Here is a 120059-nt window from a genome sequence, read left to right as displayed (position 1 = left end):
CAGCATGGTTGATTTGATTCATCAGCCCTGGAGGCAGGCTACACCAAAAAAAAATGGGTTTGTGTTTCTCTGTCTCCTTCTCTGGAAAGGCAAGTAGTGCCCATGTGTTCTTACCATGCTACTCACCTGAAGGGGCTGCTCGGGTGTGACTGCTTTGGGGTGGTTCCCGTTCCAGGAAATGAGGGGATATAACCATTGGCAATAAGAACAGAGTGGTGTGGGGTTTTTTCCTTGTCAGAAAGCTAAAGAAATGACATATTAAAACAGACAAAAAGCTAAGAAATTAAGAGCTATTCATCAAGCTGCCCATCACTCTAGAAAACAGCTGTGCTTTCCTGATTTTCCGTGTTAGTGTTCTTCAGTTGCCCTTTTACACAAAGGTTGCTACCAGGCACCACAAATGCTAAGGAAAGAAAAATGGAATAGCATCCATTAGTAAATTCCTTTCATGTTTCCACACTTGGTTTTAGTACTCTACCCCTGATTTACCTGTACAAATAAGACAGGTCTCTCTTAGAGCTGGATAGTGTCCTCAGCTTCTTGGGAAGACAGCCCATGGAAGCTGAGCTATTTGCACTGCAACCTGCAGTCACCTTGCAGGAGCCCAGGTGATCTCCCAGCTTCTGATGAAGGAAATCTGTGAGAACTGCTGCTTCTTCTGGAGCAAAGCTAATGTTTGTGTTCATCCTTAAATAACTGCTTAACGAGTACAAAGCCTTTCCTCCTCCCTTTGCTCCTAGGGTGTGTAAGGGGGAGGATTGCAAACACAGAACAGCAGAACTGTATTTGCTGCAGTGAAGCTGCAAGGGCAGTTGGCAGCAGCAAGCCTCAGCCCTTGTGAGCTGGAAATTATTGCAAAATCTGAATTTTAGAAACAAAAGGCCTGACCATCTTCAGCCCTAGAGCTTGTTCCTCAGAGCTTGTGTGGTTTTCCCCCCTCAGGCACCCTTCTCATGCTTTGGGCTATAAATGGGGCTGGGGAGGAGAAGGGAGTCCCAGATTGATGGCTTCCCTCAGGAAAGCTGCCACAACTGAAAAATCTTGCACTTTAGCTGCCTGTACAGTTGCCAGATCCATTTAGTGCATAATTTGTTTTGCTCTCAGGGATATATGAGGGGTTTTTGCAATTGCTGAATTATGTAGACAAGGGTTGATTCTTTCTGTTTGTTCCAGGTTGGAAGCATTAACAGACGAGCTCGGGGACCTTGAAGGCAAGTGCAAATGCTGTCAGCTTGAGGGTGAAGAGTACTTCTTTAGTCTGCCTGTGTCACCTCACTGGACAGCCTGGCCTAGGTTTGGCCTGTGAATGCCTCATCCTTGGTGTCAGCAGTGATTGAGACACGAGTTTTGGAACTTTGCTATTCCAAAGCCAGTAACACATGGACCAGCTCAGAGAAAGCACTAATGCTTTTGTGGGGTTAAGGACAATGAGCAGCTTGGTTTTTAACATGAAGTAGAACCCTCCTACTGTACATTAATAAATATTTGGCAGGAATGAAGCTCTAAAGCCAAAGCCTTGGAGAAAAGAGTTTTAAAACCACGACTGTACCTTCCCTGGGCTGCTTCTGAAGAAAGAGCTGTGCTGTCAAGAAAACCCCTCAGCTGTACACATACATGAGCTGTTTTGCTGTCACTGCTGCTTCTCAAGTCCAGTTCATTGAATTTGGGCAGAGCAGTTTTCTGCTCTAAAAACTGTAAAGTAATAGTAGGGGATGAGGTTAAATGAACGGGGAGAGCACTGAGAGCACTTCAGAGAGGAGCAAGGTTGAAGTCATTTGCTGTCAGGGTGCAGGGTCCATGACTTGAGACCCTTTCCCTGGAAAAGCTCACTGAGCAGCAGCTGGAGCATGGTGTGCCACTCCACCACCCCTCTTTTCCTTTTGTACACGGAGCAGATGTTCAAACCTCTCAGACTTTGCCCATCTGGTGTCTCACTCAACACAGACAGTTTGGAGCAGCAGTGCCAGGCCATGGCTACCTGCTTAGGCTCACACGAAGTGAATGCTGTGGCCATTAAACCTATTTCTAGGTTCTGGGCCTATGTTCAAATGCTCTGTAAGCACTGCCCTGTGCCTTGCGTTCTCTTGGGGCAGGGTTGAAGGACAAGCTTAGCCCAGTCTGCACCAGGCAATTTTTGGTAGGTGACCTGTGTGCAAGTAGCAGAAAGCTGCACACACTTATTTCTGCTAGACAAGCCACTGTCCCTGCTGTGCTACCCTGCCTGGAGCTGGGAAGACAGGAGACAGGTGGCAGCAGCATGAAAAGCCTGGCAGGCTCTGTGCCCCATGGGACCTACCATCCCTTGGGCAGGGGGTAATGGTCAGGCTCTTGTGTCTGTGTGGCTTCTGCAAACACAGGGATGGTGTCAAAACTGGGCCCAGGACCAAAGCTGTGTGCCAGCCGCCCTGTAGTGAGGGAAGACCACCATTCCCACTTGGTTTTATGTCGCTTCAGATCTCTGTTCCAGCTAACGATTTTCTGGACAGCATAATGTTGATCTGATCAAAGCCTGTCACGAAACACTAAAATCTAGAGGGATATGGATAAGAGAAAACACACAGTTGCTTGAACATTACTCAAAATATTTTAATGTACATGCTGTAGCCACATTAAAGAGGAAAAAACATCTTACAGAGATGAAAGACTTTAAAGGATGTGATTTCATCATGCCAGAAGCTGTATGTTTCAAAGTGACTGAAGCCAACAGCATCAAAATGCTCTTTTTCTGGCATACGAAAACCAGATCAAGAGGCACAGAGAGGGTAGAGAAAACATGTATTTAACTGACAGATTAGGCTGTTCTGATCCATCAGGTAAAAAAGCAGTCCTGTATTTCTTAGAGTTTTTTAAGAGGTATAAATTTGGTATAAAGAGTACTTTAAACAGTTTTTCTCATATATACCTAGTGGCTGGAACAGCTGTGCTATGTTGGGTGGGTAGATAGGTATTTACAGAGAATGATGACTGATGGAGAACATGTCAATATGCACAAAACCCCTACCAGATACAGTGGGTTTGAGTCAAACAGCAGTGAATGTCAGCCAAGGCGACTGTGATACCCACCTCTGTCAGCAGGTGAAAGTTGCAAGTTGAGCAGTCTGTAACGGCACCGTCTGTGCTCACAGGGGTACCCTGCAGTGACCCCAGCTCCACCTCAGCCCTGCCTGCCTCTGGGTGGGACCAAGGGCACTACATCCCTGCCAAAAACAGCTTCTCAGAGCTCCCCCATTTCTCTCAAGCCCTTTAAGAAAATAAGGACAAGATTCAGCTGATGGTCCAATACTCCTGGGTGCCACTGGTCACAAACAGATCTTGACTACTTTCCAAACCACTTGTTGCAATCAGTGGATATTTTGGGAAAAAAAAAAAAAAAAAAAAAAAGGTTAAACCCAGTCTAGGGAAGATCCATAAGTGTAGTTGGTGTCTAGGCTAATGATGAAAGGAGTTTAGATGAGGGCCATATGTGGACATTACCCAAGTGTCCCTTTGCCAGTATTGCTGGCAAAGCCCTATTCCTTACTCAGATCTGTCTCCCTCACCAGGCTCAGAAGTGTCAATAGAAGGGAACAGCTGCTTGCCTGGAGACAAGGGCTTACTCTAAGCAGTTGTATTCAGTTTAGCAAAACTCTCTTTTCATTCCAGTACCACCCAGTTAAATCACGCTCTTCTCAGTGGGTGTTTTATTTTTTTTTTCCCAACCATTTCCAGGCCATTGATTCCAGATGCTGTTGTAAGTCAGGACTGAGGACAACTTAAGTCAGAGCACTGCCCACCACAGTAATACCTGATGCCACTGGAGGATCCCATGCCATACATGCTGAACAGCCTCTGCTACTCCATTCTTTTCAAAAGCCACTGAGATATGGGAGGATGAAAGTAACATAGGGAAAGTTGCGTAACAGCAAAATACTGTACAGCAATAAATGAAAGCTAGTATCTTCTGCATTCTCCCTAATGGAAACAAGGTCATTTGACAACTACTTTGGAGAAAAGATGGCAGTAAACAGCAAAGGGAGATGGAGTAGACATCCTTAGAAGAAATAAAAGGAAGAAAACATAGGCCTTAGTGACTGGAATGACTTTGCAACACAGGGCTTGTTCTTCCTGCCTTGCAGAAACCTTGTTGTGGGAGCAGGCAGCCTGGCAGGCAGGGACAGCCTGCCCTGCCAGCCCATGGGGTTTCTCAGTAGCCTCCCTCGGGATTCAGTACATACGGGAGCTGCACACACCAGAGGACTCTTTTCTCTTCCCAGGTTTGATGAAGCCGTATTACCCTTCCACCAGCGAGCTTTAGGGTACTCCTTTCCAAATGAGGTTTTTACCAGTGTGGATGGAACTGGGCTAAAAAAACACTGGGCTAAAAAGGGAGGATTCCCTTGCTCTCTCCCCTGGTGAAGCAGTTGCAGAGCAGCAAAGGCTGTGACAGACCCTGCCAGAAGGGACATAAATGAGCACTGCTACCCTGTCAGCATGGTCCTTTGTGCAGAGCCCAGCTCATTAGAGAGAATCAAACTAAAGCTCCTGAATGCATGGCTATTTCAGACATGTGCAGGGTGCACTGCAATGGCCAGGTACCTGACACTGCTTAGCTGTCATCCAACTGTTTGTACAGACTGTGAAAAAACAAAGATTTTGAGAAACCCAGATATCCATCCATGCATTTAATCTGCTACTAACGTAGCCAGTTAGAACAGGGTACCCTATAAACATTTTTTAAGCTCTTAAAAAGGAAACAAATTAATCTCTTCTACTTCAAGTACAATGCCTTCTTAACGCACGATGCGTGGGTAGAGACAATGTGTCAAGACCTACAGGTACCAAACACAACAGACATTCTGAGCATGACTTGTAAGAAGCCCACTCTCAGTACAAAAAAGTACCAAGTGCTGGACCAAATCTCCCCCCAAGAAGAAGGTGACAGTGTTCTATTTACAAGAAAATACTGCTTCAGTTAAAAATACTAAAAACCATTCTCTTGAATTCATATAAAAATAATTATGTCTATGTATGCACACACATATTTACATACATTTATGGCTTTCAGTGCTTCAACTTTCTCCAATAAATATGGAAATAAAAGTATTCCATTACTGTTTCTTCTCCTCCTCAGGTTTCTCAGCCTCTGCTTCTGCAACTGATAAGCTGCCACTACCATATTTTTTCACTCGGGTTTCTACCCTGGCAAGTCTCTGTTTCACCTTTTGTTGAGATGCGCTGTATTCTGCCAAGAGCCTTGCAAACCTAGTCTGCAGCGTATCTAGAGCTACTTCAAGTCGCCCTATTTTTTCTTCCAAGTCTTTTGGGTCAGCTCCTGCTTTTGCTGCCTCCTCATCTATTAAATTGTCTTTCATCAGAATTTGACGTCCTTTCTCTTCCAGAGCCTTTTTGGCTTCTGGATATTCTGTGAGGGCTTCCATTAAATCATCCTTAGACAAGCAGAACAAATCAGAATAACCAATACTCCTAATGTTGGCTGTCCTCCTGTTGCCAGATTTGCTACCTTTGATATTTAGGATGCTGATTTCGCCAAAGTAGCTGCCATCACTTAGGACTACAAATTGGGTTATGCCATCATCCGCCACCACAGCCAGTTTTCCCTCTTTAATAATGTACATTTCTCTTCCAATATCTCCTTTTTTGCAAATGTAGTCACCAGGACTGAAGACCGTAGGTTTCAGTTTCAACACCAGCTCAATGAGAAGTCCAGCTTCACAATCCTGGAATATACGCACTTTCCTCAGTGTGTCTAAATGGACATTGATGGCAATTTCAGCCTTCAGCTTGTCAGGCAGATTTTTGAGAACTTCCTTCTCATCCACTGTTTTCTTGTTGGTCCAGAGGTAATCAAACCACTTAATAACCCTGGCTTCCAAATCCTTCGTCACTTTTCGGAATTGCATGTACTGTTTAATGGAATCCACTTTGGCCTGGAACTCTGCCCTGGAAGCATTCATGTTGGAAATCATGGAGCCAACGTTACCGACAATGGTAGCAAAGATGAGCACGCCCACCAGGAAGTCGATGACCACAAAGAGATACTCCTCATCTTTCACTGGGGGCGGTGTTTCTCCGATGGTTGTCAGCGTGAGCGTCGACCAGTACAGACTGTAAATGTACTTCCTGGACAGGCGCGCGTACTCCGGAACAGACACGTTGGGATACACCCAGGAGTCGGTTCCAAACCCGATCACCTTCGATATTGCAAAGTATATGCATGCGTTCCAGTGGATGATGATAAGAATATATAACACAAGATTGCCAATACGGAACATGTTTGGATAATTTGTCCTGGTCTCGGTACGGTCAAAAAACTCAAAGAGCCGAGCGATCCTCAGCAAGCGGTTAAATCGGAGCTCGGGGTAGTTCAAACCAAGCTTGAAATATGCCAGGTCCGTTGGCACAAGAGACAGCACGTCCAGTTTGAACTGCATAGTTTTGGTATAATGTTCTCGTAATTTCTTCTCATCCTGAACCAGCAATCCTTGTTCAAGGAAGCCTTCAGAGAATAAAAAGATTTTACTTGTTAGAATAAAAATACCGCCAACAGTAGTGAGTGACTTATATTTGAGGCCTAAGAATGTTAAAATTTGTACTGTTATGCCTACAGACATTGAGGTCATTTAATTGCATATTTAAATATTTCAATCAAGTTTCAAAGCTGAATATATAATGACTAAGAACAATGACTCTATTATCACCACAGTACTCCCTCAGGTTTTCCACTCTTCTGCAACAGCTGTATCTTTTTCTTTTAAGTATCTTTGCAAAAAAAAGAGGGAGATTCAAGTATCTAATTTTTCATGAATCATTGGCATGAGTCATAACTGAAGCTAAGAAAGTGTTAAGTAATTGTGTATAGAATCGGAGTGGAATTTTTAAAAATAAATACCAAGAATAAGTAGATATAATGGATTGTTGGAAATTTTTCCCAAACAATACAGATATCCTTGAGATCAAGAAATGCAGTTACCCTCCTCCATAAGTCATATTTTTCCTCTTGTGTCCAACATTAAAACAGACATGATTTTCCTTGGTTTGCACTTTGTGTTTCTAGTGAAAGAGCTACTAAGCGGACTTTCACACATCAATATTTCTTCATTCCAAAGACTTTGAAAAGTATTAGATTACAAGTAAACTTACAAGTAGATATAAACTGCAGTGAGAGACCTTTACTGCAGACAGTACAACCACAGTACTGTTTCATGCCTCTGAGGGCATTACAAGTGTTCCACAGGGAACAGCCTATGCACTGCAAAATACTTGCTGCAATTGCAATGGAGATATCCAACTGTCAGCCCACTGGGCCACTCAGGAGAAAAAGTCCACTGAGAAAAAACCAAAATATTCCCGGTGTATCCAGGACTATCACATTTTACTAATCCTGTAGCAATCTACAAGTCATAGCTTTCTCAGGGAAGCATCTGCTGAGGAACACCAAGAGGCATTTCTTTGTGCCCTGCACAGCACAAAGTTATTTCTGGAATGTGTGGTGCATCTGCAAATGCCTCATCTATTTGTGTGTATCTGGATCTGCAAACTGACAGTGACTACAAATGGAAGTAGTTCCTGTGCCATGCATGTGTTACCTCCCAGAAAACTGCTGAAAAACCTGGTCAAATATGCCATTTAGTTATACAACTAAACAGAAAAGCTGGCCAGACTGATGAATTTCTGATACACAGTTACAAAAAATAACTTTGAAAACACCTTCCTCTTGTAAGGAGATAAAAATCTCTCAGCTTTATGCTCTCTTATGGAACTAAAGTCTTACAGTAAAATCTTTTGAAAGCATTAGAACACAAGGTATACTAAACACAACCAGCTGCTGAGACATAAATCTTTTCTATTTCACAATGCACGGTCACCAAATAGGTGAAATGCAGTCCAACTGGCCCTACAGGTAGACAGAAATATACCATGGAGAAGCTGATGACCAGAGTAGTTGTGGGACTACCTAGATCTCAGTTCAAAGGCAGACCCTGCCCTCAGACAGCAGAAAGTCTCTCTCTTCCCCAAAGGCTTCCAGGACCTCTTTCCCCATGGCAGGTGGACCTTGCAGACTCATAGGAAAAGGCAAGAGGCAAAGGCAGAGCCAGGAGGGACTGTTAAGAAAGCTGACAAAGATTCTGCCACCTAAAAGAAGTGACTTCTTTCTTGGAGTGCCTGGAATTACAGCAGACACCTGCACTGAAGCATTCTGGATCTGGGTCCAGCAATTCTGCAGTTGCAAGCCAGGCCTGAAAATTCAAATTCCAGTTGGGCTTTAACAGCCATATAATCATTATCAGGATAGCCCATGGAAATTTATAACTTGCTTTGCCTGGACATGCCCAATTTATGCTCTGTTCTTTCCCATTACATTAACAGATGTAACTGCAGAAGGTAAATTTAGTTGGCACAGTTGACATTTTAACTACACAAAGAGGATGAACACCTCCCTCCCCCCATCCTGCCCCAAATACAGCACTCTTGTGATTTAGGCTGGTACCTGAAACTGACTTTCCTGTTGAACAAGTGCTAAGTTTAAGAATTTGGCTTGCCAAGGGTAGTGTGCTTCCCACATGACAGCATTTTTAGCCCTTCTTGTACTTATGTTTACAGCTTGGTCACAGGCCATAATTAACATCAAGCTGTCAGCATGACTTTAAATAAATAAATAGATAAAAATGGATAAGATGTTAAAATGAAAGATTCAAAATTACTCTAATTTTTTTATATGATCAGTGTTGATTTGGACCCTTTCAAGGGGCATTTTGAAGTGAAGAGAATGCAACAGGAGATGTTTTTTGGCCCAAGACCAAAAGCTACCATGACAGCTTCTATTCATATGTAAGTTCTTCCAGGCCCCTCCAAAAACACCACCACGAAGAACACCCAACCTCTGCTGTCCTAGCTGTCCCCAGCTAGGTGCTCGGGTGCTCGCTAGCATGGACCGAAGTGCAAGGACCAAAGTGCAGCAAGGACTATCAGTAACTTGGTGATGTGGATCACTGTATGTCATAGCTTAGGCCTGTATTATGACCTTGTTCAGTTTAAAACAGATACTACTTCAAGGCTGGAATCTCAACCTGCCTGGATTACAGAAACACACAAGAAGCTGAAAGGAACCACTCAACGCATAGCACGGCACAGCCCTCATGATCCTCTGGGTTGCGTTTCCTCCAGGAAGGCAGGACCTGAGCAGAGGTTCCTGGGTTTACCCTATCCCATCACCAGGCAGTGGGAAACCCAGCCAGGACCTCATAGAGGCTGCAGGAAGCAGAGACAGTGGCAGAGGGGCCACACTGCCTGTTCCAAGCATTAGGACCACAGACTGAAGGCTGAGACAGGTGCCAGGTCTTGCACTTGACCAATTCAGTAAGCATTTCTGACCAGGATGCTGCACAGCTTGGGTAAGAAAACCACACTTGTGGGGTGCAGTTGGTTTCCTGCTCCAAGTGCTCTATTGTTCCTTCCCCACACAGCCTGTTACAGTGGCTATGCACTCAGCATCTGGCATGCCTATTACTGACAGAACTGAATTTAGAGACAAGTGAAGAGCAAGTGTTGTAATGTATGGCCTTAAAAAATCCAAACTGATCAGATACTTCATCTTCCAAAAGCCTCCATTATTGCGTTCTGACAGCATATTCTGACAGTGGTCAGACCCCACAGGAGAATTTTTGTTCCCATCCTTTGCCGTATTTGAAAACACTGTAAAATCCCAGGAAGACTCACCTGTTCTGAACCTGACAAACATGTCAATAACATAGATAATATCAGAGAGGTAATCCAAGAACAGCCACATTTTAACGTGGTCCATCTGTAGCTCATCAAAGCAGGCTCTAAAGCAAGAAATATTTAAAAAAAATAAATTAGACCAACTGCATAAGCAGAGTGCTTGCATTACGTGCCCTAGCAGCACGTTAGCCCAGAATTCTGGAACAGAAATATTACAGGCAGCATCTCTCCACGTCCAGACATCTGCACGCTAGAGGTATGTCCAAACAGAAACCAGGATATTTCAGAATTCAAAGGTGCTCTGCACAGGAATAAAACTCAAACACATAAATACCACACAAGTGCACTTATGGAGGACTACACATATCCCTACAGTTAAAAGTGCATCAGATTTCATGGGATACACATCTCCATGACGATGATTCCCGAATAAAAGATTTGTTTTTCAGTGGCAAGCCATTCTCATCTCTCCCTACCATCTTACACAGTGTAAGGAAACCATTTCTACAGCACTTCATCACTTCAACTGAAACTGATTTCTACATTCTACCATGGAAAAGAAATACTTGATTTAAATCTTACTGCCCTTCGAGCATCCAAAAGATACATTATATGAATTTAAGAGGCCCCACCACTGCCCACATCCCTCCTTTCTGTCCTCTCCTGAGTGGTGGGAAGCCCTCAGCCCGGGCAGTGCTTAGGGATGCAGCGGCCAGGACACAGCTCAGCCGCCAGCCAGCAGGTGGCACACAAAGGCCACACCAGTGCTCCTGAGGACACACTGCAAGTTACACCCACCTGCTTTTAGACAAAAAGGAAAGAAAAAAACAACAAAGCAAAACACTGGCAATCTATTCCCACCGGTATGCATATCACACATCGCTAAGGGCAGATGGGTAAACCTCTAGGTAAATCACCCAAAGGACACTGCAGGGAGATTAGAGGGTGATTTACTTAGGAAACATAAGGCTTGAAATGTAAAATTGTTATTAACTTAAATCCATACCTGCACACTAGCATACACCAGTTATAGAACACAGGTGCTGCAATTACGGTCAGCCAGTTGTAGTACAGATTGCTTGAAGGATCTATCACAAAGACCTCCTTTTTCTGCCTGGAAAGTAAAACATGCAGATTTACATTAGAAATGTGAGCAAGCAACCTGCTGGATTTCCCTCTTCTTGAGGCTGTTCATTTCACCATGAACTCACAGCTGCCCAAGAAGAGGATGTATCCATGCAGGCAGTACAGATGAGATACCAGGCATCCCATCTGACAAACTCTATTTATTTATTTGATCCAACTTTACAGAAAGTAAGTAAGAGTGGAAAGAAATACATAGACATTCATATCCCCCAGACTGAAACCCATAGCCTGGGAGATATTCTTCTATATTAAGCCTCACACTGAAAAAACACTTAAATTGTTAAATGTTTTTTATTATCACTCTGGTTAGAAGGTTACATTTCATTGCTAGAGAAGGAACCTTCCTTTGCAGGCTAATTATTGGTTTTTAGCAAATCTATTATGGAAATGACTGTATAAACATGCATTTTATCAAGTAAAATACATATTCAAATACACGTCTGTACAAGTAAGAATCTCTGTGTGCATATGCACATACAGGGTGTGTGACTAGAGCTGAAACATGTCTTCATATGTAAAGGCAAATTTCACCCATTCACAGCCCTGGCTCCTTAGGCCTCACAACAAGGAAGCAATGCTAAAGGAAGCATACAGGCCTGGAAGGTAAAGATTTAAAGAACAGCACGGCTCATGGCACAGGGTATGCCCAGAAGTGCCCACCTCCAGCATGAGAAAGATTGATATGGAATAGAGAGCAATTAGGCATGCAATCAGAGGAAATATACATTAGTGGATTTGAGATCCCCAGCTGCAAAATTACTTCAACAGTAGAAGTGTGATCTGTGGACTGTGTAACAGTATGCAGAATATGTGATCAGGCAATGCTTGAATATATATTTGTGGGACTTTTCCTAATCTCCAAGAATGCAAATATATTAAAATGCAATTATAACTTATTTCAAATCTGTGTCTTTTTCTGGCATTAACATTGCTGTCAGCTGAATGTCCAGGCAATGTGAGTAAAGGAAGCAGCTTTAATCTAAAAAGTATTTACCATCTTCACTACTGGTTTTAAACCATTTCTTCTAGAAAACTGGTCACCACCTCAAAACTGGTGACCATGAAATATGGTCATTATATGTCAGAGTATACTTACTGCCTTGTAGACATTAAAACATTAATTTTCTTTGACAAAATGTTTTAAAACACTCTTGGCTACTGTAAAGCTCAGGCTTTCACTACATAGTAATTAAAGCCAAAAGAAAGTGCTTTGAACAAAGGTTTTCTAATTGGAAAAAAACAATTAAAATGTTTGATTAATAAAGATCCTGAGATCAATCAGATTCCATTTGGAATGCCCTCACATCTATATAGCAGGTGCCACTATATACATATATATAAACCTACAGTGTATTACTCTAACATACTCCTTAACTGTGAAGGCCACTCAAATGCATTCTCTTTTAATCTGCCATCACTGTTACTTTTTATCACTGATAATACTAAATTGTCCTGTATTTGGGTTAGTTTTATGGGAAAAAAGCAAGAACAGGATCGATTTCTGCCAAAAGCATTCAAATTACCTCATTTTGTTACAGATATACACCATCCTCTAACCAACAGAAGCAAATTTTAGTGATCACTAGCAATGAACTACACCGAACTAAGTAATTAAATACACCGGTCAGTGAAATAACTAAACTTACTAGCAAACCTTTAATTTTCTACATGTAAGATATTTCTACATGGTAAGATGAACCAGACTTTTGGTTTATCTGCTCTGAATCGTTATGGAAATTCTAGAACAATGAAAAGTCTGTGCAGCTCTGCAAAGCAGGCTGCTGTCCTGAAGTGTTGTCATAATTAAAAAGCAATCTTCAACTCAAAGTGACCAGAGGTAGCTCAACTCCCTTTTACTGACATAGGAAGCTGTTTCTGAAAGATCTAAACACAGGTTTTCAAGATACAACAACTTTGCTGAGCAGATGAAACCTTCCCAAAAGGAAGGTTTTGACAAAAAAATTTGACAGGCTAAGAATCTACAGTCTACAGAACAATTATAAGTGTTACAATTAAATGTTATACCATGTTTTGTAATGTAGGAGACGTGTTACAATCACACATTCATTCTTTATACTTACTCTTCTTTTTTTTTATCATCTTTTTTGTCATCTTTTTTGTCATCTTTCTTTTCCTCTTTCTTTTCCTCTTTCTTTTCCTCTTTCTTTTCCTCTTTAACCTCTTTCTTTTCTTCCTTTTTGCTGTACAACATAATGCAAGGCTTAGCAGTGTTACCAATACCGAGCAGTTCAGGGAGAGGGTGGAGGTTTGGGAAACAAGACTAGACTCTGGCCAGAGTAGGACAGGGATCCAACAGGAAAAAGGAGTTTACAAGCTGAGACCTCTCTCTCACCCTGACACCACCACTATCACATCAGGTAACCAGCTGGCTGATTCTCTGCATTAGTCACCCACACCTTCTTGACCTTTATAGACATCAGTATACCAGGCTGATTTTAAATAAATGCTTTCAGTTTGATTGACTCTCAAGAGCCCAGACATTTAAAAGAAACCTATCAAATGATGACAGAATGTGAAATGGGTTAACAAACTGTCAACGTTCCTTGTACAGCCAAAACCTCAATGTGAATGTCTGAGGCTTTCATAGTAATTATAAAAAATGAGGATAAATCTCCTCTCATGGTTTCTTAAAACCAGCAAAATTTTAATTAATTAATTGCCTCTGGATCTGAATTACCCTATTCTTAGGTTTGTCTGAAGAGTCCTGAAATATGTTAACTTATGCAGACAGGCCTGCAAATGTTTTTCAGACCTACAGGAAGTTAACATTAAGTCTCAAGACTGACAATACTTACTCGTAAAGACAGACTTGCTACATGCCTTGGTCAAGAATCATGTAATGTGATGTGAAGAAAGGTGCTCAGTTGCACAAGAAGAAAATCCAACATCTGAGATCTTATTTTTACTTGAAATGCCTAGTCCTTTAAGAATAAAGTGATAGAAAAAAAGCCTAAGAGTGTTCCTGACACTACAGTGTATGTGGATAACAACTCCCCACACATAATGTCTGGTTTGAATGAAAGCTATGGATTCCTGCTCCCATAAGAGCTTTGTTTTCTCCTCTGAACTGCCAAGACTGGGTCTGAGTCTCCCTTTTCACTGGTGTCAAGAAAGGACAAATGAATTTAATGACAGCAACATCCCACAGCAAGGACAGAATATGTAATAATGCTGCTTACAGGACTTGTGCTTTCCATGCACACTTGCTCATATTGCTCAGGCCAGAAAGGTCTGTGCTGTGAATGGGAGTCACGGCTAGGAATGTGCTTGCTACAGGGAGAAAGAAGTGCTCCAAAGGAGATGAAAGCCACCAATTTTAAGATAGTAGCAGCTTTCACCAATCAGCAATGAGCACCTGTTCCACTTCTTAGACATTTCCACAGTGATGCACCACCACAGTGTACTTTGGAAAAGCCAAGACTTGTTTGCTAAAAAACGTTGAGATCCCACACTCTGCCAGTGAAATTTCACTATCCAGTGAAATACCTACCAAGCTGACCACCACCACTGAAACCTTCAAAATTACACAGTACAAGGGAGCAGAACTGGAGGAGAAAAGAACCTTTGGCTTGACTGATCTTCTATTTTCACTTGCATCTCAAATCAAAGAAGGAGTTTTCATGTATTAAGACTGATTCCTACACAGTAGTGGGAACGGCTTCTCAAGAATTTATTTCTCTGGATTGACTGTCTAGAACTTTTACCACTTCATTTTCCAATCTGCCCCCTGTTTAAAAAACATGTCAGGATTTCACTGCAGATTACCATGCATAGTGTCTGATCTCAAGGCAAATGCTAAGGGCACAGTTGCTGTTGTTAGCATTAATGTAGCTTCTTCAATACTTCAAATGTCTGCCATTCTTACCAGAAAGGAAGAGTTACGACTAAGCAGAATTTTCAAAGGGAAGGGCCACTGTACATTTGTGGATCTTGTTATGCAGGGAAAAGTAGGCTGAGATCGAGAATCAGTCAAAAAGTCTCAGTAGTGGTAAACTTTGGAGGGAATATTCTGACAATTTCAACTCCCTCCTATGTTTGTGGGTTTTTTTAGAAAAAGTGAAACAGCTTCATTTCACATACCATCTAATGCCGATACTCATTTTTCTCTGGCTTGAGATCTCCTACAAACTCATCTGTCAACTACAGGTACCTTTACCAAGTGAGTTTCTTCCATTTATGCTGCCTCTGTTCATCTTTCTATTGTGGAAACTCCCAAGTTATCATACGCCCGTCCACTTGCAGTCTAGCAATGGAAGTCACTCAGAGGAAAAGGCTGGACATAATCAAAGACTTGAAAGCATCATGTACAGTTCCCCAAGACATGGCACACTTAGGTCTTTAACATTATGAGACATCCACATTTCTTTTTCTTTACACTGAGTGAACTGGAATCCAGAAACTAATAAAACAGTTTGTGTCTGTCCTCTTTGACCCCAACACAGCAGCATCCATGCTGCTTCTAAGCTGTATGCAGCTTTAGACTTAGAAATCTACTTCATCAGCCCTTATAAAAACACTGTCATAGTCTTTGAATGACTCAAATATTTGCATTTCTCTCCTGTCAAGTACTTTGCAAATCAAGTATGTTTCAAACTATTGGGCAGGTAGACAGACAGGTCTTGTCTTCATTTAAAAATAATGACACACTGAAAGGATGAAAGTTTTGCCCAAGGTACATGAGTCATTGTCAGAAACAGAGTAAGGCAGACGTATTTCTGTCCTAACCAGTCCTTTGGGCTCAATCTAGCAGGCTCGGCTCCAAGCTTTTAGCACTTCTTTTATATCAGTCTAAATAAAAGTCTGCATATTTCTGTCAATGTTCACTGCACACAGATTTTCCTTTTGAATAAGTTATGCAAACCAGAAAGTTGCTTTAGGAGCAGAAAGATCTCTTGTTCAGCTATGTACACAAAGGTTTTGCAGCATCATTTAAAATGTATCATTTAAACTTGCCTACGATAGAATTATTTGGATGATAAATCCCCAAGAGTTTTCTAGAAGTATTTCTTACACAATCAGAAGATGTACCGATTACTTTTTTTTTTTTTTTCCTGAAAAGCAATAAAAAAACCTACTATCATTATGCATGAGAACAGATCTGCTGCTGAATACTAAAGAGCAGATATGCCTTCAGATTACTGTGGTCTAAGACAAGCAACAAACATTGATGTTGGGTGATTTTAAATTACAAGAGCTCTTGACATTGTTTAATTAATTTCTCTTTGGTGTAACACTGTGAAATAGCTTTTCAATTATATGAAATAGACTCAAAAGAAAAGCTTCCGTCAGACATTCTGTGGCAATACCAGCCTTATGGTTCCTGTCCCTCTCTAAAACAACTGTACCTGCTGAACTGAAAGACACACTTTTAAAAGATGGACATATAAATGGAGTTTGGTGCCCTCATCAGTATCCACTTCTTATTTGACAACCTGAAATTTTTGGGGCACTTAATTTGCAAAAAGGGACCAGCATGTTAAAAGAGGAAAACCACTATTAGAAAATTAATACATGAATCTAATTTTAAAACTTTTGATGAATGCATCAATTGGTAATGCAGTAAAACCAGCCAGCTGAACTACAGAAGGTAGGGACTAAATGCTTAGTCAAATTCACTCCTTGAGAGGACGGGGTAACTTCAGACAAAAAAGTTCACAGGGAGCAGCACAAAGGATGCTTTTCATACTAAGAAAACTATACCTTTCTCTATAATAAAACTATACTCTTAGGAAAGGCTTAGGAAGAACTAAGGAGTTTATACTACAAATGTTACTACAGGCTGGATAGGGAAGAAGAGAAGGTGCTGGTAGTTGAAAGGTCTTTGGAAGTTAACAGTACTTACTCTTCATTGGTGTTGTTGCTAAAGTTGACATTGAACCTGGCCAAGGGCCAGTGACTGCAAGCAAGTTAAATAAAACACATTAAAGAGTGTAAAGGCTGCTGGTATTTCACGCACGTGTTTACAGACATGACAGACTGACTCACGAGCTTCTCACATATGCACTGATAAGATTAGCAAGGTCAATTTTGACTGTTGTGATAAGCCGCTTTGCATAACTGCTTCAAGGCACCAGTTCCTTTCTGTCATGTGCCTGGCATACACATTTGTGACCACATCTGATGTCTGAAGCCTGCTCTTAGGCGTATTAGTGCATGGCAAGATGCATGTCACTATTTTTAGCCCTGTACTCATTGGGCTACTATTTTAAGCTTTCTTCAATCCTTTCAAGTCCTCTTCACAGATGCAGTGTCAAGCCTTGTGGATAAGTAATGAGCATACCTATGACTGCTGCAGAATTAAGCCTTCACGATACAACTGAGAGTTACTGTCAACCAGCAATAGCATAAGACTGAGAAGGCAAGGATAGGTGCTCTCAAATTCACTTCAAATAGCCTTATACAGAGGTTTGCTGGCACATGATCAATGTTGTCATCTCTAATTACTTCCTATCTGCAGTTGCTACTGATCCAGACATCTGAGAAATCAGACAACAGTCTGGCAAATTCAATAAAATGTGCTCTTGAGATGAATTTTGAAGAAGCAGATCAAGTGAAGACAATAAGGCTGTGCTGGACTACAACAAATCAAAGTAACCTGTATAATGCACAGAACTTCCAAGGTTTTTGCTTCAATCTGAATTGCTTGCTGAGATTTTTGAAACTAATTACTTGCTTATCTACCAATCTTTAATTACGAAAAAAGAAAAAAATTCAGGAATCTGTGTTTCAAAGCCAAATGCCTAATGCCAAACAGAAAGTCAGCTTTTTTCTTGGGACTTCATTTTCCCATTTCAGCTGGAGTTAAATTTAAAACACCATGCATTTAAAAAGTAATAATAATTCATCAATTCAAAGAACTGTAAACACATAAAGGTTTCTCTTTCGTTTTATTGGAAAAAAATTAAGACTGAACCTGCCTTCCATACCAAAGACTGCATATGTGCTAATAAGTGAAGTCAGCATCCAAATGATTTTGTCATTTCTGCATCAGAAACTTTCAGTAATGTTATCAGATGGAATTCTGAGTAGATATAACAAAGCCATGACACATTTTGCACAACTGCTTCTTTAGAGTTCCTAACAATTACAGATAATGCACATTAAGATCCCAAAAACACGAAAGTAGAAACATCCTAGATTCTTGAAATAGAAATTGCATTCTCCTCAGCAGAGAGCAATTTAGCAACATCAAGTTGCATATAATAAAATTCCAGTTCTGAAAAATCATTCTGCCTGAAGCAGGGTGATCAAAATCCTTTACTTCAAGATCTTGGTCACGGCGTATTTGAGGAGGAAAGTCTGTTGAAAGTGCAATACTTAAGCTATGTGAAGATTCCTAGGCAGCATTAAATACTCTGTTCATCTCCCATGCTAAGCTCCTTACTGTCTACTTAAAATACAACTTACATCCTAATTACCAAGAAAACATGATAACCCCAGTCATCTTCACTTCAAGTATAAACACGTCTTCTTACCTGTTTGCTCCCCTGGGCCGCTCACGGGCACCCAGGAAGGAGCGAATGTTGCTTTGCCTGGTGGACACCTCTACGAGCTCTGGCCCTCTGATACGTTCCAAGAAAGAATCAGGCCTTTGGTCTTCATGGTGCGAGTGCCTTGTGGCCCATGACCTTACAGATAAGACAAATCGTGACAGCCTGCATGGAACACACACACAAAATTGACTGAACCAGACAGAAACATGAGGTGGCTTAAAACAACCCCGCAAACGCCAGCCCAGGAGGGTTTCTCCCTCATTTTTTCTCCACACCTCCACCTGTCATGAAATTAAACTTGATGGAGTAACTGTGTGAAACCAGCCACTTGCCACAATTTTGTATATTACCTTCTGCAGTGGATCAGGGAAATACCTCACACATCAGTTCCTATTCTACTGTATCACCACTGCAGGAGCAACAGAACGTTCTTGCTGAGTGGGGGCCTTTGCATCTCAAAGTGAGATACTCAGTGAAGTCCATCAGACTCAGTTGCCTTAGATCCCTGAGACTTCCCCTTCAAGATTCAGGTTATGTTACTGTAATATTTAAATTGCTAGGCATTTGTGTTTACATCACAAATTTCTGTTTATATTCAGAGTACACATAACTGTAGCAACACACACATGTAATTTAATCTATCCTAAAAACGGGTAAAGGAAACTATAAACAAATATTAAAAATGAAGCTGTCAGTATTAATTGATATATTCATGTACATTATGTTTACACAAAACACACACCAATAATCTTTTTTCATCTAAACTCAATTTCTTGCAGACTTTGTCATCTACACCTGGTAGTATCATTATCTGAAAAACAAGCAAGGAAATACAAGTTTATTCTCCACTATCCAAAATGATTAAGTGTGAACAATGCTGTTTAAATGACCATAGTTTTACAATTTTTTTCCTTTGCTCTTTGAAATACACTCAAAGTGAGTGTGGTCTGTATTGCATGTAACAATGGTATCTGAAGGCAGAGCCCTGCAGTCTCAGACACAAAGCAGACACAAGGTTTTGAAGCTCCACTTCAGGTTTATATTCAAGTTCCAGTAATATAAACAACTTAAGACAATAGTCAGCTTCTATTTTGCTGACTAGGGCTCCAAATCTGTTATAAACGCAACTGGATTCTAGAAACTGAGAGAAATTCTTGCACTCAAAACACAAAGACCCCCTGTCTCCTCCCTTTCCAGAGCCATCTACCAAAAGGAAACAATCATTATGTTTTATTTGATAGGAAACAAACACTGCATCAGCTATCAGCCAGAACCAAACACTGACCCATTTATTTTACAGTCTGGCCTCACTTCATGCATTTCCCCAGCATTCAATGTATTTTCAGATACAGTTACGTAAAAATAATCTATTTTTTTTATATTTGACAAATCTGTTTGGGCTTATTCAGCCTCTCCCAGATGCTGAGACTTTTACTAGCAATAAGTTAGTGATGAATCAAGGTCAATGCAACTTCTGTTACTTCTTATAGATATTCTTCAGCTGGACTCCCTCCATTTTCTTTGGAAAGTGATGGCTCTTCTTTCTTTGCCTCCAAATTATGACCAGTCTCCTTCTGCAAATTGAGCTTAATACTGGAAATTATATTAGTATGTTACCTTGCCATTGCTCCCCTGCCAGTGAAGGAGCTTGCCCGGGATTCAGGTACATGTCCTCCCTCCACAGAAATGACTCCCTGCAGTTCTGAGGATGCATCCTCACGCAGTGAATGGCTTCTGCAAAAACAGGTTTGTTTTTTTAAGGAATTCCATGCAGCCTTCACCAGACTTTCCCCCATCTGGTTGTCCCTACCAGTGCATCAGGAAACAGTCCAGAAAATTGTTCTCTCCTTAGTAATACAGCATATATTGGAAAACCATATTGCTAAGCTCATGCTCCTATTCTTCTGGAGCCATCCAATATGAACTAAAGTCAGTGGAGTTTCTGCCATACATTCCAGCAAGCTCAGAAGCTAAAGACTACTTATTGTCACTTAAAAAATTAGCATTTGAGAAATACAGATTAAACTTTACCCCCGTGTCTTCCAGTAATGGAGTTTTGAAATTGACTTCACTGGAACCTGGACTTTATGAGGGTTCACTCCAGATTTTTTATAGTACTCCTTGTTTTTCTCTGTGTTTTTCAGTCTTTAGTATTCACTTTTACAAGACTTTGCTACATCCATTAAGGATTGCTTTTCCCCCACTTTGTAATGCAAACAAGAACTCTCACACGGGTCTGTTAATCTGTATCGCCAGGAAAACACTGACTGTAAAGATACTTGCAGTATCTTCATAAGAGCTGACAGCAGCATTCTGAATGCCCACAAGAGGATAATTAGCAGCTCAATTTTATGTGCACTCACAGCTGAGAAACTAACAAACAGAGAATTAAAACATTATTATTTCAACCCAAAGAGCAATGCTAAAATAGATCCTGACAGTCCCAGGATTCTCAACTTTTTAACTGTTTTCTACTTCTCTTCCAATAGCAGAACACCATTTAGTATTAAATAATCTTGTTTATGTTGCCAGTGCTGAGAATACTGTGGGTGCTAAAGCTTACATCCTTCTAAGGGACAATGAACAAACCTATGGAACAGACGCTCATCACATTCAGCCCAAGAACTCATGAGCTGAATGCTGGGAAAATAGTAGAATTTGTCCACCTTTTTTATTATTTCCTGGGAAAATTGCCTACAGACCTGCTGGAGAAAGGATACTGGACTACTTAGTGTTTTAGACTGCACTACTATGGCTGGTTTTAAGTAGTTTTATTCCTGTTTACTGAGTAATATACCTTTGTGTGATCTTAGCAATAAATTCTAATATTGTTAATGACAGTGCCTAGTTCCCATTATAGCCAAGGGCCATCTCAAGGTTTGATTCAGCTGCTTCAGAAGAGGAGTCTGGTACAATTTGGAACACCTCAGAATACTTTAACTTCTCCAGAGCACACAGGTCTCTCCTCACATCCACTAGTGCCAGCTAAACACTTCAAATACTCTGTAGTATCTCAAATAGCATTAGATACCTATTTTAAGTAACTAAATACTTCTCATGATCAAGAGAGCCAAAGGAGCCAGAAGAGTTACTGAATTTGAGGGTAAGCTGAGCAGTTCCCTGGGTGCTGCTGACCATCAGCACTGACTACATCTTCACTCAGGACAGCAGGAATGCAGGCACTTGTTGTAGTGCAGGCACCTACTCACATACAGACTCTGAAATCCAGATGTCTATAGGGCACAGCTGAATCCTGCTTTCAACTTTAGATAGCCAACCTGTGCCTATGAGCTAATGTGCTGCCCCTCCTACTTGAGCTGTTTCTATACAGAGGCTGGGTTTTAAAAATGGAGATTAATTTGTTATTTTGGGGGTTTTTTTCTTAATTTTTTTTTATAACACACTACAGAGTAAGAATATGGGCACATGAATCACTGCAGCATAAATGAGCACAGCATTTTAAAGATCAGTAGAAGCTTTCTGTTAACTGTTGCAATGAATGCTTTTTCTTGGTAACACCTCATTTCACATCAGAAAAGTGCTTAAGCACATCCTTAGCATTAAGCAGAAATTTAATACCCACTGACTTTAATAAGAACTAAGTAATGTTTTTAATTGCTTTGTTGAACTATAGCAAACAGGAGCTGGAGGAAGGTAAAGGCAAAGAAGAAATTCTGTTACTCTAGAAAATGTGGGTTTTTTCCCAATATCTATAGTTACATATTTTGATACAAGACAGAGAAGAGCTAAAATTCTGGATGGTTTCTATCTTTTGGTACAGACATATTCTAAAGAAATCTGAATTTAAACAAAAATTAACAATATTTTTGAATGCTATTATAAAGATATTGAATATACTTACCAGCAATCATTTCAACAATCCAAAAATCTTAAATATGATATCTTTTACAGAGCAAGACTGTATCTTCTTACCTATCTATGAAGTTCTGCAATTAATGCTGATATTATCAAACTTTCCTTTAGAAAATGTCTCTTCAAGACCATCACCTTGATGATAAAGTGCAATTCATATTTCAGTCCCTCTATCTGTCAAAGTCATTGTCTCTGAAACTGCAGATGACCGCAGGGATTTAATTCTACATTTAAACTTTATAACCCCACTCTCACATCCCTGCCAGTAATTCTATTCTGTGAGCTGTCAATCACTGACATCCGCTACAAATAGGATGTTAAAAAAAAAAAGGGAAGGAAGAAGCTCATTTCAGTCTGTGTTTTCACTTTTTCTAACACATCACTGATAATGGAGAGAAAGGGACAGGGCTCTTTTAAATCTCCCTAAGGAGACCATGGGGTAGTGTAACTATAACAAGCAGGCCTTACTGCGCAGAACAAATCAGATCCATTTTCACTACTGGAGGTACATCTATGTGACAGAAGGTATCATATAAGCAAGGCAAGAAGAAAAAAAGGACCAAATCAAACAGAGCATCCTTAGCAGCTGCTAGGGACATGCCATCCAAAAATCACCATAATGCAGGGAGTCCTATCAGCCCATCTGGGTGCTCCAGTCTGGGTGTGCATTTGAACAGCAAGAGATAGCCTGACAAGGTCCACATAGAGGAGGTGGTTTGCCATAACAAGCCAAAAGCAAAACCTTTTTCCATCCTTTACAGATGCTACAGACCATCAAGCATCTTTCTGCAGGCCCAGCAGGCTTTGCCCAGTCTAGAGGAACGACTGGTACTGTGAAACAGGCAAGTGCAAGCTCAGTGGCACGTTTCAAACTGCCACTTTAAAACTATCAAAACTAAAGAAAGGTGAATGTAAAGAAACTATTACATTTCCTCTGCACAGTGAGAACACACTCTGAAAGCCCAGTACAAAAATGCTGATATTCTTTATACACTAGAAATTTTCCCTATCACAGGATTAGGTAATTTGCTTTTGAAAAAAAAAACCCTTCCCAAGGCTTGACTGCATGGTGCTGGAAGGATCTTTTCTTTCACCAAATCCTACACACTTTCTTGGATGCACAGACCCTGCTATCTGTGTGGTGACTTGAGAAAGAGGTTTCTCTTAAATGAGTTACTGCAGTTCCCACTGATGTGAAAATGGGCTTTTTTCCTAAGGCAATACAGCTCCCGGTTCCAAAACTGCAAGCCATGACAACTTCCCTGTGTATGTCTCTTCTGTACTTTGCATAGATGTTGTCAAGTCTGATAAGTGCACTGGGCCAACAATATCACGACACAATATTCCCACAATTCTAGCTCCCATTCCCAGAGCTACAGGAGTTCCATAATTCATGCAGCAATCTGTCCTCTTGACTGTGATGAAAGGAAAATATTACCTGATATAGCCATTTTCAATCCTTTCGAGATCTTCATCGGCAGTTCTGACAGCCAGGCTGTGCATACCAGGGTAGGAGTGCTGGGTGTTGATTTTTGCCATTTTGCTTTACATATCAACATCTAAATGACAGTTGAAATGGGAAAAAAATTATGAAGGCTACAAAAGAAATGTGCTCAGTACTTAAAAAGAGTTCTTTAAGAAAACAGTGGAATAGCAAAAAGCAATTTCAACCATCTGAAGAACAGTCAGTGATATTTACACACACATATGACGTGCTTCATGATTTATTTGCAGCAGACAGAAAGAAAGTGTTAATAAAGACTCATCATGACCAAAGAAAAAGGGTTACATGACACCATATTCTTTTCATCTCCAGGCTTTATGGACTACCTACACTGTCATACCTATTATCCATAGTGAAATTGCATTTTAAATCTCATTAAAAGAAGGTTAGTGAGAAAGTCAACCAAAAAAAGCCAGGTAATACATGTGCTAAGACGATCCATTCCACTTTATATTGATTCCCCAGTGCTGATTTTATCTATTTTATGATTAAGCTCTTTATTCTAAAACTCTGTATTAACCAAGCAGATAATTAATGACATTTACCCCTTATCTTAATGCTGTAATTCTATATTATAACCCATGCTATAAGTCTATATTATTAAAACTCTGCATTAAACACACACTAGGGGGTTTTATTACTATGCTTCAAAACAGTCTGTTAAGATATTTAGCAGCTCATCTCCTAAAAGTTTTAAAAGATTTATCTGAATTCCTTTCCAGATTTGACCTTCAATGCCTTTCTAAATTCATAACACATCTACCACTTATAAAATGAGTTTTAAGACTCAAGACAAGTGTCTTGCAAATGAAAAACTGAAAGACTTTCAGAGAAAGCTTTGAATTTTTAAAAAAAGAAAAAAAAAATAAAGGTTTTGAAGCACCATTCAGGAATTATTTTTGTTTGAAATATGACTAGAATTAAATTCTCACAGGATCAATCAACTCCCTCACACTAGGTAGTGTCCATTTTTCACCTGTCATCCTGTGTCTCACTGACCACACAAGATCCACCTTCAACACCAAATGAAATACAGATCTTTCAGGAACTAACTCTGTGACCTGAATTATTCCTGAAACAAAGCCCACTATCCATTATCAGAACATTATGCACCCACTTTCTTAAAAAAAAAAAATAGCTGACTTACTCTCCACTCAATTCCCAGACAATTAAAAAATTATATACAACTTTCAAAATTATTTAATATATTTTAAAGTGGTTTGTTGTTTGTTTTTTTTAATGAAGAAATAATGAAATTGCCCTAGAAACAACTTTGGGGATCACTTAGTATTCAAAATTTTTATTAGTATTCCCCATTATTAATTTTGCCTCAGTGTAAATCAGATAATGTCTGTGTCTCACCTTAAACTGAGCCTTGTTCATGCTGATTAACTTAAGTTTTACTGGGGAAAAAAATGGGCATTTTTATTACACACTGATATAAAAAAATTGAATTCTTTCAACCCACTCTCAGATTGGAATGCTCACTCAGAAGAATTAACTTCTAAAGTGCAGATAATTTATGTTAAAAACATAACTCAGAGTTTTAAAAGCTTGACAGTGGGAAGGATTATGCATAAGTAACAAAGCATTAACATTTTTTCTAAAGATGTAATTTCAGAGCAAATTTAGTACTGAGTTAAGTTCTGGACTAGTTTTGACACTTAAAAGTTACACTTATCAGTTCTGGTGACTCACAATCGGATTGATGTCTACCTACACCAGTTCTTAAAAACAAGGGTAACCTGGTTTATAATCTCCAACAAAGTAAGCAACTCTGTTAAAAAAAAATAAAGCTGTTAAAACAATGAAAGCATGAGATAATAAACCCCTTCTGAAATCTTGGGATGACGTAGATAATTTGCTACCAACACCATGGATTCCCTCACTGAGAAGACACATTGCTTCTGAAACTAGAGATTAGTGAACAGTGCCTCTCTATGTTTCAAACACTGTAGGTGTTGCACATGGATTTCCAGATGCATTTGTGCATCAGTTCCTGAAAGTCTGGTTAAAAAATATCAAGTACAGTATTTCTTTAAATGGAAATGGCTGTAATTGGATATTACTAATCTGGAATTAAACACTTTTAATAGATACTGGAATTAGATATTCCAAACCTCCTGTAAGGCTTGAGTGTGCCAGTGGAGCACTCCATACAAGAAACCTTATCTAGACTTTCAAAAACTATGCCACTAAAGAAGAAGAAACAAGTAATAGGATATGAAGCCAAACACTATTTTGGACTAAAAAAAACGAGAAGACAGAAAACAAGAACAGAACTAAATAGTCACCTTCAGCACTGCAGAAGTTTAATAACAGTATTCCTCAGGACTCCATAGGAAAACCTGTTGTTAATGATGCTGATGGAAAGAAGGAGTGGTGATACACTAAGATGGTACAATAAGATACAAAAAATGGTATAGGCAAGAGAAACTAAAGGAGTACAGGGAACCTCAGGGTGGCCAACATCAACTACAGCAATTTCTCAATCTGATGATAACTGATGTACAACACAGGCAAATGGAAACCCATGAATACAGGTGAAAAGCATGCAAATTACTGCCCTACATGGCTCCAAGTGAACCATATGCTCTCAGAAAGGGCACATGAAAGGGTAGTTTCAGATATTTCAAATATTAGGAAGAAATTCTTCACTATGATGGTGTTGAAACACTGGACCATATTGCCCCGAGAATGCCACATCCCTACAAGTGCTCAAGGCCAGGTTGGATGGGGCTTTGAGCAGCCTGGTCTAGTGGGAGTTGGAACTACATGGTCCTTATGGTCCCTTCCAACCCAAACCAACTTATGAATTTATGACACAGGTATTACAGCTCAGTGAAACAGCATGCTCACTGCTGGGCAGGTTTGCTGACACAACAACTGACAATGTACACATGGAACATATTAATGACACAAAAAACACTAAAACTGCTCCATGAAACAACAGTGCAGACTTATCTGGAACACCTTAAGTCCTTCTCTTAAACAGAAAGGTAAAGCAGAATAACAGCATGGCAAGAATGTTTAAAGACTTGGAAAAGGGAGAGGAAGAAAATGGGGCCTGCTCATCCCAGAAAGGCAAAGACTAAAAAGTTACAAAATAAAAATATGTAAGTAAAATTTCAGCTCATTTCAGATCCCTTACAATCATTTCAGCTGCAAAATTCACATTCAATATACAGTGCGGTCTGAACTCTTATTCTGCACTATACTGGAGGAAAGGAAAGGAAAAAATTCACAGAAATACAACTCTACTGTAATTAAGCAATAAAATACATTTTTGGAATGAAGTAGGAAGGGTGGATGAAAGTGTAGTACATGTGCCCAGCTGTGGCAGAGAGAGACTGAACACAGGACTGATAGAAATAACCAGTGAGTTAATTTGGGTACAGTGCAGGTGCTGAGACCTCCTGAAGCAACATGTTTTGCCACTGTATAAAGCCTATTAAGTTCTGAAAAATTACCAGCTATCTGATGAAGAAGAAATATTTGTTCCTTCCAGGCCTCTAAGAACCCTAGTGATAAATGTTTTTAATAGTCAAGGTAGGAGATTGGCATTTCAACACAGAATCCAACATATGCCAAGTAACCAACTAAGGAGCAGTTTAATACGAGTCAGCCAGCAGGAAAGTTGTGAAGAGTCATGAGGCTCTGCAAACACCTTCTGCAGGGTCAGAGAGAGACAGCTCCAACCATGTGGGACCTGCAATCCTAAAACTGCCACTAAACACTGTTTCTCACAAGGCAGTTTTAAGAAGTGAGTAGAGCTCAGCTTCATATTTAAAACCATGATTGTTACATGGTTGAGTGGTGAGTTGGCCTTGGCTGGCTGCCAGATGCCCACCCAGCTGCTACTACACTTCTCCTCAGCAACCCAGTGGGAGGAAGATGAGAAAGCTTATCATGGGTCAAGAGAAACATCAGGAAGAAAAAGGACACTGGAAAAAAAAATTGTCATCACAGGCAAAATGGGCTCAAACTGGGGAAAACTCAGTTTAGTGCAAATTAAAATAGAGCTGGATGGTGAGAAACAAAGGCAAAACACTCTACCACTCACTTTTCCCCAGATTCAACTTTACCCCTACATTCCCAACTCCTCCAGCTCCTCTACCCTACTCAGCAGCACAGGGGCTGGGAAATGAGAGGCTGCAGTCAGTCCATAATGTTTCCTGCTTGCCACTCCTTCCTCCTCACACTGTGCCCCTGATCCAGTGTGGGTCCTTACTGCAGGCTGCAGTTCTCCACAAACTGCTCCAGTGTGGATCCACTCCATAGGCTGCAATCCTGCAGGATAAACCTGCTCCAGTGTGCCTCCTCCATGGACCACAGCTCTTGTCAGGAGAACCTGTTCCTGCACAGCCTCCTCTTCACTGGCTGCAGTCTGCTTCAGGAAATGCCTGGCTCAACCCAAGGGTCCTCCGTAGAGGATGTCTGCTCCATCCTGGTCCTCTCCAAGGGTTGCAGGGGAATCCTGCTCCAGTGCCCACAACACCATCTCTGCTCCTTCCTCTCTGACCTTGCTTTCTTCAGAGATGGTTTTCACCTTTTTTTTCCCCTTAGTCCCCACACCTTGGTGTCATCCTTGGTGGCATCCTACTTTTCCCTAAGGGCTTTGCCCCTAAAGCACCATCATCTTGGCCACAGGGGATCACCTGGAGCTGGCTGGAGCCACCTGTGTCCAGCACAGGCAGCCCTGATTGCTGCTCACATCGGGCCCCACGGCCCCTGCCAGCCCCTGGGTGCTGCACCCACCCCACACTGGTACATGCCTTTTATAAACAATATCTCCTACCTGGCAACTACACTGCCTGCTCTGAATATTTAAAGCTAATAAATTACACTGGGGGTAAAACTTGATTACCTAAAGGCTGGTAAGTCTGGTAGATCCACATTAGGCCCTTAGAACAGGTATTTAGCTCAAAAGTGATTTAACAGGAGAAAAAGATGGACAGACAGGCACATAGTCCTCTGAGCCTCAATCTAGTCACCCAGCAAAATAAAACTTGAATCCCTCCTAGCTCTTGAAAGATTGGCATCTTTAACAATGCGTTAAGCAGAATTTTAACATGCTTTCTCACCTAGTCTTTTATTTCTTGCTTACAAATTACTTACCTAAAAGAGATTAGTAATTCCACACTCAAAAATATTGCTTTTCAGTGCCTGAATCACTGAGATTGAAACTACAGCTAAATGAGACAGATGTATTATCCTACTAAAAATGCGACAAATTACATACATTAGTGATAGCACTCCCAACTTGAAATACAAATGGTCAGACACTTTTTCATCTTCCTTTTGGATTCAATAGCAAGTGAGGCTTTGTGTCAAAGTATTTTAAAGGCACTGTCTGGTATAAAAGAAGTATTTTTAACAAGACAGATAGTTGTTTGACAAATATGAGTTCAAGTAACATATGAAAATTTCGGATTCACGTAAGTATTTCCTAATTTTGAAAATCAGGTTCCATTTATCTCTTTAGAACTACATCATTAAAGGCCCAGAACTAGAGCTACGAAGGCTGTAGTATCTAAATTGTAGGAGCTCTGCCATCCACTGGATTTCCTTAAGTAGAAATACAGAAAAGCAGGAATAAGGCACTAAGAAGGAAGCTACATATGTGAAATGACTGAAACTAAACTGGGATACTGAGAGTAACTGGGCTTCCATGTCCAGGCCAAAAGGAGTAGCACCCAATTCACAGCCATAACTCCCCTCTTTCTCAAGTCAATTCACCTGTCTGCAGCAAATTACACTGTGCTGAGCAGCTGCACCTCAAAAATGAGAAACCTGTCAAGTCTGCTTCAAATTAAGCAAGACAAAACCTGTTTTCCTGCTTTTTCCAGAGCCCCTTACCAGCAGATTATGGGATACAAATAACTTTCTCATGGGTTTTCAGTGCTCTGAGAACACCTATGGCACCAGGAGTATCTGTTTTCAGCATCCACTGCTATTGCACACATCAAGGCCTCTGATCAGCTTTGTGGCCTGGGTTTCAGACTATTTTGCAACTTCTCAGCAGGAAAAAAATACAACCCACAGGCACACACTTTAATATTAAAAGTTATAACAAATTTAGGAAGTTGATGGCTCTCTGCTAAACCATCAAAGTGAGCTCGGCAGCCTGTCAAAGATCTGTGAAGGATCTTTGAATTACTGTAGTCTCCCTCTCAAAAGCACTGAGAGTTCACATTTGGGCTACTCTAGCAGCTCCCTTTTGGGGCAGAATATGTCAACCCAACCAAACTTAATTCAAAATTGTTAACTGGCCAAGAATTAATACACCTGATAGAAAGTAAATGTAGTTGTTTATCAAGTAATAATGATAGATCAAGCTACTTATATCACCACTTAGTATTCTTAAAGCTTAATTGTTAAAAGGACCACAGGAAGAAAATATGGCAGAATTCAAAAAAGAGATTTTCGAGGTGAAATATGCATCACCATCACAAAATAAAAGATGACTTTACATATGATTTTATAATGCATGCTATGTGTCTGTGTAGTTGTTAAAATACTGTTGCTCTTGAAGCTTTCAGCATTTTATTTATTGCTATGGAAGCAGTGATAAACTGCATAGGATCACTTACATCATTTTAGTTAAGACATGTTCCAAATCCTCACACAGCCTCTCAGGTTCAACCCTGATAAGTCTTTGGGATTTATTCTGGGATTTGACCTCCACCTACATGATCCTTGTTACATCACTTGCTAATAGTTATAGCTCAGCTGTGCATTATGCATCTTGTGTGTGCACCGTGTGACAGGAGGCCACAGCTCCAAGGATTCAACCAGTAATGGCAACAAATGCACACCAAAGACTGGAAACTGGAACTTTTGAATAACAAGGTGATTTGAAGACAAGGCACAACCTTTTCTTCAATTACTTGGAGGTTTGTAAATTCAACTGCAGACTGGACTCTGGCACAACCATATGGAAATCAGCTTTGTATGAAGGCTATTAGATCAAGCTCAAGGAGTTCAAGGAACAATGAGCCAGTACCAACTTACCCTCACGAATTCATTACAGTTAAAATCAACTATTCTTAAATTCTAGGACCTCTTTTAAAAGCACGCTTTTCAAAATTTATTACTCTCTGCTACATTATATTGCATTTTCTACAGTCTGTGAGCACTGACATCTCCTGAGAATGCACATAATTTATATGCATAGCCTAGTAGCCTCAGTACCAACCAAGGAAGTCAAATGCTCTACCTTTCACAGGTACTTTAGATGTACATGCACTTCACAAAGCACTGCATTATTCATGTATGTATAAGATACATATTCATTTTAGAATGAAATGCACATGATTACCTTTCATCTATTTGATGGCTCAATCTCTAGCACCTTGTAGTACCAAAATAATAATTTAAATAAATTGAATTATTTGGACTGAGTTTCCCTTCTGTAACTATGAACTATTAGCAATATAGTTCAATTTTCTAAGATCTACTGAAGTTTTCTGCAGACCATCTTCTGCAGATGAATTCTTTATTAGATTGGAAACTTTTCAGTAGAAACTAGCTAAGGATATTGAATTTAATACCATAAATTAAAAGACAGTAAATTAAAAATTAGAGCTGACTGAACAAGCAAGTCACATCATGTTGTTTCTGTTGCCTGGATGGGTTAACTTGATTCAGGTATCCATGTTTCTATACATCAAATGCAAGGCTTCTGTAGCCACTGTCTAAAATTCAGGGGTTCTGCCAATGTCTCCTGTCAGCACAGTTGTCCAGGTAACTCTTACAAGAGAACACAGCAGGGGCATGAACACAGCATGAACACAGCAGGTTTACACTGCTGAATGTGTGCCTGTAAAATAAATATGTGTGTTTGCACGTGTGCACCTGCGCACCTGTGGATGTTACACATTTAAACTCACTCCCTGCCCACTTTATGTAAACCATCGGAGCCATCCCATTTGGCTGGGGAAGGGAAGCACGAGAGGCAAGACGCGTCACGTTTCACAAGCCTAAACGAGGCATCCTACCAGAGAGGATTTAAGAGATGCTAATGAAAAGAGATGGCAACATTGGAGAAGGCTGCAGGACAACGTGCTGAACCGAAATGACTGAGCTTGGGTGCAAATTGGATGACAAAGGCTGGGATACACAGAATGCAAAGCTGAGACATTCTGATATGAAAGGATGATGTATAATTTTTTAAAGCTGTGATGAGTTCTCCCCTCAAGTCATTCACTACTTGTTTACCATGATTACCCTTGCTGATTCAACATCCTGACAGTCCCATTTTCATTTGCAACATGTATAGTTCTAATCAGATGGTTTTAGCATGCATACTCAAAGAAAACAACATGAAAAATACCAGAGGGAAAAAACCAAAGACCGTGCTGACTGAAGCACAGTTATGCTATTTCACAATCTGTAATATCTGAAACTACAGATGTAGTTTTACTCAGTTGTAAAAATGAAAATTACAGATTTTAAATACAACAATCCTTTAACTATTTACTTTGAATGCAGCAACTATGGATCTGGAAAACAAAATATAGTTTCAACAAGTAGATCAACAGGTACCAACATTTACATTTAACATCATTTCCTCAGAGATCTAAAGTAATGTTCACATCACTTTTCCTTTAGACTTCTCCTGTTGGCAAATGAGGGTACCTTGCATTAGAGAAAGATGCCGATTATAGTTATTACTGTATCTTCTACATTCTTAGGTAGACCATGGCCTGGATTACAGTACAGGACTTTTGCAAAAGATGTCATATTTCTAGAACCAAGGTCAATTTACTGGAAGCACCAGGAATCATTGGAAAACTATTCCCTTTCACTGCTTGTAGTATCTGCTAGCATTTTTTAATATAGTGTTTGACAGCCTTATGCTTACACCACAGACACCAGACAGCGGAGAAGTTAAGAGACATGGATCAAGCTAGTCAAATTAAGCATCAGTCAACACGAGTGGAATAAGTCCCCTCAGCCCCACTCCTGTTCAAATTTGTGCCCTGAATCCAACTTAATTTTAAGTACAGAGCACTTCAATTAATCAAAGCATCAATCAGTGCATCAATTAATCAAATTAACACTTTTCCTTAAAATTAATCAAGTTTACGTTGCCATTTCAAGCTTTTGAGCTAAGGCTTGAAGCCTAGTGCAGGACATGATGCCACTCTCACGGGCACGACATAAAGGGAGGCTTACTGCCTCCTGCTTCACACTCACCTGCCCACGCTCTCCTCCGCAGCATCCGAACTCTGGCGCTCCGTCCGTCTGTCGGTCCGTCTGTCAGTCCGCCTGCCTGGATGCGGGGCCCCGGGGCGCTCTCCCCGCGGGCAGCGCAGCCCGGCCGGCCCGGCGGGGGCGGCGGGGCAGGGCAGGGCCCGCCGAGCCGCCCCTCAGCGCGGCGCGGGCGGATTACGGCCGCAGCCCGAGCGCCTAAGCCCGGCTCACCGGGAAAAGCCGCTCGAAGGGCTTTGCGATCCTGTTAAGTTCTCGGAGAGGATCAAGACGTCAAAGGGGCTCGGCGGCGCCCCGGCACATTTCGTGCCACGCCGAGGAAAGTTGGGAGCCCGCCGCGGGCAGGGAAGGGCAGGGCAGGGCCGTCCCGGGGCCGCCGGCGGAGCGAGGATCGCAGGGCGGCGATGCCAGAAGCGGTGGGGCCGTGAGGGCGGCCACACTCCCCGCTGCCCGCCGCAGCCGCCGTGCCCGGGCGGGCGCTCAGCGCTGCTCGCCGGGACAGGCTCCGCGGCCCCAGCGCCCCTGGGCCCGGCAGGGTCCGGCTGCCGCTTCCTGCTGCGCGCCGGCCGGGAGAGCCCGAGCCGAGCGGGGAGGCCCGGCGGCGGTCCCGGCCGCGCTCGGGAGGAGAGCTCGGGGCCGGCAGGGAGAGCCGGCTCCTCTCCGCCCTCCCCTCGCACACACCGCCCGCAGCTCCCTCATCTGCGCCGGCGGAGGGGCCGGAGGCAGCGGAGATGCTCAGGAAGGCGGGTGGGGACGTGCCGCTGCCAGCTCGGAGCGCGTCCCTCTCAGCAGCCGTCGGGGAATGGATTTCCCGGGCCTCTGGCTCCGCCGTCCCTGCGCGTCCTGCCCGATGGGGCCCCCCGGGGGATGGCACCCCACAGCCCCCCCGGCACTGCCTCTGGGGCCGACACCCTCTCCATCATGAGAGGCGCTTCTCCTCGCGGTGCCGATGAATAGGTTTCTTCTTACCGTGCTGGCCCTGGCTCTCTGACCTCCTTGAGGGTGCTGACCCTCATTTTCCTGTGCTGAAGCTCCCTCAAGGGTTTCACACTCTGCCTAACTCCACCTGCCCTGTTCTGATTCTGCTTTTCACAGGGTTCAGAAGAGCTGGAAACAAAGAGTGTGTATGATTCATAAAATGATTCTTCAGCTGGGAAATGTCAGCAGAAGCCATGTCATTCCTAACTGAAAGGCTGCTGCACTTTGCTGCATGTCAATTGAGCTAGATTGAACACCACAGGACATGAGAAATGCATTCTAAGTGCTTGGGTGATTTTACATAAGAAAGATGAACCACATCACATAAAAAGGACTGAAGAGAGAAGAGTACCGTGGCCAATACTCTTAAAACCGCAACAGAAACTCGAGGTGTCAGTCTCCTACAGCTGTCCCACCAGTCTTCAGAGAAACAGGGTTTTTGAGGATCAGAACCCTAGGCAGAAAAGCAGAAGGCAGAAAGCATTTGAAGAGCATCCTTTCTCATGTCCTTTCCTGCTGGGCTGGCCCCTCAGGAGTAGTCCAGGCATTCTGGAAGCACTGGGACCACAGCTAATCAACCAGGTGTGCACCAAATGCCAGGCTGCTGTTGTCCCTCCAAACGCTCAAGCACTGGTTGCACTTCCCAGGTGTCACATGTAGATATGAGCCCCTTGCAGGTCCTGGCTTCCTCCTCAGATGAGGTCTGGTTGTACATCTTGCCCTTGTGTTCTGGTTGCTACATGAAGGAAGTCTGTTAATGGAACAGAGGAAAAAGCCTTGGAGACTTCCAGAAGGTCCCAGATCTGGATAGTGAGCGGATCAGGCTGAATCAGCAAAAATGAATGTCCACATCCAGAATGGCATCACAGTCTGTCATTGCTTTCAGTGGTACTGCTGCAACAAATTCTGGAGAAAAGACTATGTTAAAGTTGTAATACATTTTCACAGAACCTCAAAAACAGTTGCCTAGGAATTGAAGATGACAGGAAAAAAAATCTGTTTTCCTTTTCCATTTTCAGCATTGTTAGGTATAAATTAAAACATGCTTATTCAGGGAGCAAATAGTGCTTCTTTCCAACATTTTCATAATTTCAATGAAATTTTCTTTCCAAGTTTAGTTCTTGCTTCATTTCTACAACCATTAAGCCAGTCCCCTGAGAAACATCAACAAGTAGGTCCAACCTGCTGACAGCTGCAGGATATCATCCATCAAAATTATTATGTTCATCAGGGCACTACTGATGATTTATCTCAGTGGCCTAGAGTTGTCTTAGATAAAACACAGTGTCTTTAAAACACAGCCATGACTTACCATGTCTAATTTCAACAAAGTATTTTTCAGTTTCATATGCAAACTAAAGGTTAATTTTGTGCCACAATATCTGCAATTAATCAAAGCTTGCATGACAGTTTGTGACTGGAAATGAAAATTAATAAGAAAAGGAAAATCTGAAGTTCCAGGACAGCTGTACTTCAGTGATCCTGGTGGGTCCCTTCCAGCTCAGGAGATTTTATGATTCTATATAATGATGTTATCCAAGGAGTGAAAAAAGCATCCTTTCACTGCAGTAAACTGCAAGTTCTCAGTTCCTCTAGACTGATATAGGTCCCAGGTCCCAACTCAACTGATATAGGTCCCCACTCAATAGAACTGAGTTTATTTACACTACATGTGGCTTTGTCTACACAGCTCCATTTTGAGCAGCACTGACATTATTCTGATAGTTCTCTCAAGACTGCTGTGCTCTGCAGTAAATCACTGCTGGAATGCACGACAAAAGAATAAGGCTTAATAAATAAATAAATAAAGGAGTGTGTTGCAAAATCTCATTTTCTTCAAACTGAGAAATTATAATTTCCTGTTTGCATCGAAACAGCTCTTCCTTGTTTCTTCTGATTGTTCCACTTCAGAGGAATTAAATGAACAAAGATCTGCGAAATAATTGGACTGAATTGCCAACCTTAGAAAAGCTCATTTGGTTTTGTTCCCAAGAGAAACACTGATTAAATCTGCCTTAGGAAGCCATTCTCATTTGAACAATGTGAGTTATGATTTGGAGAGGACCTGCAGAATTGGAGCTCCACTGAACAAAACTGTGAAGTTAACATGTGCAAATGCAAGACAAAAATATTTGAAAGACAGAATAAATAGAAACAAACAATAAAAACATCCAAGTGAGGCATGTGAAATCCACATCACAGGTATTTTCATAGTTTAGGAACAGCTTGATCTTGTGAGGAACTGACTGCTGTAGAAAACTGAATATAACCAAGCTGCTTTCCTAACCTAGCCCCTCTAGAGCCAAGGATGTCCTGATAAATAAATGCAAAAGGTCACAGATACCTGTTTAGTGTTCTACACTGTAATCTCCATGTTGTCCTAATTTTAAGTGAACAAGCTCTATTTATTTTACCTTATTCTGCACCACTGAGGTGAGGTATAGTAAAGGAGAAAGATAGGAGTCCAGTAGTCTTTTTTTAACCAGAATTAATGAGCTTTTACCTGGCTTGAATAAAAATAAATGCTGAATGCAAAGTAGCTGCTGTGTTCCTTTGAAATCTATGAAAAGCATCCCAGGTTTGAAAGCATCTGTGAAAAGCATCACAGGTTTTGGTGTAACAGGGTTAGGTCCTTGTTACATAGACGAAAGCCTTAGCATCCACCTAAAGGCAGTCATTTTGCCAAGCAGAATCCCAGTGCTAGCCATTACAGGCTGAAGTATCCAAAGAATGATTGCTAACCTTCTAACTTAGTTTGGTGTTCCTGCCACAGCACATGGAGGCATTTGCACCAGAGCAGGGCAGGGACAGTGAGGAGCCTTCCCGAAGCCTGCTGTCCCAGCGAGCGCTCGCTCAGCTGCAGCAGCTCTGTCCCACAGCGTTTCACAGGTGCCCCGGACCCGTTCTCTGCCAGAAGAGAGCCCTGAGGGATGGGGAGTGCAGGGACACTGGCTCCTGGCCTGGGAGAGGTGTGGAAATTCCTGCTGACTGCAAGCCTAGCTCTGAGTTCCCTTAGCATCTCGTGTGAGTCAAACTGCCTGGAGCCACAGGCTCCGTCAGCCGTGCACAAGCGCTACAGACGATCGGGAAGCTGTGGAATTCTCCTGTGAATTTTCACGCTCCTCTATTTAAACAAACACGTTTGCAAATGCAGCCTTGTTAATGTTCCCCAGGTGGCAAGCTTCAGATAATAAGTATACACAAGAGCACTTTGTTATGATGGCTCTCAGGACAGTCCTATCCCTTAGTGAAAATAAAACTATCCTGCTGTCTCTAAGGGAATTTCAGCAAAATGCTAGTCAGGCCTGAGGCACTGACAGGGAGACAGCCCAGCTCCTCCAAACAGAATAAATTGACATTTCCAGTCACATAATGGTGGTCCATTAGCAGCAAGCTCAGGAAAGAAAGACACTTATGTGAAATATAAATTAGGCCTTAAAAGCCTTTCCCATTGTGCTATATGATGGCAGCCAGTGCCATTGCTGGGCCTCGCTAATGAGTCTGAGAAAACCCAGCTGACAGTCTGCAGCCAAATGTTGGTAATCACAGATTAAAGACGTCTCTTTTATGAACTCAGAAATATCATTACTTGAATCTAACAACAGCCTGCACAGGCTCTGTGATGGATTGTTCTGAGATACAGGAGATAAATGATGAGTGGTAGATCTCAAACTGCTGTCTCTAAGCACTGTGCCAAGTTGTAAATTTAGAACTAAAGAAATCAAAGAACTAAAAAATGTGTATAGAAGCCTACTGGGAGCTAACAGCTCCAAGTGTCCTTGTTCTGACCCTCACTTCAACAGCAGTCTGAGTAGTCAAATGCCTCTTAGCAAATAGCAGTGACTTACCTCAACAGCTGAAGAAAGAGGAGAAGAAAGATCCTATCCACTTCATTTTAGGGGCTGGAACTAGATGATCTGTAAGGGCCCTTTCAACCCAAGCCATTCTAGATTCTATGATTTGCCTTGGAGTTTTTTAGGCAACACCCTTTATTTCCATCTGCTGTATACAAACAAGGCTTGAGGTGTAAGATATGTCTCACTAATACTCATGTTACAGTAGTCATAAAAAGCAAGCATTTGAAAATGTGACAGAAAGTTCAATAATACAGTAGAGTACTGAGTTCTGCTGAATCTTCATTTATCTGGCACTGTTAAACGTCTCTCTAGGGCTTTCTGTGGACCAGAGATTAAAGCAGGGCAGGAGCAGTCCAGCTCACGCAAGTTAGATAAGGCAGAGGCAAAATGCTGGAATAAGAAATGCTTTTAAAGAACAAATATCACTGGCTGGGACAGGTAGGAACTGTTGTCTTATGAATTAGAAACAACCACAGACGACAAAGGCAAAGACTCAGGAAATCTTTGCCAGTGGGAGCATTCTGTATGCAGGCTTTGCTTAAACAAACAATCTGTCTGAGAGCTGGGGCCAGTGACTGATGTGCTCCTTTGCTGATGTACCTGAACTGAGCATGTTACTGACCCCCACTGTAATCCAATCTGTGTAAGAGACAGGTTCCTGCTGGATGACTCTTTTGTCTCTCTTTGGGGGAGATGCCTTCTTTTGTAGTGTGAGTGCCAGGCTGTCCATGCCCTATCTCCTTTTGGCTTACACACACACACATGGCTACAGCATGGTAACTTACCGTGGCCTGGCATAGCCCAACAGAGCTGACCAGAATGCAGATATTCCCCCAGAGAGTGAAATCATTCTGGTTTCAAGCCAGCTTGTCCTAGTTCCACACCAACAGGAGTTTTATTTCAGCAAACTAGTAACACACTTTAAAGTACTGTTACAGTAGTCAAAGACCTTCCATAGCAGTAACTACCAGCAAAACCTGTTTCAAAGTTGATGCTGCCAGTGCATGAGGAATGAGGAGGACTTCTGAGGAGGGGCTGAGGGAGCTGGGGTTGTTTAGCCTGGAGAAAAGGGAGGTACCTTATTGGTGTCTACAGCCTTGAAAGGAGGGTGCAGCCAGGTGGGGGTTGGCCTCTTCTCCCAGGCAACCAGTGACAGGACAAGACAAAACAGCCTCAACAGCCTCAAGTTGTGCCTCTTTCCCCAAGTAGACCTGTGGAATTGCCTTGGGGGTGTTACAGCTATTTTTATGGGGCTCAAGGCAGGAGTATCAAGATGTCTTTGCCAATATCTCTGTAGCACCTATGAACACTATTCTGTTTCTTGTCAACCTAATGTCATATTCAGAGGGACATCAAGGCACTGTAATGCAGCACTCTGGATTAGCAGTCTGCAAAGAGCTTGCAACTAATCTGATGTCACTTGAAAGTCAAATGAGAAATGGCAGTACAGCTGCCATTGGGAAAAGGGATTTCCCAGAATGGTGCCTTCTTTTCAGCACAGAGGAAACTCAGGGAAAACTCTGAGTGGTTTTCCTCAGGGCTAGAGACAAACCCAGTGAGGTTTTTTTTGGGAAACAACTTCAGAGGCTGGCAGTAAAACAGAAGAATTTATGAGATTAACACTGCTAAAATCCCAAGTGGCTAATAAGATTTAACAGTGCTTGCACCTTCCCATGCACAGAACAACAAATAGTGGCTGATCTGATGCTGGTAATGGTTAGAAGGGAAGGAATGATTTCACAGAACATATTCTTTAAGATTAGCTTCCCATTTATTGCCTCACATATAAAAAATAGCCCTGAAGGACGAGGTTGATGAGCTTAGCAAGCAGCATTCCTAAAGTTTATCCTTAAACCCTTCTCTTGCCAAGGGAGGTGGGGATTGCTAGAAAGCATGATGTGCTAGGTGTTTTATACAGACATAAGGAGATTAAAACTGAGCTTCAGACACTTGTGCCTCTGAGAGACTGGGAAGGAGAACTCTGCAGTTTCTTCTGCCCCTTCAGTTGTCTTTTCTAGAGAAGAGCTAAGAGTCCTTTTGGTGGTAGCACCCTTCTTTGAGTGACAAATAATATTTAATTCTAGGGCTATTTCATTTAGGTTGCTCTTATCCTCAAAGCATGGCCTGATCAGTATAGAAACATCTGGTGAATGGCATGTGCCTGTAATTCAGAGGTAAGCAAGTCAGATGTCTGGTTTGCATGGCAATTCTGAGTCAGATAACTCATTCACACGGACTCTAAATACAGAAGAGGACCATCTTCTCCAAAATCAAAACCTTGAAATGTGAGCAATCATCATTCACAAGGAAACACCATCCAACCCTTTGATAACTATGTCAAAAATACAGCATAAAAAATGAGACAAGTCAACTTCAGAAACTTCTGGTTGCTAAAGTAAAGCCCCAGCATTCAACAATATCAAATTGTGATCAGGCTGTTCTTGTCACTGCAGGAATCAGAGTTATTTTCAAAAATAAATCATAAAGACATATACTATGTCAAAACTATTGAAAAGGGACATTGCAGTGTGGTTTTTTTTCTGGAAGATGTAGGGAGGTTGGGTGACTAAGTCACTGCTGCACTCATTTCAAAGAATAACAAAACTAAAATTAGGACAATAGTTTAGAAATTGCTCTACCACACCAAAGTCAGTAGTCACTTTAATTGTTTTAATTAAAACATTTTTGTTTTAATGGCTATGTTTTGTTTATGGATAATATGCAGGAGTGAACAGTAGAGGGTGTTAGCTTAAAGGAAAACTTGAGTTAACTCTGTGGAATATGTCCTGTTTACTACAATTCACAGCAAGAAAAAATCAGATTCTGGAAGTATCCTGTGTCTTGGTGCAAATGGCACTAGGGAACCTGACCATGACCTCACCTCAAGAGCAAAGTGAAGGAAAAAAAAACAAATTGGGAAAAAAAAAAAAAAACCCTCTAAAAATCATAGAATTTTGGAATTATTTAGGTTGGAAAAGACATCTAAGATTATTAAATCCAGCTATTAACCTGGTACCACTAAACCATGTCCCCAAGTGTCCCATCTACACATCTTTTAAATACCTCCAGGGATGGTGACTTCAGCATTATCTGGGCAGCTTGTTTCAGCTTGACAATCCTTTCAGTAAACAAATTTTTCCTAATATCTAAACTAATATCTAGTATCTAATATCTGAACCTCTCCTGGCAAAGTTTGAGGCCATTTCCTCTCAGTCTGTCATTTGTTACCTGGCAGAAGAGACTGCCCTCTCGTTTTTATGTCGTTCATGACTAATTAGTAGACTTGAATGATTTTTCAATGTCTCTTGCAGATCGGATAATTCTTCTTTTGATGACTTTCTGGATAGAAGCTTGGAAAATGTTTTCAATTCTTTTTTTTCTTTTTTTTTTTTTTAATAGCATGCCTCAGTATCACTAGATTTGCTTTTGTTTCCTGCAGTTTCCTAATGTCAAAAAAATTTATTCCACTCTTCACATAATTAGGCAGATATAAATGGTAATGGATATAAATGGACAAACCTAAGCCTCTCCTGCAGTACTCACCAGAGGAAATGACTTTACTGACAGGGCTCAGTGCTATTTTAGATGCTGTGGATTATTTCCCCCAGCATCTAGCAGCCAGACAAAATGAGTCTTTAATAAGTCTTATGTCATATATGCCAGCCTGAAACAGATGTCTTGGACACCTTTAGACATCTCAGATAGCTCTGGACTGATATTTAGGCAGCTGGACTTCATCCTGTTTGTTTCAGTTCTGTGGGTCTGAAGAGAAAGAATATATAAAGAGATATTTTTTAAATTCCTTAATTTACTTAGAGTTCCTCAGGAAATATATTTGTGGCTACAGCATTTATGAGCATCACATCTAAAATCCTGAATCACGGGACTTTCCTCACTTTCCATTCACTTAGATGCTAAATCTGTGTCCTGGGCACAAAGCAAGAGCTTGCATTTAGATTTCAACTCTCAGATGAGAATTGTCAAACTTGGGTCTTACCACAAACTTGGCTACCTTCATTTTTGTACATTTCAGTGTACATTTGAGTTCATAAAAACCCATGAACATCACAAATGAGACACATTCTAAAAGTATGGTACAGTTGTAAGTTCCAGGTAGGTATAATGGGGAATTAACTGAAGTCAGGTACACTCGAGTCCAGAGTTCCTGCAGCAACAAGCCCTCTCACTTATCTGGGGCCACTGCTGGGAGGATCAAAAGGGCAGTGCCACTGAGCTCAGCATTACACAGCTTGTAAGAAGTCCAAAGCCCTTGTAGAAGTGTTCAGAGTTTAATTCAAGGGAAAAAAAAAACAAACAAGCCACACAACAATAGATGTGCATGTAGATAAAACTTATAATAAAACTTTCTTTATTATTACCTACTTTGCCAGAGCCACTGCATAAATATGCTGAGTTCTGTCTTTGCTGGTGTCTATGCAGGAGTGGCCTTGTCCTCTCAGCTTCACCCTGACTTTCTTTGAAGTTAAAAAGTGTTTGCTACTGCAAAGCACCTGCAAACCACATACACACAAGGTCACATTTATACAGGAACAAAAGTTTTAGTCGCTGGTGGGAGGTCAGGAATTTTGTGTTCAGTGCTTTGGCATGCTGTGAACTTCAAGGTTTTTGCAGTCCAGTTGTATGGGTAATGGTCAAAACTGGTCAGACTGGTCATTTGATTGTATTGATCTTTTAAAGCAACACAAAGTTGGTAGGCTTGGAAAAGGGAGGAAGAGGACCACAGGCTATTAGTCAGCTGACTTGTCACTAGGAAAGTTCCCCTTGGTGGATCAGACACCCTGCACAAAATGTCACACATTTTTGAGAGAAGGGATGCTCAAAATTCCCACAAACCATGGAAAATGTTGGGGCTTTGCTGTTTTGTGCCAATTAAAAAGCACATCCCCTGAAGCTTTCCAGTGTAACCCATTTCTCTGTGGAGTTAAAACCTGCAATCTCCTGCTGCCCTTACAGCCAGAATTAAGCTAAAGATTCCATAGTAAGAATATGAAAAAGAAGAGACAAAGAAAATTATTTTTTGTTCTTTAGGAAAGGAAGGAAGATTGTGTAGCTTTTGTGCTTGGGCTGAAAACACACAGTGACAGAGTGTAGCTGCTCTCTGACCATAAGGGCTGGCAGAACTGAAAGGATCAGCAAGCACAGCATTGCTCATCCCAGTCAGAGTTAACATGGCTGAATGCATTTAGTCATATATTTAATTAAGGGGACAAACAGGCCAACACTCAGCTGGTAGCCCTGGAGGCATACTCACAATGTAATTGTCTGGAAACATATTTTTAAATTCATGTGAAAAAGATATTTAGGCACTCAATACAAAGCTGTTAGGCTGAAGTGCTGCCTCTTGTTTGTCAAGGAAGGGTCTGAGTTTCCTTCATCTGTAAAGCAGCTGCATAAATAAAGATTGATGGTAAATCCTGTCATGAATTTTCTTGTCAAAGAAATATTCTCTGGTGCTATACCTTTTATAATTTATCCACAGGAGAATTACTCCATGTCACCATGTCACCCTCACAAGATGTAAGTAAAAAAAAATAGTCAGTAAATACCAAAATATGCTTCTGTTCAGGAAGAAAAGGACCAAGATAAATAATGAAAGGTATAACACATATAGCCACCCTGCCTTGGTGTGCAGTCTGCCACCATTCTATGAACTGTCTATTAAATCCAAGAGCATCTTGCCTTTTTATGGACAATTCAGATTCAGTATCCATGACTTCTTGTAACAGTAATCCCTACAAAGACTTGCTTAGTCCTTGTATTTTGTATGCTTGTATTTACATTTTTTAATACTTTGCACACCTAACAAGGGCAAACCTCTTTCAGTTCAAGGTGACTTTCATGTTAGATCAATGAAAACAACAGAAGAGAATAAACAGGCAGCATCTGTGGGTGGTAAACGAATGTGGTATGCGTGAAAAGACTTTCAGAACAAAACCAGGCTCTGCAGGCAGGCAGAGTTTGAAAACATGAAGAATAGTAGAAGGAAAACAAAAAACAGTCATGCTATATTTGCCTTCGTATTCACTGCGTTGCCTGAATTTACTCCCCTTACACAAGATTCTGGTTTTTGTTTCATCTGTGAAAAGTGAGTAGATTCACGGCATGTTGTACTAGAAAGAGCATGGGGAGATGGTGATTCTCTGAATTTCTGGCATGTAAGGAGGCCATGTTCCCCCAGGACCCCTGTCATGTTCCCAGCCCAGTCCCACACATCCCAGGCAGCAGGGAGAGCAGTGCTCCAAGGCCTGAAGAGCCAGAGCCCGCAGCAGCCCCAGCAGCACCCGGAGTGCAGGAGAGGCAGCGGCACTGCGGCACCGCACACTGCACCGGCTGTGCCTTCGGGCAGGGGCTAACAGGACACTCCAAGGAAGGTGTCATGTCAGTGATCTACCTGAGGAGAATGTTGGGCTAGAAAAGTCATCATCCCCAAATATTTATTACTTACTGCTGTCCCAGATTCTGTTTTCAAAGCACAAGCAACCAAGCTCTACATTAACTCTGAGCCTACAAGCGACTGTGTAGCATCAGTATTGTAGAGTGGATCTTAAACCAGTGCAGGCTGCTTCTTGTCTGGGCTGATTGTCAATGCAGCATCAGTGCTGCAACAGTCACTGTCCCGTGCTTCTGGCTCAGGGGACTGACAGAGGTGTTGGCTAAAAAAATCTGCATACCTACAACATAAATCAAAGGTGAGGAGTGCAGGGATCTCCATTCTCCTCATCACTGTCTGATGTAGTAAAAACTCAGCTTACAGTCACAAATCTGAGCTCAAGATCAATGCATGCAGGTACCTGTCATTACATGTCAAAGCCTGTGTCACAGATTTCCCAACATCCTCTCCTCAAAACCCACAAACAACTAAAGATCAAGTGGAAAAGAGGCAGAGAAGCAGCTGCTTGGGTGCTGTAATGCTCAGCTCTGAGTTACCTGTGTGAGAAACGGTCTGGAGCAGAGAATGGCACTCAAGGTGGACAATTACCTCTTCTAAACCTGCTAAGGACTGAGGCATGGGACAACTTTCACAGGAAGGGATGACACTGCCAGTGCTGAGACCCCAACCTTAATAGCTTTTGGAGTGGAAGAACTGGGAAAAAAGAGCTGGCGTTCAGTTTAGGCCACTGATGTGTTTGTATTTGTTTGCTTCTGACCCTTTCTTACAGCCCTGTAATTAGAAGACTGAGTTTACAATGTGTTAAAATCATCCTTCACACAGTTTTGCCCTCAGCATGTTTACTGTCAAATTGGAGCCTGGGCACCACTGAGCTGGGCTGAGATGTGTCTGTGCAGAAGCAGCAAGGCTGCATCAGCAAACCTTGTCTCATAGCTTGGGCAGGGACAGCACTTGCTTAATGCTGTTAGCCTGGCTCCAGAGCCACTGTGGAGAGGACTTGGATCACTAACTGCTTGGTTTTCAAGGGCACTCAGCATAAACCTGCATCCTTTTCTGCTGAGCACTCCCCCCTCCCAAGAGAAGGACCTCCCAGCTGGAGGAAAACCTAAGCTTTGCCAATACTCTCATTTTATCAACAGGAGAGGGTAATAGTTGGCCCTGGAGCACTCAGAGCCACAGGATGTGTGATTAAGAGGAGCTGTGTGCTCTCTCACAGTGTTGCTGTATTTATGAAGCAGCCAAGACCTAGGCAAGCAAGGAAACAGCCCTGGAAGAAATGGTCCATCGCATACCTGTGCAGATTGAGTCAAAGTTTGTTACACAAACTTCCATGAAGCTTCCCTTTTTCTCAGAAGACAGGACATTGATCCGATTTCCCATTTTCTCAACTGAGTAGGAGGTTACTGATGACTTTCTACAGGAATTCAGGTTCAAACACATTTCTGCTTCCTGCTGTTCTAACAGCTGGTACCAACAGGACAGCTAACAGGTGTTCTCTCTCTATACCTTTCATGCAGAGCTGAATGCCAGGGGCTGAATCCCAACCCCTGTGTCCAAGGGTTGATCCAGAATGATGAATACGTATGCAGGTGAATATTATTTTCTATTTGTTTGTTTGAGGGATTTTGTTTAGTTGGTTTTGCTATGTAGGTTATACATAGCAAGTAGAAGTGCCATTTTAGTAGCTGGAAAGGAATCAGAAAGAAGTTGTCTGAGCATAATCTTGGCAACCCAAAGCCCAAATCTGCCAAATTTGTGTGAGGTGGTGTGATGAAGCAGCAACCTGGATTTTTGATGGTCTGATTATGGTCTCTTGACAGAATCTGAAATTATGTCTTCCTGGTCAGGCTCAGCTATTTGGTAAATCCAAATGGAAAATTCATTTTGTTGGCAGACCATCATACTACTACTTGTCTTTTTAAAAGAGATGGAGGAAAAGACAGAAGCATATAAAAACATAACCTCCCATACATCTGCACCAGGATGTGGAACTCAGGACAGAGCTCGCTTTGTGCAAGTGAACCAACAGGAATGTTTAAATGAGAAGAATAAATGATCTTAACAATTCCCAAGCTTACTGCAGAGTAATGCAACAAAACATTTAACCAAACTCAGGCAGGAAAAAGTCCTGTGGCAACGGTAGGGAAAATTAATGAATGTTATCCCATGACAGGTGCTTCTTGAGGTCAGACTGCACATCCAGAACAGAACAGTGCAATGGATCCTTAATTACAAATGAAAAGGAAATTCATCCATCATTGTCCATAACCATTTCTATATCAGTTTTTAAACTTAACTAGTTTAAATAACAACAGTGATTGATGGCCACCCTTTATGTAGAAGAATTAGCCATTCAGACTACCTGTGCTGGAAGTTTTGATCCTGTGCTTGGTTAACATTCCTGTTTGTATTTCTCACAAGTTTGTATTGCACAGTGTAATATTAAGGTTAAGTTTCTTCAGCCATTTTTTGAAACAGGATCCAAGTTTTTGTTGCTGTGGGATGGCACATAATCCATCTGCACATACTTAACAGTATCTACATACAAAATTGGCCCACACTCCATTTTTTTCATGTCATTGGAACTGCACCTGCTCAGCCTCAAACTCACAGTAATCACAAGAGACATAGGTGAGATGATTATGTCAATGCTAGGTTAATTTTATTGAGACAAATCTTCCTCAAAAAATGTGAGCAGGTAGATTCCAAAATCTGTGTGACTGAAAGCCATTCTTGGGGATAAAACAGAGATCTAAACTTTTCATTTAGATATCTTCTCTACCATCAGGTATGGGGCTTTTCCATCCATTGGTAGTGCCAGTTCCTTCACCAAATGAAATGTTCATATCCACAGTAAAGTGTTTCTTTCCAGATGCCCTGTCCTAAAATTTCATGAGTGCTGTGGTATAGTAATATCTTTTCACTGTATAGAAAAGACCCTCAGTGACTTCCTGTAACCAGGGACTCCATGTGTGTGCCAGCTCCATTCTCCAAGAGAATCTCTGGGACATGATGAAGGAAAGAACAGACGTAATATGAGCTATGCAGACTGCAACTTCCAGGACAGACCATTTTAGTTTCTCCTGGGTTTGAGTCTTCCCTAAATCAGGCCAGGCAAAAATTTCCATACTCTCACATCCCCACTGAACTATCCTGGCATCATGGTCATTTTGGCTGCACAAACTCTCCCATATTTCTCCTTTATTAAATAAAAATGTCTTTTTTTTCTTTTTCTTTTTTCTCCACACTGAGACAAAAACAGGTATCAGACCCTCAAGATTTTGCCAAAACTGATCTCCAGTGAAACCAGTGTTCTCCAGGGAAATACCTGCACAGCCACTTGTGTAGGATTTTCCTGGCAAAGTGTACACCTGAACTAGCTACCTAGAGCAGGCAATTGAAAGATGTCCAAAGGAAGCACTCAAGAGATATGTAAATATATCCTCAAAGACTCTGCCTCCATTGACTATAGATTTTTTTTTTAATATAATGTCTCTTAAATGCTGGCACAAGGTTATTCTCATTTTTATCTCTATTATTCTTTGTTTAATCATGCAGCAATATTTAGTATTTGCTAATTCGCACAGAACATAATGTGGAATACAATATTAATTGAAGAATATTCTTAATCTGATAAAGGCATTTAAAATACAAGAATCAAAGAGTAGAGGAGGTAATAAAGGAGAACACAAGACCTAAGATATTCTTGCTACATCAAAGCAGAGCAGTCTGCTTTATATCTTAGTAGTCAGACCCAGTTATAAACATGTCATGCCTCTGGAACACAAAAAGATCTGTGATCTGTGATCAAATTGGCTACCTCAAAAGCTGGAATTCACCCAGTATAAATGTACTACTGGGTTATAATGTACACAAGTGTATATTTTAATTTTCCACCTATTTCTATTTGGTTAAATGTATCCTTTCAACACCACTTTACTTCAGACATAAGGATAAATAAACACATCTACCCGGAAATTGCAATCAAGCTTGAAAAATTTTTTATGTCCATTCATTTCTCTTCTGATATTGATAGTCTTCAATAGCACAGCTGACCCTCTGCTGCTGTTTCTCTTTTATCCCTCTAAAGCAAGCCTGAAAACTCATCATTTAATATTCATTCATAAGCTTATTTTTGATTCAAGAACTAAAATTTCACCGTTGCAGGTGTTAAAATCTTTCTTATATACAGCTTCATCCATTCCTCCCACACACTTTCATCCTGCACCCTTCCTGCAGAATCCTTTGCTCTGTGCAGTGGTGCCGAGGCTGTCTTGCCAATCCTCCATGCTCCATGCTGACTCTAAAAACCCTGGGGATGCTGCTTTTACCAGGCTTTGGAGAATTTCCTACAGCTGGACTGTGCAAGTGTCAGGGAGATTTCAGTGGACTGGAAGGTGAAGCTCTCAACAACTGCAGAGTTTGGCACCTTGATGAACACCAGGATCATGAAATAGAGAGGGAATATGCTAGGAGAGAGCCAGGACTCTTTAACAAGAGAACACACTGACCCACCATGAACTTGGATGTCACAGTTCAAACACCCCCTGAAATTTGTCAATAAATGAGTAACTCAATGACTATGTTAACAGAGCAGTGGTTCTGCATAAAGATTTTTTGCTTTCTTCCTCACAAGTTCAAACCAGTCTGTTTTTCAGGTATTTTAAAGTATTCTCATTTTCTAAGTCTGTAGCTGGTATCTGTAGTATTCACAGGCCAATTTTGATCTTACTCTTTCTCAGGAATCATATTCCAGGAACTTCTGGGTATAGGGGATAGGCTACATGGACCTTTGTCTGACCCTTCTTTGAAGGATCACTGAAAAATCACTTTTTAGTCATATCAAATGAGACCACCAACTACTAGGCACCCTCCTGGTACAAAATGATGACAGTCATAATGAATGACATAAGACCAGAAGCTGGAGGAAAAACGAAACAGAATAAAATAGGAAGAAAGTAAACAAAAGCATATACTGTATTTTGCTTTAAACTTTGGTTTTCAATGATCATATAAAAACCACTTCTGTAGTAGAAAACAAAACTGTGGAAGGACTCAGAAGAATAAAGAAGGATGAGTATATGATGTACAGGTTGGGGAAGCAACAGCAGATTGAATACATAATAGAGCATGAGATTTGAGTATGAGTAGTTTTAGGAGTGCTTGTCATCAATAGCTACCACTGAATCTCTGAAGCCGCAGTTTAAAAACCGTAAGTGTGCCTTTGAAAATATAAATGTACACCATCAGCACTTATATACACAAAAGGAACATTCTTATTCTTCTTCAGCACTCTAAGAGACAGAAATCTAGAGTTCACACTTGTAAGGGTCAGGACGTTTCTTGACTGTGTCCTGGCTACAGTACAAAAGCATTTCCAGACTAAAATGCTGAAAGGTGGCCATACTGCTTCCATGAGTAAAGTGAAAGCTGCACTGTTCAATGAATGTTCCCCATCACACACAGTTCACAATGTGTTAATTGTCTTCAGTCAGTGCACAGGTTATGTTGCTTCCTAAGATGCTGAAAGAACCCATTCTGGTCTTGCTCTTAGGATCTGGACTGACCTGTCCTCCATCTCTGCCCTGAGATACCCCCAAACATGCCTCCTAAACCAGTGGAATTATACTTTTCTTTTCCCTTGCCTGTCTCCATATTTCATTTTTTATGGGGAAAGAAAAGGAGAGTTTAGCACACTTTCCATGAGCAGACAACCCTCAGAGAAGACAGAAAATTTCTGGCCAAGCTGTAACATGGTATCAAGAGACAAAAAAAAGCTAAATCTGGCCGATGTCGGGGAGCCCTTAGCCACACACAGCTGCAGAAAGGAACAGATGCAGGCATAGCTGAATTGACATCAACTGCTCATTAAACAAGCCATGACCAACAGATGGGAACACTGCTTTATTATGATAGTCTTCTCCAAATGCTGAATGGACTAGATGGAAAATGAGACTGGAAAACGAGTGGGTGCTAAAAATGGAAAATCCTACTGCAGGAAATCCAGCCAATCCTCTAGAATGCCAGGTGCCACAGCTGCTCCACTCTTGAACCCAATTCAGACAAACATTTGTCACAGAAAAGGATAGAAAATGTTAATTTTCAAAGGTCTCCCAACTACCCCATATTGGCAGTTACAGTAATTATCAGCCTAATTGCTTCAAGTCACATCTCATTATAAATGAAAAAGGAGATTTTGGCTCTGATAGCTATTATTTGCTAATGCATCAGGCAATGCAGTGTATTACTGTGTATCATACCTGTACTTCACTCCAATTTTTTCAGAATTTTTTTTTTTTTACTAGATACACATTTTACAAAATTGACAAGGAGGTTATGTGGAATGAACATTGATTTTAGGCATTACAGAACAGAGAGAAAACTAGAAAGACAGGCAGAAGAATTTTTCTTCTCAGAAAGAGATACATTATTTTATTGCACCTGTAAAACCAATTATTGCAATAACCAAGGACAGAGTTAAGTATCAATAGTCTTGCTACATCAAATAGTATTATTTGAGTTACCAAGACAAAGAATCATCAGCCAACAGTCAACAGGAATTTGCCAGGCTTTCATTCGCTCTCTTATAAACACACAGAGCTAACTAACACAGTAAGAGCGGCTAGCATACACATCAAAATAATAATGTTTCAAATACCGAAGTTCTGGAAGCAATAAAGCAGAATTCAACACAATAATTAAGCTAATATATGCTAAACAAGTAACACAATTATTTAATCTTTATTAACTTCTGTTTATGCTGTTTCCGCAAGTGGGACCAACAGGAATGGGCAGTTGATTATTCTTAACAATCAGAAATATTTTAGCTGAGCATAAACCAAGCCACAGACAGTCCAGATTCCCTTAATTCATATAGGGCCCACAGCTCTGTGAAAATATAAGGCTTTATGGGAAACAAGGCTTCATAAACCACCTATATAAGAGCCATGTAGCTGAATCCACATTAACTTGGGAAGCACAAAAATCCATCTTGGAATATGGCAATGTTCATTCAAGTTTAGGAGAACTTACTTCCTCATATAACCTATGAATGTACACATGAAGGCAGCAGAAACATAAGCAGAAGTGTTGATTAACAGATGAAATAGTTAGAAAACATTAGCCCAGTCAGATTACTAAACATAATATGTATGTATGTATGAATGTATGTATGTATGTATGTATGTTCATGTGTATGTGTGTGCATAAACATATGTATCTGGACATAAGAAGTGACAAAAACCTTTGTAAAAGAAATGCAAGAAACACTGTTGACATTAAATGCTTTAATGCATTAGAAACATACATACATACATAGCAAAAACGTTTATATAAATATGAAGAAAATTCCTTTATTTCAGTCAAACGGATCAGGACTATTGAGCTTTTTCAGAAGTTAAATGATATTCAAATTATTTAGGTATTTGATATTAGAAGGAAAAGAATATGTGGGAGGAATATACATCTTTCAGATAAATCCAGTTGAACAGACTGCTTTTAGAAATCTAACAAAAAAAAGCTTAACCTTGTCCCTGTAAAAGATATTTAACTACAAAAGTTGTTATTATTACAGCTATTCAAAACATTTCTCTGAGATACTGAATGTTTTAAAAAATCTGCCTTTGTTACAAACAATCCAGAAATAACAAAGTAATGAAAACAACTACTAGGAAAACCTGGAAAAGGATCATTTTGATGAACACTGGTGTGTCTGGCATATGAAAGGCAATATTTGAGACTTCAGAGTGATACAGGGGTCTGAAGAGGAAAACAGGCTGTTGCACCTCACTTGTGCAGTTTAGGCTCCTGACTTGAATATCCAGTCTTATTTCAGTGCTACAAAAACTCCATGAAGGTAAAGTCCATTTTTACATACCTGATATTTTTAATACCTGTCCACAGAGACTAACTGAATAATTCATTAGAATGGCAGGGCTTTCCAACTCCTCATCCATGTTATTTAACACCTACCCACATCAATGTAATCAAATATGACAACTTCTAAGGAAAAGTGTTAACCTGCATAGGGGAATCTCACAGATCTGGTGCTCAACACATATTGAACTGCCAAGAAGTATGTGTAAACTAATAGTTCATACTTGACTGGAAGTTGAGCAGAAGGAAAAAACAAAATGCCAGGCAAATTTGTTTTCTTTATTCTCTTCATCTTTAAAATGAAATCCAGCATTAACACAGTTCAAAGAGATGTGTATATCAGAGAGCAGGTAGCACATTTGGTATAACTTAGAAAATTATATACACAGAGTGCTGTGAAACATTTGCATGGTATGAAAATGGGACAACTATCTACATCCAAAGAGGATAAATACACGGTCACGTAGAGAGGTTGGATAAAGAGGTATCTAATGAATCCATGTGAGGATGACCAAATAATGTTACTTAACATCTTTATCAGCTCTGACTTCTCCCTCTCTTCCAAAACACAGAAAGATACATAAATTAAAATAAGTTTTAGAGAAAAAAACCCCCATATTCAATATTTATGGTGTCACAAGAAGAAGACAAGGGACTTTCTTCAGCATGTTTGACCTGCTTACAACATTGAAACATTATTAGAACACTGTGAGATTATTTGCTAAGTCTAGGCAGGATTAAAATGCATAGATAACCACTGCTCTCGTGTAATCTTTCCTCCAAGCTGCAGGGAATAATTTACAGGACCTGCTGATCACATTAGGATTATTTCACATTTCCTCAGCATCTGCATCTCAAAATGTCCAAGAGGAAGGCATCAGGGATAACTGAGCATTTCCAGTGATGTAGCCTCACCTTTGGAAATCATGGTTTCTTACTGGACAAGCCCAACACCTCTGCTCTCATGTAATTCTGATCAGGCCACTCTTAAAATGCCCATTATATAATGGGCTCTATAATACCCACTATAAGCAATGTAAATGGAATTTGCAGTCCATCTTTAAAGGATGACTGAGAACACTGAAGGAACATTCAGATGAGCCAAATCAAATTGATTGAAAACATGATGATTGAGTGAATTTATAACACATCACTTCTGGAAGCTGATAAATAATGAGGCTGTTGAAAACATATTTTCAATGGTACAAGGAGGTACACCTAGCAAGTGTGGCTAAAATCCCTGTTATCTTTCCACTCACAGTAGGACCTTGAAAATGAAGAGCTGACTGACATGTAATGGCAGGCCCACACTAGCCCAGTCTCTGCTCCAGAGTGACAGGGAGTATAGGTACTTCTGTCAGCTTTAACTGAGCCACCTCATACACCAGAAGCAATTTAACCTCTTAAGCACTGAGCTACAGGTGCAATAATTTAATACCTGCAATACAGACATAACTTCAATCTAACAAAGAAAAAACAGTAGAGGGACTGGAATATATACTCTGCTTACAAGCAGGTATTATATTTGGTGTTACTGCATCCTCACTGCTACTACAGCTGTTAGGGAAATTAAGGTGGCATATGCTGGAACACGCATTATTAATTTCTTGCTGTTACTGTGAAAACACATGCTGGGAAAGTGTCAAGAACAGTTTCCAAAGGAGGTGAAAGAATTTCATCATACAGAACATGGGAAAGCTAACTTGGCTAACACTCAGAAATGCAGAAACCTGTTCTTTGTGTGGGAAATAGCTAAAGGCCTGTCACAAATGCTTAATTCGTAATACTTATACCTTTCCAGAGCTACATCTTTACCTCTAACTTCTTTCTTGCTTCTAGACAATGAATTTCTTCCTCTCTGTTTAACTTCACTTCTGGAGACAAAAGATTATCGAAGTCTGACGTTGTCTCCCTGGGATGCCTTTTGTCTACTGTTGTCCTCTTATTTTTCTTCTTTCCCCTCTTTTCTTTCAAAATACTTTTCTTTGCTTTTTCTCCTCCTTCAGCTTCCACAGGTGGGCAAGGGCAGGGCTTTGTAGTGTCACCATCACGGCTGGAAAAACAGAAAAGGAAATCCACAAAGATACAAGCACATATCTCATAAAGCCTCTTTTACAAGATAGATTTCACCTTCTTCCACATCTCACAGTACTGACAAGAGAAGGACTTACCAAACTCCTGACCATTTGACAGAGCTATGAATGTCCTACAATTCAGTTTCCCTTTCACTTATAGAATAAGTGAAGGATCGACTAAAACAGGGCTCTGGCCCTTAATCTTAGCCGCCTCTTATGACTCCAGGAAGGATGTGGGTGAAAAGGACCCTTTTTCTGTGTGGGTCTAGATCACACAGTGTTTTTACTTTGCATATGGAATTTTTTAGCTACATTTGAAGAGTGTAATTCTGCCATAATTATTTCTTTCCACTGTGATGGCAGGAAAATGCCCCAAACAGATGCTAATGTTTCATACTAAAATCATAAGAGCTATATTAGTACCTTTAAACAATAGTCAGTTAGGCATAACCCCTAACACACACTACAAAAACATTTAAAGACAATCCCAAATAACTCAGAGCTGGAGTTAGCCAAGCCATTGTAATACATCTATGGGCACTGAGGACTTCCTGTCAACACAGGAATCTGTGACATGCTTTTTAATTTTTTTTCCCTTACTATTCCAGCACTTAGCACAAAGGGTTTGTCTCTTTTTGAGGTTCTTATATCATTTTGCATTCAGACTTTTTGATTCTTTTCCAATTAAATTATGCTTTTGCATTGTTCCAACTGACAATGTCAGCACTTTCTCATTAGATCTGTGAATACCCATGAGCAATGAGCTGCAGTGTCCCCCTCTAAGTAGGACACAGGTGGTAGGGAATTACTTTAGAAATATAAAAAATAACAAATTTCATTGGAAAGAACATTTCCATGCCCTCATAAAAGTAGGGGTTCTAATAGAAACTCCATTTAGTGCATTCACTTCAGTTAATTCTCCAAAGAATTCCTCTGTTTGCCAGTGCATAACTCAATTTTCTCCTCATTTGTATATAAAAATGGCTAGTCAGCTTGCTAATAATTTCTCTTTGGAGAATTAATATTTGTACAAAAGCACTCATTCATGAAACAAAGCATGTAAAATGGACACTATTCTTACTGCTTATGCAATTAATCACATCTTAATATGGTACCTCATTTAATACAATCCAACTCAGTGGAAGGGAAAGACTTCTGCTGATTTTGCTGGAAGTGAGACCAGTAATATACCTGCCTCTTTGCAGCTGGTTGCATGCATTAAGAAGGACACCATGGTATTCAGGTTTGCTTTTTGGTGAGAAGAGGCTACTGTCATATAAGTGATGTGGCATGGGAAACAGCATGGATGTATTCCCAGATTGAGAATTCTGCTCAGTAAAGAGAGGGTGTTCATTTGTTTGTGTGCTGTGGCTGCAAGCTGGCAGAAGGCTGAGTTTCAAACTGTACTGGGATCACTACTAGAAAATATGTGGGAATCACAGGATTTGAATCTCAGTTGCTTTTGACTCCATCATTCTCAGTAAGTCCATAGATCAGCCCACAACTGGTGTCCTCACCCATAATTTTTAGATGAAATCTTTAATGTTGATAATCATATTAGAACATTTCAATGAAATTTAAGAACATCTGTGGGTGACCAAGCACTGGAGCAGGTTTCCCAGAGTGTGCAGTCTCCTCACTGGAGATACCCCAACCATTTGGATACAATCCTGTGCCATGTGCTCTGGGATGACCCTGCTTGAGCAAGGAGGTCAGACCAGATGACCACTGTGGCTCCTTCCAATCTGACCCATCCCATGATTCTGTGATCTAAAATCGCCCTTAATGGTGGAATTATTTTCCCTCTACAACTGCCAGAAAGGAAGGTGTAGCCAGGTGGGGATCAGTCTCTTCTCAGAGGTAACCAGCAACAAGACAAGAGCACACAGCCTCAAGCTGCAGCGGGAAAAGGTTTAGGCAGGACATTAGGAAGAAGTTCTTCACAGAAAGAGGGATTGGGCATTAGAATGGGCTGTCCAGGGAGGTGGTGGAGTCACCATCACTGGAAGCATTTAAGAAAAGATTGGAGGTGGAACTCAGTGCCATGGTCTGGTTGACAAGGCGGTGTTGGGTGATAGGTTGGACTTGATGATCTCAAAGGTCTTTTCCAACCAAGCTAGTTCTGTGATTCTGTGATTTGTCCTGTTCATGTTTCCTCTTGGAAATAGACTTCCCATGATGGAGATTATCCTATTCTTTTGCAGCAGTGCTCACACTACACGGAACGGGAAATCCTTACTTCTGTGCATGTCAAGGCAAATGGAAGATTCAAAACAAAATTATGTTTTCTCACACAAAATGTGAAACTGTGCAACTCCCCCTGGGAAGAAGTTTTACATGGTTTCAAAAAAAGTAACTGCACAAATTCATGGAAGAAAATTTTATCAAGGCTGCTCAATACAGGGACTTCTGCTTCACAGAATTCTTAAATCCCAAATTATTGTAGGTTGGGAATGTATTCTGGAGAAATATCCCTAGATGATTATTCTGATCTTATTGTCCATCCTAAGGTTGTCTGAGCTTGTTCATGGTCTGAAGGGTGTCACAATTTCAACTGGATTAAACTAGAACTTAATACAAGATGAAAATGTAATCCATAAATACTTGGAACCACTGCATTTTCAGTGCACACTTCGTATCTTGATGCACATTAATTCTGCAGAACTTAAGTGGGGGCTCATACTCATCTTACACACTCTCTCTCCATCATTCTCCAGATTTAAGCCCAGAAGATGAGCAAGTATCTTAGAAAAAATTTGCAATTTAATGTGCAGCTTTACAAAATAGTAAGTATCTTAAAAGGAAAATAAGGTCTACAACAAACAGAAACTCCATCTCCCCTTTCAGCAATCCCCTTAAAAACTTCCTGGGACTAAGCTTCAAACCATCACATCCCACCAATGCTTCCAGAATGAAAATAGGGCAATAAATTCTCACATTAATTTAGTTGCATTGTAGAGTAAGCCAGTTTACAATAGCTGCAGTTAGAGTACTACGTATGGAAACCTGACAGCATAGCTGAACTCAAAGTGCAATATTTAGGATTCAAATTTTAAAAATTTTGTATTTTTAGGTTCAAACATACTCACATCTCATAATCCACTGTCTGTACCGTTCTTATGTACTGACACGAATAGGCATACTTGGTTTGGCTGATTTTAATGAGCTGGCTTCTTATACAGTGTTCCTGCAATAACACAATCAACATGCAATAACACAAGCAATTTAAACTGAAATCCCAAAAGCAATGAAGATACATACGCATAAAAACGCAACTGTTTAAGTGTAACTGTAATCAGCGTCTAATGAAGATAATTAATATAAAAGTGTCAAGTACAAAGTAAATTTTCTTTAATGCACGCTATGAAAAATGCAGTAAAATTATCACAATGGCTTACAAACAAAAAACAAACCAAACAAACATAATGGAATTAATTTCAGACTATACTTAAAGTGTTAAAACTTCCTATGTTTCTTATTTTAGAAGCATGGAACTTGTGAAAGCCACCAAATGTATTCAAGAAGAAAGAACAGAATATGATTTAAGAATAAATTATCCTACAGAATTTCTTTGTTCAGGTTTATTACATGAGCTGTTCATTCCCTCTGAAATCTGATTTACTCTGGTTAGCTGGAGACTCAGATTGGGACAGGGAGCTCATTAGCCAGGAAAATTCTATCTGCCTCTTCAAAATCAGAATAATGGTAAAATCACCAGACTGGTATCAACTTCTAGGTTTACTTACCTTCCTGTTGTTGAACATCAGTATTGTATAGAGTTTGTCACCTGGTTTCATCCTATCTGGTGTTGCTATGACAATGGCAGGTACATAATATTCATTTTCTGCCTGTGTTCCAGTTCTGGCAAACACATAGTCTCCAACCTGCACACCAGGAAAGCACCAATGCAAGAACCACGTGATTTGTGAGATTTACAAGATATACAGTGTAACTACTAAGTTATTTTTACATGAATCATCATTTTATCATGTTCCCATGATTTAATATGGACCATTGAAAGAAAAGAAGAACTTGGTCCTTGTGTGTTCTGATCATGCAATTTCCACTGAATTGGGGAGAAAACAAAAATAAAGGACCAAGCTCTATTAAATGTACCTGGGCATAGCTAGCAAGCTGAACTGAATGAGGAAACTCTTACAAACTGTGCATTCCCTTGGATTCTGTGCAAACTTAAAGGCTTTCAGCAACCTTTTAAACTAACCTCGGGAATTTTTGATAATTCCAGATGTAACTGATTTATCCAAAACTGTTTTTAAAATTAATGCAGAAGTCACAATTTTATATCAAATTTTGCTGGTCTCTAGAGTTGGATACAGAATTTACAGAATTATTAGGAGCTATCATATCAGAATTTGCCTTAAACTCAAACTGAAAAAAAAGCATGTCTTCAGTTCTATATGTAGCAATGCAATTATAAACATGTTTCTTCTATTCAAAACAGATGGATCCATGCTGTATTCTCTATGCAATCATCACCTTTCTGGTGTGTAAAATAATCACCAAAAAAAATGAGCTGTGATTACAGACAGTTAGCTGACGAATTTTAAAGAAAAACAGAAATGGAACAGGGATTATATTTTTTATTATTGTTATTTGCCTCAGTATATGGTTATTTGATGGATTTAAAACATTCTGTGGAAACCAAATGGTTAAAACATGCTGTAAATCACACTAAGTATAAAAGGCTCTCTTACATTTATAATCTATGTGCTAGGAAACAATAACTCTACTAAAAAATAGCTCACCTCTCTTCTATGGCTGAGGAAATATTCGTATTTTATAAAGAAAACAATATAAATTAATTTAGAACAGATAATTTTAATAGACAAAGGAATAGAATTACGATGAAAACAAGCTTCAAACAAATGAAACACTTCATGCTGAAATAGCACGATATTACTATAATGAAAAACTTATTTAAAATAAATAAATGTATTTAAAAGATTTTTTAAAAATCTGTAATTTATTCTAAGTCTAAACAAATAAATAAAACCTAAAATTCATATTTGCATTCATGAAAAAAGACAGGTTTTCACCTGCAGATGTGGGCATGGCATAGCACCTCCCACAGGTATAATGAACTTGACAGGGACATCACAGCTCTCCCCATTGCTGAAGACAACAAGTGCACAGGTAGAACTGACATTCTTTACCACACTACCTGAAAAACAACAGAATAAAATATTCAAATTATTTTTCTTTCACCCCTTGTGGTACTTATTTTGTAAAAAAATCCTATAGGCTGTCACACATCTGAGGTCAAACATGTCTGTATCATAAATTCTTCATTTTCATTTAGCTACCATAAGCTGTGCTAGGGCAATGGCGATATCTGTATCTAAAAAATCCTGCCTTACTAACCATTCTTAATAGTGCTATAAAAAGAAAATGAAGTATTTTTCAAGCACAGGTTTGAAATTTGTAAGCTGATCAGGTTAACATAATAAAACTGACGGTTAATATAATAGAACTACTACCACAGATAAAAATACGTAATTGAAAAAAATCCCAACCAAACAACTAAAGGTAACACAAAGATAAACACATATACACAGGGAATATTTTCCTTAAGAAATAACAGAAATGAGTTTTACCTACTAATCATTCTAGCTTAAAATTCAACAAAAAGTCAGCAGCATTTAGTGATCTTTTTGGACACATTCAAAAACTTGGTTTACTATTTCCTTCCATCCTTTTCATAGATAAACATATTGCTCTCCAACTTCACAAAATTAATGTCTTCTTATAAATGTATATATATGCACATACAAAATAGATATTAATTTTCCATGAATATACACATGTAATATTAAATGTCATTAAGAAAGAAGTAAACTTATGTTTTATCAGTATTAATGAACACTACATAATATTGAAAATGTGGACAAAAATATATACCTGGATAATAAAATCCTGTGACATCTGATCTTGCAATTACCTTTTGGTTTTTGTGAGTCACAAATATCTGACATTTTTTACTTGTCTTAGATTTCAGCTTCTCACTTTCTTCTTCAAGTCCCTGTAATTTGACACAATTATTTGTCTACAACAGCTAATGCAGTCAGCCTTAATCTGTTATTTGAAATTATTTAAAAATTGAGGCAATGTAATTCTATCAGATCCATACAGAATCCATAGTAAACTGGAAATACTTCAAACCTTCAGAATTGTTCTAAGTGCAGGAAGTACTCATGTAAGAATTTTCTATAGAATTCTGTTGTGTAAGTTCATAACAATACCTATATTTTCATGGGTTCATGCAGAAATTTACCTTGATGAATTATTAGATCTGGCTACCATTTTCCTACAAAAAAAATTACGAAGTTGCACAACTCATATTGAAGTATGAAGTAAAGGAAAATCACCTCTTTTTTCAGAATAAGAAAATTTCCTCTACACATTTCTTTTGTCTAGATGGAGAATTTTCAAAGTAATCTGATTTGCACTAGAGGTACCTCATTGTATGGGATGAATCATTAAAAAAAAATGAAATCAAAAAATGTTCAAACAAATCTTCAAGTATCTGGGGGAAAAAAGTTTATTTCCAAACTATAAATTCAAAATTGAATTGACATTTTCAACCATTTTAAAACATTCCAGTTTAGCAAAATATTACACCACATCTTTCAGACCTGCCACTGTGCATTATTCTGCCCCACTACTTTGGGTTTTTCATACACAAATTATTTTTGCCATTCTTTTCACAATAGAAAACCCTAAATATAAATTACAAGCAAATGCAAAACTTTCTTAGAATAAATCAGTTTCACCACTAAATGAAAATTGTGGAATTTATTTTCACAATTAAATAAATCAGTTTGACCATTAATTTTTTTAATATTTATTAGTCTACCTCATGAACAATTTGCAGACATCCATCTCTTATATGGTTTTTCAGAATCATAAAAATATGCCACTTGAAATCTCAAACTTTTCCACAGATCTACCATTGTTCTGAAAAACTACCATAACTCACAGACTTAATAAAACCCCTGCTTGTTAGGATGTGTATGACTTGCTTCTTTTTCTGATGACATTTTTTTCCTTAATAAACTTACTTGATTTGATACTTTATTTCCCCTAATAGTGAATAATGATGGAAAATATATTAATAAACTTCGCTAAATTGTTTGTTCTCAGTTTCACAAAAATTATCACAATCTCTTTTCTTCAAACTCCCTCTCAAAAATCACAAACAACCCCCAAAAAAAGAGTCCTAAAAATAAGCAAAACACACAAAAAAGGCAAGGAGATATTTTAAACTGGAGATACATGGGATTTTTCTAGTTTATTCTTTATTCCAACAGAATATTAATTATATTAACAGTTTGGGGTTTCAAACTCAGACTAAACCAAAGGCCCTCCACACTGCTTAACTGACTGCTTGAAGTATAACTCAACAAAGGCTGATTTGAGAGCAGACCTACAGTTCCACAAACACAAAAAAGTATTTGGGTAAAGCATTTACTTAATTCCTCAGGCTCCAAAAGGACAGCTGCTACTGAATATTTATTATCAACTGATTTGTAATGCTTGACTAATAACTTGGGCAACTTCCAGCACTCCACATTAATCCAAATACTAAAGACAACACAAGCATCCACAATGAGAATTCTGAGTTGTGCAGAATCCAGGCGGCTCAGAAACACTGTCTAAATTCAAATCCATCTTTCTTTTTTCTCACACAGCTTTTAGGTGTTCAGCAAGATTGACCCAGACACTGTTAGAGTGTCCATTTCTGGCATTCAGTATTTTTATTACAAAAGAGTCCCATCTGATTCTCAGGGATTTTTACCATGTTTCACTCTGCTTCTGTTGAAGACAATGCATTAAACCACAATCGGTGAAGGAGACTTTGTTTACTTCTTCCAGTAGCTGCAACATTTTTTAATTCCCTTTCAAAAAGAATAGTCTTTGCACTTTCCTACTATAAGTGAGAACAGACACAAAGAATACCCACAGATTTCTATGTACCTTGGTTCAAACTTTGGGTTTTCATAATCCTGACACCTCCAGAGTCAAGCAACCACCACTTCTCTGGGTGCCAATGGGAACAAGCACATTCTGTGTGGATGTAGCCCATTTTTATGAAAGAGCCTAAAAAGAAAGACCTAAAAAACTAAGGGTTTGTTTTTGGTTTTGTTTTTGGTTTTGTGTTTTTGTTTTTGTTTTGTTTTTGTTTTTGTTTTTGTTTTTGTTTTAATTTAGTGAAAACATCATCAGGAAATTTAAAAGTTTGCTTTTTTGAGTAGAGTTTCGGGATAATTGTGATTTTTCTATGATGTCACAATGACAATTTTCAGTGCCATATCAGCTTTATTTCCTTCCTGTAATGTATTTCAGTTGGCAGCTTATTCCTTTATACCCATTTTGTGGGCAGACATCACAGTCGGCAAAACCTTCAATAACACTTTTAAAAGGCTCCTCATTTTTCTTCATTTTTTCCCACTGTTTTTCTACCACATAAACAGAATTCTAATTACATCTGCATTTCTGCCTCTCACTCTTGAAGCCTTTCAGTTGCAGATTAGCAATTACTGAAGATGCTACTCTGATTAGACTCCTAAAGCAGGTTGACTCAGGATAAGTGATTGCACAATGTTAATCACATCATGTCTGAGAGCACACACTGGTTGTTTCAAGGCAACAGTAAAATTAAACTCAACAAATGAAACATAAACATGTTTCTTCTGCTCTTGTATTGGGACATTCATTATATGGCATAGGTAAATCAGTAATCAAAATAGCTGTAACAGCAATGTAGTATTTTCAAACTATGTGAAATGAATCAAGATCATCTGTATTTTGAAGACATTAAAATGTTTTCAAATGTGCAGTCTTAATGGAATTGAAAAACTCAAACCTACAGAAAACACACACACGTATATATACAGAAACACTAACTTCAGCCGTACTTTCAGAGTATTGAGACTAATGCATTAATGCTAGACTAATATATTAAAGAAATGGAGAGAGAAAAAAAAGCCTCTCTGCCTAGCCAAAAATACGTGCCCACTTCAGAATGAGCTGCAGATACCACTGACTCAGTTCAGAATGCTGTGATATTGCCCACCAGTTCATGTATACCCACATTTTAGGGACATTTAAATTTTAGTGTACAAAAATGAAGTTGAATCCCTCCTCTTCTCTCTATATTTTCTTTTACAAGAAATGTACCATGGAAAATTACAGTGAATTACTCCAATATTACAAGATCTTTTTAGTCCTGTTTATCAGATTTAAACCCAACCACAAATTTTGTATCTAAATATGTCTTTAATATATCTGTTCTTTCTCTTTCCTGCTGTCATTGCAGTGGAGATAAAGATCCTTGGCTGTGATTTATTTCTAAGAGGCTTGATTTCTGTGGCTCTCTCTGAAACTTCAGAATTTCTACTTCCCCAATATTTTAAAAAAGTATTTGAAAGCTTGCTCTCTTTTTAACTTCCTTCTTTCTTCCACCCATTTTATTTAGCATCATGCTACATGTCTACTTTATCATCTCTGTTCACGGAAAAAAAATATTCCAGAGGCACACAGTGAAGAGGATTATCTAGGGGGAAAAAAATCCCTTCCCATGTATTACCTTTTTATTGTTGCTTATGTGTGATTCTGAGCTTTTCTCAGTTTCCTTTTTGACAGCTTCCTGAAGATCAGAGGCTTGTTGTATATATGTTAATGCTGTCAATATCTCATCTTCTAACAATTTTACATCTTCATAGGAAACTGGCCATCCCAAATTCTCTAAAGCCTCCAGCAAAGCTTCTTTATGCTGTTTATACTGGATTGGCCCATCCTCTTTAAATCTTAAAAATATATATATATTTAAAGAAATTAATAACCACAAGTAGGAAAAAAATTTAGTTACATCGGTGCTTCACAGATAGAGTCATAAATTGTGGAGGTAGAATAAATAATCAGATTTGCCCAATTTAACTTCTGTATGCTACAAGTTCTTCCATTTCATCCAGATACTGCTGTGTTCAGCCAAACAATCACGTTTGGTATAACTATATCTTATAGAAAGACAGCTACAGAGAAATTCAAGTCGTTGAGCCATAATTTCTGAAAAGTGTATCAAATATTTTAATATCTAGGCACCAATATTAATGATTAATATGCTTCTCTAGCAATAGACTGTGTAACTGCTATGACATTTCTTTCATTACATGCATAATTGGCCATATGTTATCAATAATGAAACATTTTGGATGACACCCTGTCAAATTTCTATATTCCGCAACTCACTTTCTATCAAAAGACACCAATTTCCTTTTTTTTTATTACATGCTGTTTTGTTTGTCTTCATTTCCTCTCCGCACAAGAATGAGGTTTTAGTTCTCCTTATTAATGATAGAACTGTAGAGTTTTTTCTCATGAGCTTATGTATTCATAAAAGCATTCTAGTTTTCATCCACAATTTTCTGTGAAGAACTATTTCAGGCCCATTAAGTTTTCATTAATTGTTCCTTGCTTCATTCTCTCACATAAACAGATGTTAACTTCACTGATGTTTATACACCAATTAATTTTCTAAATCAATATACAAATATAGGCTAGTTAACATAGTACAAACTTCCAGAGTGATATACACTTCCAACACATGCTTTTAAGGTGCTTACTACACCTTAACAAATCAGCCACTAGAGAACTCTTTACAGGATGAGAGATTTACTTCGATGTCAAAAGCAATGACATGCTGCCCTCCCAAGGCCCTGCACTTGACACTGATTAAGGATAGAGAAGCAACATTCAAATGGAATACAAGTCCTTTCCTTTGAAAATTATATACACCACAAAAAGGAGGTCCAGAATTTGATATTACTCCATATCATATATACATTTTTAAAAGTAAGGTATATTTATGAAATGTTTGAAAATTAAACCAGTTGGTTATAGAAGTAGTGATAAATGACTATCAAATATTTATGACCAGCCCTTCACAGGTACATTAGAAAAGTGTCAGCTTTTTAAAAGTGATAGCTTACTTGTCTTTTTCCTCCTGAGATAGCGCTCCCCAAATAACTAGGTTCAGGCGCCTATTAAAGAAAGCAAAGCAGTTTTTGAGGGAATGCAGTTCCTTGTGCAGCTGATCATCTCAAAACTAGCAAATAAACACAGTTTCTTAAGATATCTATACTGATTTGTATTCCAAGCACACTGCATCATCAAACTGTATCCTTATCGTTCAGCTATGAAATTATCAACTGCAAAAGAAGATGGGAAAACAGTATCTTCCATCAAATAACAGCATGACTCTTTCAGGGTCATAGAAGGTTTAATGGCAATCACTTCTGCTTCCTGCCAGAATTTTCTATGGATGGTTGTCTTCAGCACCAGCAAGTTAAATCAAATAACAAAACTGATTAAATGCCTGTTAAGCTGCACAGTTCCTCCAATTAAACCTTTTCAGAAAATGTAGTCTGAATGTAGTAATGCTAATTTATATTTTTTTCCCTGCTAAGATTATCCCTCGGTTGTGCAATTCAGGTTTCTAATTAATTAAACTCTGGCTATGAAGAAAAATCACTGACAGGAAAACAGAAGTGATTATCCCAAAGCAATGCAATTCTGAGATCTTTTAAAAGCATCACTAAAATTCCTGATTTTGCTTTTAAGACATAAATTTTAAACTCTTATAAGATCATCTAGCTTATGGCTTTCTCTCTTAGCATCCCATACAAGCCATCACTCAATTACTTCATTTCAGCTATAGAAATAAACCTTTACTGATGATCCTAATTACTGTAATTCTAGAATTACAAATTACAATTTTCCTTTGGATATGAGAACAAATTCATTGCTAGGAAAAATTCAGATTGTAACCTGATTGACTATAAGCAGACTTGCCAGATTTACTGGTGCATGTACAAAAAAAGCACATTAACAACAGATTCTGAATACTAAATCCTTGATGATTAATTTTGTCTACCAGAAACTAAATCCCAGCATTTTTAGAATACAAACTACATAGTTCATTCCCAATATACATATATGCTCCAATGCCTATTTCATCCTAAATCTGCACACTCATGACTAAGTTGGTTATAAAAGCTTCTGGCTATACAAAATCATACACATTATGAAGCTTTCAATGTTTTTCTCCTTTAATACTGTATATTCTTTTTGTCAGACCACAAAAATCCTGCCATCATCACTTTTCTCCCTCTAAATCTGATGCTAAACTCAATCTGCATATGGAGAGAATACTGGTATGTTTGCTTCTGTGCTTGAAATCTGGATGCCCTGATGTATTGTTTCATCTACATATGTCAGAATAAATTTACACTACTTACAAAGCAGAACTGAAACTTTTGGAAATTTAGTTACTAGAAAAAGGCTTTGACTTCTAGAGCAAAAATTATTTGACTGGCTTGCTGTTTCACATGTAGAGGAAAAGCAAAGAGATCTCTCTTACACTGTCTATTATAAGGCTCTCCAGGCAGATTTGTCTTTTATACCTCTTTTTTATGGAAGTAGGAACTCAATCCTATTAATGTAAATACACTGATTCATTGATCTCTGCTGGTAAACAGAAGTAAATGGTAATCCTGATCACCAAAGTTTTAGGGAGACTGTGGAAATGCTATCAGAGCTAAACCAGAAAATTTATTTTCCCTTAAAGTCAGTAAATGTAAAATATTCAGTGGTATGGCACAGCAGTGAAAAACTTGAATTTTTTTCAGAATTCACCATCACAAATACACCACCTGAACTTTCTATTAAAATGAGTGACAAATCAATTTCTATGAATTTTTCATCAACCTGATAACAACAGTGTTGTCTCAGTGACAGAACAAAAAAAACCAAGAGACTTTTATTCACTGAACTCATTTAACACTAGACATAGCAAGCAGCATTTTCAAATCAGAATTCTTAATTTTTCCACAAAATATCTATATAGGACAATAGGACTGAAAAAGAAAGCTATAACATGCTTTAGAAAGAACTGGTATAATCATATAGCTACTAAGGAAAATAATCTCAAACCTTTAAGACCCCTCTGGAATTAATCAAAAAACAAGGACTAAACACTTGTCATCAAGGGGGTTTTGGTCATATAAAATAATTACATTTGTAAATGTTATTAGAATATATTTATATAGATATAAAAATATTTATTAAAATAATTCTTGTCCAAGCTCTCATATGATTACTAAATTACACCATAGTCAAGTAATTGCATTTTTTCCAAAAAATGCATGAAGTTGGATCATGGAAAGAAGTGGCTTAGAGATCTAATGTTTTTTTCCTCTTCTGTTGTGCTTTTACTAACATTTAATTAAAAAGTACAACACATATGCCTCTCAAAAAAAAAACAAAAAACACCCAGCAAATTTAAATTTTAAATTTCTTATTGGTGCCTCAGTTATATTCTTGCATGCATAGTTGGGTGATAGAGAGCTGGCAGCAAAAAGCAGATCCTTAATTTAAGTGTCAGTCTATGGATATTGGAGCTTAATTTTAAGTTAAAAGTCTGGCTAGCATTGTATGATTATGGACAATTCTTCCTGAGGGATGACTGGTTTCAGGTTTCCTCCCAAAAAGTAAAAGAACTTTGCTTTTGTCACTGAACAAACATAATATGAGCAACATGTTATTGATCTCCTTGCCTATTGTCTGCTGTTACATCCAGCTTTTTTTTTCTTTGTTTTTTAAGAAAATATAATTTCTCCTATATGTTGATGGTGGACTAAAGTGTGTCAACATGCAAAATTATCAGTATTGAGCAAAGTAAGTGTGAGGAAATACCGAGCACCTGACAAAAAAACCAAAATATGACTGCAACCATGATAAATTTCTGGTGAGTAGACTTGCCTCTCATAGGATTTAATTGCTTGTTCCAGCTTCTCTTTATAGGCATCAAGATTCATTGCCCAAGGATTAATTAATGCAATCCCCTTCTTGTCACTGCTAACATGGGCCAATGGTAACATCTATTATACAATAAAAGACACGAATATCATTTATGTCACAAATTTTCGAATGACTGAAAGCCAAGGGTCAGAACAGCCAGAAGGAACACTGGAAGCTGAAGAAAGAAAAATCTAAGCACCACAAAGATCAGAATTAAGACAGTTTCCAGCCAGTTCTTCTACAATTATACAACATTATGCTGAAGTTACAAATTAAGATTTCTAACTACTAAGCAACCCTAACTAAATCAGTACTGTCAAACAACTCACTCTAATAATGTAAGTTAGAAGGAAACGTGTCTAGTGCATGACCATATTCCAGGTTTTATTGCCTTAAAACACTCCCATACTTTCTCGTATCTAATTCTAGCATACAGGTGTGAGAGCAGATATTTAAATGTATTTAATGCTCTTACTCTGGATGACTTTATTTTGTAAGGAATTAGAGCAGTAAAGCTGTAGAGAGATATTTCTCACCATCACACTGATCACCAAAGAGCTAACAAGGTGGACATTGGTCCCCAAAACTTGTCTTGATTTCTTAGGAACTTAATCAGGTTCCTAGAATCAAGAGCTTCAGTATTTTTCAAATCTCCCAATACAATACCTACAAAAGTCAATTTTTTTTTTTCATTGCAAAATAAAAACAAATACAACTGCAATAGATCTTCAAAAGGCAGATAGAAGGGTAGAAATGGATGGCAAAAGATGAGGAAAGATGCTTTCCAAACTCTCAGTCCAAAGTCCCACCATCTTTTAGCCTCTTAAATTATCAGTAGCTCATAAAAGAAAAGCTGTTTTACTTATCAATGTCCTGATGCTGAATATAAACAAACAAACAAACAACAAAAAAAATCCAATTAAGAACCGGATAAGAGAATGTTACTATCCCCAAAACTGTCTTCAGCTCATATGATTGAGTGGAAATCTTCTCCAAGTGTCTATCTGAGATCAGGATACAAATGAGGAAAACATGGATGAGTTTCAATTTACATTAAACTAAAACCCCTGTTGGGGGAATTAGAGCAACAATCAGAAAAAAAAGCAATAAAGAGAATTATTTAATTGAGAAAATTTTCAGTGATGCTTTATTTGCGTTTGAATCAACTCAGCATAGCTGGATAGCAAATTGCAACATTTTTTTAGGAGCAGTGGTGTGACTTTGTATCACCCTCTCTTTCCAAGGACATCATCTCTCTGATTAATAAATCTGTGTCACATCAGTGCCAGACCACATCAAAGCTCCTGATATGAAATTAATCTTAAAATCACTTAAAAGCTAAAGACAATGGGAACATGTCAGTGAAAGTATCTTGCTGGAGACAGATGAGGTAAATCTCTGCCCATAATTCTAAGCAGTGATATATGGCTGCTTGTCATTTGAAGTCATGTGAAGTTTGAAAGCTGACAGGCAGGGAAGTGATGACCCCTCCTCAAGTTCTGTAATGCCATGATTGTTGTCTATGATGTTACTCAAACCAAGATACCAGAAGTTCAGCAGGGCCTCACCATGCAGGAACCCACAGCTACACTGCCTTACAAATCCTAAGAGTAATTTCAAGTACAAACAGCATAATTTGCAACATGAATATTTAATATAGTTTATAAAATACTTTGTATAGAATAGAAGGGGCAGACAAACATAAACACATTATTATACTTGTGAAGACAAAAAGCAGAATGGAATGTATTCTTAGCAAATACTAAACTTGAAATAGTATGCATACTTTGAGAACAATGAAAACTGCTCAGGAAGTCAAGTGAAATATGACAGATTCAGCTGACAGAAATCACAGATAAATTCTTTTACTGCCAAAATGTTTTTTAATTTTCTAAATTAAATACTTTAACTTTCACACTAAAATAATTAAATTATTTCAAAACTTTTATTTAAAACCCCCAATTTCAAAAACTTAAAGACAAAACCAAAGCACAATAACCTGGTAACATTTTTCTTATTTTAGACCAAAGAAAGATGGTTTTGTTCACTGAATCTGATTCCTTTGAGCAAAGCACTGAGTCAAAACTCCATGACTTGCAAACCTGTACTTAGATGCCACAAACTGCAACATATATTTACATGATTCTACAGGGAAGGTTTCTCCCAGAATTGCCATAGCATAATTTAGACAAGCTCCCAAGCCATTATTTCTTTTCTGAATACGAACCTGGATGGGTAGTTTATTAAATTAACCTCTTTGAAATAACTCAGGTGAAACTGACAGACCGCACAGAACTGAAAACAACAGGTCAGCCTTTTGTTAATGAACAGTTGTCATGGAAACCTTCTTCTTGCTGCATCTCTGTTCATATTTATGCCATCATCACTGCTGGCAAAGGCCAAAAATAAAAATTATACTATCCCCTGAAAAGCAAACAAGGATGTCTGCATTCCACGCCAGGAAAACTAAGATCTCAGAAGGAACAGTGCAAAATGATTTGTACATTTATTATCTTCAATGAAATCTTATGAAGTACTGGAACAATCTAGATCCTTAAAGTCTATTCAAACTCACTATCTAGTCTCACCCTATTTACTCGATCTGCTGGCAAGAAGCTTGAGGTGAAGTGGTTCTGTAGCTCAGAAATTCTGCTTTCACCTTGTGTGCAAGCCTCAACCTTCTTTTTCTTTTCTATACTCAGCTTCAGATCCAGAAAAATCCATTCCCCTACATACAGAACAATAATTCTCTACTGCCTGAGAAACTCAGTGTCTGATTACAACTAATGAAGACTAATAGGTATGAAAAAATTACAAAAATTCTTATTTTGCCTTTACATCCCTGAGTCTAAAGAAAGCCCATGGATCACTCTTTGATTCTTACAGCACCTGTTCATTCAAATAACACTGAACTTAATTCAGTCCTGCCTGAACTAGACTACCAGGAGTTCATATGAATTGCTACTAAAAACTACTTGTACTCATTACTTGCTGAATCATAGTTTAGACTGTTTTCAAAGACAGACAGTCTGTTTCACAGACTGCTTTGTTTTTTGCAAAGGTTTTCTGCTGTTCATTGAGAAACATGGAAGAAAGAGGACCTCATATATATCAGAAGAAGATGGAAAAAGGAGTGACTGCTCACAAATGAGATATAAGAGTTTTGTGAAATTCACAATATCTTTTGTTTGACATTTACAGTAGATTGTTTTGCACAGTTTTGTAGCTATTGGATGTCTGAATTTTTTTGAAAAATGGCTATTTTATATCTGAAATGTTAAAATGTACCTTCTAAAATATTCTCATATAAAAAGACATATTTTAATTCCATTTTTAAAAAATCACACTTAAAAAAAAAATCCTTACAGATCTTGGTTTTACCAAAGACAGGAACTAGTTTTTCTTCTACAGTCTACATGCTTTAGGAAAAATTCCCATTCTTAAATTTAAAAAACAATCATGAATATTTTAAAATGTAAAATTGTGTACATTTGCTATAAATCTTTTACTTAGTTTATACCACATTCTATTAAAAATCCCTTGTTCTTTCTATATTATTAAAAAATAGTTGTTTAGCTTTTTCTTTGAGTATTGTTTAAATAAACAGTTTTATTAACTGAAATGAGCAGCAGCATATTCATAGGACTTTTGTAGGATGCATCACACAAGAAAAATTAGAGCAACTTGCCATGAAATGATTTCCTATAAGTGGAATGCCAATTTGAACTTTATGATACAAAACTCCCCATAAATTTTACATAATCTTACAACTGTCTTACTTGCACCTTGCAAAATTTAATTTTAATCACTGAACGACAATAATTTTCAGAAGATCTTAGTTACCAGTCACATGAAAAAGTTGAGAATGCACAAATCCACAAAATGTGCACCAGCATCCTTTTCCAGAGGATTTTATGAAATTAAATACATCCTCCAGTGAATTAGTAAGCATCAGTGGAGGCTGCGGTGCTCAAGAAATTGCTAAACACCCAATGGCTGCACACTGACACCAGGTGGCAACTGTGAAAGAACTTCAGAGTAAAGAATGCAAGACATACTATTAGCTATCAGTTTTATCTTCTTACTGATGCATGAATGAACATTCAGATATGCATGATAATTTAGTGCAAATCAACAATCTACAGTACCAGAAAATGTTACTGTGACATTCATAGAAATTAATTTTTAAAATCTTTTTGAAAACACTATCAAGTTTTGTTCTAGCTTTCAAACAGTATAGGAGTTTTACCTTATCAAATACTTTAGAAACTACATGCTTGTCCAGAACTGGGATGTATTTTGTACTCTGAGGGACAGTTGTAGGAGCTAAGGCATCCATGATGGTGAGTCGCCTAGCAGCCAAGCCATGGGTCTTTAACCAAAGAGCTGAAGAGATACCTAGAGAGCTAGAAAAGAGAGACTGTGAGATGTAGCACAAGGTAGAAATACATTTGAAAGGTTTGAAATGAGTGAAGGAAATATGTAAACTATACTTTCTGTTATGCGTTTATATATACACAGACATACCTTTTAGATGCTCTTTTCACATTCTGCATTTTCAGATCTAAGAGAAAACATTTGCATTTTGTTATGTCAGAGGTTTTGTGTGCACAAAAGTATGCATAAATTAATTGCCATATATTAGCACCATTTTTTTATTTGAGCCTGCAAGCAGCATCATGCACAGTGACTGTACAACATTTCAGTTGCTAAATTAATCAGTGAGAATTAGTTTTCCTCACCTTTGTGACACTTGATCAATACTAACAGAGGTACCAAATACCTAGTGAGCCCTAACCAGCCTGTGAGGAAATTTATAAAATAGGAAAATTTGTTTCAGTTTATTTATTTTTGACGAAGACCAAAGATTAATCAGCTTATTTCCCAAGTCAAAATATGATACCAAGTAGTACCACTAATGAGATGGCCAGCAGCAGTTAATTTAAGGTACACCACTATAAAAATCTCTATAAAAGATATATAAAAAAATAAACATAAGATGCTGAAATGTAAAAAAGTCACAAATCTTCAAGTGTCATAGGTAAGGTTTTAGAATGACTTAGAGGATTTATTATAAAGTTCAGACTTGGACTAGCTACTGAAATAAATTAATACTATCTGGATATATTTGTGAGCCCCAGTGAAAACCCAGTTGTAAACAGCTAGTTTGGGAACTGGCAGGAGTCTGGCCACAGCTGTAAGGACACTATCGCAACATCCAACTTCATGTCCAACTCCACATATCTGTTGAGTTTCGGTCCTTTGTACTACAGATCTGCAGAGTTTTGCTTAAAAGAGCTACCATTAGTTAAAAATGTAACAGGAGAAACGTTATTATCTGCCCCAGTCAGAGCTTCATGTTCCGTCAACTTGCCTTTGAAAATGGTTGTACATTTCACACCCTTCTTGACAGAAGAACTCTTTTCCTCTGGAGACACTCCTTCCTCTGGGCTTTCTTCCCTGGATTTCACACCACGGTTCAGGATTTGCAGCAGACTTGTCTTTGTTTGATCTGTAGTTGCTAAAAGGGAAAGAAAGGAAGAGCTAACTTACTGCTCAAATACATGCCTGGGATTTCCGAGTTCCTCTGTGGCATTCGGTTTTTAAGGGACTGCCTGCACAATACCTCAAACAGAAAACTACTTCAACACTAAATTGTACTATGTATTTTCCCCAAAGATGAGGGTTTATTTTACTTCAGCTGGGTAAATTTAGTATCAGACTGCATACAAAGGACAATTGCAGGAGAAATGTAGTATTATGGGTGTAGTAAGGGAGTAAGGGGAAATACTACCGTAAGTAATGCTGTAATTGGTACAATATAGAGCACCTCTTCATTCTTGCCAATTATGTATTTACTTAGAATAAAAAGAGATTAGGGATTAATATCTACTGTTAAACAACTGATTACAGAGCTTTCAAAACATTCTGCTAAAATAGCTACTTTTTCATGGAAGAGCCTGCAACAAAGCACAAATGAGCAGACTGTTGTCTGTTTCGGCCAAATGAGTAGGATGGCTGAAAAGTAGACATGAAGGGAAGTAGAGATTTTCAAAATTATCATTACTTAAATCAGCAAACACTTAATTTGTTCCCAAAACGAGGGATGATTTTTGCTATTTGCATCAGAGTCTCTTCAAGTTAGTGAATGAATTCTGCTGACAATTATGGCTCATTTGAGCCTTACCTGCATATAATGCTTTCTTTCTTTGGGCTGGATTGGCAGCGGTGCTTTGCCTGGTTTGCTCATGTGGTGGCACTGATGGTTCTTCTGAAGCACAGCATGGCCTACTCCTAAGAGAAGAATGTGTTTAGATACAGGGACACTGTGTATATGCTTGTGATTACTGCTTGTAAGTGACAAAGAGAAATCACTGCAAAAATATAACACCAGTTTAAAAACCAGTAAACTGAAGTTTTCTGGCAATTTAAACACTGATTTCAAATGCTTCGAACAGTGCAAAATATTTTTCTGTTATACTAATATGCATTTCAAAGGAGAGTTCAAAGGAGGATAAAATATTCTTAGGTTTTTTAATTATTTAAATGCAATTTTTTAGTTTATTTAAAAGATGTTCATTACTTTTAAGATAAAGACCTCATATATTTTTAATAAAAACAGAATGTCCTGTAATAGCTACTTTGAATCCCAGGGCTAAGTAACTATCATCATCAATGAAAATATCTGCCACGTACATACATATGCACATATATATATATTCTATGTCCCAGCACTAATAAAAAATAAAATATGCAAATTCTGAAATAAACACTTGAAAATATTTTCATACTGGACATTCTACCTGCCCTTCTACAGATGAAACACATCTCTGTCCACTTTTAATAATTTTTACTTTATTTTCATTCCTTTACTGTTTTAAGTAGATTTCTGTGTTGAAAATCTGATCTATTTTAACGCATTTTTTTTATGGCTTTTACTATCACTGCACCAATAAATACACAAGTATATCTGTACATAATTTATGTTTCAATCAGCATATCACAATGGGCAGCCATTTAGTCATGAGGTATGAAGCCAGCTCTACTTATGTGACAATAATTTTTCATGAATTCTCTAGGTCAGAGGGATCAATTTTTCCGTGTCTTGGAGACAGAAAAATAATTTCCCCTCTTTTCTTTAATTATTCATAATATGTTGAGACCACTGGTACATTTGAGATAATTTTGTTTCAGGCATCAGAGTATTAGTAAATTTTTCCAGACTTCTCTTTTCCATTATCTTGGCTGTTAAAAAAACACCCTGAGAGTAAGAAGGCAACCATTTCTTTAAAAAGAAGAAGTGTAAGAAATAGTTCCACCTATTAACAATATAATAACAGAATGAGGACATACTTGTTCTCTGGATAATTTTCTTCATTACAAGAATTCATCATCAGACTTTTCTCATGAAAGGTCTTCACTTTCTCTAGATCCTTCTCTCCTTGAGCAATTTCTCTTTTCAAAAGATGTATGTCTTTATTCTACCAAAAGGAAAATCAAACTATTTAGTACAATTACTCAAAAATGTGTTTAATTTCTGAAGTGAAATGATGCAAGTTCTGAAAATATTTCTGAATAATGATTCAGGACAGCTTCCAAATTTTGTATACTTTTTCAGGTAGGCTCTTGCGCTTGGCATTATAGCCTTTCAAATTATTCTTCCTTTCTAGGAAAATGGCAAGCATTCCCTAATTAGCCAGTTACCCCTTGAGATATGAGCAGTTGTATTTCTGCATAAGGTAATGATGTCACTAGCTCCACTCATTTCAAGCAAGAAAGAAAATCAGTATGCAAATATATAAAATACAAGTTATGTACATTTCAAGGGGTAGCCTACAAATCTCAGCTGTATCACATACTGTCCCAGGCCCAGGGAATTAAAAAACATACTCTTCAAGTGAACATTGGAATTGACTAGGAATCATTTAGGCTAGAGGAGGAAACTAAGGCAATTCCAATGATGATCCTTTTACAGCTCCCACAGGGCCACAGGCTCCCATCTCCAAGTCTGGAGATGTACAAGACAGACTGGCCCTCATTTTTCCAACGTGAGCAGTGTCACACAGTCTGCAACAGCAGAATCACTGAGATTGCCCAGTACACTGGCATTTTTCTAATTGGTCTGTGAAGTTTAAATTTCCCAGTACTGTCTTGTTTCTGCTTGTTCTCATGGTTCAACTACCACCATTTCTGAAATCTACACAATTGATTCACTGAGTGTTAATTTTAATTAAAAGCAAGAATACATTTCAAATGGGTATTTCTGTTAGTCTATTCAGAAATTTCCTATTGGGGATTGTTGAGCGGCTTCATCACAGCTGATAGATGACTGCTATTCTAGTCATCTTTCTCCTCATAGATCTCTAGCAAGCAGCTACTGAAGAACAAACTTATAACAAAATCCATAGAATCATTATCATTCCAATTCAGCACTGCATTCTCTTATTTATTAACAGGATACAAACCATATTTTCATTTTAAACAGTAACTTAGTTCTGAAACAGCAGAAATCACGTGTTTCTTCCAGAGCTGATTTGGTCTACATGTACTTTTAGGTTTCAGTTTTCAAGGCTGGAGCATCAGGAAAGGGAGAATGAATTTGCAAAATAGCACTATAAATGTACTTTGCATTACATTTAGCCTTTTTTGTTGCGGTCTAGAAAAATTTCACAAGCAAAATAATCATATTATTGCTTTCATATCATGTCAAATCTGACTAGGATTGGGCCTCTCTTTTTTAATAATCTACTGTAATATGAAATCACAATAATGCAAGTCAGGTGGCTCTTTAAAGTAGCATGAACAAGCAAATATATTTATGTTCAGATACTCACAACAATAAACTCTGTAGTATCAGGATCACTCAAATAAATGTTGTAATAATGAAACCGTCCCTCTGTTTTAGTAGATAGTTCATACAAAAATTTATTGGCTTCTATATCATCACAGTTGAAGGATACAGTATGGATGGGAATTTTACAGTGAAGCTCAACTTCAGCCAAAATTATCTGGGGGGGCTGAAAACCAAAAAACCCTTATGTTAAGAATGTGGCATCTTGAAACATATTTATCAAAACAGAGACTTTGTAAGAATTTAATCAGTCCTTCTGTTGCTCAGTGATGGATATAGTGCAGTTAAAAATATCAACTTTATACAGATTGCTATTTTAATCAGAAATTAACTAAATGATCTAATTTAAAACTGATTTTGAAAGACTGATAAATGCATTAAGGCACATGATGTAAATTGTAATATAATCAGTACTCTTTGTTTCTGAAGTTTTAAAAGAAATTACTAAAATTTAGGAAATTAAACTACTACATTAGTGTTTAGTATCACTATATATATATAAAAATATTTTTGGAAGTGTATGAGTGTGGATCTTTTTAAGAAACTAAATTAGTTCAAAGAAAAATTGATTGAATACCAGTAAAAAATAGAGGCTGAGAAAATAGGAAAGTTAGTTTCCTCCTCCCATAAAAAAATAAAAATTAGGTGAAAAAGTAGATCTATCATCTCCAAAAATACTGAAGTATCTGGTAGAAAATAATTATTGATTCAGTTCTCTAAGTTCTGATAACATTTCAGTTGTTCTAAATACTCAAAAATCTTGACAAATTATGCAATGTTTGCAACATAATTGTTGTGTTGGTTGAACTTTAATAGTTAAAAGACATATTGGCCATTTCCTTTCTTTAACTGTTAAAAAGGTATAAAAGACATTATTAACAAGGTAAAAACAAATTATTTCTTCACTAATTTTGAACTTAATAAAAATATTAAAAGTAAGAATGTTAATAAGTATAGATGAAGCCAAATTATTCTTTGGTAAAATATTAATTTATGCTTTTAGCTAGAAAAACTATAAAACAATGCCAGCATCCAAGAGACTCCACAAAACCCAGCACTGCAGACATGACATTTATCTCATAATTCCAACTGCCAACACCACTTTTCTGCATCTTCTGTTTTCTCATTATGAAATACCTGGTCAGGTCTCCCATCAGTCAGGAGATAAATAGCCTGAGTGTCAGTATCAGCAAGAGCAATCTGGAGAGCTTTGAGAGTATTTGTGGAACTTCCAACCTAAGAAACCAAAGAGAAAAAGACAAAGAAGCAGCTATAAATACTAATAGTTCTTTGCCTCTGTTCTTAAATTCATAATGACAGTGTACTAATTTAAGGGATAATACAGAACCAAAATGACTAATACAATGGTGAAAACATTCATGTCACATAGCTAACGAAAGCTAAGCAAGCGTCAAAGTAACATAAATTGGTACCAGATTGGTATTCAGTGCTTATGGAAACACACAGAAGCAAAATGCTGGCAGCAGCAATCTGAGCTGTACAAGCAAAAGCAATCACTAAAAGACTATAAACAGATAGGATGATGTAAGATAAAAGAGGCATTCTCTTCATTTTTACCACTGATGATCCTGCTTCCCAGCTCATCACATCACACTCCCTTGAAACACATATTTTACATAACCAAACAGTCCAAAAGTTGCTCAAAAGAGAAATTGCACAATTTTATTTCTCTAAAACTGGTAAAGGAATTCTTGGTTTTCCAAACATGTTTTTCAAGACTGTCTCCCATCTACCCCCTTCACACATTAATGTAAGTATCATTTATATTTTAGCACAGAAGAGTTAGCTATAGCAACAAAACATGCCCAGCAAACTAATGCTGTGCTCACTAAAAATTTCCACTGGAATAATACTAGCACTTTTGCTGTCATTCACATACTTAGTGGTCTTTCTTCTTTTTACACTAAATTCAATGAAATGCATTTCATGGCTTAGGAACCTAAGCCCTGCGTTTTATATCTTCTTTATATCTTCTTAACTGTCCACCTTTCAAACATTGTGCACAAAACTTCCAAACTAAAGGTACATGTAAGATTTACGAGTATTAAAAACTATTTTATTTCATCAAGTCTTAGTCTTTTAATGGAACCAAAGCGAAACCTCTAAAAAGAGTCTGTTTTATGCTTATATAACACCTGAGTACTGGTCTGGAGGGCAGTGAGTATTGTAGTCATGTAAGAAGAAATTCAGGATCCATATAGATAATGCATTACAAAAGACAAATGTAACTATCTAACATTGATCCATACATGCAAAAATATGCTAAGAGATAGCATTATTTCTTCAGTCCTATGAACTACGTTAAAATTTCTTCCAGTCCTTCCCACCAGAAATCTATTCTATTAAAAAGGGCAAAGGAAATCAGGTGAAATTGAATAGAAGACACATTCTGAGAGTTACTCTGTATGGTTATATAAGAGTGTATGGGCCAGGCAATGTGATAGCTCATCTACCTAATTACCTTATCTTCTAACTCACAAGCAATCCCTACCAGTACCTACTTACAAGAAATAACCAGCCTAAGCTGTTAAACTTATCTAATACTCCTGATGTTTTAGTAATTACAAAGTTTTAGACACATCACTCATTATCATGTGCAAATTGGCCAAAATTATTTAAAACAAAACAGCTTCTTTCACTTCTTTTCACATCATGGGAACACAGGGTGGGTGTTGATGATGTACAGAAAATAACCCTTTACCTTATGGTAAAAGCTGTTCATTTTAGGTTTCTCAATTGCTACTGTTACAAATAAACATTAAATATTATCAGTGTTTAAACAAAATTAACATATTTCAACTATATGACAGTAGAACCACCAAAATTTTAAATGTTATCACATCTAAAGGATTTTTAAGGAGCAGTTAGCTACTATTTATAGCTCAGCTTCTTTATTCTTAGTCTTGGGACAAGAGAGCATGAAATGGGATCAAAGGATCTACTCTGAATAATATTCCAGAACAACCCTCTGTTCATTTCAGCTTCACTGTAAAGCCAGCTTTTTGATCTCAGACATATGTCTGCAATGCTTAGAAGTGGCTAAAAGGTCAGCAGTAGATGTCATCCCTGAAATAAAGTAGACTGTTCTTGTGCCATTTCCTATTCTATTTCAGATATCTAGATCTGAACTTAGAATGAAATTTATAATCAAAAATTCACACTTTTACGAATAATGACAGAAAAGGACATTCACTAATGCATATACAGGATGGTATCAAAATGTGGTAGTTCAAAGTATTATTGAACGTGCACGACACTGTACAACATATGTGACTTAAACAGAGCCAAGTTTTCAAGCCTGAAGTAGGGCAGCAAAATAAGGCTAAATAGGCTCAGTTACAAATGTTCAGATGCTCAGGGAGGCCAAACTAGTACTTCCTTTTCTCTGTGAGTTGGTCTGTTAGTGTTTTCTGAGAATACCAAGGTACTGATCTTGCTTCGTAGTCTCAGAGGTATTATGTAGCTTACCCAACTCCCTCATCCCCAGGAATTTCATGTTAATTCTGAGGAAGAGCTGTCATAATGCTGAAGAGTTTTATTTCATGAACATGGGGTTTTATGCTACAAAACATAATGCAGGATGTATCCATACCTTTGCATGACTGATTTTTAGTCCTGTATTCATAACATTGCTGTCCACATTTTACACATTAAGTGGTCCTAAAGCTGCTGGTATTTACAATCTGGTGGATGACTGTGACTGACTACAAGCAGTTCTGCTTTGTTTCAGGGAAAAACACTCAGATTTTGGCCACTGTCAGAGAGAGAATACTGGGGAGATAAATGTTTGGTCTGAGTATGTTTTTTTCTCCTGTTTCTATGGCACCTAAAGTTAGCTCTCTACCCATCAAAAGGGACTAGAAATGCTTCTCTAGTTTGCTGGCTTTGGTCTCCTGTGCCACCCCTGAACTGTAAGTTAGCCAGCAGCACCTCTCATCAATGCAGCAGCCCTGCAGCAAGAATGACAAATTTAAACACAGCGTCTGAGCAATGACATGATTCCTACGGAATTCAAATTAGCCAATGCTCGCATTGCAGCTAGAAACATAACAGGCTGCAAATTGAATTAATATGATTTTATAAACAGGTCCATTGGTAAAGGATTATTATACCTGATAAACACATTGTATTCAGATCTACTTTATTTTATCCATCATCTATATTGTCAGTTTACTCAAGTCAAATACTTGCATCTCAAGTCTATGCAAAATCACTGCTGCCATACAGAAAGTAGAGAAACATACACAACTTTGAACAAACACTCTTTGCAGTAATTAGCTGTCATATTACCTCAAGCCCTTTTATCCAAAGCCAGGCATCTTGCAAATTTTCTTCATTAACTTCAACAAGTTTCTCTTGCCATGCCACTGCTTGGGCACTAAATTTCACAAAGTTAAATCTCTTCTTGTGTCTCAGCTGTTCCTGCAAGAGACAGAATCTGAATTTTACCTACTATTAAAAGAAAGAATACTTGTATCCTGAAATACTGAGTAATAGCAATTATTTTAATTCTTATATAGTTTATTATATGAGTACAATAAACTATTATAACAAATATAATAAAAGTTATGGTGCACAGACAGACATACAAAACCAGGGAAAATTATTGCTTGCAACTATTAAGACTGCTTGAAATTCCCAAAGTAAGTCCCCATATATTCCTATTTCTCAAACAATTTAAACAGCGAATGTGTAGGAGGGCATGGAAGAGAGATGAAACTGGATATGATGATCATATGATCAGTGGTATAAGAAAAAGATTATCACTACTTACCAGAGGAAATTGAAATCAGGAAGAAGGTAGGATATCATTTAAAGGAGGAGAACAAGAATCATATAAAGACCACTGGCAAGGGAAGCTAGGACAGCAGGAGAAAATCAAGAATTTGCTGAAGCTGCTTTCAGACAGAAGTTATAAGTCAGGGAAGATTTGTGCAAGCGAGTAGAGCCTGAGTCTGAAGTCTTTGCATCCCTTTCATCACAATTTTTGTGCAGCTTCCTGTGAAAGCTTCTGGCACAGTACCTAATATATTTCTGGTGCTGATCTGCTTAGAGGACCACAAGATACTGTCCTATGACTCAAGCACTTAGCTAAAAAATGTCTCTGTCATAGTTTTCATTTATTTAGTCTGACCAATGATTGCTATCAATTCCAGACTGAATTTTCATCTCAGTTACTTCTCTTAGGACTAAAGAAATTTAAGATTAATCATGTCTATGAAATATTAATGTAAGCTTAGGTGACATCATTGTAGACTTGTAAAACTAAGCAAGATAAATCCTTTCTTAGGTCTCTCCCAGTACTAACAGCTTTTGAGGTATTCCTGCACTTTGTCAGTCCCTTTGCAAAGTTCTCAGTCACTGTAAGAAACAAAGTTCAAAACATTCTACACCCTATATTGTAGAAGTATGGAAGTGAATCTAGAACACACATTACAAATCACAACAAGCCAATGGAACTGGATGACACTGCTTAAAAGTAAAAATGAAAATGCCAAAAAGTGTTTCATTGCATAGCCCGTTTTTCGTTTGGGGTTTTTTTGCTGCCTTTTTTTTGGTTTTTGTTTGCTTATTTTTTTATTTTTTTTTACAAGGGAGGTGCCTTGAGGGAAAGAGCTACTTAAGCCTTATAAATTTCTAATATTTCCTCTAGCTTTTCTCAAATAGTTGTATAATGGGGAAAATATAAATTCTTAACTAAAAAATTAGCACATGAAGAAAAATCTAAATATTTTTATAAAGCTTCTGTTTTAAAAATCTTTTTTTAAAAGAAACAAAAAGTAGAGGAGCAACCATCCAGAAATGATCAGTTTACCCTAAAATGCTCCTCAACCTTCAGAGTCATCCCTTTAATCATACCTGCATTAGCTGAAATATTTTTTCCTTCACTAGTGGCAGCTTATTGTTCATAGACTGGGATGTATCAATAAGAATATAGATGTCATCTTCAAACACATTTCCAAAAAGCCCTCTGCTTCCTTGTTGAAGCCACTTAATCCTGGGGGATGAAAAAAAATATCAAAACCTGTTCTGTAATATCTTTGGAGCTCTGCATCAGAGTGTGAAAGGTAGGATCTTTTTGTCACTGCTGTACTTCTAATTCTCTTTCCCTAAGCACCTGTTAGCAGTCACTGTCAGAAGCCCTTGATGAATCAGTCCCCATCCTTACATAACATCACAAGATAGTTTTAGATTTTTATTTCAATAGAAATCTGGAGACAGAAAAAAAAAAAAAATGAAACAATGCAGCACCTTTATAAAGTCAGTTATCAGGTAGTTTGGGCTGGGAAATCCAACACAGAAGCAAACATACCTATGGTCCCTGTATCTGTTTTCCAGACTCATCTCAGCAAATCATTTAAGCCTATACTACTATGCCTCCCTTTTCAGGAAACCACTTGAGAACCTCTTCTCCAAGGAACTTAAGCACTTAAAAGAGCCTTAATATAACACAGATGCTTCAATGGTTTGTGGACTTTGAGCCTTAAATAGAGAGTCAGATTTACATTTTAAACAGGACTGGAGTGTGCCTGCCAGCTAAATACATTCATACATACTGCTCTGCACAAGAAAATTTCCTCAGTAATGGCTGCAGCAAGTCTAAATCTGATTTCCCTGGAGAGTCATAAAATACTCATCTACACTGAAACAGAGACATTTAACACACGGAACATCAGGGCCCTGGGAAAAATATTCATCTCCACAAAAGGTTTCAGAAAAAAAATTATCATGGAAACGTAGAGATACTGCCACAGTAGCTACTGATAGGTATTTCGTCATTAGTTATTTCACCCAAAGTGTTTGATGAGGTCTACCAAGACTTTTTAACATTCAGATTAAACATTCAAAACAGCAAGTCCTTATCTTGACTTGGATTTTAAAAATACATACTCACCAAAACTGCTTATCTGAAATTTTCCTTTGACAGTATGTAAATGTTATCCTAAACACAGTAAGATGAAGATAAACTAGAAGGAATAACAAAACACTGCTTGACCTTGCTAAATACAATCAGGCTGTTATATTTTTGGTAGGGAAGGAGCAATAAAATGAAAAATTCACCAAAAAAATGAAAGTTCACATCCTGTTTTTTTTCAGTGAGGCCTCGTTATCCTAATATACAAACCAGAGGGCAACATTTATTTTTGTTCTACAATAGGTTTTCCTTAGACTGCTTCTTATTTTGTAGATGTCATACAAAACCTAAGTGTCCACATGGCTGCAGAAATGTAAATTAGGCAGCTAGTTTCAGCAATGAACTTCTGATCATGTGCATTACTTAATAGCTCATGCCCTGACTCTGATCTAGACTGTTCAAACTTGTCTGCAACACAAAATTGCAAAAAGGGCAGATAACCACGATCAGCACAGGCACAAGCCAAGCTGTGCTTCTGGGCATCACAAGGGATCCTAGGTACAAAGGATGAATGTTTACTAAGTTTTATTGATGAGTCTTAAAGTTGTCTGCCACCTTTTAGTCCCAATACTTTTTGGCACTTTTAGCAGTAGTTCAAAAATGTGCAGACTGACTTTCACACCTGTGTTTCAGAAGAACAAAAGTCTGAAATCCTCATCAGTTTTCTTCTATGACTACTAAGAAATCCAACATACAAATTCTGATTTAAAATAGACTTCTGGCTTAGTACTGCTGCTGTCAGTTTACCAACCACTTCAACTTATTATGACAATAAATGTCAAACTTTTCAATGCTCATGTAAAGTGATCAAACTGATTTAATGTGAAAGAACACAAACCTTCCTTCCACTTGTCTGAGAGCTTTCCTCATTTTCTCTTCATACTGCTTATACTTTTCTGTAGTAACATATACATGAACTACAGACCCATCTTTCCAGAGGGTATGTACAAACTTGTCACAGTATCTTGCATGAATCACCTTCCTCTTTGTCTCCTACAACAAAGAAAAACACATTTCATGTGGAAAACATTATCTTGCAGTGCCTTTAATATTTGGGGAACAAACTTCAAAGGTACATGCTTATTGCACATGACAGGAGTAGAAATAAACATGGGATATGGTGGTCACAGAATTTGCTCCTAGAAAGGTTCAATGAAAATTTGCTTTATTCTTGCAACTAGAAAAAACCAGAAGTTTACCAAACAGTGAAATGGTAAAGCTTGAGAAAAAGAAATAGAAGACAAATTAATCCAAATTTTCTTAAGGACACTGCAGCAGCTGAGACTAACACATCCCCTAAAGATAACAAAAAATCTTCACCCCACACCACAGAAATACAAAGAAAACCAAGGCATTGCTTAAGCCAGTCCTGATTCTTCCTTTTAGATTTTATGTGAACCAGCAAGGAGTCCTTAAAGCAGTCATTCTCAAAAAGCTCTTTGAAACATTCTTATTCTATGTCTCAATAATTAATAATCTGATTTTAACAAAAACTACAAAACAACAATGCCATATACTATATCATCAATTTATCCATCAACCAAGCTTTCAAGCTTTAAGAGGAAAAACAAACAACTCAAAGGACGTGAGGAAAAATTAACAATACTCACAGCATCAGTTTGTGAATATTCATCCTCTGGTTTAGCTTTTATGTCAATAAGTCCATCTATGTGGCGAAAAACACAATCAGCAAGTGCATCGTACAGTGTGAGATTCTGAGCTTTCAAGCCATACTTCTGCAACCACTTCTCAGCAGTCAAATATTCATCAATTCTACGTCTTGGTAATGGATGATCACCTTTGTTTGTTACTAAAGAAAATAAACAGAATCTCCTGTATAGCACAGTTCAGTTTGGATAAGCTATTTGCAAAAACAGACTCTGTCACTGGAATCAAAATTTTCAAACTTGTTCTGTATGCTCTGACAGCATTGGAGTGAACAGATATTCCTGAGTGATTTTTAACAGTCTATACTTCAGCTGTAGGGTTTTTTCTTATCAGACAACTCACTGCAACAAATTCCTTTGTAAATGGCAAAGAACCCACCAGAAGACAGGGAGCAAAGACAATAAATAGTAAGAAGATCAACATAAAAAGGAATTTTCTTAGTAGTTGAATTACAAAATGCCAGAAAGTATTCCTGAATAAGATGTCTAACTTCAAGTAGAATCATTTGAGAAAATGAATTAACAGAAGATATAATTGAAAATACAATCAAGACCACTGGTTAACATTAATCTTTTTAGAGATGGCTGTTTAAAGTAAAAGGCAAACTACAGTGCTATATCGTAAGGACTGTCTTAAGGTAAGGCATTGCACAACTCTGGACGCCAGTATAGTATACAGATAATACAGATAACAGAAGATTTACTGGTTCAGGCAGACAGGAAGAGATCACAAAAAAACACCCAAACATTCTCCATATCTTAAAAATCTAGGTAACTTCTAAAGCTAGTAACCAGTAAACTAAAAATGGTGTGCTTCAGCCTGAGCTGTTAAAGTTCAGCAAGTTTAAGCCATAGCAAACAGAGATTTGTATTGGGAAGTTTTAAGCAATCCTAAGTTTACATAACAATTACAGGTGCTATACAGACATAAAGCTGCTATACCCTGTATACAGACATTTTTGAGAATATCATCCCCAAATTGATGTGCAATCAAAACTGTTCTCAAAAAGATGTTGATCGTTAATATAATGGTAGCTGTCTTGAAAGAAACAGAAGTTATACCGTCTAGAGAAGTAGACTGGTCAGATTGTGATAACATTTTCTGAACTTGTCTCACTGTACTCCTGGCTTCCTCCAGCTCCTTCCAGATCAAAAAGACATCTTCACAGACACCAGCTACTGCAAGAGAAATAATAAATAGAACTTCATGTTTTTATATGATTGCCACTTTTTTTTTTTTTTTTAACTCTTCAATCAAAACAAAGACATTGGTATACCCAGATCTTGCTATATAACTTTGTTTTCTTGAGGTCCTATTGCAATGACAAGTGCTGACAGAATTCAAAAAAGGGCTCAAATCTGGCTCCAGGATATAAGAGGTGTTTAGTATGTTAGAACTAACCTCCAAAGTTGGCCACAAATTATTCCCACAGGGGAAGCAAATACATTTTAACACTCTTGGAAAACAATAAGGAAACTCCACAATGAAATTCACTTGCTGTCCCCTGGACTTCATTGCAAAACTTGGCTTCAAATACTAAATCCAGTTTTGACATTTTAAAGAGAAGACATTTTTAACTCTTTCCATTTCCTAAAGTACATAATTAACTTTATTTAAATCTTCTTTCCCTGATGACTATCTGATGAAACTTGCTAAAGATAAATTTATTTTCATCCCAACAATTCTCAACAGTTATAAATAAATGCTACAAAAAATTTTACTACCAGGCTATATTTTCAAAAAAAAAAGGAAAAATCCAAAGCTGGAATTGAGACGAGGTTTTCCTGATATCAACAGATATATTTTTCTTGATGAAAATAATAAAAATATTTATTTATTTCAAAAAAAAAAAACTACTAAAATTGAGATACCTTGTATACCTAAGCAGTAGGATCAGTATTAAAAATATGTTAAATTAGGTTACTCTCAGAGGTTTAATTACAGTATAGGACAATGAAGAGAAACTGTGCACAGTGTTACAGTAAAAATATAAAACTGAATCATCAGATATACTAACCAAAAATACAGGTTACAAACTATGGCAGATCACAACCTATTAATGACTTGCACATAAAAATGTTGAATGAGGCAAACTGTATCTTATCATCCACTGGTTCAGCTACTATACAGTGATGGTTCACCATTTAAAAGATAAGATATGCAACCTTGTCTACTAAAGTAGGCTACCAGTAAACAAACAAACCTGATTATTTTGTTATTTGATAAACTTTCTGGAAATACTACTACTATTACTACTACTACTACTACTACTACTACTACTACTAATAATAATAATAATAATGTTATGCAAATAAGAACTCAAATTTAATTATGAAATGCTTTCAGTTTCCAAGAAATATTCTGAATTGTGTTATTGTACACTGCCATCTCCTGGGACCTTCCTGCATTTCAAAACATCCATTGCATCCATTAGGACAAAGATCAACATTTCCTAAATCACAAAAAGCATCAGTAAGGCAGATCATTCCACAACATGAAACACAAAAGGCAGAGAAAAACCTGTTAAACTTAAGAAAAGTATTCTCCAAATACTTTGGAAAGAATTCAACTTTTATTTTATAAGCAATCTCATCCCAGAAATGCAAACACATGCCTTCACACCACATGTGAATGTGGTTCTAAGTTTAAGGCTGTTAAGAATGCAATTCCAATGGTGCTGTCTCCAACTCCAACTGGATATCTTCCACAAGCTGTCAGTTACTGTCATCCAAATTTAATTTTATTAATATTTTTAATGTAATGTTTGAAAATATTGAAAGAAATATGCACACTTCAGCTACCTCTAAAACAATAACCATTATATCATTGTGTTGCTTCATTTCCCTTTAAATTGATGCTATGGACTCATCAGCTTTATGGGATTATTGTTACTGTCCCCATTAAGATAGATGGATTGAATTGGTACTACATGAGAAGGTATTTTTTCTTCCTTTATGCTTGTAGCACTGCCAAGTAAAACTGCATTCCCTTTCAAAGCAAGTGTGCTCGATGTCACTTGATACCCAGGACAAATGCAGGCACCAAGAAGTGCACATTGTGAAATTACAGTTGCTTAAAACCTTTTTTCCAACAACATTTTCCTGGATTCAGCTGGGAGAGAAGCTTGGAAGCAGTGACATCCACAGCAGCTTTCTCTCTTTATACAGGAAGCTCATTTGCACCTCTACCTTGGCCTCTTTTCCTCCACAGCTAAGGAAGAGTGGCAAAAAAACCCTTTCAAAATTGAACCCCTAAAATCAAAACCTACATACACATGCAAGGCATGGTATCTTCTGGATGTGGGTCTCAGCTGTGGCCCATCCCTCAAAGCATATCTCTGGTAAATGACCAAGAAAGCATGAACCTCACTTTGTTTAAATTCCCTCTGTTCACACCTCAGATGTGCCATTTTTTGGGGACCACCAACCAGAGAAAGTCACCCATCTGATGGGTGCAGTTTACAACCACTCCAAGCCACTATCTCTTGTATACATTCAGGCACCCATGTGCCAGGAATAATCTTGTCTTAAAAAATTACTTTATCAAGGGAGAAAAAGGGCTGTCCTGGTTCCCCACCACCATGAAGCACCTTCCCAGCCACTCTGGGTGTCAGTGCAACAACCAGATCCCTGGGGAACCCCTGGTTCCGATTCAAAACCCACCCCACTGCAATGGCAGAAGAGTGGCCACCAGTCACACACAAGGGGACCAGTCTAAAAACCCTGCTGCACGTGTCCAGCCTGTGTCAAGCACAGTCAGCTTCCCTTGCTCTCCCCATCACCATCCTGACCCTGCAGAGCATCTCACCCTGCAAAATGTTCCGGGAGCGCTCTGCCTGCAGGTAAAGGCATTTCTGCTCTGTAGATGGGAGGCCTTAGAAGAGAGGAAGAGGATGAGGAAGGTTGCAGGGAGAGCCTGAGGCAGAGGGCAGAAGCGTTTTGCTGACACCCGCAAACGGAGAAGAAGGTAGACCTAAGCAAAAATACAACCACACTTGCACATGTACACGGAAACTCATACCTGCCCTCATTTCCATTTCCCAGTTATTTAACTGGCAGATAATCTCAAGAGAAGCAGCTTTTCCACATGTACCTCCCTACAAACAAACTCATCCGGTTTGACAAGTCACTGTAACCTATTTGATTTCCATATTGCTAATAAAAAAATCCTGTATAAAAAAAAGCCTACAAAATATCCAAAATATCTACAAATATCCAAAATATCTTTGAAACAGAAAGCAAATACCAATACAAAAGCAAATCACAGAAAACAGAACCATTTCTTACTTGTCTGATTATCCGACGGAAACCGTAGAAACAAGCAAATCCAAATATAACGAAATACAATCTATTTGAAAATGAATTTGCTGGCAAGGGAGGATGGGAAAATCGATTTTCTTCACTGCCAGTCCCTTTCTCAGCCTCCATGTGGCAGCAGAACACAGCAATATACCCTTAAGCCTTGATTTTTAAAATCTCCAGTTAGAGGGGGATGAATGAAGGCACAAAGAAGCATAAGAGGGTAGTCCACAGCTTTTACCTGCATACCTGCCAGGTCAAACACACTGAAACTCACTGCAGCCCAATCCTGCCCCTTTTCCACTGGGCAAATGGACAAAGCAAATGAACTTTGTATCCTATGTGGTATCACAGAACAGCTATCTGCATCACACTCTACACATTAGCGAAGAGATTTGCCAGGCCAAGGTTAGGCTGCTGAGACGCAAAAAAACAGCAGAAGCAATGATCTTTGCTACAGCTTCTAGGCAAAGCAGCTACTCCTCAGTCATTATCCTGGCTCTCCAAAGGAGGGTTCAATCTTTCCCATGTCAGTGTACATAAACAGTGAAGAGTTCATTGACTTCTATGTCATACAGGAGAATAACACTCTTACACTGCACTTTTTTTACACAACAACTTGAAATATTCCCTATCAAATTTCCCTACATGTGAAAAACCAAGCACACCTAAGAACAGAGCCTTATACTGCTCACAAGGACGTCAGACACGTCCCTGTTTGGATTTATCACATCAGTAAAATCCTGGTTTCAGTCCATTTGCATTTTCTCTACACATGCCAGCTCATCTATCCCACCACACAGAAACCAGTACACAGAAATATACTGCTTCTATGTAAGCCACCAAGGACCCTGTATTAATTTCAGGATCTAGTTCAGAGCACCATCGCTTTTCAAGCCCTATGTGGCACTTATCAACCTGTTACTCCAAGCAGATGACACAAATGTGACCTTCTTCAGAAAGATAACCCTCCACAGCTTCTGTCATTCCTTATCCTCTAGGTCTTCAAGTTCCACCTTAAACGTCACCTCCTTTTCACTTATAATTTTAACTACATAACAAGATTGCTTAATTCTACAGCTTTTTGCAGATGAATAAACTGCACAAAGAATGTAGGCAGAAGTGATAACAGGAAAATTAGTGCTGGATGAGGAGATATTATCACATTGGTAAAACTAAGTTTCATGCAAAAGCATTTCTCTGACATAAGTAAATCTGAGGCTGCCAGCATAAAGACCCTAATTTGTTAATGAAGTGCACCTGTTTTGATCTTGAGCACACACTCAAAACGAGTGTAAAAAATTCAAAATTGTCCATTTCCAACACTTGCTTTCTAAATGTCTGCTCAAGATGCAAAATAGGGGAGAATTGAGCTCTTATCTAAAATTTTAAATAGTTCACTTCTGACTTTTTTTGGTTAAGCAGATGAAAAGGAATTAACATAAAAGATATCCGGTATTTGCAAAATGCTGATATTCAGTGGATTCCCAGAAACTATCAGATGTTGTTAAAACAGCTTTTCCAGTCCATGTAACATGGTTATGAGTTTCAGCTCCCAGCTGTTGCATTTGTGGTGCAAAAAGGAACATAACCAAAATATTCCTGTTCCTCCCTTTAGTTTTTAGAAACACCATATTTGGAGGATTAAATCTCTGGTTCATTCTCTATTTCCTTGTGTAGTTTATGCCACAATTTCAAGAACCAGTTTCAAAGCCCATTAGTGAGTAATCAACACTTTTATTTTTATTGCCTTATTACTACACCCTTGAAGGAGTCCCTGAAACAAGAGAAATCAGACACAGACCAGAATAATATCTTCAATGTGTTTTCTTTTCTGAAAAGACTTAAGATTCTGCATATGACTGAAACACTCCAATTGGCTGTCAGTGATTTCACGACTGTGCTTGTAATACCCAGTAAATGCAGAAAGCTAATTGTGTTCCTTTTTAATGTGTAAATTCTACTCCATAATAGCAACAGACAAGGCACTTCAAGGGGATTACTGCCCTTTTGAGCGATTAAAGCTATTCAGCTTTCAGCTTTAGAAACAGTGGTGAGGAAGTAATTTCAGTCATATAGGAGCTCTAGGCTCATCTATTGAAACAGGCTGACTGCCCCAGGGGAAGAGGGAGGCAGCTTCCCCCATGCACACCCCCAAATGCAGTACAGCAAGAAAGCACTCGCAGCAGACTGAAGGCAATCATTATATTGCTCTGCATTAGTATGAAACGATAGTGTTTTGAAGCAGACTCTGCTGGTTTCTAAACTCTGTATGGGTGCAGCTTGAGTGTCCTTTGACAACTCAAAAAAGCAGGTGATACCTCACTCCTTTATTTCTTGGCCCTCACAATGGTTCTTTCTCTTGTGCTGTTATAATCATGGCCCTAGTGAAGGATAGGTTAGTATGCAAGAAACTTCATTACAACCCAGATATGGGCCAGTCAGCCCAAGACTGACAAACAGCCTTATATGAGACACCAAATCCACCTTATGCCATACATTCCCTAACAGTGAGAAGCTGATAACACTGTTCTACCTTTGGGGCAACACTAATGCCCCCATCACAAAGGGATAGTGTGTAGGTAGGTGTGTTGAGCCACTAGACTAAAGATATCTTATGATTCCCAATGTCTAAAATAATTTTATTTTTTTTTACTCTCCTGCTGAGAAAGATATCAGATTTGACACACAAAGCCTCATTCCACATCACAAGCCCCTCTCCTCTCACCCTGGCTGAAAGCACAGTCCAATCCCACTGAACACATACCCAGAGGAAGTAGCAGTGTGACTAATATGAAACACACTGAGCTTTTTGCCCAGCTCCACCCACCAGTGAAACTGTTTATTTTGGTTATTTCCTCCTGGTATTTTTTCTATCAATCCTCCCACCACCACTTTGCACTGCCTTCTCTACTGTCACTTTACTGTGCTTTTTGCCTGTCTTTGTGACAAATTCTTGGGACAAGCAAGTATACTTCATGTTGATTTAATCCCCTTATATTACCTATGAACTTGACCTATATTCATGTTGGCTGTTTTATCATATGGTCTGCCACGCTATTCCTCCTCTTCCTTTTTACCATTTCTCCATACATTTCCACAAGGTCACTGGCATAAGCACACAATTACTATTCTTCATGTTCCTAAATAAATTATCTTCTTCTGCTTTTTCACTTTTCTTTCATTCCCACATGCAGATCCTCTACTCTCTTCATTTTTCTCTTTTCCTTGCCCTCTCCTTCCCACCCAGAGAATTTCCATTTCCAGACCAGTCCTGTCCTCACCCCACCCACACCTATAGGCTTCTTTTGATTTTACACTCATCAAGTTCCCAAACTGCATTTGTGTTCTGACATCTTGCTGTATCAGTATAATCTTCGGGTTTATATTGTCTACCTAGTGGCATTCGTCCTTTCACTCTTCCAGAGTTCAAGGCAATTAATCTTTTTCCATCCTCTTCATATTTTTGTGCAGATCCAATAGCATCTCTACAGTCATTCTTCTCAGCAAAAGCATGGAATCTGTAAGACAAAATGAGTTTCCACCAGTATACAAAATACATAAATACATCTCTAATTTTAAAGGGATGTTTTTCACACATACAACTACAGAATTATATCTAAAGCTTCAACTACAGTAAGGTTATTAATTAACTTTATACATACATTTATGTACTTTCTGAAGTCTTCTCATGTAGAATTTTCTTTCTTTTTGATATTACTTACTGCAAGGCACCTTACTCTTCAATTTCCTGGAAATCTATTTTTAATTAATGCTTTTAAGAGGCTGAGCAGGCATGTAATTTGAGATGTCTGAGATGACACTAACACCTTTTATCAGATTATCCTCCTAGTTGAAAGCCTAACAGGAACATTTATTTCATTATGGACATACAAATCAGGATGACAACCAGCCTTCATTTATCCTCATTTCCAAATCAGAGAAGGTCTCAGAGCAGGAAAAAGATGCATTTCTGTAACAGAACTACACTAGAAAGAGGCTCAATGCATGAAAAGCCCACAAACTTGGCCATTCCTGTGAGAAAGCTGACTTAAACTTATATACAGTTACTGGGCAAATATCCACCAGCAAGTTATTAACTGGCCCTGTAAGTCTCTGCACAAAAGCTAGACTCATGCAAAAAGGTGACAGTGAGAATCAAACAAAACAATTCCTCTCAGCTCCCTGACACAACCTTTTTTGCCTCTGTCTCTACTATACAAGATACATTCACTTTCCTTTGATAAAGAAGGTATAAAAACTGCCAAAAGAAAATGAAGGACAGTTATTGACAATGTACCTGGTACCACAGAGGTACCATGCTTCTAAATGACCACAATCATTTTAAACGCACATCAGACCAGAGCAAACACGACACTTTCCCACAGTCTTGTTTTTGGCAGACTCTCCCATCTCCTAAAAGCTATTTCTAAACACAGATGGCTATAAAAGAGCTAAGCAGCTGCCATCTTACCAATTGCTCTGCTGTCATTTGGGAGATTTCTACTGTTGGAGGCCTTCCCACTCTTGCACAAACAACAGTGAAACAGAAAAAGCTAGCAGCCATTTCACAAGTTTGTAAATGTATGGTGACTTCTGTTAAGCAGAAAACACCTACTGACTCCTACTACCTTCCTGCTGTGGAGCATGAGTTTGATCATATGTGTTTTGTATTTGTTCATTTATTTTCTTTTTTTCAATAACAGAATCAAGATTTAAGTCGTCTTATCCATTTCTACTGAAGGCTGATTCTCACCACATGGCTGATTCCCAGGATAAAGTATTCAACAAGGCATGTGGAATATATTAATTTCCACCAACCATACCAAAAGGATGCTACAGAGCATGTTACAGAACTGCTTTTCCACACAGCCAGGCCTGAAGAATAACATCCTATCAATTTTGTTATTCCATGAGCTGCTCATTTAGGATTAGCATTTCCTTTTCAGTACATGTCTCTGTGGCACATGACCCAACAAAACTCTAGATCTTTTTATGGTGCTTGTGGGTACTACTAATGTACAAAGCAACATAATGAAAACTTATTTCAGTTTATGTTGTGACCATTTCCTCCCAACAGTTTTCCAGACTTCCAGAGAGAGGTAGATGGCAGATGATTTTGGACATAGAAAGGGAATAGCCTTTCTGCAGGCCAGTGAGAATATACGCAGAAAAAGGCTGGACTGTTTAAGTAGGGCCTGCATTCTAGTCATATCTCTTTAGACTATTTCCCCATCCCCAGATCATTTACTGAACTGCTTTGTCTTATTTTCCTCATGGAAAATTCAGGTATGTCCCAATACCATTCCTATCGGCAAAGAATTTCATAAGTACTGCAATCTTTACTGTCCTTCTTTTTCATACCTGCCAGAGGCCAAGTGGCTCAACTCCTTCAGAAAAATAATAGTTGCATCTTCCCTAGCATTGAAAGACACCATGTTGACTGGACAGGAGCCATCTGAAACCTTCTCAAGGAGTAACTGCTTTGTGTCTGCTGGAATATCACCCACAACAAAGTAATAAATAGCTTCAACCTGTCATAAAATAGAAAAGTAAAAAAAAAAAAGGTAATTGGAAGACATTGTTTTACATAAATGTCTAATACTTAGTCAAGCACTGTCCTATGCTCAGTATTGGTAGGAAAATTTAGTAAAACTGATGCATTACTTGGGCTATAAGATTTTCAGACCTTTCGTTCTTCCTCTCATTTATGCTAGTAATTCAAAGGAAAGATACACAAAATTTCCTCAAGTGAGGCAAGAACTTATCCCACAGTTCCTGGGTGTGATTCTGCCCAATGCAAGCCTCTTTCCACAGAAGTTAACTGAAGCCAAAGAGAGCTGTAAGGAAGGACAACTGCATCATTAGTCAGAAAAAGGCTCTGTGCCATATGCCACTTTTATCAAGAGACATGCTATGTTGGTGCCTTGCCAGAGTTGAAAAGTAGGAATTTTTATACAAGACATAGTTTTATTAACAGCATGTATTCTGAGGTTAGGAAAGATGGCAGTCAAGGGAGGCGATTTTCCCATTCTCTCTGCACTAACACAACCTCACTTTGAATAGTGTGTGCAGTTTTGGTCACTGCAATATAAAAAAGACACTAAATTACTGGAGTGCATCCAAGAGACAGCAATAAAGATGAACCTTGAGTGTATGTATGAGGAGTGTCTGAGGTCACTTGGTCTAATTCAGCCTGGAGAAGAGGAAACTAGGGGGAGACTGCATGGCAGTACACAACTTCCTCATGAGGGGAAGAGGAGGAGTAGGCACTGATCTCTGTGCTGACCAGTGTGGGAATGGCATGAAGTTGTGTGAGGGATGGTTTAGGCTGGATATTAGAAAAATGTTTTACACAGAATGTGGTTGGGCACTGGAACAGTTCCCCAGGGAAGCGGTCATAGCACCAAGACTGATGGAGTTCAGGAAGCATTTGGACAACATTTCAGGCACACGGTGGGATGCCTTGGGATGGTCCTGTGCAGGACCAAGAGTTGGGTTCAATGATCCTGTGGGTCCTTTCCAACCAAGCATATTCTGTGATTCTGTGATTTTTTTTGAATGCTATTGCTGGTATTTGCAGATGATTTGTATTTTTTATAGTTCCCAAGGCAGAGGGAGCTTGGCAGGTTTACTATAACCACACACATTTATATCCTGAAAATGTTATTACAGGAAGAGAGAGAAGTTGAAAAAATGTTCTTTAGTTATTGCTTAAATATTACATTATGAAGGATTTTATGTTATCTGCACTTATCCATGTAACGATCCTCATGGTAAGTATGTTTCTTGAATTTTCACTATCATTAAAAACAAATGTAATAAACAACTATCCCATGATGACTTTCAACATAATATATGCAGTATATCAATCCTGGTACATAACAATACCTGATATATCATTGTTTAACTGAAAAAATAAATCTGAATAAACTCACCTCTGTGCCCAGTATGGGCACACAGCGAATCATCCTGGAAATTATGCAGAGAAGAGAAGGCTCTGGGGTGACCTTATAGCACCTTCCAGGACCTACAGGGGCCTGCATGAAAACTCGAGAGGGACTTTTCACAATGACAAGGGAGAATGGCCTTAAACTGAAGGAAGGTAGATTTAGAATAGATGTAAGGAAAAAATTCTTTGCTATGAGGGTGTGAGGCACCAGGAACAATTGTCCAGAAAAGTTAGGAACGCTCCATCACAAGTGTTCAAGGCCAAGTTAAATGGGGCTTTGAGCTACCTGGTCTAGTGAAAGGTGCCCATGCCCATGCCCATGGCAGGGATGTTGGAATTAAACGGTCTTTAAGGTCCTTTCCAAACCAAACCATTCTGTGATTCTTTGAATATGACTAGGAATCCCAAGATGTGCACCACAAAAGACAACTATTTGAGTCTGGGATGGCACTGTGAAAATGTCTCTGCACTCACATAATTTCATGCAGTAGTAAAGCAAATTCAGCATCATCTACAAGTGTGCTCATACATTTCCACTACTGTCTTGGGTACTGATTTATACTCCAGCTCCCTGAATAATTTCTGCATTTCAAGCTTCCTCCCTCATGTATCTTTTGGCACCTTTCTCAACACAGGGAGATGTCTCTCCCAAGCAGCAACACAATTTCGGGCTGGATCAGGCAAGCTAACGAAGCAGCACCTTGCCATCTTGAACTTCTCTTGGATCTTGCAGAAGAGCAAGATGCTCTACGTGGAAGGCAGGGACCATAGTTACAGACTCCACTTATTTGGGAGCAAGCAGAACCAGGTACCCTAGCATCACTGATAATTCTAAACAAATACTAAAGGTAAAGAGAAAAATGAATGTGTTTTATTAAAGTGCAAGATTAACAAAATACTAGCTTTAGGAAAAGGTAAACAGAAACCAAAAGAATGAACTCTTGAACCTATCTGTGTTTTAGTCCAATTTTACAAAGTTCCCTGTTTGCCTCCTCCACCTAAAAAGCTATCTGAGCCTGCAGACAGATCTCCCAGGTGAGACTCAGTCCTTGGACAACACCACATTCCTACTGCTTTTGTTGAAGAGTCTCCTGGCCCAGAGGAATTCATGCATATTGCACAACCATTTTTCCCTGTGTTCCTTCAGATCCACATCTTCTCCCCCTTCCCTCTAAGACTGCCATTAATTCATAAACTTGAAATTCAGCAAGAATAGAAATTTTCACACTTTCTTCAAGGGATTTACTGCCTGCCTCTGCAACTTTTAAAATACCAACATTTATTGGGCACAGCTGATACAGAACAAACCCCTCACAAGAAAATTTAAAAAAATTATGAACCACAGATAATTCACTCTACTTAACTACAAACCTAGCAATGACATACCACAAAGGAAATGTTCTTCATAGGCTAATGGGGAAAGGTTAAAACCCTTCTAGTGAATCCTTCATATTTTAAAAATTGTAATTTATATGTTTAAACAAGCAAACATACTTCATATAAGAACAGAAAGAACAGTTCCTCACAGTCTTGATCATAGTGGGAAGGTGATTTGGATGAGTGATCCACACTTCATGGAGTGGCACCTATACAGAACTGAAGGCTAGACACTGTGGATGCATTTGTGGTAGGCAGAGCTCAAAGGACTGCAACATTACAGCAGACTGAACTTGAGCTTGGGATTTATAGGTCATAAGGAAAGGAAGTCTGAGGAATCACCACATATGGGAAGAAAAGACCAGCTGAAGGAATGACAAGAAGAGCCATGTCAAGGGCAGAAAAAAAGAACTGTTTTGGAGCAACTTCTGTGGACAAAGCCAGTTCTTAGGAATGAGTTATTCATGACTGCTCAGTAAGTAGATAAGTTTTGCCTAGGACTGAATGGGGTATCCCACTTCTGTGCTACAGTGAACATTGCACTTAACTGAACTGTCAGTTACGAATGATAATTACTCTGTTTAGGTGCAACTGAAGTTTGTTTTATGTTGAGTACCTGCCACAAGTGACTCCCCTGCCTATTGGCCCACCAATATCTGGAAAAATAATAATAGACATCTGACGGATTTTAATTTCTGTTTATTCAAAGACCTACCAGGTCCAAAAATACTTTCTTCATCCAGACAATGCTGAAATCTAAGTACAATTTTTTAGTAACTCATCAGGAAATCAGTATTATACTGAAAATTGAAAATATTAATAAAATTTATAGAGGGAGAATTTAAAAAAGGATTAATTAAGAAAAAAATCTCACTGGTGAATAATTTGTTCCTTACCCAGTTCCTTTTTAATATTAGTTTGCAAACATCAAGGCTCATCTGGATGAGAATCCAGCAGGTAGGGAACCAGAAGGTAACTCAAGCAAAATTTACCTTCTCCTTCAAACAGCATCTCAGAAAGAGATTTACAAAGGAGTTACGACTGTTTCTGTGCACAGGGATGGATGTTAATAGCAGTGAAAATCAATGTCTCTACTCCACAGACAGTAGGCCAAATTTTCAAGAAGTTCAGGTGTTAGAGGACTGAGAGAATACACATTGTAAGGAAATGTCACTTTAATAACACAAGTTTTAAGTGCCTGCTCAAATGATGAAATCTATGCTTCATTTCTTGTGAGTCTACTTTAATAAACAAAGTAATAGGGTACTTTTAGAAATGAACAGCATTTAATTGCAGGAATAACTGTACATGCTTTGTCTCTGTCCTGGAATAAAGTCTAGCTATCACCTGTCTGATAAAAAAAGATTTGTGTAGCCCTATCATAAGTTAATACTTCCATAAATCTCTGTACTCACTATTTTGAATTTTAAATATAACTTTTCATGAGCAAGCTGGATACATAACAAAATAAAAATGGTTTCCCTGCCTTCAATAATGTTAATACTATAAATTTTCTAAAAACTTGAAGCTCTGAAAAACGTATATGGCAAAGAAAGGGGAAGGGAAGATGTTTTCTCTTTCCCTTAATGACTGAATGTTATTTATTCTGGGTAGTCTAGGAAAGAAAATAAACAAGTTTCTGCATTCAAAATACAGTACATTTACATAAAAGGACAATAATTCAGCATAGTATGCAGCTACAGTTGAGGGGAAAAAGATCCTTTCCAAATGCTGCCATTAATATTTATCTTCGCAACATTGATCAGGGCAAATCACAGCAGCCAGCCTAGCACTGAAAACTCTTGGATTTACTTGGGCTTCTGAAAAGATGTATGAGCTTACCGCTTCATCACCCATGGCTTCCAGCAGAGCTTCAGCAGAGCTGGTATGGCTGACAGCTGTCATATGGTCCAGCTTCCAGAGCCATGTAACTGCAGACTTTACAGTATGCTCAGACACAGGCGTGCATTTCTCTTGCCACTTCATAAGATCCGGAGCAGCCCTGAAAATGAGATTAACTATAAATCAGAAGCAGTGAGAATCATGCTGGCAGAACAAGAGAGTGGAGCTCTCTTGTTCTTTTATATTCTTAAATAAGAATTACAATATACCACAGATACTAAATCTAGACTTGCAATAAAGGAAGTAGAAAAAGAATGAAACCATTAGAAAAACTACTGCCATTTTATAAGGGTTTTTTTTTTTTTTTTGAGACAACTGTTTCCAAAGTAGGATCAGGAGAGATAAAGCATTTTTAAAAAGAGTTCCTGATTCATAACCCTCCTTATCATAAAATCTCAATCAGGTTTTTAAAATGTGTGCACGAAAAAGAAAAGTGTCTTCCACAGGTCTCATTCCACAACTTGCTCTACAACCTTTGTGTCAGAGCAGTTTAACTGACACTATTTTTTGGTAGTACAGCTGTTCTTTAGCTAGCCATCAAAAATAAAATTCGTGATGCTAAGCTTTTTGGTATTTAAATTGACAAACGACTGTAGTCCTAATGGAAGAAGTACAAAGCCAATGAGCACTTTTGCTTGTGTACTTGTACATAAAAGGAACTATAAAACCAACTGGTTCCAGTATCTGTGAGATTCCATCAAGAACTATTTTGAAGACCTTCCTGCAAATCTTAAAGACAAATGTATTTCCCAAGATTCTTTTAAAGTAGTAATTTATATGTTATATTGTCTTTTGTTTCCCTCCTGCAAAAACAAATTGATGAACATAATTATTGTTTCAATTTTGATTTGGCTTTGCAGTTCATTTTTAAAGAAAAAGTTCTCTAAGTTATCTGCTTTGGAAAATATCTTCTTTGGAAAGTATCTACTTTTGCAACATGTTGCCCTGAGAAGCTGTGGATTCCCCATCCTTGGAAGTGTTCAAGGCCAGGCTGGATGGAGCTTTGAGCAACCTGGTCTAGTGGAAAATGTTCCCACCAATGGCAGGGGGCTTTGAACTAGATGGTCTGTAATGTCCCTTCCATACCAAACCATTCTGTGATTTTATTACTCTCCTTTCCAAATCTCAGTAGTATCACAATCTAGAAAATTAAGATAGGGCACCTGAATTGAATCTGTAAGACAACGCCTGGGTAAAACAACATTAAGAATCACCATGTAATTGCAAGTTAACATTGTGGAACCAGTTTCAAAATTATATGACCTAATTTGTACAGGTTTTTTCCACTCATCTATCTAAATCCAAGCTTATGCATTCAAATTCTCATGCATGTATGAATTTTGCAGATAGGTAAAATTTGAATAGCTGCTTCTATTCTTCTAACTAAATGCAAATTAAACAAGTGCTTGGAAATCTTCTTTTGTTATGGAAATCTACTATTGTTTCCTAGTGCTGCTGATTTCTGTGACCATGGAAATCTATAGAAATACAAATGGCTATGCCTGTGCCTATGGCACTTGGGGGAGTGCACATTTAACTGCAAGGCAGAAACCTGTAATGTCTAAAAGCAGTAGAGTGCAATAAGCGGTCAGATAGAACCTCACTGTTTCACTAATATTGCAACATCTGAAGGGCATTACTGCTGTTGCAAATTCTTCTGATGTTGTAGAAGACATGATTGGTATTTGGGTTCTGTTACCCTTTATTTGTTCATCAGGGTAACAGTGGCCTTCTGTTAAACAGAAGTGGCAAGTTCAGGACGACTATAGGTGAAAATTGGTGGGACATCTACAGGTATTAGCATGAGATCATTCACGACTATTTCCAGTACAGAAAGTGACTTATCCAAACACATATAACATGCAAAGCCCTTTTATTCTGCAGCAATGTGCCAACACCGACTTCTTTGACCAGCCTGGAGAGGTCTAATTGGCCTTTCAGTACAAAGGGACTTAGAAGAAAAATGGGGAAAGTCTTTTTAATAGGGCCTGTAGCAATATGACAATGGGTGATGCTTTTAAACTAAAACAACCTATATTCAGACTAGACAAAAGGAAGAATATTTTTACAATGAGGGTGCTTAAACAAATGAGCAGGTTGCCCAGAGAGGTGGGAGATGCCTCATCCTTGGAAACATTCAAGGTCAGACAGGATGTGGCTTTGAGCAACGTGGTGTACTGGAAGGTGTCCCTGGCCATTTGCAGGAGTTATGGACCGGATCACCTTTACAAGTGCCTTCCAACCCAAACCCTTTCATGATTCTGATTCTTTCTGCTTACCGAATGAGATTGAATCTGGAAATTTGTATCACCTGTTCCACAAGTACCATAGAAAGTGCATCCCGACATAGATCAAATTCATTTGGAGCTGCAGTGCCAAAATCCAACACAATGACAATGCACTGTTCTTGAATCACTCCAAATATCTGCCGGCTCTCACTGGTTAACCATTCCATTCGCTGCTTATATAGCTCAATGGCTCCAATTAGGCAATCCACAAAATGAAGAATTAGTTCTTTTTTGGCTGTCAGCTTTATTCAAATAAGAGAGAGAAGGAAATTGAACATCAAAACAAATAATACAAATGCAGCCCCAAGCTTAGCACAGCTGCATAGCTAGTTTGTAAGTGTCAGATATGCCAGCTAAGGTAGCAGTGAAAACAACCCATTTTCCCTCCACTGTTTCAAGAGCAAATACTTGACAAATGCATCTAAGCTATAAAAAAAAGGCACTGCATTTTGTCCTAATTGCTTTCCATAAACTTTTTATGTGAGCATGGGACAGTGCCAGTGGGTTGTCTGACTTGTCTGTCTCAAAACTGGAGCAATTAGAATGAGCTGAACACAGGCTAGGATGTAGAAAGGGCTGCAGAGCAGATGGGTGAACAAACAAGGACACAGAAACTTTGTACCTCCTCAGACTAGAACTTTGACTGGCTTTTAAAAAAATTTTTACAGCAATACAAGGCAGCATACGGTTTGGTTCTAGGGCACTTCAATCTCCACCTTGTCTTTAGCATTTGAAAGGAAAACGTAAAATGTTTCTCGTTTGTACTGTTATTTCACTAACAATGCCCAGCATTACAGATTAACTATTTGTGGGTATGGGCTTAAGCAAATTTAGTTCAGATAAGTGCAATCAACATCTAAACTTCCCATATCTTTCCAGAAAAGTAAAATCTAGATCCAGTATTAAAATTAAAACCTGCACATCCTCCCTATGAATAAGTTTAATTAAAACACATTAACCATGACCTGTGGGTCTAAAAATGCACCACAGATTCCCCCAGTATCTCTGGCCCATGTAAGCTGATTTACTTATATTCCAAAACCTTGGAAATAAAAATGTTTTCATGGATTATTTCTCAGGGAGAAGATATCTTGTGTCAGTCTGCACACTTCTCCCTCTCGTTTGTATTTTTCTGTGTTCTTTAATATCAGTTTGGGCCCTGTAATGTGCCTCCCACATACACAGTCTCAGGCAGCCTGCCAAAGGAATGTCGGCCTGGGAAGGAGCACTCAGAAATCCAGTCTCCTGGGCTATGACAGTCAGATTCATACAAAGAAGTTTACTGCACTACACCGACCAAACCTCATCTTAAAATAAAGCAGTTTTCTTAGAATACTCCCTCACGTGTAGTAAGCAAGTGCAGACTTCCATTTCTCTGCGGGCCAGGAAACTTCTGACTGTCCAGCCTAATTTTATTCATTCAATTCATACCTATTTATTTTTGGACTAGCATGCCTTTTAGCAGAGAAAAACTACAGCTTCTCCCTATCCCTGAAATTTGCCTTTCTGGAGCATTCAAGGGCTGTAATACTACCCTTCTTCTGTCTTCTTTCAGGCTTACATTTCAACATCAACCAAGCCTTCTTATAATATGATCACAGCACTGCAGTTCATCCTACCAGCTCTTCTCAGTACCTGCTCTGGTTTGAATGGCTTCTTCTAAGCCTGTAGTAACTGTATACAATATTGTACTCAATATCCTAAAGGAGATCTGACCAGATTTTATATAGTAGCAAAAATGCCTTTCCTGCTGCTCACAACATGTTCTAAGATAAAAAGACATTTTGTAGGTATTTCACATTGAATAATGGGAATAAAATGAGGGGAAAAGGCTTCCTGAAATGATTCTTTACTCATTTTCAAGCTTTCTGCCATCAGATGTGACTCTAGTCATCAGAAAAAATTACAAACCATTCTCCTTTTGTAAAATCCTTTATAAATTAACTCTTTCCCTTCCACACTCACATGCACATCTCTTCAATCAGAATACATCCTCTCAACAATGGGGCTGCCAGCAGCTGTTGCTAAGACATTCCTTAGAACATGAGCCTGGGCAGAGATCCAGCTAGCTGTCTCTGTAGAATAGGCTGAGCCTTTTGTGACCTGCTGGCACTAAGCAAAGCACTGCTTTGCATTGGCAATGACAGCGCATTATGTCTTCTTATTTCAGCATCCCCGTTTGTTTTATTGATTACAATTTTATTTTTTTTAACTGGTTCTGAGCATCTTCTCTTTAAGGGTTCTCTCTTTCAAGACAGGGTAGATGTTGCTTAGAAACTGCAATCTCGTCTGGAAAAGATTTACTGCAATGCTGCACCAAGGCAAGAGACTAAGACTTAAAAAGGAAAAAAAGATATCTAGTTAACCATCGATAGTTATCACTAACAGTTTGACAAAACAGAAGAAAAATTATCAAAAGATACATTTCTCACAAAGAATATAAGTATTTTATGCCCTAGGAAGGCATTTTAGTCTCATCATTCCGCTACAGTGATAATGACTTCTAAGTGCATAGGGAAGTTACCACAACAGCCACACTTACATTATACACGCTGCCATCTTGTGCTGTCTTGTATTGAGGAAACAGACCATCTGCATATCGAGAAGCCACAGGTTTCCCCAAGGTGGTCACATAATCTACAGTAAAATTTACAAAAGATCAAGTTGCTAATCTTTGGGACTACTTCAAACAGGTATTTTTCAGGCTGATGAGTATGTCATCCAAGTGTGAGGTACACACATCAGTATTGAGCTCTTGACATTAAGAAACTTGAGAGAAATTCTGTTGTTGTTTCACTTTCTGGTTATATCTATGATGGGGACCTGAGGCCCTCAACCTCTGGCTGCACCTCCTGTTGTCTTTGGCTGCATTCCCTGGATGGACCCTAGGCATGGTTAATTACCTCACCCTGCTGCAGGACTGTATCCTGTTCAGTGAGGGCTTTGCCTGGGCTGCAGTCCCTTTTGGCTTCTGGTTCAATTTCCTACCACAGAGCAGCCCTGCTTTTGGTGCTTCCTCCCACTTTAGTCATAAGTGAGGAAAAAAACAACATCTAACTACTTATAGGTCAAAAAGCTACATGAGACTTTAATTATTGTGAGGTTTGGGCAACCTCTCAACAGAACTTGCAAATATTTGTCTGTCAAACCAAATACAAAATCTGGTACAGATAATGCTTTCTCTTACACAACTCAATGGGTGCAAAAGTGAGTGCATCTAAGGAAAAGGCCACACTCTGCACTTTCAGTAGCTAGAAATCTTCTCCAGGATCTTCACTGATAGGAAAACATTAGGGGTGGGAATAGTTAACGTCATAAAGCAGCTATCTGTACACCATGCTGCCCTGCCAGGCTAGTACATTCTGCTCCTAACACTGTAACAACTTTAACCCTCCTTAACAGCTTCTTTTTCATCTGCAGCATACAACATATCAGGAATTGCACTAGTGATCTTTGAATGCCCCATGGACATAAGCCAGCCAAAACCTTAAATTATGCAGCCTAGAACTATTGCAATACATTACGATTCCTACTTCTCAGGCAGCAAGCTGTTCAAAGAAAAGAATATATTACCATGCTCTGCAAAGCACCATTATGGCCGTGGTTAATAATTATTAGCAAACTCTTCCCCTCCAGCCGTCAGATAACTGCAAAGGAACATTTTTCTATAGTCTGACTTTGCATGAAAAGCAGACTGAATTCTAATTAAATTTAACTTTTTCCTTAAAGCTGGATACCCAGAAATAATATCCTATTCCCAAGCACATCTACTAACCCTGATGATCAATAGTAGATCACAGATTATGGCACGGCATACATTATGTTTGCCATCTGAAAGGAGACAGAGATCTTATCATGTGTTATTTGCAAGAAAAAGATTAACAGTCTCAGCAGCACCAGCTATTTCCCAGCTACATCTATATTGCAGCCTAGGGTAAAGAAACAGTACAGTTGAGTAAGGAAAGCCATTCTCATGCCCTAAGTTCTTCTCACATCAAAAGGAGAAGGAGTTTCTCAGTTCTCTGAACTAGCAATGTCAGCAACTGTGGATACAGCTTCCATTTCTTCCATTATCCTAAAAGTCAATACGAAAATCTCCACTGTATACACTGGGGTGCAGAATGAGTGTGACTCTCTAGACTATTCAAAGTTGGGGGGTTTATTATCCTATTATTGATTTTTCTTTATACCTTTCCTGTGCTGGAATCCAATCTGGGACAAAATCTGGGAGAGGGACAATTTGTTTCTTTTGAGACCATAACATTGAAGCCATTTAGAAGATGAAACAAGCAACTGTACATCTGTTCTCCACTGACTGACCACCTGTCTCCTTTTCTCCTCTTTTGATTTCTTCTTGTGGGAATCTTCAGGATTTTGTCTGTGCTTTGAATCAAAGGCATCTGCTGCAAAGAGAAAGGAGGGGAACACTACATTTCTAATTTAACCAAGCAATTTCAAAACCAAACAAAATTAATTTCTCCTTTCTTTACCTGCATTCCCTCCTTTCTTTACCTGTATTCCACAGTCCTGTATCTATGTATAGCTCAACTCTTGGTTTGTTTTTTTTTATGCTGAATAATGTCCTTAATCTGGAAAGCTGCTCTCAGTCCTACACATCCACTTGCTGTTACATCTTTTTGTTCATCCATATACATTCACCTTAAATTTATTAAAGAAAATGTCTCTTGTATGCTGAAATTCAAGCCCAGAAATATAAGTCCAGTTTGCCAAATGGCACTTCTTCCAACTCCTAAGACACCTCTCCTAAGTCTTGGAAATCAGAACACGTAATAGGCATTCAAAGATTGTCAGGCTTACACCACATACACATTAGAAGCATTATGCAATAAACAAGTATTTCCTAAAATCTGTATGTTGAACTCCTACCCTAAGCAATAGCATTATCCCCAAAAGAATCTGACTTTATTGCAAGGTTGGTGAAATTCCCTCTAGTCACATCATTTGCCTCAAGTTTAAATGATACTGATGATTCTGTCAGTTTCTGCTCTGTGCTGTGATGGATCATATGCATGCATAAGAAATCATGGACATGAAGGTCCAGGTTCCTTTCAAGTTCTACAGGACATGGAACACACCTAAGCAAGGCAGTATTTTTTTGCTAGGCTAGCTCTACTTGCATTTGGCAGCAGCAACAGCTCAGACCCCAGAGTCCTGAGGCAGAAATGGAAGCAATGACAATAATGCCTCTGTTTCTCAGCACAGAGGTTCTAGCAGGACTTTGGTATTTCCTGTTCGTTCCCAAAATACTCTGCATGAGCTAAGCTGGCTCTAGTTGATTAAATACCCTTGCTGTATCTAAGTTTACTTTCTGTGGACTTTGGAAATTTCTGTACATTTTCCCCAGTACCAACATCATCTGGTGTGTTCCAGTGCTCCATTGCCCATATACTGTAAACTGCCCATAAATGTACTGCATGTATCAAACTGGCCCAAAATACAAAGAAAGGTACTTCTGTCTCAAATGCCTCCAAAATAACCTTCAGTCTAGTATGGAATATGATCAGAACTCCCTGCTAAATTTAAGTATTATAACAACCAACCTGATTCCAAAGGTTCATTAGATAGACAGTTCTGCAGTTAACACTACAAAAAGGAAATGAGACTTATCTTCAGAAATCATCTTTCAGTGACAAAGGATTTCTGTACAGTGTAGTATACAGTATCTCATGTAGACTGGCATGAGTTCTTTCACAGTCATCAGTCCTACAAACAGGATACTGGGCTGGCATGCCTGTAGAGATTGGCATTTTACCAGCCCTCCTTTGCTCTGAGTTGAAGCAGCAGTGCCAGATGTTAACTCCAGAGAGAGGCAGGTGAAGGTTTGCAGCTGCTCAATCTTTGAATACAGCCAGACATTGTTTATAGTCACTTGAACAGTCATTCCCAGTTTTCTTCTCCAAAAATACATAAAGGCCAGCTCAGCACCCCATACACAGCCCAGGTGAGAGTGGCACAGCTTCAAAATGGCTTGTGCACACCCAGCATGCACACAACAGTGCTCCAAAGGAAAATGGAAGTTATCTAGGAAAACATGGAACCTATGCAAAAATAGTGATGAAATACTCACAGTCACTCCAGGCAATTCTCTTAGATGGATTAGCAGTCATGATAGATCTCTTGACTGGCAGCTCCTCTTTCCTTTATTCTGAAATTCTGAGGAATCATGGTTTAAAAAAAATAAAATATTGTCATGCAATATGAAGACAATATGAACTGCAGACCAGCTCTACATTCCCAGCCAATAATAAACTACAGAAGGATGAGATCAGGATTTTACACAAACAGTAAACAAAAAGTAAAAATGATAGCTACTCCCCATCTCAAGAAAGGCTGAAGTCGGATTTGACAGGGATCCACAAGCTCAAAAGCGGAAAATCAGGAAATTGGTAATATTGTTTCCCTTCCTTCACCCTAAATTATCATTAAAAAGAGCCAGTATGCTAGAAAAATGAGTGTGGTGCTTTTGCATGCTGTCTGCCAGCTGTATTATATTCTATTATTGCTTTGCAGTGTATCTTACCTTTGCTATAATCCGATTTATGACTAAACCTGGGAGTATCTGAGATGCAATTTTGTGAAAAGATTCATAACTTTGCCTATAAGACTACAAGATGAGTCACAAAGAAAATTAATTATGTGTGTGAATGTGGTATAAGGCCCCAGTGTGAATAAGACACAGCAGATGAAGAGAAGACAAAACACCAGACAAAGCAAGGTACCATACAGTAGCTGAGTGTATTGCTTTGAGACATCAATGCTTTGTTTTTTCCTTAAATAAGTAAGATGAATGAATGAGGGATATTTATGAATCACTAACAGGACAGCTGTTAGCTGTTGTCATCAAGCAGCTTTTCCCACGGTAAAAGCAAAAACAGGATAAAATATTTAACCCAAAGACTTAGCTTTCTACCTCTTTCTTCATTGCAGAATGGAACATGCTATTTATTCCTCTTATATGGGTTTTAATACCCATATGGAAACATATAAACCATTCCAGTCATTGTCCTGCTCACGAAGGAAGGGATGAACAGTGTGAAGGGCAGGGAGGACTTAAAAAAAGCAGGACTCTGTTCTGCACCCTAGCACCCCAGGTGTTGTGCAGCACAACCTCTGACTAGCCTTGGGCATCAGGGAATTAAAGGGAAGCCCTTGCCACAGGGGAGCTGTGGCAGACAATGCCTACAGTAAAAGGCCACAGCAAGCCACAAGGCTTGTTCCATTTTTCTCTCAGAACACAGGAAAAGTACCAGACTACTCTCACAGCAATAGCTAAGACAGATTTCAGGCAGCAGCATGCATCAGAAAATGAATCCCAGGTGTTGTCTCATTTTCCAGATGCCCAGAGGTATGGCAACAGATTTTCCCCTGCCTTAGCCTCTAGCACCACCCCAAGTTGCTTGAACAACACCTGGACATGAAATGCTAGCTCTGTATGAAAAGGAGCATTCAAAAGCAGGTGAAGCAACTTCCAATGGAAACACTGAGTTTTTACTTCAAGTCTTAGCAACAGTGAGCTCAAAACCAATGTTAGCTGGGATAACCTTCAGCCCAAGATCTGAATCCAAACAGGTTATTTTCAAAAGGTGAACCAGAGTTCATCTGGGCACCTCTACCATTTCCACTCTGTCAAGCACAAACAAAATGCTAAAGCTGTAACTCACCATTGGCTACAAGCATGGAACATGTGCGGGTGGCAATGTTTGCTGAGGCAATTCCACTGGGCTGCTCCTGACAGGCAGGAATGCCTTGGGAAAGCCCACACACCTTATGTCGTGGATCATGGTTCATGATTATGTCCAAGAAGCTGCCCCACACCACCTTAAGCACTGAACCCCAGATAAAGGGAGTGCAAAGAGCTGAGGCTGGTGTCTGCCCACTGCAGAAATGGAATCATGGAGTAACAGAATGGGTCAAGTCAAAAGAGACCACAGTGGCTCATCTGGTCCAATCTCCACTCAAGTAATGTTACCCTAGAGCACAATGCACAGGATTGTGTCCAGGATTTTCTTGAAGATCTCCAGTAAGGAACACTCCACAACCTTTCTGGACAATCTGTTCCAGTGCTCGGTCACCCCCACAGTAAAGAAGTTCTTCCTCATATTCAGGTGGAACTTCCCGGGCATCAGTTTCTGCCCTTTGCCTCCTGTTCTAGTGATTGGCACTACCGAGAAGAGCCTGGGCCCTTTCTCTTGGCTCACATCCCCCCCGCCCGCCCCCCTTTAGATATTTATACACTGATGGGGTCCCTTCTCAAGTTGTCATAGCAAAACCACAGCGGGGCCCGAAGAAGAGGGGAAGAGCGGACGAGGGCCAGAGAGAGCCCCGGCCATCTCGCCCACGGGCGCTGCGCCCTCGCAGCGGCCACCTGAGGCAACCGGCCGCGTCCCTGTACACACCGCATGGCAACGGGCGGGGGAGGGAAGCCGGGCCCACCGGGGTGAGGGACCACGGCTCGGCGGCACAGCCCTGCGCCAGCGCCGGGGCCCGGCTGCCGCTGCCCCGCTGGCAGGGCCGGGGCCGCCGCCAGCGCCGCCTCCTCGCCTCCCCCAGCACGGCGGCGGCCGCCGGGCCGCCCTCACCTGCCTCCAGCCGCGGCCTCACCGCCGCCTACCCGGCCGCCCTCGGTACCGCTGTGAGCCTGGAGACCGCCCGGTTGCTACGGCACGGCCCGGCCTCACCCCGCGCCCCAACCACCGAGCGGCAGGAGGGACGGCTCGAGGGCTGGGCTGCCCGGAGGCCGGAGGGACGGGCACGGGCACGGGCACCGGCGGCTCCGGGGCAGCTGGCCCTGATCCTGCCGCTACCCCTGCCGCTGTCTTTGCCCCTGCTACAGCCCCTGCCACCGCCCTCACCCTGCCCCTTCCCCTGCCACTGCTGCCGCGGGGAGACCGATGCGGAATACAGTCATCCTCAACAGGCGCCTGCAGAACGCCGTGCATTCATTCCTTGGGGAGCCAGAAATACACGGGCCAACTTGGAGAGTTACAGAAATCTATATTTAGAGGATTCGAGCCTTCTAGTCTCGTTAATTCTTAATTTAGGCTAAGCCGTTGACAATATTTATAACAAGAGCAGCCACGCATGTCCTTAAGTTGGAGGAACAGTATACACTGGCTGGGGAGTTGCTGTGCTCACACAATCACAGAATCGGTCAAGTTGGAAAGGACCACAGTGGGTCACTGGTCCAGCCTCAAAGCAGAGTCAGCACATGGCACAGAATTGTGTCCAGAAAGTTCTTGAGTATCTCCAGTGAGGGAGACTCCACACCCTCCCTGTGCAATCTGTTCCAGTGCTCGGTCACCCCTACAGTAAAGAAGTTCTTCCTCATACTCAGGTGGAACTTCCTGGGCATCAGTTTCTGCCCCTTGCCTGTGTCCTGGTGATTGGCACCACTGAGAAGAGCCTGGCTCCCTCCGTTTGGCGTCCCCCCTTTAGATAATTACATGCACTAATGAGGTCCCCTTTCAGTCATCTCTTTTCAAGGCTGAACAGGCCCAGTTCCTTTACCCTTCTCCTGGAGAAGTTAAAATAAAAATTATTCAAGTGTAGTAAAATATACAAAAATATGTGCACCATAAACCTGAACTTGGTATTAAAAAGCTCCTGTTGATGTAAGATAATCAGAACCCTAGGTCTTTATTTGCAGTATTTGGTCTGTAAATGTTTGTGAGTTCAATTTCCAGCTGAGACACAAATAGGGCTGAGATTTGTGCTTTACCTGTTTTGCTCTGGTTTACTATGCAATCACAGAGTAATAAAAGATCTGTCACTTTATAGAAGCAACAGATCAGCCTTATCTACATATTGATATTCAGATGGAAACACGCACCCACAGGCCATCCTGCAGGACACCAAAGCATTGGATTCAACTCTCTGGGATTGGTGAACAGGGACAGGTATGATTAAGTTCCTTATAAGGCATATAGTTGGGATGGGAACATGACTTTCGGGAGCTCCAGTTTCTCATACAGTTGGAACCAAGAATTTAAAGACTAGCCTAGGCATGGCAAATGATTCGGGCTTGCACAACTCTTCCCCTGAGGTATAGAAAAGGCATTTATTTCTCAGGCATGAAACAGTTTCCCATCATATCATTAAAAATAGTAGGTACTGAATGTTCTCAGGAACCTTTCAGACACCATGACTGCCGTAGCACAAGCTTCTGTAGAGACCCATATTTTTGGGAGAAGGCTTAAAAAATTTCTCTTGAAAGTGTAAAGTGCAATGGATTTATAAGTGGGTGCCCAAAAATCTACCTAGTCAATCTCTTGATTTGTTATGCTGCTTCCATTGTAATTTTTTAACCAACATTCAATATTCCTCACTTAGGTAATTTTTTATGCACTATACAGAAAAGCTCCACCCATTGTCATGCATAAATGTCTGTAAATGCAGTAATTACAAGTTTTTTTAAGTGATTATATGTGCTGAAACTTTCTCTGCATAGCGTGTGCCAGAAACCTTCACTTGAGGCTTGGCTGCGCTAAACAAAATATGTTGCAAGAAAACATTCCTTAAAATGCTTTGAACTGCAGGACTTATAGAACTGCCTGACAAGCCCAGGGGCAAAGGCTGAACTGCAAAGCTACTTCTGGCTCCCACAGGCTTTGTAATCAACTGCCTGTTGTCTCTTTGGTAAAACTCTTAGGAAAATAAAATGCTCTCTGTGCACCTCATGAACACGGTTCATATGGAAGCCCTGCCTTGGCCATTGCCCACTCTGCAACTTGTGAAAATGAGGAATGTATTCTCCAGATTCTGCCTGCTGAATGAGGCAAGGCTGAATAATAAAGGAGGTGGGGGATCCAAGTAACTTGGAAGTGGGAATTGACTCCTTGTCAACTGGGATGATAAAATTAAATCTGGAGCCTTTCTGTCAACTAACCTTTAGGCTGAATGACAAAGTGATTTTGACATGTGGAAACGTTATTATGTCATTGTAACATGCATCCTGAGATTGCATTAGCAAGCATGACTTCGTTCTGACTCGAATACTTCACCTATCAATAAATATATTTGATCACTTTTTCTTATGGATAAAAATCAGCATTCTCAGCATTTTCTCTATAGTGCATAGAACAGGAAACTGTTGGCTTGTATTTTATGATGATTCCTTTTCAACCAAAATAAAGACATAATCCACTCTTCTTCTGTCTTTCTTTTAAAAATAAACCTCAAAACCCCAACTCCGTAACATCTCATTTCTTTTAGGTAATTAAAACCACATCTAACATAAACTTGCAAAATTTCTTTATCCATGCAAAGCAGTATACATGGTGTATCTGATCTAACTGCTCCTGTATTAAGAAAGAGACTTTATCTCATGGTACACAGGATCAGTAGGTAAGGATACTCATGGCACTGATGCTTATGGTTATGATAGTACAAAGAATGAAGCTTCATCAGGAAGTTGAATGCTGTCACACATCCTTCCCTGGAGTGTCATGCTTCCTGTTGACTCCCTTTCAAAGAGAGACAGGAATCAGTTGCAAGGGGTAAGGAAAAGAACAAAAACAAGTTGGACTGAACCTGTCCTTACACATTGTTTACGGTGATTGTCCTATAAAAACTCTGCATACACCTAAAAACAGTCAATCAGCACAGAATATATAAACCATGAAAATATCATCCAATAAGTAAAATACTCCTTTCAAGTGTATGTTGTTCTCACCCTTCAAGAGCCTCTTAATAATTTTCTAAAACAAAATTCTTCAGAGTATCTAAAAACCAGAGGTAAATCAGCCATAGAAGAGCTGCCCCTGCTATCAGCAGTATGAATCACACTGGCATCAGTGTGGGATTTTAATTGTTCCTGCCTAGAAGTTAGGCAATCAAGGCAGCAGGATAGAGCACTGGGTAGAAGACCTGGACAGAACAGGTTCAGTTCCATCTATACAGCATTGCATTGTACATGCACCTGAAGAGAAGTATTTTAAGTTTCTAAACATTCCTTAAAATTGCTCTTTCAGTTTTTAAGGTAAGTCCTTAGAACTTAGAACTCCATCAGAACTGTGCAGACTATAGCTGACTACAACTCTACTGACTTAGAGTCCATGTGTACCTTAGTTGATCTGTTGTGAACTTAGAAATAATCACTCTTTTGGGTGAGGACATTTTAGGGAGGTAGCATGAAATGAAAGAAGCAGACACTGTGTCCTGGGAATGAAGGGCAGAAAATGGAGGTAAACTAAAATTTTAGGGGGGAAAGCAAAAGATGGGAAGGGAACCAAGAATAATGTGACTGATGTGCAGCAGCAGTGAGAAGCAAGAATTCAGGCTGTAGAAATGGGATCCACATTAGAGATGTGGATAGACTTGATAGGAAAATCGAGGAGGGCTGAACTGTCATGGTGGAAGTGATGTGTATAGAGAGGCTTTTTACCTCTTGAAACACAATCTCCATAGCAAATAGGATGCCCCAAATAAACAGTCTCATACTGTAGAAGCACTGAGCTGGAGAAGGAAGGCACAGGAGTAGGAAGCTATATCACTGCACAAATATCTTACAAACTGGAATATCTGTAGAACTAAACTGTTATCCACGGGTGATAATGAAAAGCTGGGCATCACTTCTGAATGTCTAGTGCCCATGTTTAAAAATCTTGTTTCAGGCCTTGAGGAAAGAGAGTCGTGTTTCCAACAGAATCCAGCAACTGGTTGTCCTCACCAGCCCACCCATGGTTTTGAGTTGTGCATCTCTTCTCTACTTAGTCATACACTGCTGCTTCCTGAATTTGCAAGTGTAATCCTGAAAGAAGCATAGTTGCTGAATATGCATATTCTGTTCTTCAGCTTTTATTTCTTCTTTTTACTTTTTCTTGGATCTATACCTAACTAGAAGTGCTTCGAAACTGAAACTTCTCCATTCCTACAACTTTCTGTCTTCTGGTCACCACATGGAGTATAGCTAGGTATTAATGGAGGTGACCTTGTCACTGAGGAAGCAGTGCTAATGAGAACAGCGCATAACAGATCAGTCGAAATTTAAAATTAAAAAATAATGAAAAGATCGCAGGGCTCCATTACCTTTGCTTTTAAGACAGGCACTGCAAATCAAGATTTGCCAGTCCCTGGTACACACACGGTGTTTATGTCTTCTGAAATGGAGGATGAAAGATACAAATACTGCTGATTCCTTATTGCCTTGGGGTGATATTGCCTTACCTAGATCACATGAATTTCTTTCCAGGTAGCCTGCTTGCACAAGCTCAAAAGCATGCTAGCAGGCACTGTGCCAGTACTGGAGATACTATACTGAAAGGAGAATGAGGCACAAGCTTCCCAGGAACGCTTCCTGTCTTCCTCAGCAAATAAAGAGGAGGCACTCACAGCTCTTGTTCTTCCCCAAGTCCATTGTCAGAGATGTTCATCTTCCTGTTTTTGGAAGTCACTCTTATTTACAGCTTGTCTTTGACCTGAGGGGTTCTTTTTAAGAAGACTGGAAAGAACTGCTTTCTTGTTCCAGTGAAGAATTTTCTCATTATTTGCCATGACATTTTCCTGTCTTCCCATCACAGGGTGATTCTAGTAAACATGTATAAAAAGTCCCTGCCTACTTCTACTAACATCTGCCTGCTAATATCCTTTGGTCTGTGAACCCCCAGGACAGGGTATTGAAGCTTAGTAGCTTATGAAGAAATGAGTAATACCAGTAGAGGTAAAAATCCCAGGAAGCACGGAGAGCAAAAGTGGGCTTTTGTCCACACTAGTACAACATGAAAATGAAGGAGACTAAGCCATTAATGACTCTAGTTTAGAAAACAGAAAAAAATTCTTACATGTGAGAAAAGTAAGGATCTAGAACAGACTTAAAGCTAGAGTATTGGTGGGACACAAGCAGCTTAAAAGATAGAAGTAAATATAAAAGGGAACAGACTGACCAAGAAGGTCCTTCCCATTCCTCTGTTCTAAGTAGGAGTAGGGGTGTTAAATGCAGGGTAGAAATGAAAGAGGATAGTGAGGCATAAACGGAGAGACAGGAGAAGTGAGGAAATGAATGAATGAATGCATGAGCAGATTAATTTGCACTGGAGGGGAAATTTTCAATGGAGTATTTGAAATAAAAGCATGTAAAACCCTTACTAAAATTTGCTTTGGGCTGAGATACTCATTTTGTACCATCATAAAATCACTGAATGTGGAGAGATGTTTCAGACATAGATGTGATAGTTTATGCTGAAGATGTTTCAAGATGCTACGAGAAGACTTAAAAAAATTTGACAAATTTTCTGCCAACACATTTAGAAAAAACAATAAATAGCTTAGCAAGCTGAATACACTAGAATAACACAAAGCTAAAAGTCCATTTTTTCAGGACAAGATGGAGAATGAACAATTTCCTCAAGTAAGGGAAGGTTTGGCTTATCACAAGGACTAAGGAGCAAAACTGATAAAATTGTGCAGTGATTTGTGCAAACCAACAGATTGATTTGTCTTCAAAAACTCCAAGTCTTTCTGGCAGCTTCATGTGTGAAAGGGTAGAGAGAGGTCAGGTGTGACAAAGTTATCAAGATACCTCAGAGTCTCTGGAATTCCAGCCAGGCTGGAGACAATTTTTTGATAATATCTAAAGGCTGTATTTAACTCAAAGGACATTGATATATAATGATACAGTCTTTATGAAAGTCAGGTGGTTTTATTTATAAATATCTAGAGCCACATTGCACTCATTGTACTCCACCTGTACTGTGTGTACTCAAATCAAATCATCAATGAATGCACAAGGAATTCTGCCATTGTATTTTATTTTCTTAAGTGTGTGCCAGGGTGTTACATACACTTCCGTTACATCATTTGCCTTCTATAGAGAAATACACGTTGACTAGAAATCCTTGTTACAGTGACTAAGCCTGTGTGATTAGGAATTGTTCGGAATGACAGGAAAAAAGGCCAGTAATTGTTAAAAGAAACTTTAAATAATAATTTGCCATCTTGTATAGCAGATAACAGAGGATCTTCACTACCACAGCAAATCAAAGTGGTTATGTTAATATTTCTAATCAAGCCTAGACAAGAAATAGTGTAATATTGTTGTATTACTGCCAAAACTACAGAGAGCAAAGAAGCACCAACTGATGAAAATTAGGGCAAGACCGCAAAGTGATGGCTGCTGCAGGGGTACACAGTCTAATGGTGTGCAACAGGAAGGCACAGATGAAAGCAAGCACAAAAGGAGGGGGGAATCAGAGGAATGGGAGCTGACCCAAAATATCCCACTACCATTCTGCAGGATTGTTTTATATATATATATATATAATGTTATGTAACAAGAAATTCAACATTTAATATACCAATGAAAACAAGCTGCTCCAGTATAGACCAGGTTAGATATTCTACTGTGGAACTGTGGACCCAGCTTTTTCCATTTTAGTTAAGGTTGATGTAGATTCATCTCCTTGTCAGCTATAAAATACACAGCAAAGGACAGTGCAACATCTTGAAAAATTATTAAGTGAAATAGTATTTCTTTCATGCAGAGTATGGTGTTATCAAAAGGGATAACTGGAGGTAAGAATTGCAGGTGGCATATTGCTGATCACTTAAGCCTACAAAAAAGGATTTGCCTCATATGACTTCAGTCACTTATGAAATGGGTGATTAATCAGAGCCAGTCAGCTGCCCTCCTTGGCAAGTCAGTGGAGAGAGATGAGTTAGCCATCTCCCCACACCCACGTGTGCTCTGGCTGCCCAGGCTGAGTGTGCCAGCTTGCACCTCAGCGAAGGAGGGAGTGCTTGCTCTCCAGTGTTAGAAATGGTGGGAATAATGGGCAGGTGTGGTCCCACCAGTGGGCTGTGATCTGTGCGAGAGGGCCAGGCAGACATCCACCCCTTGGTGTGTCACGGTGAGAGGAGCCTGCTTTCAGAGGCAGTGACCTGTGCTGCAGCAGCAGAGAGCTCAGCTGTCCACCACGCTCCCACCATTCCTGTCCGCACCAACCCTCCCTAGGGCAGCAGGGAAGATGGGACAAGACTGTGTAAGGGCCTCAAAGCTCTGCCAAACCCGAGCTGCTGGGAGTTACGTGCCAAAACGAAGTCTCTAAGGTGCTGCCTAAATCTTAAACTGAGATTGCAAGGCTTGCTGATAAAAGAGGTTTAAAAAGATTTGCTTCCGTTTGTAAATATAAATGTAAATGTAAATGTCAGCCCAACAACAATCACTGAGAGATTTACAAATATCGATCCTGAAAGCAATATTTATACCCAGTCACTGTGTTTATAACGAGACATGTGTTTTCAACAATTAAATAATTACCTTCATTCATGCTAAGGGTTGTTTGGCCAAAAGCAATATATCATAGATGACAGTTCTTTACCTAGCAGGATATATGCTGGACAGTTATTTAATTTAGAAAAAAATGGTGTATAATTTCCAAAATGTAATAGACAAAAGGATTAGCTTTGTCTCTTTGGCAGATAACTAGACTTTCACATTGTAATTTTTACATTAGATTCAACAGGATGCATTAAACCTATTAATGCTGTATTGTAAAGCATTTTAATGTCTTTTAACAACATAAAATAGATTTGGTGTTGATAACATCCTGCACAGCATTTTGATATTAGAGGAAATAAATATGTTAAACAATTAAGACCTGTTTTTCACCTTTTAGTTTTCAGGTATTTCCTTACTACATTTGTGATGGATGTGTTACTCAGCATACTCTTAGGCAGGATTTTGTTTTTAAATAACTTCAGCTCTTTCCTCACTCTAAAGGCTTTTAAAATATTTGACTACCATTGGGCTCATTCAGAAGAGATCAGTAACCTCAGTGCATTGTAATTACAGTCTAAGCACAATTAAGATAATAATTCTCAAGTCTACATAATCCTTTACAGCATAGTTTCTTTAATATTTTACAGAGTTATGAAATAATTAATAGATAACAACTTTCATGAAGTACTTGCTGACATTTTAATCCCAAGGTGTCACTACAGGCAGGACCTGCCTCTCAGAGATAGTGCAATTGAGACTCTGCCCAGGTGATTTATAATTTGGCCCTGGTTCCTCCTGCTGGATTGTCACAGGATGTCCATGAAAAGGACAGTGACATGCATCATTCTGTAGTAACCATCAAGGAAGCTGTATTTAGTGACATCTGCACTATGGTCTCCCAGGTAAGGATTTTCAATGCATGGGTTTTATGGGTTTAGCATAAGGAGAGAGCCAGAAAACTGATTCTGGAGGAAATGTTTCGTTATCATCAGAAAAGTGCATTTTGCAAAGGCTTTGAAAGGCAATTAATAGCATCAAGACCAAAAAGAAAAAAAAAATAAAAGAGATTGATTACATCATGATTGAAGAACCTGCTGACTAGGCTTTTTGTTTTAATCAGTGCCTTTTATTTCTTTTCACCCTGGTTTCCAGCTTCATTCCACAGAGCAGGAGCCAGGATGTCTGCTCACAGCTGTCTTGCTGCATGGCTGGCAGGAGGTGCTGATACTGAGCTGAAATTGCAACATGCCTTTGGGAAGCAGATGCATGGGTGTAATTATACTAATCGTGGATTTTTGCCCCTCCCACTTTTCCCATCACTTCCATCTGCAGTACTTTTATTGTAAATGAAATAGTATTATGTCACATTAATTTTAATTTTCTATGATATGCCCCACAGTTGGTTTGTGTCTTTTTAATTCACGGCCCATTTTACAAATGACTCATGTAATTGTCAAAGTTATTAGTTTGCTACAAAGCTGCCTGCAATCCTAATTTTTACAGT

The 120059-nt window shown here is 39.0% G+C and overlaps 2 protein-coding genes across 42 annotated transcripts; both read right to left on the bottom strand.

The window, feature by feature from the left end:
- Positions 1-2565: 2565 nt before the first annotated feature.
- CNGA3 (cyclic nucleotide gated channel subunit alpha 3) lies at positions 2566-33758 on the bottom strand. 3 transcript variants are annotated; one of them, XM_086880614.1, is made up of 8 exons: positions 32959-33106; positions 23692-23812; positions 19998-20114; positions 18363-18542; positions 12948-13067; positions 10727-10834; positions 9718-9824; positions 2566-6496 (listed from the first exon to the last, which is right to left on the bottom strand). In XM_086880614.1, the coding sequence occupies exons 2-8, from the start codon at positions 23790-23792 to the stop codon at positions 5088-5090; spliced, it is 2142 nt and encodes a 713-aa protein (XP_086736740.1). In that variant the 5' UTR covers positions 23793-23812; positions 32959-33106; the 3' UTR covers positions 2566-5087. The 3 variants fall into 3 exon arrangements, with proteins under 3 accessions (XP_086736740.1, XP_086736741.1, XP_023804540.1); XM_086880615.1 differs by lacking the exon at positions 32959-33106 and adding an exon at positions 25456-25482; XM_023948772.2 differs by lacking the exon at positions 12948-13067 and having other exon boundaries at positions 32959-33758.
- Positions 33759-52353: 18595 nt separating this feature from the next.
- Positions 52354-111261, bottom strand: VWA3B (von Willebrand factor A domain containing 3B). Of its 39 annotated transcripts, none has more exons than XR_015284379.1 (29): positions 110922-111242; positions 108410-108495; positions 106512-106724; positions 104864-104958; positions 102313-102563; positions 99974-100133; positions 95167-95336; positions 93199-93323; positions 86566-86682; positions 85447-85646; positions 84675-84829; positions 82780-82918; positions 81211-81342; positions 78037-78135; positions 76883-77065; positions 75402-75529; positions 74236-74342; positions 73423-73569; positions 72576-72612; positions 72298-72454; positions 68010-68128; positions 65180-65230; positions 63778-63997; positions 62166-62288; positions 60090-60210; positions 59228-59352; positions 57917-58054; positions 57260-57357; positions 52354-54148 (listed from the first exon to the last, which is right to left on the bottom strand). XR_015284379.1 is itself a non-coding variant. In XM_086880585.1 (29 exons), exons 6-29 carry the CDS (start codon positions 102486-102488, stop codon positions 53899-53901), a joined length of 3354 nt encoding a protein of 1117 aa, XP_086736711.1. In that variant the 5' UTR covers positions 102489-102563; positions 104864-104958; positions 106512-106724; positions 106834-106980; positions 108410-108495; positions 110922-111215; the 3' UTR covers positions 52354-53898. The 39 variants fall into 39 exon arrangements, 37 of the variants coding, with proteins under 37 accessions (XP_086736711.1, XP_086736680.1, XP_086736682.1 ...); XR_015284380.1 differs by lacking the exon at positions 110922-111242 and adding an exon at positions 110004-110736; XM_086880585.1 differs by lacking the exon at positions 62166-62288 and adding an exon at positions 106834-106980 and having other exon boundaries at positions 110922-111215.
- Between the last annotated feature and the right edge of the window lie 8798 nt (positions 111262-120059).

The sequence above is a fragment of the Cyanistes caeruleus genome, chromosome 3, assembly GCF_971803275.1.
Source record: "Cyanistes caeruleus chromosome 3, bCyaCae1.hap1.1, whole genome shotgun sequence".
NCBI lineage: Eukaryota > Metazoa > Chordata > Aves > Passeriformes > Paridae > Cyanistes > Cyanistes caeruleus.
Note: the sequence above shows the minus strand (reverse complement) of the source record. Positions and strands in the feature narration are given on the sequence as shown.

Coding starts and splice junctions, on each gene's coding strand:
- CNGA3 (XM_086880614.1), bottom strand. CDS start 23,792: ATGGCAAAAATCAACACCCAGCACTCCTACCCTGGTATGCACAGCCTG. Junction 18,543..19,997: donor GGCAGGGGAGCAATGGCAAG/GTAACATACTAA, acceptor TGTTCCATGCAG/GCTGTCACGATTTGTCTTAT. Junction 10,835..12,947: donor GATGATAAAAAAAAAGAAGA/GTAAGTATAAAG, acceptor TTTACTTTCCAG/GCAGAAAAAGGAGGTCTTTG.
- VWA3B (XM_086880554.1), bottom strand. CDS start 108,449: ATGACTGCTAATCCATCTAAGAGAATTGCCTGGAGTGACT. Junction 60,211..63,777: donor ACATAAGCAACAATAAAAAG/GTAATACATGGG, acceptor GTCAAATTACAG/GGACTTGAAGAAGAAAGTGA. Junction 59,353..60,089: donor CACAGGATTTTATTATCCAG/GTATATATTTTT, acceptor GTTGTTTTTCAG/GTAGTGTGGTAAAGAATGTC.